This window comes from Eleginops maclovinus, chromosome 6, assembly GCF_036324505.1.
Source record: "Eleginops maclovinus isolate JMC-PN-2008 ecotype Puerto Natales chromosome 6, JC_Emac_rtc_rv5, whole genome shotgun sequence".
NCBI lineage: Eukaryota > Metazoa > Chordata > Actinopteri > Perciformes > Eleginopidae > Eleginops > Eleginops maclovinus.
Window position 1 is genome coordinate 617,183 of NC_086354.1, and position 144,179 is coordinate 761,361.

At 42.1% G+C, this 144,179-nt stretch overlaps 4 protein-coding genes across 5 annotated transcripts; 2 read left to right on the forward strand and 2 right to left on the reverse strand.

Moving 5' to 3' along the window:
- Nucleotides 1–1,649: 1,649 nt before the first annotated feature.
- Nucleotides 1,650–28,036, reverse strand: rab2a (RAB2A, member RAS oncogene family). The gene is made up of 8 exons (XM_063885885.1): nucleotides 27,799–28,036; nucleotides 18,935–19,006; nucleotides 17,650–17,717; nucleotides 15,090–15,172; nucleotides 13,476–13,568; nucleotides 12,210–12,321; nucleotides 8,286–8,354; nucleotides 1,650–4,289 (listed from the first exon to the last, which is right to left on the reverse strand). Exons 1-8 carry the CDS (start codon nucleotides 27,842–27,844, stop codon nucleotides 4,194–4,196), a joined length of 639 nt encoding a protein of 212 aa, XP_063741955.1. The 5' UTR covers nucleotides 27,845–28,036; the 3' UTR covers nucleotides 1,650–4,193.
- Nucleotides 28,037–36,374: 8,338 nt separating this feature from the next.
- On the forward strand, nucleotides 36,375–77,627 carry ca8 (carbonic anhydrase VIII). Of its 2 annotated transcripts, none has more exons than XM_063886675.1 (9): nucleotides 36,375–36,670; nucleotides 40,794–40,985; nucleotides 41,129–41,253; nucleotides 44,693–44,788; nucleotides 46,142–46,204; nucleotides 46,305–46,353; nucleotides 48,199–48,311; nucleotides 57,710–57,903; nucleotides 77,150–77,627. In XM_063886675.1, the coding sequence occupies exons 1-8, from the start codon at nucleotides 36,598–36,600 to the stop codon at nucleotides 57,842–57,844; spliced, it is 846 nt and encodes a 281-aa protein (XP_063742745.1). In that variant the 5' UTR covers nucleotides 36,375–36,597; the 3' UTR covers nucleotides 57,845–57,903; nucleotides 77,150–77,627. The 2 variants fall into 2 exon arrangements, with proteins under 2 accessions (XP_063742745.1, XP_063742746.1); XM_063886676.1 differs by having other exon boundaries at nucleotides 40,800–40,985.
- Nucleotides 77,628–82,492: 4,865 nt separating this feature from the next.
- On the reverse strand, nucleotides 82,493–85,615 carry LOC134865638 (zinc finger MYM-type protein 1-like). Its single transcript, XM_063885298.1, has 2 exons — nucleotides 84,958–85,615; nucleotides 82,493–84,838 (listed from the first exon to the last, which is right to left on the reverse strand). The coding sequence occupies exons 1-2, from the start codon at nucleotides 85,256–85,258 to the stop codon at nucleotides 82,647–82,649; spliced, it is 2,493 nt and encodes an 830-aa protein (XP_063741368.1). The 5' UTR covers nucleotides 85,259–85,615; the 3' UTR covers nucleotides 82,493–82,646.
- A 35,671-nt stretch (nucleotides 85,616–121,286) lies between these two features.
- Nucleotides 121,287–124,197, forward strand: LOC134866448 (zinc finger MYM-type protein 1-like). Its single transcript, XM_063886634.1, has 3 exons — nucleotides 121,287–121,370; nucleotides 121,571–121,651; nucleotides 121,828–124,197. Exon 3 carries the CDS (start codon nucleotides 121,884–121,886, stop codon nucleotides 124,158–124,160), a length of 2,277 nt encoding a protein of 758 aa, XP_063742704.1. The 5' UTR covers nucleotides 121,287–121,370; nucleotides 121,571–121,651; nucleotides 121,828–121,883; the 3' UTR covers nucleotides 124,161–124,197.
- The last annotated feature ends 19,982 nt before the right edge of the window (nucleotides 124,198–144,179 follow it).

Consider the following 144,179-nt stretch of genomic DNA (forward strand, 5'->3'; position numbering starts at 1 on the left):
AAGGGCTTACTTGTTCACTTATCTGTAACATCTTTAGTGTAAATTAAACCTGTGCTTCCCTGCTGTGTATAGTCAAAATGTCTGCTGTGAAAAAGATCATTGTAATATCCCAAACCTGAAACCATTCCATGGTGAGATGACCCTAGAGGAACGAGTGAAAATATATATATTTTTGTAATTTGGGTAAAATAACCATTTAAATCCAAACATAAAGATGGCTTTCAGGTGACAGAATTGTTCTAAAAAGGAATACTTCCCCCAAAAAGATCTAAAATATCAAACACTCCTATCAGCCTCAGCTGTTATTAGCTAATGTTAGCATTCTCAAAGGTTAATGCAAGTGTTAAAATGACCTGGTAAACATTAACATGTTAGAAGCATGACTGTGAGCATGTTAGCATGTACCGTGCTAAAATACTGCCTCACAAAGCTAATGTGGAATGTTTTATATTCTTGTTTTTTAAATGAAAGAGCTTAAAGTGTTCGCTGGAAGGGTTTTCCTTGTGAACTGAAGAACAATCGAAGCAGGAGGATGATAAACACCAGCCCATCAACCATTAATAAAGATAGTCCTTAGTTTGCATATAAAACCCTGGTCGAGTGTACCTGTATAGACAAGGGTTTTAAAACAATGCTGCAGTTCATGACATGTGAGCATGTTAGCATAGTTTAGGCTTCACATCCTAAAAGTGTGGCATATTCATTGAAACGTATTCAAGGTAGAATTGCTGAAAAGCAAAAGATAAACTGGCTGTCTGTTTTACACATGGAACATAAAATACTGCCGATTTTAAAAAAAAGGTTTATGTTATTTTTTTGTCTCCCATTTGTATTAAAAGTCAACCCCACCCTTTATCTCTAAACATATTTTCTAATGCCCCACCATCAGGCTTTTTCCCGGTAAATATTCGGACCTGAGGAACAGGAAACGGTCATTGCGAGCAGGATAGCATGTAGAGTATTTTCAGTCCTTAAAGATAGCCTGGAGGTGGAGTCTTTGTCTTTTTAGTACAGAGTGGTGTATATGTCCATTTGTAGTGGTTTTCCTTGTAAATTAAAGAACTTAAAATCAGGAGGATGGTAAACTCTAAGCCGTCAACCAGTCAGTAAGCCAGACATGAGTGTAGATGTATAAACCCCTTGTTAAGTTTGCCTAATTAGAAAAGTTAACACGAATGCCCTGGTTCACTGGCTCCAGCATGTTACTTATCACCCACAGCAGCCTCCCACACATTTAGATCTAGTGAAGTCCCCAAAACACGGCATAGTCCTTCAAATGTGTGCATTTCATGTTGGGTAGGGATAAGAAGCTCATGCACGTACACCAAGTATGAAACCTTCCATGACTACCTATTACTTAAAAAATGTTTCATTCATTACGTAGGCTCTCTGTGGCTGACCTTCATCAGGGAATACAATCTGCATGACTGCTGAAGGTCGAATGGCATGGATCCAGGAGCACACAAGTCCCTCCCTGCTCATTTTAATGGATAAATCAGAGTAAACCAGCGAGTGGTTTCATGATTGATTCATTCACACACTGAAAGCCAGCACGCGCAACTGGATGGCAAAAAAGAAGACAAAAAATTTGTTTTTTTTGTTTTCAAACACTGTATTTACCGTCCCCACATAACCATCAAAATGACATGTTGAGAGTTTAGAATGTTTTATTATAGTTTGTTGTGATAGCATTTTCATTTTTTCTTTTTTTTAAGTTTTATTTTTCCAAAGAACAAACACAGCAAATAACGTTGAGGGGGGAGGGGAGGGGGGGGAGAAAGGCAGGAAGAGCAAGGGGAGGAGGGCCACATAGATAAGATAGCTAGATCAATCCATAGATAGATTAGATAGAGATAGATGCATCAGGTTTGGCTTGATCCTCCCCCTGTAACCCCTCGGGGCGGACACACACACACACACACACACACACACACACACACACACACACACACACACACACACACACACACACACACACACACACACACACACACACACACACACACACACACACACACACACACACACACACACACACACACACACACACACACACACACACACACACACACACACACACACACACACACACACACACACACACACACACACACACACACACACACACACACACACACACACACTTTTGCTTTACAAAGAATCATCAGAATAAGATTAATAACCCTCTGAATATATCTAGGAATTAAAAAAAACAAAGGACACGCTGCTGAGGGAAACCATTTCACTCACACTGCTGTCACCCTACGGTTATAGATAGCAGAACAGCTAGGAGATGAACAGAAACATGTGTATGCAAGGTCTGCGTATGCACACATGCTGTATGCAGGCTGGGTGTCTGTGTGCTCATGGAGGGGACGGGAAGAAAATGTTAACACGTGGGTTTGGATAAATTTCAAATGCCAAAAGTCAAACTGTTGTTGCTATGAAGGAACATATCTCTAAGTGTGCATCTTCGCATGAGTAACGCATCGTCAACTAGCTAGTTAGTGGAAAAAAATGCAGAAAAAAGGTTTGATTCATTTCTAGCAGCTGTCCAAATCTCTCAAAGGGGTGGAGTTAAGGCAGGCAGCTGATTTAAGGACAGATTAGAGCGGCTTAGTCAATTCTTTCATATCTTTTTTACTGACTAACACAGGTAAACAATAATTTGGCATTTCAAATCGATACAGAGCTACCACACAGTCTGAGAACGAGAGAAGAAGGAAGAGGAGTGGGGATGGGAGGATGAACAATTAGTAACTCAAGAAGTCAAATATGATCATAACGGTTAAATGATGCCTATTACATCGAGGATCTCGAAGCAAAAAAAACAAACATTGCAGCAGTCATCGATCAAGCTCTAAACAGTATACATGAAATCTGTGCCTGCTGAAAGGGAGACGCATGACATTTCAGTTGGAGTTTGTTCTCCACCAGGGACTTTGAATGCCTCTACCAGCCCTGCTAACAGCCCTCACTTGTCTTTCAAAAGAAAGGGCAGCAGCAACCCTAATATTTCAGGGTGCTGCGGCACCTCCGGCTTTAAATGAGAGTTGTTAAAAATGTTAAGAACTGCTTCAAGGTCTTTTGTTTCCAGCCCTGGTAAAGAAATAACTAGACCACAACGACACGCCAAGCTTCACCTCGAACAGCCCAAAGAGCTACAGAAACCTAAAGAGCCATATATACACAATAATGTGCCCGATAAATATAGTTACCAAAAAAAGTCCAATCTACTTTCCTCTTTTTACTTCATAACTTCATTATAGCGTCCGCTGCTCTCAGGACCACTTAACGCTTCTTTAGCCGTTCCGTCGTTCCTAAAAGGATCCATGTTCACACTCAACAGTTTGGTCTTTTATTCTCTCTCCAGACACATTTAAACACTTTTTTTTAAGCCACAACCAGTTTGTAGTGTTCATTAAATACAAAGCAAGTCAACAAAACTGACACAGAGACAGAAGGTCAAAGGATACGACGGAGAACAGGGAAAGGAAACACACAATATCAGGATCATTTGCACTTTGTTTTTATGGACAGAAGATACAGGGGGACTCTTGAATGTCTCCTACACCTCACACACTGACATACTGGAATACCTATATCGCCCCTATACACACACCGCACAGCACACTGACTCAGCATGTAGAGACCTGTCCTGCTCTCAGCGTGCTGCGTCACCTTCCTGCAGCATGTACAGATGTGTGTGTAGACACAACATGGCCAACGTTTTATTCCATACCGTCAGATGTTTTATCTCTACAGCTTCCTCGTTTCTTGAGCCTTCTATCCTTCTGAGGTTCTCCAATATCCCAGCACCTTCCTCACTAATCAAGAGCAGTGTGCAAATGAAACCGCTGGAACACGAGTCTTCACATTCCAGCATGTTCTTTTTAAATAAAAAGATAAAAACCTGTTTAACTAACCCCCCCAAAAAACTGCAAACCTTTAGCATGTTTAGGCTAAACCTGCAGGGAGTCAGGCTGCACATGAGACCCTTAGGTATGGTTAAGAGACTAAGGGTGGGGGGGGGAGGGAGGGGGGGGTTGAGAGAGGGAGGGATGAAAGAGCAATAGAGAGAGAGGTTAACAAACTGTTTAGTGAGCCTGGACAGTTCTGTAGAAACGCAAAGGGAGAGTCGGAGAGGGCGAAGGGGGGGGGGGGGGGGGGGGAGGGGGAGGTGTGTTGAGGCTTCAGCAGCAGCCCCCCCCAGCCTGTTGGCCTCCCTGGTTACCGGGCAGTGTGGAGTTGGTGGTAGGATGCTGGGGTCCGATCTTAATACCGTTAGCCTGCGGAGACAGAGTACACACACCAGGTCATACACAGATCCCACCGGGGGGGGGACAAACACAGAGGACGGGAAGAAGAAGAGACTCCGTCCACAGTTTTATTAGAAAAGGTGTGTTAGTTTGAGGATACAGGTTGGTTAGTTTTTAAATTGAAAAACAGTCTTTGTCATCATGTCTATGGGAAATGGATTTTTTTCACTGTCATCATTATGCAATTCCTTCTAGGGAGAGAAACTCCCGCCTTTGCAGAACATTTACATGCACTAAAACCTACAGGACACACTACAGGAGCGGGGAAAGAATAGCACTCCTTTAACCAATACTCAAAACTCAGGAGTGCATTTATCGTGAAAATACTTTTATATTCTCGCTCCAACCGAAAAGGGGGATTGATACCACAGAATAAAGAAGTACGAGTGGTGAGATGAGCCCAGCCGGCAGCTCTTGCTGGATCACAGAGCAACAGGTGCCGCGCTGCACAGGAACACCAGCCGCACTCAAGGACAGAGGGAGGAAAAAAGAATCACTTATAGAGAAGAGAGAAGAGGGGAGAGAGGGAGGGACAGAGACTGCCCTCTTTCATCTCTCCCCCTTCAACCGGAGCTCCCTCCCTGTGTTTCATCTCTGTATATATTTATCTCCCTCCCTCTCACCGGCTCCCCCTCCTACACTCAGTAGCAGGAGTGCCTCTGGGAAACACTGTATGCCTTTAAATCACATTTATTGAGCTGAGGCCATGTGTGTGTGAGAGAGTAAGTGTGTGTGAGTGTTTTCTCATAGTGGCTGCCAACATTTCTGGTGGGGCTTCCCTCTCTCTCAGTCAGCTGATGTGGTTTGGCCTGACTGTTGCTAATAACACAAACGCTGGCTGGCCCTGCAGAGGACCACATGTGCTCACAGTGTTTATATGTGGCTCTGCATTCACACACGCTTGTTGGCACACACACTGTGTACAGGCTGCAGGAGGGCGCTGCGAGGCAAGCCCCTCTCCAAAAGAATAAATCTGTGATAATGCAATGTGTGTACACTGTGCTGAGATCGCAGGGATGCTTTTCCTTCAGTGATGTCATTTAATATATTGAAACTAAGTTACTGAAATAATTGTGACTCAAACAAATACCAACAAACATTAAGAGATACAATTAAAACAAAGTTTGGCTGCATAAATAATGCATTTATTACCCCATGCTCCTTTTAATGTTCTGTATCTTGGGCCAAAGTAACACAAAAAATGTAACTAAACTAAAAGTCATCGACACAAACTCTGTTATTAAATCAAAAAGCAATAATGGTATTTATATATATTTTTTGCACACGCTATGACTTTATACTGAACTGAACATGTTAAGATCTTGTCTTTGTCTCCTTATTCCCAAAAGAAATTTGACCCTTGTTGTTTGCGTCTCCTGACTGGACTCGAGTTCATCTACAGTAGAGCTCAGTGCAGAGTCCCCAACTCTGAATCCCAGCTCACAGTTCAGAGAGGTCAACAGGCGGGAGAAGCAGACCCCTCAGAAATGTGCCAATGGGATTGAGAGTCAGGACTTCATCTTTCTTCACCCATCAACACAGCCATTCATGTTGTTCTGACACCAACCAACCAAACTTTAAAACAGCTTTCTGTCTTTGAGAAAAGTGACAAATAGTAACTTCACTGCAGTATTCCTGCAGACAGATAGCTCCCTTTCTCCTGATCAATCAGAGGTGCAGGGATGACATGTTTTGGCAATCCTGGAAGATAGCACTACAACAGCTCCCTCACCAACGTGCAATGGGTTTACCGGTTGGATTTTTGGAATATTGCAGGAAAGATGATCCTTAGCAAAAAACGTAGGGAGTTAAGCTGTAATGGAACTACATCACTAGAGAAACAGAAGGAAAAAGAAACGGACTACCGTGAACTGAAAGTCAGGGGATGTGAACGAAGTGCAGGTAAAGCTGCCAACCCAGGCATCAGCATTTCATTCAACAATTTCCACAAAGCGGTTTCCCCATTATTATTGGTGAACGTGCACATCCCCACACTCAGTGTTTCTGAGTCTAGAGGAACTGGAGGGAGCTTGCATCAAAACAGGAAATGCATGCTCTAGTGGTATCTAGGCTCAGACTAAAATGATATTTACAGGATGCAAGCTGACTTGACAACGAGTCAGGGAGGGACAGGCGGACGGGAGATGGGAACACGCTTCATTATATATGGGGTGTCTGCGCATGGACGTGTTGCATGTGGACATGTTCACACTGACATGGGAACATGTTAAACGGATGTCACCCTGACATTCAAGGACACTCAAGTATAATTTTCCATTTTTTGACTAGCTTAGTTTAAAACACGTCTTTCCGGAGCTGATGCTTTTTCCACCTAAACACTCCTGAGTCAAGTTAACTGTATCTGGGATTTCATATCAGAACAGCTGATCCCACAGTAGAGGGATTGTGTTGTTCTTTTTGTCAACTTTGACATCAATCAGGAGATCCACAGAGTTTGCCTGATCATTGTTTCTGTATGAAGGAGATCATGTGCACAGATACAATCAGGTACAATGGAGACTTATATGCAATGAAAAAAGAACACGCCTTGTTTATTGTACATGGTGTTCTTTTCTGTTTATCTCCTGGAAAGCACAGGAACAATTATCTCATGAAGGGAAAACCTGTTTTTATAATGAAAACACCATGTGGATGCTTTAACGCTTAAACTCTTTTTGGAATTTGAATGGGTAACAAGTATGACTAACACTTGCTGACAAGAGCATACTTGCTGAGAGGCTTGGTATCTTCAATAACTGTTCCATTGAGAAGATAACCATCTGGGTGAATGGATACAAAGGGGAAGCTAGAAGCTAACTGGGTAAGTGGATAGGAAGCTAACTGACTGGATGGATGGAAAGCTAACTGACTATCTAGATAGAAAGTTAACTAGCTGGCTGGTAAGAAGCTAACTGGCTGGCTGGATAGAAAGTTAACTAGCTGGTTGGATAAGAAGCTAACTAGCTGGCTGGTAAGAAGCTAACTGGCTGGCTGGATAGAAAGTTAACTAGCTGGTTGGATAAGAAGCTAACTAGCTGGCTGGGTAAGAAGCTAACTAGCTGGGTGGGTAAGAAGCTAACTAGCTCGCTGGGTAAGAAGCTAACTAGCTCGCTGGGTAAGAAGCTAACTAGCTCGCTGGGTAAGAAGCTAACTGGCTGGCTGGATGGAAAGCTAACTGGCTGTCTGGATAATAAGCTAACTGGCTGTCTGGATAATAAGCTAACTGTCTGGCTAAATAGGATGCTACCTGAATTGCTGGTAAGGAAGCTAACTGGAGGGCTTGACAGGATGCTAATGGACTTGCTTGTAAGGAAGCCAATTGGCTGGATAGATAAGAAGCTACCAGACTGGCTGGCTAATTGGCTAGCTGGATAGGAAGCTTGCTGCTATGGAAGGTGACTGACTGAGTGGCTGGACAGGAAGTTTACTGACTGACTGGCTAGCTGGCTGGAGAGGAAGCTAACTGACTGGCTGGAGAGGAAGCTAACTGACTGACTGGAGAGGAAGCTTACTAACTGACTGACTGGAGAGGAAGCCAACTGACTGACTGGTTTGTTTTCCTGCCGAATGACTGAGACCTTGTGTGATGTGAGGAATTTATGAGCTGGCAACACGCCGAGAGAGAGAGAGAGAGAGAGAGAGAGACAGAGAGAGACAGAGACAGAGACAGAGACAGAGAGAGAGAGAGAGAGAGAGAGAGAGAGGAGAGAGAGAGAGAGAGAGCAGAAGAGTGAGTGGAAAATAAAGCAGGGAGGAGGAACGCAGGGGGTTTTGCTTGGCTGGAGTCAAAGGAAGCAGAGCAGAGGGTTTTTTCCCCTCTTTTTTAGCAGAGGGAGTGCAGGAAACCACATACACTGCTGGAAAACTATACTGAGGACAAAGAGAGGAAAGAATAAAACAAGGACTGGAAGAGAGGAAGAATGGAGAGGTTTGAGGAGGAAGGAAAAACAGTGAAGTGTGTCTCACCTCATTGTTGATATCAAACACTCCCTCCTGGATCTTCTCATAGATCTCCTTGGCTGTGTTGATGAAAGCCTGATACAGAGACAGGATGTGAGGAAGACAGAGAGAAGACATGATTGAGTGTGGACTTGAATCAACTGAGATCTAAAACAAATGTTTTTACTAGTATTAACACATCTAGGCTTGATTTGCTAAATACTCTCTTGAAAAAACACTTTTCTTTGCATTCTTTTTCATCTGATCAGATCATCCTCTTTTAGCTAGTAGCTTCAATTGATTTCTTAAATAATCTATAGTGAGTGCAATGAGAAAATGGTATGAATATTATGTCTAAGCCTCTAGTAAAGAGCTGTGGACTGACAGGATGGGTTACATCAGGTGCTAACAGTTAGACTAGCCCTGTCCTGTATGTCTTATTAATGTCAAATCTAGTGTAGTATATAACTATTCTGATGACTGGCTGGTGTATTGGTCTTACTCTAATAAGTGCATTTAATAACATGTAGAGCAATATGTATTAATGTTTTTTGACAAGCCTGAAACTGAAATAAATTATAGTCACTTCTTTGAAATCAAGATCAACAGGCTTCTGGAAAGAAAGCACTTTGACAATTGTCTGGACTTAAAGATATCAAGATGTAGATTATTTAGAGAAATAATAATCTACCCCCCAGCCTTTCAAAGTTTCACAGGACTTTTTAGAAGATGTAGAAACTGTTTAGAGCAGATTTAGTTCTTCTTGTCAGCAGCTGCTATTACTATTTCATGTGAGCAGATCTCTCACACACACACACACACACACACACACACACACACACACACACACACACACACACACACACACACACACACACACACACACACACACACGTAAAGTGGAATAAAGCCTAGCATATAACTTTGTCTTCCGGGACAGTCTCTTAGTGTTAGTGTCTCAAGAGTCCCCCCTGCAGAGGAGCTAGGATACACTGATAGAGGAACCATGAAGCACTACTTCAACTTTGTCAGACCAAGTGTGTTAAGCAGAGTCATTAAAGAACTGAAAATATATCTGAACTTCTATCTGACACCCAGTCTAGAAATAGACGAGGAGCCCAAGGGTGCTGTGGTGCACTCAGTCCTGCTCACTCCTGTCCTCCTTCCTTCAGCTCATCACTGTGTTCCTTCAGAGCAGAAATCACTTTAATAACTAAAACTAGGACTAAGCATGTAAATAAACAACATAAATGACTCAATGACTATATCAACATCTAATATTGATGATGAAAAAAAGGAAGGGACTAAAATAGAGTGTAAAATCACATGTCTAGTAAAGTCTCTTTTTCTTTTCAGTATCATGGATTTTTTTTGTTTCCGTGTCAAGTGTGCCTTATTAAAACTACAGCAGCATACAATGATCAGTCAGGACGACATGGAGTAACTGACTCACTACTGTTCAAGTTTGCAGAGACAACACCAGGGCTTTGAGGAAATAAATGAGACTAGATACAATATATTGTGATGACTAAAAGAGGATTTCATTGATTAAATACACAAACTGCTGCTTCTTGGTTTGAGATAAGGTGTATACCTAAATGGCCACACTTTAGGTGACAAAACATGGTTTAAGAACAACACTAAAAAAATGGAAAGGATAGCAAAAGCTCAAAAGATCAAGGATGATGAGCTAAAAACAGAAGAGAAAAATATATGAGGAATAACGAAATGGGGTTGAGGAAGAGTCTGAAGATGAAGGAAAGAAGAAAAGATGAGACGATACTAACAGGAATCTCTCTCTAAGGGCCATCCCATGTCCACCCACAGACCCTGACGACAAACCCTGCACACTGATTGGCTGCTGGGTGTCGCTGAGGAGGAGGCGGGGTAGAGGTCATGAATATGTATGAACTATAACTGGTTGATATACTGCTGGAGAGAGGAACGGGAGATGATGGAGATGAGGAGGGGGGAGGAGGGGAGGAAGACACGTTGGAGGAGGGGGGAAGAGAAGGACATGGATGGAGAAGGGGAGGGGGGAGGTGAAGGAGGATGGGAGGGAGGTAAAGAGCAAATGATGGACGTCGAGGGAAGAGGAGGGATGGAGCGAGGAGAGATGAAGGGATGGGAGGAGAGGAGCGGTATCAGGAGGATTCAGAGGACACTAATGAGACAAATTAATCATACCACACACACACCCCTCCCCCCTCATCTTAACCCCAGAGAGAGCTCTACTCAACAGTGTGTGTGTGTTTGCATGATATAGGCCAGGCAAGCGTGGGTAGAAAGAAAAATCAATACACACACACACACACACACACACACACACACACACACACACACACACACACACACACACACACACACACACACACACACACACACACACACACACACACACACACACACACACACACACACACACACACACACACACACACACACACACACACACACACACACACACACCCCTGGCTGGCATGCTGTGCGGTGTAGGATGGGATTATTTATGTGATTGGATAAGTGAGAAAGGGGTCCCCGAGGATAACGGCGTGCATCCATTACACACAACAACACCCGGGGTGTGGCTCTGCGAGGGGTGGAGCTAGCGAAGCACCATGACGCTAATAAGAAGCGCTCTCCAACGCGGTGAACAAGCCCCCAGGAATTGAACCGGCTATTGAAGCAGATCTTGGTGGTGGCTAAATGGTGGGACTACACTGCTGTGGCAGTCCGTGACGTCACTGGGCAGAAACACTTGTTCATGTCGACTTACATTGTGAAAGAGATGCCTTTCATTCACCAGATTTTTTTAACCAAATCAACTACCCAGTTTATCCTTATTTAACCCTTAAATTGGGTCTGTGTCCTGGAGAATACGGTCATTTAAGAGGCTGTGTAAAATAAGTGTAATAATAGGGTAAATACGGTGTTGTAATGTTAAATGTTGGTTCCCTTTTATCTTGTTTTAAATATTTGTCAACGGCTGTGAAGCACGAAAAATACATTATCCTATCGTTTCGTAATAACAGTGTAACATGGGTTTAATAACAATGTTATGAAATTATTTTTCCAAAATATTTATATGTGATTGCCCATTTAAAGGTTAAATCACTATGGCCTCAAAGCTTTCAAAAGGTGTACAAGTCTGAATCCAGAGTGATTTCCCCTCTCCATTTGACTGAGCAACTTTTGTACCAAAGTCAGAGCGCTTTTGGCTTTAAGTGCTACTGAGCAGGGCCCTGCCTCCAACTCTGTATCCACTACTCTTTATATTTCCATGACAGTGAAACATGATTGTACGAGTACCTCTCAAAGAGAAGTGTGGTCCATGAGTGTATTCCATGATCTCATTCATACTGTACAAAAGTAGGAGTGAAATCTAACAAATACGGTCATTCAAATCAGTTTGTTTTGTTTAGTAAACTATGCGACAAAAAGTATAATCATTCTGATACTACTCCTTTTCCTTTCACTACTCCTACTCACAACCAACAATGTACTCATTGACTAAACATCATTGATGCCTGACAAGAGCTTAGTGATGGTGTAGAGGTGTTGTGAACCTGATCACCAGTTTGGGTAGTGTGTGCTTGAATTGTGCTCCTAACAAACAGAGGACTAGCTTCAGCTGCTGATGTCCACAGGCAGCACTAATATCTGTGAAATAGTAGATAATGTGTGAAATTCTGCTTTGGCCCTTCTTCCCAGGAGTGATTTATGTGAGAGGAAAAAAGCTGTAAGCATGTGATGATCTGCGAAGAGGAGTACGTTTTCAGACAGGTGGAGCTTACAGGAGTTTGGAATTCAGGCAGGTTCAGGTAATCTTTAATTAGCCAGGTCATGCTGGTATTTCAATTTCCATTCAACGCCCAACAACCTGTGCATTTAAAAATATATCCTGAATAAAGGTATATCTGAATGTGTGTTTGGGTGTGTGTGAATCATTACCTCCTCTACATTAGAGGCAGTCTTGGCTGAAGTCTCCATGAATATGAGGCCATGTTCTCTTGCAAATGCTTCACCTTCCTCTTTCTTCACCTCTCTCCTCGACTCCAGGTCACTAAACACCACACACACACACACACACACACACACACACACACACACACACACACACACACACACACACACACACACACACACACACACACACACACACACACACACACACACACACACACACACACACACACACACACACACACACACACACACACACACACACACACACACACACACACACACACGGAGAAAGTAATGTAGTATATTAGTACATCTTATGAACAGTATGTATTTCCTTTACTGTACAGGAAGCTAGGATAACTTCCATGGTGTGATATCAATGACCACTTCTGTCTGAAAAAAAACTTCTGATCATGACGACTCATCACTGATAAGAGCAGGTAAAGATGAGTCAGGCTTAGTTGTTTTGATTGAAAAGAATAAACTCTCATTGAGTTATGCGCTGGGCTGCAGGGTAGCTGACAGCTCTGTGTACCATCATGCCTGAATTTTACAATTCTACTTCCTCTGTTGAACACTGATAAGAGTATGGCAGCTTGAATAGACAGTTGTCAAAAAGAGTTTCATGGTGTTTGTAATCCACAAAGGACCTTTGTAAACTCATTATTTTTACATAACGGTTATGTAACGTTGAGTACCTGAGCAACTAGCTCAGTCTTGTTGAGGAAGGGAACCTGCTCATATGAATGTGCCAGAATGAATTTATCCTATCAATTAGTTTCAAGGTGTTTGCAGTTCCATCAGCAGATGTTAGTTGTCTTCATTTTGGTTTGAAGTTTTAGAGGAAGCTGGATCAGATATAACAGCAAGGACACGGCCAGCTAAAGTGTAAACACACATTTGGATAATAATAATAATGATGATGATGATGATGATGATGATGATGATGATGATGATAATACATGGTATTTATTTTAGCGCTTTTTGAGTGCTCAAAGTACTTTACATTATATTATATTATATTACATATATTAGACATGTAATACATTCCATACACAATCCTCACAGGAGCAATTTGGGGTGAAGTGTCCAGGGACAGCGACATGCTGACTGTGCTGGGGGTAAAGGTGGGATTGAACCTGTGCTCCCCTGATCAGCACACTTACCCACTATGCCACCCCAAAAAGGAAAAACACAATAATCCTAAACCTGCGGTGTTGCAGTACAGTGTCATATCATTCCGGATCTTACCTCTTGTTACCAATGAGCATGATGACCATGTTGGAATTGGAATGTTGGCGAGCGTCCTCTAACCAGGTCGTCAAGTGGTTAAAGGTGTCCCTTCTGTTAAAACAGGAACACAATCTGGCTTTAATCTACTTTCACATTGATAACATAGAACACACCAGAGATAAAGCACCTGTGGAAGAGCTTTACGCTATCAGATTTCCTCGTATGATGGATAAAGTCCTTGTGCTTTACTCCTGCGCTTTTTCAACCATTCAAACTTACAGGAACACTTCATCCCAGCGGTTCCTCTGGTGTTTGTTCCTCTACACGTGGAGAAACACAATTATTTTATTAAGGATGCTCCTCATAGGAGTATCTGGTATTTGCTGTAGTTTACTGTCCTCGAGGTGAACCATAAAGTCCCTCTAGTGGCCCCTAGAGGGTGTAATGCCCAGTGTTACCAACTATATTCAAATTAACTCCATACCAGCAACTCAACTAACTAGGTCAGGGGTAGCAAACCCAGGGATTTCACATCTGGAGAGCACGAGGGCCAATTTCTTTTAGACTTTAACCCCCTTTTATACACATGTGCTGGCTCGGCTTGGCACTGTGCTTGAGCTCAGCACAGCAGGGATTCGCATCTCCATTCCAAAAGAGCTTAAAGTGTGTCTGCAGATCTCCATCCAACATCTCACTCTTCTACTCTTCAGTTTTAGTAGAGGTCTCAGTTAGGGCGCACTCAGTAAGACGTTACCGTAATGCCATTGGAGGCGAGTTGGATGCTATACTGTAAGTATATTGGTTGTAAGCAGCTGTAATTGACAGACCATCTCTTTTTGAGAAAGAGGCAGGTAAAACCAGACAGTCTTCTCCCAAAAATGCTTAAAGTGTACATGTTTTGATTTAAAATAATTGCCATGAGTGGAAGAAACCAATACAAAATGTAATACTAGATCAGGAAAAGGATATGCAGATCAAGGCAACATTGTTTGACTTGACCAAAAGTGGGAATGGAAAAACCCAGGGAGAGAAAGGAGCTGCTGACCTCATGGTAGAGCTGCACAAAAGGTCACAGGGTCATGACAAATCATTGGGAGCCCACCTCTGGGGATCATAAGATCAATAACAGATTTCATGTCAATCTTGCCATTAGTCAATATATTTGTTTTCTCTGGACCGTAGTGTGGAATTGATGGGAAGACTGACATGCTGCTCACGCTTGAGAAGTGAGGCAGCTAATACCCAATTTACTCTGCGTCACTTGTGTCTTAGATCTGAGAGCTTCAGATCTCAAAAGAGTGTAAATGTGTCTGAGAAGCAATCAAAAAGGATCAAAATAAGTTTGCTTGCGAGGGGGCATTTGCTCGTCCCATTGGCATGTCCAATTTTCACATATCTTGCAAAAAAATTGCACGTGTCCTTAATGGATTACACAAAGATGTTTCACACATTCATGGTTCCAAGAGGATGAACCCTTAGGACTGTGGTGACATTATATCCTTTCCTGTGTCCTCCTGAAAAGCAATATTTAACTCATGCTAATCTAAAGTCCTTTCACATCCCACTGCAAAGTGATTCTGACCACAGCTTTGCTACAGATTGTGTATGGGTCTGTGTGATTGGTTGTGTTACCTTGTGATGTCATAGACTAGCAGAGCTCCTGCTGCTCCTCTGTAGTAAGACCTGGTGATGGACCGGAACGACTCCTGACCAGCCTGCAGAAACACATACATATATTAATAAACAGAAATTGAAACGTGAATAATTGAAACGGCCACAGACAAGTGCTGATCCTTCAGTTTTCTAAGTGCCCTGATGCCGCTGGGGTCTGACTGACCTCCTCTTACAATCCTACAGGTCGTACTAAAACTCATCTAGGTCCACTAATGCTCTGCACCAGCCCAGATTATCTAGCAGGTTCGGGCTCCAGGTTTTCAGTCAGCTGGCAGAGACCCGGACAGAGGCGAGCCTGTAATTGGATACAATAACACTCTTTTTTCTGTCTCCATCCCTTTCTTTCTCCAGTGTGTATAACCTTCTATTTATGAACAACAATGTCGTATCATCAGTGTGTTTAGCCCACCTGGTTTGATACTCCCCCTTCCATTATTAACCCTCACTGTCTCTTCCTTGCATCACTCATCTTTTCATTCTTCCTCCATAAACCCCTGGGCCTCCACTATTTCCACCACTCCTTTCCCTGTGTATCACTCTTACCCCCCATCCCTGGCATGTCTATTCATCCTCTGTCCCCATCCCATGTACGCTAACAACGTTGTCTGTGTTTCGCCCGGGCCGGAGTAGAAAACAAAACAGCACTATCCTAGCAGCTGCGGGTCTGACCTCATCTAAAAAACTAGACAGCCAGCCAGTCAGAAACACACCCAGGCAGTGAATCACGGAGCAAGTCAGAGGAGCGTTTGTCACCCGGCAACCTCAGCTCCCACTGAAGAGTCAGAAAACTAGTGCTGCAGTCAGTGAGCAGGTTAGCTAGACGGTAGTTAGCTGGAGGAGCAGTCAGTGTAGCTAACAGCCATCAGTCAGTCAGGGAGCGGTCAGCCACTCAGTAATGCTATTAGTGAATAAATGATAAATAAGCGTGAAAAAGAGGGAACGCTGCGTCTGTCTGCCATCTGCTCATGTGTGCACACACACTAATTCATATGGCATGTGCAGCCTACACACTGGTTTCTCTAGACATTTGGTGGTGGTGGCAGTACTGCACCAGTCAGTACCAGTGAGGCCTTCTGGTTGGGTTTTGACCCTGTCATCGGGGACTATATGACACCTTTACAACCAGATGAGGCAAACAGCTCACTGATAGGATATAAAGTAGTGTTAGAAGCAGGGCTGACATCATGCCTGATGACTCTGAAGCCTGGGGAGTTGCCTGCATTTCCATGGAGCTCTAGCTCCCCCTGCTGGTCAAACGTTTAACTGCAGGGGCAGGAAGCCATAGTGGAAGTGACTCAATGTTGGAAGTATGGACAGTGATGGAAGAATTACTCAGCTCTTACAATTAAGTAAAAGCAGCAATACCACAGTGTTAAAATACTCAGTTACAAATATTGTAAGTGCATTCAAAATTGTACTTAAGTAAAAATACAAAAAGTAGGCCTCAAAGTATACTTTAAGTACAAAGTACTCATTATGCAGTATGTCCATTCTCAGAATTATATATATTACATTATTTTACAAGAATTATTGATGCATTAATGTCAATATTGCACTTGGTAAAGACTTTATTTAAATTGATATAATGTTTGGTAGCTTAACATATACTAAAACTAGTATGTCTGATTTATATTTTGTATTAACAATCTAAATCTGCAAAGTAACTAAAGTTGAAAATAAATGTAGTAAAAAGTAAAATAATTTCCTACACAATGTGGTGGAGCTAAAGAAGCTTAAAGTGAAAATGAAATAAAAAAGTTAAGTAAAAGTACCTCAAAATTGTGCTTAAGTACAGTACTTAAAGTACTTAAGTAAATGTACTTAGTTAAATTCCACCACTGTGTTTGGAACATCACATCCTTCATTTTCTGATACCAATCCAACACAAACACCTGCAGTATTGCGCAAAGGATTTAATTAAAATAGCTCTTGTATATCTTGAATTTGGCCTGAAGATTACTATTAATGTTCAAATACCTTAATGACACATTTTCCACAGGACATACAACTCCTCTCCTCAAACTGTAACCACCAGAGGCCATGCCCAATAACTTGGTGCACAGTAGACACATTTGTTTCTTAGAAAACGTTGTTTATTAAGTTTCTCTCTTCAACTGTGTCTCCTTTAGTTTTGGATGGGAAGAGTCTTTGATAAGTCAGGGAGACAACATGAAAAAGGGCTCTAAGTATATTGTTTTTTATATGTATATCTCTGTAATTCTTTTTCAGATACATTATTTATCAAACTATGGAATAATAAATGAATTATGTATAAGATACAGTATTTATATTGAGATGAACTCAAATCAAAATGTGCTTTCTGAAGACTTTTTTCAGATTCATATTTACAGCAAAATTCTATATTATGTAGGAATCATTACAGAATGACAGGTGAATTAAAGAGATATCCATATATCTATAGCCTTGCATTTAGGTCATTCTCCTAAGATGTGTTCAGGTGTATTTAGAGTCTTTAATATGCTGTCACAATCAATGAAGAAAAAGATAGATATATTACCGTATCCCAGATCTGCAGTTTGATCTGTTTGCCATCTATAGTGATCATCCTGGCTCCGAACTCCACACCTGGACACAAGAGTGTGGATAAGGTAGATTAGGTACTGACTCACTTATGTTACTTGTTGGCTGTGCGTTTATCAGTCTGGCGGTTTCTATAATGCCAGAGGTGGCTCTACAGCTCCTTCATTCACTGCACAGATCACAGAGACAAAGTGACCAACAGCATGTCCTAACAGATGCTCTTTCACTATCTGTAGCAATATCATAGAAATTGTAATGAAATCTCCCACAAGTGAATCATTTGGGCTATCAAGGCAACATTTACAACCACACTTCGCATTACTTATCGGTAAAGAAGTGACGCTTAGTACCGATTGGCAAAATAATCATTATTAATAATTGATTGACTAACTAAAATCATGTTAACATGAGAATTGTCTCTTTATGTTTAATACAATGCAGGGTTATTTCTATTTTCCAGTAGCAGTCATCCAATTTTATTTGTTTGTATATTTGAGTTTTATTTTGGTATACAAAGCAACATTATGTTTTTCTGAAATAAAGGCTCATGATAAGAGTACCTTGTGACTAAAAAATAACCACCACAGCTCTATCATTTTAATATGTTCCACATGTTTAACCCAGCCCAGAGAGCACCAGCTTTACTGAGCTGCACAACAGTGGACAATGCAGTTTCTTTCCTGCTATATATAGGTGTTGAACAGTGTAAAACACAGTCTACACACTGCAAGTAAATATTTACAAACACTGAATTACTCAATGAAAATGAAGATATGGGATTAGGAGTTTTAACACAGCATGTTTGGAAAAAAATAACTAATTAATTTTATTCTGACTAATATTGCAACTGCCAAATGATCCACCATATTAGAGGGAATGATTATTTTTGATTAAAGATTCTCATTAACATAGAAAAATATATTAAATATCAATGATGTGATTTTTTCATAGGATCTGTAGAGAACAAATATGTTCCGTTAAGACTCTAAAATACTATTTGTAGGACTGGAATTTCAAAAGCTCCACAACATTTCATTCTAAATGCTATTTTCACATATTAAGCGTGTAAGAAATATTGCACATCCTGTGATTTGAAGTCCATATTGCATTTTATAACATTTCAATCAATTGTGGAGTCCTAATGTTGATGCTGAAACTATATATCGTGCAGCCCTACTAGCAATGAACAGGATGAGTAATCGCTAAATAAAATGATGCATTTCATGAATGTATTTCTAGTGTTGAATGTGTAGAGGACTTACCGATAGTGAGGTCGTGAACCGGTTGAAACCTCTTGTCTGTGAACTGTAGTAATAGACATGACTTCCCCACACCTGCAAAACAAACACACAGCCCATTAGAGGGGCGACTGCAGCGCTGCTGGGACACTGATTATAGAGCCACACACATTAGCATGAACACCCTCCACATTCATTTCCAAAGGTGTCTCATGAGCCGAGAGCAAAATACCACACATCATTATAAAATCAATTAGTGAACTCCCACAGCGCAGAGGATCCGACTGTTTCTAGGTGACAACACTGCAGGAAGCTACAGATGTAAAGCGATAATTAACGTTTTAGACGTATAATTCACTCAAATTAAACATGTTGGAGCATCAGCGACTTCAAACCCCAGCAAGCTAACACAACGTTTCTCCACCTAGCTTCAGTGAGCTCAGTTAACCTGAGCCAACGCACCAGCTGGAAGGCTATGTGTGTGTAGCTACTGTGGGATCTGGTCATCATTAACAACTGCTCTACATATGATTGCAGACTGCCACACATCCACATAACATCACAGTGAGGCTGCATTTAATTTATTTACTGTTCAATGACTGGCTTTTTAAAATAATTAAGTCTAAAGCAAAACAAAACATCATGCATCATTTGTTAATGAAGTCAAATATCAATGCCTTTAGACCTACTTGTGAAAAACTGTCCAAACTGTTTAATTATTATTATAATAAGGTCTTTATACTTTAATAGTTCTTTTAAACTGCTGCTACTCATTCTTTAGCCAGGTTATGCACTTGCTTGTCTTGGTTTTATTACTAATGTCTGCCTTTTTTTACCTGCTAAGCCTCGTTTGCTGTAACACTGTACATTTCCCCACTGTGGGGTTAATAAATGAATTCAGATTCTGCTAATTTAACAAGTATAAGTATTTGTTTTGTAAGCGCTATATGTAAACAGATTGTCATAAGTCCTCACAAAAGGAAACATTGAACTGTTATTCTTTGACAAATGCTAAAAACAAATGTGTATTACATCAAAGACACACCAAACAGGGATGGTACAGCAGCTCCACCACAACCTGTTTATTTAGAGTTCCTCCTGAGGCGCTGTATGAACATCACAACGTGGTTAAATTCAGCTTTTACAGATTAATCTATCTTTAACTTTCTATCACTCAAATGCCCACATTGAGACTGACATTTGAATTCTGGTTGGTGTAATTATTTATCTTGTTTGTATAGGCTGTGGAAAAATCCCTTCTACATGTACTGTGAACGCAACTTAAGAGGTGGTTTGATCCAACAAATCTAACATAAGAGTGCTTGATCTGTACAAATATGTTTTCTAAAGCTCAGTCAAAGCCATCTGAGGCGATAAGAAATGTAAACTTTTAATAATGATTGATTTTTTCCATCTTAACCTCCAAACATCCCCTGGTGTTAGTTCCTCTAATGTGAGGCTGTTGTCTATCACTCTGTTGTGCATTTGATATTTGTTTATTTTAACTGACAAAACAAGAAGTGAAAACACGTGCTCTGGGGTGATGCTCAGAAAAATGTTACCCACATAACTGTCACTTGTTTCGGCAAAGTAGGATAGCTGTTATTAGTTTAGGCCGACTGTAAATGCCTTTTGCAAAGAATTGAGACCTTGAATTACGTTATCTTTTTCCTGCAGCGGCTATGATTATAGCAAGTAACAAGTATTACAAACATCTAACAAGACAAGCTTTAATAAATCAGTAGCCGTAGAAGTAAGCAATCAACAATTCACAGTCACCAAAAAGAGGAATTTAACTGGAAAGAAATTAACCCGTGAACCATGATTTGTCAGCCTAAATGTATCTATCACCCAGTGGTGCTGACTGCCCTGTATTGACCACTGAGGTTAATGCACCGTACTGAGATGCTTAAGATATCATGTTTAAAGTGAGACAAAACACGTTTTTTTGTTTGTATAGAGTGACTCATCCTCAACCTAATAACAGGGCTTGTTCTAAGAAAGAGGGTAAAATAAAGAAGATTGCAGTTTAGTGCTTGCTGCAGATGTGGGTTTCTGCTAGGATGAGCTTCAGAGGTTTGAGGTTAAGTTGCATCAACTAGCGCTGGTTAGGAGGAGGGGTGAGGGAGGAGAGGAGAAGGATGCTAATGAGAAGGCCAGGGAGAGAAGCTGACATTAAAGGAGGTGACACAGAGGGACGTGGTCTTCCTCCTTTCCTGGTTTCCAAGGGTTACCATTGCCAGGCAGCGGCGTTGCTAGGCGAGATCATTGAGTGATGATGAAGATAAAAGTTGGAGGGAAGGATGAGGATGGATGTTATATAGGAGGTCCTATTATTAAACGTGTGTATGGTTAACAAACACCTGCTCACAATACGCTCTTGTTCTACCAATGCACAATAACTATCACAGAAGACACACTAACACATTTAGCTTCCGTTTCAATCAACACATTGTTTTAGCACAAAAAGTGTCTTATTTCTGGCTATAGGGAATGTGTGTGTGACGTCAACAATGGAAACTCGTCCATCTTTGGAGGATACGACTGCAACCTGTTAACTTCACCTGTACAGCAAGAGGAGCCGCAACCGTTCCACTTTAAGCATTCTAAACATGATGCGTAGGCTCGGCTATGTCACTGACTGTAACAGCTACTCCCATGACCAATGGGCAAAACAGAAAAGGACCTTGAAATAAAAAAGAGAGACGAGGGAGACGTAACAAGACATCTGAATGTGTTGAGCTGCAGGAACACACACCACTACACTGGGAATAACATTTAAAACAGGAGATATTGCAGTGTACGTACATATACTGCAGGAATCATTATGCATGACATGTCGACATCTTGTTAGCAATCAGTTAGCATAGCATTAGCTGTCTTACCCCTGTCCGGATGATTCTGTAGTTGTCATTAAACCTGTAGATCTGAAGGATCTGTACCCCCTCATTATAAACTTGCCATAGGCCTTCAAATATTTAATTTTTGGTGTAGACACTTACTCCATCGGTCCGGTGGACAGATGTAAGGAATTAACTTATTATAACGATCCTCTGTTTCTGCCTAGAGCTTCACTTTGTAAGAGAGTTTATATTGTGCTCATACAGACGTAATACTGCTGAAAGTCTTACTGACGGGGTAACAGTCAATGGCAGAGCATTAGAAAACTCTTCTATCCACTGCTGGGCCTTCAAATGGTGAGATCAGTCCTGATTAGTGGAGAACTGGGCAGTATGTTACAGTGCAGGGATTGTTCATGCAGCTTCTGGTTGAGGCCATAACACCTCAGCATAGCAGAACCTGTAATCATGCAGGGGTCATTTCAAATTTGGGAAAAGCCGAGCAAAGAATTCACATTTGGTGACTAAGCATATCGCTGGAAAACAGGTTCAATGGATGATTGACAGCATGAATGAAAGGTGGACTCATTTTAAGGCCCTGGCTAAGGAAACATCAGTCAGATTCAATAGAAGAGGAGCCATAAATAAGAGGTCAACATTCTGCTTTCCGTCATACTCTATTGTATGTTAATAAAGCTAATCCTAAGTATGAGAAAGCTCTGACAAACTATTCATTATCAGCCATGACCTTTTAAAGGTTTGGTCTGATAATAACAACAACTTACAAAGATATTGCATACATAAAGAGGAGATGGAGAATCAGCAAACAAGCTGTGATCATCCTACGAGGAGACCCGGTAAATGTGATAGGGTGATAATATTCCTGGAGCTTGGATTTGTCAGGTGTGGAAAGATGGAATGTCCTTCAGTCCAACCGGGTAAAAAGCAGGCTAGTCCATCAGACAACCATTTATCATTGCTGTTGTAACTTCTGTTTGCAGAAAAGGTCACATAGACAGAGGGAATTACCATATGATATGTTTGAAGAGCTTCTCTTTGGGGTGTGTCTACTATTGCTTAAAACACAGTGGTGATATCCGTCGGAACACTTGTTGCCAGAAAAAGAAAATGAAGACTATTCCCTGCTCTGTACTATAAGGGTGAGGTTTTCTTGGCTACAAAGTCAATGATGACAATCTGGCCTCTTCTATTAATAGAATAGTGTTCGAGGTGATTTTATTCAGAGTGTCACGAGACTAATGAGATACTGCTCTGCTCACTCACAGAAGCAACCTGAAGCTTAGCAGGGTCAGCATATCACACTGCAATCCCTGCTGAGGAATCTACCAGGAAGTCTCCCATAGGAACTGCCCTCATACTACTTGCTGCCTCAGACAAGGCAATTGATCTCTAGTCAATAGACACTGCGGCCGACAGTTGGGACTGGAGACTTGAGGTACTCAAACTTCCAGTCTTACACTTAGTGCAGGGCTACCTGTTCTGAGTTGGCAACAATCTATGTTGCATTTCTTGCCCCCTCCAGATCTGAAACCACCTGCCAGGTTTAAATCCACAGTCACACACTCAACAATAAGTTATCAGAGAAGTCGGATTATAGTCTCGCATAGCCAGATCTATCACTATAGTACTGAAGGAAGGTATGGCTTAACCCATCATTATTCCTCATAAATCAATCAAAATGAAGAGGAATGAGTCCTACAACCTGGAAATGATTGCGCATTTTAACATTTCTGGTTCCCTCATCTGTAACAATTGACTGAATGACAACACTAAACGCCATTACCCCACATATTAGCTGTTTTTAGCTTGGTGGTGATGATGCGCAGCAGTACGACTGAGAGCTAGTCTCCTTATAGATTTGTCCTTTGGATTTTGAAGCGTTAATTGGTGACTGCATTAACGCTTCAAAGATCAGAAAGTGGTGTTATATGCGGTGACTTTCATGCTGAACAAAACATTTAAATACAAATGTGGTTGCCACAGATCTTATTTTATGCAATATTCCAAAATCCAAAGGACAAATCCCTCTAAATTTCTAGGTCAGTCTACTAAAATACGTCAATACTGCGCCACATTTTTGTAAAGTGTGTATAAGATAACACACATTCTACATCCTGTGGGTGTGATTAGTCAGAATAGCATTTTGTCTAAGAAGCAGCCAGCATGGTTGATCTGATTAAGGCACGTCATATGACAGCTACTGAGCCACAGATTAGATTCCTGTTGATTATTACAAGTGAAGCACACTCAGCTCAACACACATACTGCAAGAGAACTGATTAGAACACACAGCTAGACCTGTAATGCTATAAGGATTGAACAACACTTGCAGATGCCTTTCAATACACAATCATGTCGTACGTTTTGACTATTTGAGCATGTATAGACAGACAATATAGTCAAACTAAAGTTTCTAAGATGACAGACATTGATGTTAACCCTAACAGAGGTTCTAAATAGTGAGTGTTCAGTGTAACACTATGTAGCAGCCAGGGATCTGGGTGTTCTTTACTATACTAGTACTGTCTGTAGGGGGTGAGGGACTGAATGGAGCATTTGCTCAAGGTTTCACCATTTTTTAATTAGAATATTTAATTTAAAGAAGTTGCATCAACCTTTACTTGTTTACTAAAAAGTCCCTAATTAACTGATTTCCCATAAAGTAATGTTTATGCTTTTCTTTGTCACAATGACCCACAATGCACCTCAAAATAAGGAAAATATTGCCATCCCTCTTTAAAAGTATCTGGAAATGTGCAGATTAATGGGCAGTTTTCCATAGAACAGTCTATTTCTGGAGGTTTAAACTTCAACAGAAGGACTTTAATTTGCCTTCAGAGTCGGTCTGTGTTTCTGCCAAGTTCCAACCAGATCTGTGGACAGGTCTGGCTGGAGGCCGCTGGCTAAAAGAAAGGAAAAATAATAAACCTGCAATAATATTTCACGTTGATAGTCCTACCAATAATGACTTACTTATAACTCCAGGCTACCGCTAATTATATCATCAGGCACAAAAGCTTTGCATAAGTCTACATTTTTAGAAGTATTATTGGGTGCATTTAACATTTTTTATTTATTTCAAATCAGACAGCAAACAACAGAAAGTGATGTAACAAAGTTCAAAAGCCAAACACAATATTGTGTTGCGACGGTCTTAAAGCATTAGACTTCCACAATGAAAACTTGAAAACTTGTGTCTCCATTAACAATCCTAGCTGCTCTATTGACTGATGTCCTTTGAAAAGGAAAGGCTGGTCTACCTTATTCTCTGGTGAGGGATAATGCTTACCACGTCTAACACAACTGGATTCAAATGATGAATTTTCTGACTATTAAAAAATGCAGACAGTAGGATGTGACCTGGGGGGCGATTGAGGTAGGACCAAGGTCTTTAGATGCAGAAATCTGTGAACAATGAATGTGTGTGATAAAGCATCTGTTGCCATACAGCAGGAACAGCAGGGGGGCCAGAAGCTTTAATGGAAGCAGCAGCTGGTCTGGTAAATTTGGGAAATGCTGTTATTTGTTTTGGTGTCTCAGGACTCAACATGGCAGTTACTAGGGTTAAAACAGACACACCTAACTGAAATATGTCAAACTACTGCAGTCAAGGACTAGCTGCTGATAATGAAGGACAGATAACACAACAGCTACATCTCTATTAATCTGCAGGGCGAGATAAAGACCTGACAGATAATATTATAAAAGTACAGGTACAAAATTAGAGCAAAAATAAATAGTATACAAATAGACAAAATACAGGTCAAGTCATAAAAAACACTTTCAATAGCCTTCTTATCTATCCTATGTAAGGGTGTTTTTGGAATAACCAACTGACTTTACCCTCAACAAATTAAATAATTAGTTTAACAGAACCTGACCCAACTGCTTTCGCAAGCTTAGATTACCCTGAGTAAACAATTAGACATGTGTCTATCTCTCAACACAATCATCATCAAAATGAGCTCATTTTTAATAACTAAGCTTTAATTATATGTCAGTGAGTGTACTGTATATCGACGTGTCTCCTGGTCCAATGTGGGTGATGATATGGCAAATGTTTATCTGAGAGATATAGTTTCAGGCAATCATTTGATATGATGAATCTCATCTTTCAAAAGAATCCTATCTCATACAATTATATATTGAAATAACATGAAACACATTAAGCACGTAAATCAACAAACTCAGTCAAATCAATTTGTGTGAATGCATGTAGTCAGTGTATAGCTTGAAAATGTATGTGTTTCCTATATACCTTTAATTGAAATTAGTTAATTTTGCCCAAAAAACCTTCATCAAATGAGAAAATACACTTTTGTCAGCTTATATCGCTGATATTATCATCCGCAATCTTTACAACAACTAACCTTATGAATCAGATTGACATTGGAACCAATGGGTGAGCTATTGGTTTTGGGAAAGAAAACAACTATTTTTTGAAGCATTGCAAGGTTACTGCAAATTGCCATAATACTCCTAACACAAATGATGATATCACACAGAAGACAACAGGTGTTAAATCAAAGCTGAACATGATGTTGCCAGCTGCTTTTTGGAGAAGAGGGTATTTATGACAAGAGAAAAGTTAGGATGAAATGATATTTGGGAGCAGTTGTAATTCTACAGGCCACAAATTGACCACAAAACATTCTACAGATTGTAAGAGGTGCACAAAATAACATGCACACACCTGTACAATCAAATGCAATGTAACACATCTGCAATAAAAACTCAATACGTATACATGCACATCAAATACTGTACATAACGTTACTCTGAATTACAAAAAAAATAAAACAAAGGTGTTCATATCAAACTTTGTTCAAGATTAACCTGTGAAACTGAAAATATGCCATTACTATGATCATATGTACCCTCTAATTTTGTTGAGGATTCCTTAAAATCCTTGAAAGGCCTGGATCAAATTAGAAAAAACAAACCCTGCTTCAGAGAGACTGTGCAGGGTATTTCTGATGAAGACACACATGTAATCTAGCTGGGAGCTTGGCAGCATCTCTTCACTTCTAGAGATAAACTACAGCAGCAGGCAGGAGATGTTTCGGAATAACACTGTATTAAACTTGCAACCTAAAAAGTGATCACCTAAAATGAATTAACGCATGCACACGTTAACGAATCTCTCTTAAATACGTTCCATTAGACTTAACATTCTTGGTTTGGACTTCTATATAGTGTTTGCAAGAAGAAGAAAAAACGAATATTCCGTAACAGCCGTTTGTTTACTTGAACCAAGTCTTTGGTTTGGCCATTAATTTCTCTACAGAATAATCCGAATACCTTTCCCAGCCAAACTGAGATGACTGCTGTGAAACATGTCTGTTTTAACACTGATACTGCATCTTTATAATAAGATGTTAATACATATGGACCTGCTGCCATACTGCACGCTAACTCAGCATAGCGCTAATTTGTCAGCCAGCTAACGTTTACATTTAGTCAGAAATAACAAGTGATCTACGCCATTTTAGGCAATATTAGAGGCTTTAGCTTGACGTGTTGGCCTTCTATGACAAGAGGCTAAGCTAATGTAAATTGTGTAATTTGATAATGCAATCATAATAGAAATAAAAGGTTATTATAAGTATATATTCCACATAACAAGCCTCAAATGAGCATTTAATATAGTGTTCTGACGGCTGTTTGCTAAATATTTAGTGAAAAAAGCTCATGTTAGCTGGGCAGTTAGCTGTGCCAGCAATCTGTGGCTAACACCCCCACCCTCGACGCAAACGGACAATAGGCCTAACTGTGTCAACACCTGCTACACCAAAGTAGTATGGCAAATGTTGTGTTATGTTATGTGTGTATAATTGTATGATAGTGTCAAGGATTAAAATATGTTGTCCAAATAAGTTAACGTTGTAGAATCGGAGCTGTCATCCCACCCCTTGCGTCTCTGCTTTTACCACGTCATTGGACTATCCAACACTGCGGAAATACACCGCTAGCTAAGAGCTAGTTGAATGCTAACTGACTGTCTAGCTGGCACTTGGAGCACCTTACCCGTGTCTCCGATGATGATGTATTTGAAGAGGTACGCGTAAGCCATGGCCCCTGGTTTCTGCAGTCAGCTGTCTCGACCGTTACACCTTCGTTAAACCCACAGTGAGCCGTATGAAAAGCTAGCTGACAGCTTGTTAGCCTGTTTTTCTCTGTCGGTGTTGGGGAAGGAACAATAAACAGCCAGAGCCTCCGCTCTACGTCACAAGGTCCGCCCTCGCCACGCTACAGTATGATGTCTTCAGGGACTCCTCGGAGAATGTATGATGCATTTGATATTACTCCACTCTATTAAAACAAATCAATAGAAGTCTTTTGGTGTGGCGCTTTTTTTATGCGTAAATATAACATATTGCTACAATCCGACAATTACGTGTGTAAGAGACAATACACAACAAAAATAAATTGTTATTAAATTAATATGAAACTTACAAGACAAGTGACAAAATAACTTTGGTGGCGCCTTGTGGCTATTATGATCCTCATCGCAGCCCACAAGTCAAATTTGATGGTCTAAAGTGAACTGTTCGCTTGACTGTAGGTATTTACAACACAAGGCAAGCCTACATGTATATGAACAGACAAGGTATTTAATGCATCTAACTGTCAGAGAATGTGTATTGCAACATGCATTAGTTAATAGATGCTTTGCGACAGTTGGGGTCGTACAGGAGGGGGGGGCGTTTTACGTGAGTCTATGTTATGAACGGGGACATGTGTTAAGAGAGCACCGTATTAATGAAAGTAACAACAAAAACGAACTCTCATTATTTAAGAATAAACTAATACGTTTATTAGGCTACATGGTGTCAGAAGTGGTGGAGAACGGCAAAGTTTCAACCACCGGAGAGTTTTTGTTTTGAGAAGCCGGCGGAATGGCCTGACTGGAAAAAACGATTTTCCCGCTACAGGACGGCTACTCAACTGGACAAGGAGGACGGTCCGGTTCAAGTGAGCACGCTGGTGTATGCACTCGGCAAGATAGCGGAGAACATATTGAGCTCTTTCACCTTTGAAGAGGGGGAAAGCGAAGACCAGTTTGATGTAGTTATGACGAAGTTTGATGCCTATTTTATCCCGAGAGGTAACGTTATCCGCGAACATGCATGTTTCAACCAGAGAGTGCAGCATGTGGGCGAGCGCGCAGAGACAGTTATCGCACTCTGTACGAACTGTCTGAACACTGTGACTTCGGTGCAAAACGAGAGGGACACATCAGAGACAGGATCGTGGTAGGCATTTCGGACAAAGAAATGTCACAGAAGCTACAGCTCATCCCGAAACACACTCTGGAGATGACGGTACAAGAGGTGCGGCAGTCCGAGGAGGTAAACGCACAGGTTTACCAGCAGGGGGAGCAAGCTTGTGCCGTTCAGGAAGTTGCGCAGAAACACGGCGGCGCGCAGACTAAAGAGTGGAGGTCGCGCCAGGACAAATATAAACACAAAGACAGTGACCGCAGAAAATGCGGATGGTGCGGCAAAACACCACACACTCAGCATGGTAAGTGCCCAGCAAGACAGTCTGCAACAAATGTGGAAAAAAGGGTCACTGGGAAAGAGCATGCAAAACTTAGCTGGTGAGTGAAGTGACTGAGGATGATGATCATAATAACAATTACTACCTTGGCTCAGTTAACAGCACACCTGATGATGATGATGATGATGATGGGTGGACAGTCACACTGGAAACCTGTAAAGTTTAAAATTGACTCTGGAGCTGACTGCAGTGTTATGAGTGAGACTGTATGAAACACCACAGCACGCCGAGTTCCCATACCCCTGTTAAATGCGGTGAAGAGGGAGCTGGACCGAATGGAGGCCAACGACATCATTGAGTCTGTGACAGAAGCAACTGAATGGTGTGCACCGATGGTGCTGGTCCCGAAAAAGAATGGAAAGGCACACAGCTGTGTCGACTTAAAGAGACTAAATAAAGCTGTCAAAAGAGAGAGGTTCATTCTGCCTACATCTGAAGAGATGATAGCCCAGTTGAGTGGGTCCACAGTTTTCTCATCTCTAGACGCAGCTTCAGGATTCTGGCAAATCCCTCTGGACAAGGATAGCCAGAGGCTAACTACCTTCATAACACCTTATGGAAGGTACTGCTTCAAACGTCTCCCATTCGGGATCACCAGCGCCCCAGACATTTTTCAAAGGAAAATGGTAGAGGGCTGTAGGGAGCTGCAGTCTATATGGATGACATTATTGTCTTTGGAAGGGACATGATTGAACACAATGAGCGCCTGCAGAAAGTACTGGAGCGTCTAGAGTCAGCAGGCCTGAAGTTGAACACAGAGAAATGCATGATGAGAAAGACTGAGTTACATTTCTTGGGCCAAGTGATCGACAAAGATGGGGTACGACCGGATCCGGAGAAAGTGTCAGCGATCAATAAACTCTCACCACCTGGGAATATCCAAGAGCTAAGGAGAGCCCTTGGCATGATTAACTACTTGGGGAAATATATTCCTGACCTCGCCACAGTGGGTCAACCACTGTATGAACTGCTAAGATCCACATCTGTCTGGATTTGGGGTCTGATGCAGCAGGCGGCCTTCGACAAAATCAAAGAGCATCTCACAACGTCACCTGCCTTGATGTATTATGATGCTAATAGGAGCACAGTAGTCTCAGCTGATACTAGCAGCTATGGAGTTGGTGGGGTCCTGTTACAGCTCCATGGTGAAGACTGGAGACCTGTGGCATTCTGTTCAAGGCGACTCAGTGATGCTGAAAAAAGGTACGCTCAAATAGAAAAAGAGTGCCTTGCATCTGTGTGGGCATGTGATAGATTTGAGAAATACCTCTATGGACTTCCTGCATTTAAACTGATTACAGACCACAAACACCTGGACAACACACCTGTACGCTGCCAAAGACTCCTCATGCGGCTGATGAGGTTCAACTTTGAGGCTGAATACGCACCGGGAAAAACTGGTTGTGGCTGACATGCTGTCCAGGAGCCCACAACAGGGAACGGCGCACAGCAATGACAGCCACACAGCTGTTGAGTGTTACGTTGCTGCTGTGATGAGCAGCATCCCAGCGTCACAGACGAAGATGGATGACATCCGAGCAGAGACACCTACTGATGAGCAACTCCAAATGATAATCAGGTACATTAAGAATGGGTGGCCTGAACACATAACACACACACAGAGCTGTACAACAGAGTATTTTCCTGTGAGAAATGAACTGTCTGTGCATGATGGGTTGGTACTTAGAGGGAGCAGGATAGTTATACCAGGGTCAATGAGATCAGAAATGTTAGAGCGAATACATGATGGTCATCAAGGACTTAACAAATGCAGAATGAGAGCCAACACTTCAGTGTGGTGGCCTGGCATAGCATCACAAATCACACACAAAGTGGAGAACTGCATGTACTGTCGGGAGCATAGGAGAGCACAGAACAGAGAAACTCTCCTGTCAACACCCCTCCCAGACAGGCCATGGAGAAAAATAGCATAGATCTCTGTGAACATGAAAAGCAGAACTTTCTTGTCATAGCAGACTACTATTCCAGATACCTGGAGATACTCCACATGCCAACCACTACAAGTGCTCAGTTGACCTTAAAGCTGAAAGCTACTTTTGCCCGGTACGGAATACCGGAAGAGATTGTCAGTGACAACGGGCCACAGTTCAGCAGTGATGCTTTCAAATGCTTTGCCCGTGAGGTGGACTTTAAGCATGTGACCTCTAGCCCCCACAACCCACACGGCAATGGACATGCTGAACGTGCAGTGCAAACAGCCAAAAGAATGCTGAGACAAAAAGATCCACTACTGGCTCTTATGGTCTACAGATCCTCACCGCACAGCAGCACTGGTGTCAGTCCGGCTGAACTATTAATGGGCAGGAAAATCCAAACAACTTTACCTACTCTGACTAAAGTCCTGCAACCAAAATGGCCTAACCGACAGCACGTCAGAGCTAAGGATGCTGTTGAGAAGAGTAAGCAAGCTTTCCACTACAACAAGCGACATGGTGTGAAACCGCTCTCACCGCTGCAGCCAGGAGGCCCTGTTCTCACTAGGCTAGACAATCAGAAGACTTGGTCCACACCTGCGGAAGTGGCTGGGGAGAGTACAACTGAGAGATCATATGTCATCGTTACAGAGCAAGGAGCCCTGTACAGGCGAAACCGTCGCCATCTCCAAGCACTGCCTGATATGAGGTCCCCAGTCGAACACTCTACAGAACCAAATGCATCAGATACTCAGGTGAGCTCTGGATGTAGTTCTCCGGGTCCGAGGGTGACCCCTAGTGGACTGTCTCAAACCAGGTCTGGTAGAGTTGTTAAACCTGTTCAGAGACTGGATCTGTAAAGGACATTATGTTTACGTTGTTCATGAGGAAGTCTTATGTTGTGTTGAAATGTTTTATGTTAATAAGGCTAAATGGCTGGTCACTGATGTTTCTGGGACTATAACGGGAAGTTACCGTTACTTGCATTGCAGAATGTATGTTGTATGCATTAATAATGATGCGGTTCAAACGTAATTAAAAGGGGGGAGTTGTCAGAGAATGTGTATTGCGACATGCATTAGTTAATAGATGCTTTGCGACAGTTGGGGTCGTACAGGAGGCGGGGGCGTTTTACGTGAGTCTATGTTATGACCGGAGACATGTGTAAAGAGAGCACCATGTTACTAAAAGCAACAACAAAAACAAACTCATTATTTAAGAATAAACTAATACGTTTATTTCACTAACCAAACGCTTTAAAGACATATTTACATGTTTTGCTTATGGCTTCTTTCATTTCTGTTTATCTATAAATGCTGTGTTTTTGTCAATGTCTCAGCAATCTTCTTTTTTTGGGACGGATATGAAATATCAAGTACACCAAAAGACACATTTTAAATGATTTATAAACACCCTAAATCTATAGTATCTGTTTTAAAGAGCGGCAACGTGATAATGATTTATATCTGAATATTGCATATCTTTTACCCTCTCTTCCAGTTGCATATATTATCTACATTTACTCATTCACTACACATTAACAATGCTTTTCCATATGAAGATTCCTAGATTGAATACACACTCTCATCTATAGAAGAGACTCCAACAGTGCTTAGAATCCCAGTTAACATGAATCATAAAGCAAGCAGGGCTTTGAAGTATATACCTGTGGAGATCCGACACACATTTATCCTGTATATCACCTCCTTTAACAATGAAGACAACAACTTCTTTAATGCCATACGACTAGAAATAATGTTCCTAAACTAGCACATGTGCTGTTTACATTTGACATTAGGAAATGGTTCCACAGTAAATATTCATTGCAAAGTAGGGCGGCTGTGGCTCAGTAGGATAGTGCGTTGATCTTCAGATCAGGGGGTACTGGTTTCATCCCCAGTGCAATCAGCATGTCGTGTCCTATGGCAAGACACTTCACCCCAAGTCGCTCCTGTGGGGATTGTCCAATGTCAGTTGCTTTGGATAATGAAATGACATATGATGACAATATCTGCTCATTATTTATATACCATATCAGTCCAGAAACCCCCAAATCCACCACACAGAAAAAAAACCTAAAGGTTGACAAATTACACATAATTGTGTCAGGTGAAAAGAGAGGAATAATATTAAGTTGGACCTGATATTTTTTATCTAAACGTAATATAATTGCTTTTTTCAGTCCATTAGGCCTAAAATGATTCACAATTATAAGTAAATATCATTATATCCATCATTAAAATAGTATCTGTTGTATTTAAAATAAAAGCATGTGAGCAATATAAGTACATTTGGAATTAAAGTAATAAGAGTAATGCAAAAAAAATCAGGTGAATGGTATATATCAAGGGTCAAGGTTCACTCAGGGTTGCACAGCCAAATGTGACTCATAGTGTCTTTATGCTAAACAAGGAGTGTGTTGCTATGACAGCAGTATCTGTCTCATACAAGGCAACAGCAAAGATATAATGACTACATAAATAAATCAAATGTATGTTACTACTACTGCTAAAAGAGAGGATTGAAACAGTTTGGCAGTAAACAAACCTGCTCCTGTAATGTTCACGTTCCAAACAGCATTTGCAAGGGACTGTTGGCTAACATGGAGTCAAATGTTGATCCCCTGTAACCTGAGACGACCAGCTTCTTGGCTGCAAGTAGCGTTAGGTTATTACAACACAGGCTCACAGTAAGTCAACAACATCAATAATATTTGAACATATCAAAAGGAGTCATTGAAAGCATTTATAGCAACAGTAAAACATTAAAAATGATAGTTAAAGCACCCTTACAGCTGAGCTGTAGTGCCTCATCACGGCCTGCAGAGAGAAGCAAAGTGTTGTATTACAGGTGAATGTTAGCTCTGTGTGTGTGTGTGTGTGTGTGTGTGTGTGTGTGTGTGTGTGTGTGTGCGTGCGTGCGTGCGTGCGTGCGTGCGTGCGTGCGTGCGTGCGTGCGTGTGTAAGGTGAGGTATGCTCAACAACAAAAACAATCCTCTCATCTGATCCTACTGAATAGATTTTTAATATGCCTAATATCGATCCCTATAATACAAACATTGTTAGCATTGGGCCCAATATTACCCTAAGCTGAATTTAAACATACATTTTGACAGTGGTCATTTAGTTTTTTTTGAGCCAGAAGGGACCATATTTGGAAGACAGTGTGGAGCTGGAGTCTGTGTGAAAGGCGATCTCTACGTTAACTTGGTTAGTAATTAGGATTCTATCAGAGCAGAGCACAATCAAACCACACTGTAGCAACATCATGGTAGAAACTTGTCATCACAAGCATCCTTATTACTATTTCACTCTGAATGGAACCAGAAATGATTTCATAAACATCATTCTGTATTGAAGAATACTTGAGGACAGAATAATCCGAATACCTTTCCCACCCAAACTGAGATGACTGCTGTTAAACATGTCTGTTTTTCACACTGGCGCTAATTTGTCAGCCAACATTTACATTTAGCAAGAAATAACAAGTGCTCTACGCCATTTTAGGCAATATTAGAGGCTAAGCTAATGTAAATTGTGTAATTTGATAATGCAATCATAATAGAAATAAAAGGTTATTATAAGTATATATTCCACATAACAAGCCTCAAATGAGCATTTAATATAGTGTTCTGACGGCTGTTTGCTAAATATTTAGTGAAAAAAGCTCATGTTAGCTGGGCAGTTAGCTGGGCCAACAATCTGTGGCTAATACCCCCACCCTCGACGCAAACGGACAATAGGCCTAACTGTGTCAACACCTGCTACACCAAAGTAGTATGGCCAATGTTGTGTTATGTTATGTGTGTATAATTGTATGATAGTGTCAAGGATTAAAATATGTTGTCCAAATAAGTTAACGTTGTAGAATCGGAGCTGTCATCCCATCCCTTGCGTCTCTGCTTTTACCACGTCATTGGACTATCGGGTCATTCTTATAGAGACTTCATTCCGTCAAGACTTCTTTTTGAAACCTCTTCTGGCTTTTAGACCAAATTCAGATTAATGTTAGGGGCACTTCTCTGTCCAGGAGTATACCCTTTGGATGAGACATGTAATTGGTTGCTGACGCCTTCGGAGCTATCATTCATACATTTCATAACTCATTCAGCTTCCAAATAATTTGAACTTAATCAAATTGGGTGATACGGGCCCAGCAGTCCCTGGACGCATGAACTCATTTAGATGCTGCGAGGACAGCTTCCTGATAAGGAATGTAGGGCAATTATCATCAGCAGCCTGGAGGATATGGATTAAGGAAGAAAGAAAGGAAGCACAGGAAGAACTAAAGGAACATGAACTATTTTCCCTCTTGACTTTGTTCATGGTCAAATAACCCAAATAGCCATGTTTTTAATTGAACCTAGTGCACATTTAAAAACCCTGAAGTGTAACAGTCCCATTTGAAAAGCATTCCACTGAGCTTTGAGAGAACTAGAGCCAGAAGTGGAGTGTGAATAAGGGTGTGTTTTATAGTTTCAGTGTTTGTGTCAGAGTGTCTCTGTCCATCTTGAAGTCATCAAGATTGTAGAACAGTTTGGCCTTTCACTGTGTCCGCCCTGCTCTGCCCGCTCTAAACCACTGCTGTGTCGTTCACCCAAGGGTGGGTCTGTGGCCTCCAACAGAAACTCCAGCATGACTTTCCTGCCAGCATTCCAACACACACACACACACACACACACACATACACACACACACACACACACACACACACACACACACACACACACACACACACACACACACACACACACACACACACACACACACACACACACACACACAAATAAAGTACCCAAAACAGCACAAAGGTTAACAGAAACAATGAAAAGCGTATAGTATGATAGAAAGAACAGAAAGATAAAGCTTCTACAGGAAGAAGTGATCTGTTATTGTTTGGAAGAAAACTGAACAACTCACATGTAGTCTGCAGAGAGAGAGAGAGAGAGAGAGAGAGAGAGAGAGAGAGAGAGAGAGAGAGAGAGAGAAAGGAAGTAAGATGAGAGGAAGACAGAGAGAGGGGGAGAGATAACAGCAGACCAAAGGAGAGAGAGAGAGAGAGAGAGAGAGAGGGAGGAGCAACAGAAGAAAGATAAATACACACAGCTACACACACATCAGTGGGTGAGAGTAGATGAGGGATACAGGACATACAAAGAGTTAAAAGACTGAAGAAAGAGAAAAGACAAAACTAGGGAAAGAAAACATAAAGCAGAGTGAGGCAGAGGGAGGGGTTGCTGCTGAGAATCCATCCAGCACACTGCAGAGAGAAACCAGTGAGACTGGGAGAGGACTGGTTTTACCCACAGTGATCCGACTGCAAAGCACCATGGCCGACAACACAAACGAGGAATCGGATTATACCCCAGGAAAAGATGAGCTGGACTGGGGCTACGAGGAAGGTATGGTGGGATTCATCTATAGGAGGGATGCTGGGAAAATCCAACGTTAACTGGTATAAAAATGTGATGAGGGTCCAGATTTTAAAGGGGCGGGACCCTCAACTTCACTCCATGGAGTCACAGATACACAACACACACTGAAAAAGCTGAACCCTTGACTTTAACTAAATGTATTATTTCAACAGATTTCACATAATTATTAGGTTAGTTGAAAGCAATAATATTAAGTTGAACCTAATATTTGTTATTTAAATCTAATATTATTGCTTTCAACTTACCTAACACAGTTATGTGAAATCTGTTGAAATAATACATTTAATTAAAGTCAACTTTTCCGTTCTTTCAGTGTTTTTACATATTTGCCAGGATTTATCAAAACGTTTTGCACATGTAGTCTCTGCCCAGATGTTACTGAAATTACTCAGTTTTGATCAAACAGCATACCATTATACAGCACAAACTAATTTAAAGTGGTCCAAGCCTCAAACTTGATGCACTTGATGTATTCTTTACATACTTTGCCGGCCACCATATCCACAAATATTGAGACAATTATATCTTTTGCCTTTTACTTGTTCACTATTTGGACATACTAACATGTTGTTAAAATGTTATTGATTTACAAAATATACCGAAAGAAACAGACCTGTACCCTCACGTTTTTTCCTGCTGGAGCCAGATGTTTTAAACAGCTGTCCATCTGTTCTGATGATTATTAAACCAGTTTGTGTTTGCCCATTGAAGCGGGGAAAATATCCCACTGTCAGGCACGTTACGTTTTCCATTGACACTTTAACCCCTGGTCTGAAATAACTCCTCTCACTTAGTAACTATTTTTCTTTTTATTGCTGCTTATCATCGGGGATGCACCGGACATTAAACTGTGACATTCTCCCTGTGAGTACTCTGAGCTTTGTATGCATGAATTACACACTAAAGTAAGGCCTGCAAATACCATCAGTGTCCTGTGGAAAAATGTTTGTCCGAAAGGTACAATGTTTTATTATAAATACAGGAAAAGTATTCCAATTTTTGAATTGGTTTTAATTGACACTTTTTAATGCTACCATGCAGAGAAGATGCATGGGAGAACAGAGAGTTTCTGCAGGACACAAAATGATGGTTACCATAACGCACTTCCTATCCAATGTTTGTGTCCCACTTTCCTCTTTTTTATGTCAACTGAATAGAAAAAGCTGTGCAAGCCTATGCTGCAAATCAAAGCTGCTCCCTGCTGCTCTCAGTTTATAGTTTTAGTTCTGTAAACCAACCAACAAAGCTGAAACACAGGTAAAAAATAAATTAAAAAAGTAATTAACATATTGTTCATATTGTAGGTATAACATAAAAGTCACATTTCTTCAAAGTTATTATCAATGACGGTGGCTGGATGGTTTGACTTGCGCGATTTAGGGGGAGGGGAGATTCATGTTTTGTCCTAAGCAAACATATTTCAAACAGAGATTCACTAATGTGCCTATAATGTTATTGTGATAAAATAAGAAAGAAACCAAAAGGTAGTGGATCAGGAACTGACCTAGAAATGAGTTGGAGCTGTGTGCACCAAGCTCAGATGTTATCAGGGCATTAGATCGCTGCGTAGAGTTACTACCAGTCTAATGCTTCCTGCAGGCAGAAGGGTGCATATCCAGTGTTACAAAAATGTTACAGTTTCATTCAGTTTCACTCTCAGTACAGTACGGTCTGAGCTCCAAAACCATGTGGTCAGGTTTGGGAAACACATTGTAGTTTGTGTTGAAATAAGTATGCTTTGTAACATGATTTAACCCATGGTAAATTAAATATGTTAAATCTCTTTGCATTTAAAAATGAGTTCATATTGACTTTAGTTTCACACGGGACACAAACTCCGGACTCCTTGGCGAATGTTTGTTTGACTCATCCCTCCATCCTCGGTTATACAAACAAATACACTTTAGCTAAACTAGTGATTTTTTGATCAAGATGTAGGTTACATGAGTGATTTTATTATACCTGTCATAAAGAGGCAAAGCTTCAAGACTTAAAGGTAAAGCGTTTTTAAAACAGGGTGAGTACCTTAATATGTCATTTGTATTAATTTAAAGTTATTTTTCTATCTCAGCAGATCTTTGCTCCATTCATATTGAACCTGCCTTTTTGTGTTCATATTGATGTTCAAACAAGTGAATATATGAGCAATTTGAACACTTGTAGGCATAGCAGGCCCCTTCTGACCCATATCTAGGACGCTTAACACCACTGATACTGTCCATTTGACGAGCTGATTTCTTGTGTAGCTGTCGCTACACATCCAAAACTTGAAATATCTAAATTGTTTCTGTGGGGGTGCAGTCGTCTTTCAATCGCAAAGGTTGTGGTTCACCCCAGCCCCCGCAGCCAACATGTCGATGAATCCTTGGACAAGAGTTGCTCCAAATGAAATGACCAATGCGGAGTGTGTGAATGTTAGCTTACTTCAGCAAGTGGCAGAATGCTCTGAATGAATGCGCTGAAAAAACTGAACCGTTGACTTTATTTAAATGTTTTATTTCAACAGATTTCACATTACTGTATTAGGTTAGTTGAAAGCAATAATATTAAACATAATATTATTGCTCCTAAAGAGTGAATACAGCTCTACATAAATACAGTCCATTTACCATTTACAATGTGTTGGCAAGCACACTAAAAAACTAAAATCATTCTTGTAACAGATGATTAATTAATGTGATCTAGAGCCAGACTGAACTCTTTTCTACAGCCACAAAGTCTTGCATGGTGTAGCTGCAGTGAAACCCTCCCCACTTCAGCAAATTGTTGTCAGGGCTTCAGTTGCTGAGGACAGAGGGAATGTGATGTCCCCCCCTCCTCTCAGAGAACAGCCTTGGTGTCTGCAGCTGCAGGAGAGAGTCATACAGTGACTGTGAGGGGTTCATTTTGATTTTCCTGGAGGGACATGTTCCTGGCCTTCTTGAACATGATACTCAAATACACTTTGGGCTCCACACACTGTTTTCATTGTGCTGTGGGGGACTGTGGTCAGCAGAAAGCTGAACTGAATCTAGACCAGTGTGTTTCTTTAGTATCACTTAGTATCACGTTCTCTGGTCTGAGTTTCTCTATAGTGCAAGAAAACTGTACTCAGCATTCACAGCATTCACAAGCGTTGTCAAAAAAGAATAACCTCGAGGTCCACGCCTTCCAGAGCTTTCCATGGTATCTCCTGATCTTCGTTGTGTCAAAATACTTTGTCAAACGTTAGGAATCAACCGTTTACTTCTCAGGAAATGCAACACAGAGCCTCTCTGATGCATTTCACACAGAGATTGAATTGTGGTCATAATGATGCTTTTTCTGTGCATTGCATTTCCTGAGAAGTAAACATAATGAATAATGAAGTAAACATTATAGATGAGCCACTAATGTGGCTCATCTATAATGAAAAAATACAGAACATATGACGCGGGTACTTGTTATTGTTTGCCACATATTTTTTTATTTCTGGAGCCAAACAGTAAATGGATCAAACAGGACAATAACCAGCAGATGAATCCACAATGAGATTAAGCATACATTACAGCATGATGAAAATATTTTTGCAAACTTGATTTAAAATGCATGAGCAATTTGACCTGATGATGTATAAAATATTATTCAATATATATAGGCCTACATATACAGTATAAATGATATACAGTGGTGGAAAATGTACCACACTATAAAACTACTCAATTCCAAGTAATAGTACTGCATCAAAAATGGTACTTAGCTAAAAGTTAATGGTTGATGGTTTAATTTATACCAAATAATTATATTTTAGTATTTCAGTTTTGTCTGTCAAAAGGTCAAAACCCTAATTCCTTAAGTTACTCGTAAATGAATCTGTAAAATAAATGTAGTGGAGTAATGGAGTAAAAAATCCAACATTTGCATCCCAAAAGTAGAAGAGTAGAATGTATAAAGTAGTTTAAAATGAAAACAATCGGGTAAAGTACAAGGACCTCAAATGTACTTAGTTACTATCCACCACTGATGATATATCACACATATCTGACTTTAAGGATATTTGTCTACTGTTCACTAACGGTAAGACCTAAACACGGATGCTACATGTAATGTGTGCTGCTGTTTTCACCCATAGGTGTAGAATGGGGACTCCATTTCCCAGCAGCCAACGGCGAGTACCAGTCCCCCATCAACCTGAACTCCAGGGAGGCTCAGTACGACCCCTCCCTGCTGGATGTCGGCTTATCACCAAACTACGTGGTGTGTCGAGACTGTGAGGTCATCAACGATGGACACTCAGTCCGCATCATTCTCAAGTCCAAGTCAGGTGAGTCACATGACCCCAGATCTGCACTCGGCATGGTGCATGTTTGAGCTCTCAGTCATCGTGAGCGTCTTCTCTCTTTCATTTTGACTCTGACCTGTTTTCTACTTCCTGTTTGTGCTTGTCCACGATGCCCTGAGTTTCAGTGGTTACCGGCGGTCCGTTGCCTAGTGATCATGAGTACGAGCTTCACGAGGTTCGATTCCACTGGGGCAAAGAGAACCAGAGAGGATCAGAACACACTGTCAACTTCAAGGCTTTCCCTATGGAGGTACACACACACACACACACACACACACACACACACACACACACACACACACACACACACACACACACACACACACACACACACACACACACACACACACACACACAAACACACACACACACACACACACACACTGAGACTTCTGGCATTGACATTCATCCTTCAAATAACACGATGTTATCACTGAAGTGTCCGTGAACAGAACACGTGTTTAATGTTCTCTAACCAGTAACTCTTCTAACATCTGTGTTCTGTGAGTGTGTGTGTGTGTGTGTGTGTGTGTGTGTGTGTGTGTGTGTGTGTGTGTGTGTGTGTGTGTGTGTGTGTGTGTGTGAGAGAGTGTGTGGGAACCTTGAGATTTGGTTGTGCCAATCCATTTGTCTGTAAAGAATAAAGAGGAAATGATATGCCATGCACTGGGTCCAGAAACTCCTGCTGATGAAGTGCTCTTTAATGGTGGCAGAACAGCGAGCGTCCAGCTTTTAGCAGGTATAAATTGGCAGTCTAAGAATAATCTGAAGCGCTCCTTGAGTGATACATGGATAATCAAGGTCTTCAGACTCAGAGCTAAGTCTTTAATAAACCTACATCAGATTATAGTCCAGTACACCTCATATTGCCCCAATACTGGATATTGGTTCATTTGCAATGTAAATAATATCCAATAAACTTCATTATTTCCTCTATTTTCCTAAATGTTTGCTAAAAACTACATTGACCAATTGTTTTCAATAATGATTCAATATGTTCTTAAATATATGAATATATATATTTGTCTTTCATTTTAAAGCATTATATCCTCTTTCGGCGTTGTGGAGTGATTTGGAGCTGCGTGCCACAGACAGGCAGGAGCAGATAGGAATGAAGTGTCAGACTTAGTCAATATAATGTTTAGTCTTTTATTGGACATTCATTACAATACTGCCTACATACTTAAAATGCTATTATGTTACTTTTCAGGTCCATATATGTATTTTGTTGCTCCACTATGACATGTTTTCATGCTTCAATGTTGAAAAAGCGCTTTATTTTCCTCACGCTGCCTGTGCATAAATGAGCAGTCTTCACTCCGTCTGAAAACACTCTGAAGAGCTCATGCCCCCACCATTGCATAAGCGCACTCTTCTCTGATTGGTTAGCTGGCGACTCTGCTGTGATTGGTCAACCGCTTAGCGATTTGCCAAATGTCCCGCCCCTGAAAAAACCCGGGAAAATGGCATCGCTTGTTGTGCCGTACCTGTTTATTACACATAAATAATGATGGATTATCAGTAATCATTTCAAAGTGACACAGAGACATTGGATTAACCTTCAGCAGCGTTTGTATGACCTTCAGCAGCGTTTGTATGACCTTGAACACAACTTTTGATCACAAACAGCAAAGACTGTTTATAGCTATGGCTCTGTAAAGTGAAGCGGTTTTCTTGCTCTTTCTTGGCTGCTAGTTCAGTGAGTTTTGTTCATACAGTGGTGAGACTTATACCAATGGAATCTGTGGAATCTCAGATTTTTTATGGTATGTGGATTGTGCAGATAGCATGAAGTAAAGAAATCGCCGTTGCTCACTCGGTGCTATGTAGCGTTAGCTCGTTTTCTTTCAGTGCTGCAGCTTCTTCCCCTTAAACTGGTATAGTGGGTATAAATTATTGTTACAAGCAGCAGGTTTGATATTCGCCGGATATTCTTTTTCGATTGACACCGCATTCAATCTCTTCAATACAATTCCACTACATTACGAGTGTAGTATGTTGGGGACAGTTTGAGGACAGTTTAGGAAACTGCCTCAAAAAATTTCACAATGGTATTTGTTGTCGCTACCGATTTACGTCCGAAAATAGCACTTCAATCTACGGTCCGGCTATTGGCTGTGTTAGGGACCGTCTACAAATTGCATTGCTCTGGCTGGTGACAGAACTACTGGGATTTTTTCAGGAAATAAATCACCATAAATCAATGAAAAGACCTTTTCTCATTCTGATCACTGTAGTAGTTGCCAATGGTATGCTGCTACTTACTACAGGTACATGTTTGCTGATAGCTTGCTTTATAGTAAAACAGTATGCAATTAAAAGTTTAAATATTCACCAACAATTAATAAAAATAAATGTTCTCCTTCTGATTGCTGTAGTAGTTGCCAGTGGTAAACTGCTACTTACTACAGGGTGCATTTTTGCTGATATCTTGCATTATAGTAAAACAGTATTGTTATGATCCTTTGATCATGTGGTTATGTTTATTCTGCTGTGCTGTTGTAATGAGTTAAAATACTGTTGTTCCTCCCTGCCTGAGGGGGGTGCTGTTGCTATTTGTCTTGGTGGTGAGTTTCAGGTGTGGCAGCTGATTGAAGGAGAGATGATTGCGGCCCCTTTTTAAAAGGACACTTGACCAGGCCGAATATTTTAAACATTTAATTGCATACTGTTTTACTATAATGCAACATCTCAGCACACATGTACCTGTATTAAGTAGCAGCATACCATTGGCAACTACTACAGTGATCAGAATGAGAAATAGTGTTGATAGCGTTAGCTTGCAACTTTGCCGAGGCAAGCAGTGTGCCTCGCGGGATTAGTTTATTAGTAAATAAATGCAAGCCGCTTGTTTTTCACATCTTCTTCCTTAGGTATGGCAAACAAAGAGAGTTTTGGTTCGCAGTGAAAGTGGCAGCTTCTCCTCGCCATGGCTCCTCTGCTCGGGTCGGCTTTACGGAGCTGCTCGCACTGCTATTGGTTTATTCAGTTCCGTATCACGGTGAGGTCAGTGTGATACCGAACTGAACCAGGAAGTAAAGAAAGGAATCCAATCGAGGCGGTTCAGGCAGGGGGGAGGGATATGGGAGAGAATCTCCCTCTGGCCTGAACTTAGGGATTTTAGCTTTTGCAGACCTATTACATGCACACAAACATAAATAACACACTGCAGGAAAGGGAAAACCCCAAAAAGCATAATATGGCCCCTATGTTGTTATTAAAGTATTTCAATTACTATATTCAGACATCAAGATAGCTTTTGAACTATTTTGCAAACCACACATTTATTGCTCAATAGGTAACCTGATCAAAAACAACATATATAATGACGCTGACAGCTAAGATGCTCCTGTGCTTTTCTAAATGAATCTCTCACTGCTTATATGTTGAAGTAAGATTATATGGCAGCTTTTGGTCAAAGGACAGATCTATAGACTGGGACATTCACGTGTTTCAGGCCAGAAGTTTTGCCCTACTTTCTCCATGTCCACATGAGGATGACATGAGAGCCCTCAGTCAGCCCCAGCTGATGCTGCCTCACTGCCTGACAATGGTCTCTCAAACCCAGGTTGTTTGTGTGTGTGTGTGTGTGTGTGTGTGTGTGTGTGTGTGTGTGTGTGTGTGTGTGTGTGTGTGTGTGTGTGTGTGTGTGTGTGTGTGTGTGTGTGTGTGTGTGTGTGTGTGTGCAGCTCCATCTGATTCACTGGAACAGCACTCTGTTCAACACTCTGGAGGACGCTCTTGGGAAGAAGAATGGAGTCCTCATCATAGCTCTGTTTGTGCAGGTAAACTTACAAATCAGGAATCAGAGATGAGGGGCCAACAGGGAGCAAACACATTACAACGGCCCAAAACACATGTCGAGAAACACGGCTGCACTTTCAGAAACCATGAAGTGCTGCACTCAGGTTTTCTTCTTTGCATTACCTTGAAACCTGAATTAGCACAAATAGGGTGCAATATATTTATTTTCTTCCAATTTATATTCAGTCTTCAGGTAACAGTTTCCAATACACAGTACATGTATGTAATTATGCATAACTGTGTTACCAAAGACAATGTCAAGTGTTTTATATTAATATGTAAGAGTGCAGCTGAGTTTCTAGTGATCAGGTGCACGCCCCTCTTACAACCAGCCTCCTCTATACTTTGCTATACCCACTTACAGTATGTCTATGTCATTATCACAGCTCTGGCATGAAGAAGATCCTACAGATTGAACGTTTAAATGCCATAAAGAGATACGGATTTATTTATTTGGACAGTGCGCACTCCCATGGCGACATCCAGCCAACAGTTTTACTTTCCTTCTGATATTTTATTGATGAGGGTAGAAATATCTGACAGTATTAATTAACAGCCTTCTAAAAAGCAGTTAATCAAGTGCTTCAACAAAAACTGAACACTATTACTTCAGCTTCAGCTAAGTAATAGACCTCAGCTCAGTGTTAACTTTAGGAGCAGATCTATGTGTGCTTTTTGGGATTTTGAAACATTTGAAAGTATTGGCACTGCATTGGCATTTGACCTTGCATGGCCCTCAGTTACACAAATATTGACGCCTTTGGCACGTCAGTGCCCTTAAAGTGTTTTTCCTTCCTGGGATTGTGAGTGTTGTTTTTCTAAATGAGTTAACAGGTTAATTCCAGAATTGTTGGAAAACACCATCTGTTGAAAGTCTTTTGAAACTCTGGAACTGCTTCCCTATTAAAACCCCCTGCTGAAAAAACTGCTGGAAATATTTCCCCCAGTAATGAAACCAGTCAAACTGAAACTTTACTTTAATTAACTGTATTTTGTCACCAAATTACACATACGTTAGTTGAAAGCAATAACATTAAGTTGAACCTAATATTTTGTATTTAAACTTAGTATTATTGCTTTCAACTAACCTTATGTGTGTTTTGTTGACAAAATACATTTTATTAAAGTCAGCGTTTCATGCGTGTGACTGAGTCTCTCCCGCCCAGTTAGTAGACACCACCTCCTCCCCCCCTCCACTTTCTGTTTACTTCCTGTATGGGCACAGCAGAAATAAACTTAGATTTTCCTTAAACTTTGAAGTGTTTACCTCTGTTATTGTGATACATACCTTGATAAGTCACAGGCCTCTGAGAGCTGACATGTTGTTTCATCAGATTGGGAAGGAGCATCTGGGTCTGAAGGCCATCACTGAGGTGCTGCAGGACCTGCAGTACAAGGTGAGGAAGAGTCACAGCAGATGCTTGTCAGATGTGAGATCAATAATCCTTCATAAACTACATGATGCGTTAATAAAATCATTTCTGTTGTTACCATCAGGGGAAGAGCAAGATCATCCCCTGCTTTAACCCGAACACTCTGCTGCCCGGTGAGCAGAAACACACCTGATTTCAAATTATAATCAGTATTCTGAAAAACATATTTGAATATTGCTATAGTCGTAGCCTGCTGGATCCCCATCATTAATCATTCTGTCGACTCTCTCATTCTTTATTCCAGCCTGCACTTTATTACTAGTGGTATCAATTGATGTTAGAGAAACAGGTCTGACACTTTCTATGACACATTATAAACACCTTATGATGAGCTTTGTGTCTGTGAAACTTTGCTTATAGCTTATGTAAATATTCATAAATGTAAAAAAAACCAACAAGGCCACTGGAGTCACTTATAACCACATTATAATGTGTTAAACTGTTGGACTTATGACAGACTATGATCGTTGCAAAAAAATGCCCAGCAATAAAGAAATATTACAATATCATTTTTCATTATAAAATACTGAGCAATTATTTGTTTATTGCTGGTATGAGCAGATTATACTGTATAATAAGTAGGTTTATAATGAGTCATAGAGAGTATTGGTGTTTTCTGACTTTTATAGTATTTGGTTGAATTTGAACCCAGATATGAATCTGTTCATCCATCAATACTCTTTATTTATTTATTTTTTTAATAGATTGTTTTAATCAAATTCATAAACTTTCAACATAATGAAGATGAAGATAAAAACACTACTAATAGAAATAAGGAATAAGGAAGCAAGGAGCTATTTGTGATCATACACAGTCAAATTACCAAGTTATCTCTAAACATATTTACTGTTCCTTGTTTTGCATTTTAAGAAATTATTCACAAAGCATACATAGCAAAATAAAGATCACATCTAGGTACATAAATGAACTACATAACAGTTGACAAATCCGAAATGAAATAATAATAATAGTAGTAATAATGATATACAAATAAAATAACTCTTCAGCACTCTTTTCAATCCCGTTCTGAATCTTTGGTGAAAACATGATGCTGTATTAATCAGCAGCATCAGGTGAATATCCTGTCTCATCTCAGTCTAAAGTCATCAGACTCAAACAAAAGTAGATCAATATTGGAGCAGGGACTTGTGGTTCCTCCCTGTGTGTGAGATCCTCCCTGCAAATATTGCATTTGGCTCTTGTTTGGTTGACCTTGGTGAAGGTTATCCATAGCATTTGAGTTCAGTCGGTCAGTATTGACAGATGGTTGCTAAGTTACACCTCTGTTATACGTCTCCAGTTTGTTTCACTTTTAACAGAGAGCTCACACATGATTTAATAATGTGGCCTAATTTCATAAAATACACCATCAGAATCCCCTAGGATGATGTAATACAAAAAGTGTGCGTCTCTTTACCTTTGAGCATTGCTGTACAATGAAGCACCTTTTTCTGAACCATTTGGTCAGTGTGGAGATGTAGGATTAGGCGATTATTTAATACAATGAGAGTTAATGCTGCTTTGGTAAATATACATAAATATATATTTGAAATGTACTGTTATTCAAGAATAACATGTTTTCTTTACAAGGAAACAATATACTGAACATGAACTAGAACATTTATTTAAACACAGAAAAATAGAAGAAGTTAAGATGAAGTATTGATTATTGCGCAGGATAATTTTGATCAGAAATTCACATAAAACATGAATAAGATATGAATAATACAAATTAAAAGAGGTGATATCTCAGTCGTAGGGACAAACTATCCTGTCTTACATTTTCCCTAGTAACATTTGTAGTTTTTCATTTTTTTTCCAAATAATTGTGGATACCTATTACAGAATTTCTGGAAGAATTATTTCCAGACAGGTTTGCATTTCGGGAAGTTGTATAAGGAAGTGCTGCTCTGTTTCTGTGTCCAGCTTTCACTGACATGCTTTGAATCTGCCCTCAGACCCTTTACTGAGAGACTACTGGGTGTATGAAGGATCTCTGACCACCCCACCCTGTAGTGAGAATGTGACCTGGATCCTCTACCGCTACCCACTCACCATCTCACAGCTGCAGGTAAAGCCTTGTGTGTGAGGTCTTGTCAGTCTGTGGACTACGGTCTGAAACGTGACGAAATATGTGTGGAGTCAGAATGTTTCCCAGACTGCTGTAGCCCGCTGCTTCTCTCAGCTGGAGGCTAAATAAACATCTATTAGCTGCTAGCAGCATGACACCCACACCTCCAACAGAACTGTTGCAACGGGGTAATGTGGGTGCCATGTTTTTACAAGATAAGTGTCTCTACTTTAAAGAGTCCTCTCCTTCTGATGTTCAGGTGTATATCAGTATGTAGAGTCTCTACTTTAAAGAGTCCTCTCCTGCTGATGTTCAGGTGTATATCAGTATGTAGCGTCTCTTCTTTAAAGAGTCCTCTCCTGCTGATGTTCAGGTGTATATCAGTATGTAGCGTCTCTACTTTAAAGAGTCCTCTCCTGCTGATGTTCAGGTGTATATCAGTATGTAGCGTCTCTTCTTTAAAGAGTCCTCTCCTGCTGATGTTCAGGTGTATATCAGTATGTAGCGTCTCTTCTTTAAAGAGTCCTCTCCTGCTGATGTTCAGGTGTATATCAGTATGTAGCGTCTCTACTTTAAAGAGTCCTCTCCTTCTGATGTTCAGGTGTATATCAGTATGTAGAGTCTCTACTTTAAAGAGTCCTCTCCTGCTGATGTTCAGGTGTATATCAGTATGTAGCGTCTCTACTTTAAAGAGTCCTCTCCTTCTGATGTTCAGGTGTATATCAGTATGTAGCGTCTCTACTTTAAAGAGTCCTCTCCTGCTGATGTTCAGATGTATATCAGTATGTAGCGTCTCTTCTTTAAAGAGTCGTCTCCTGCTGATGTTCAGGTGTATATCAGTATGTAGTGACTCTACTTTAAAGAGTCCTCTCCTGCTGATGTTCAGGTGTATATCAGTATGTAGCGTCTCTACTTTAAAGAGTCCTCTCCTGCTGATGTTCAGGTGTATATCAGTATGTAGCGTCTCTACTTTAAAGAGTCCTCTCCTGCTGATGTTCAGGTGTATATCAGTATGTAGTGTCTCTACTTTAAGGACACTCACTCTGCAATGGTGTATATGGGGCCTTGTTAAAGTTTATGACGTTACTTATGCTATCTAGTGTCTCTAAGAGCTCACAAAGAAATTTCCGATTATAAGCATTACTATTATTACTGTGTGATGGGTAATGACCAGCAGGAAGAGACAGGACTGTACAAAATATCATATTTTGTGTCCTCAAATTGCCAGAAATATCTATCCTGAGACAATACCCATTTAGATTTAGACCCAGGTAGCACCTGCATGAGTATTTGAAAGAGTAGTTAAGTGATTCGACCAATTATCATGAAGGCTATTTGAATCAAAGCAACAGTGAGATCCGCCATCAAATGACTATTTCATATCGCACACAGTCATTCTGAAGAAACTCAGCACCTGTGGTACACTGAATCATTGACATTTCACAAACCTGTCTTAGCTTAGTTGAAAGCAATAATATTAGGTTGAACCTATTTAAACGTAATATTATTGCTTTTAACTAACGTAATAAGTGTACGCTCTCTACATCACATCCCAGTTATAGATCAAATCAAAACCTTTTCCAGGTTTTCATACCACACAGATCCAATGAACTTGTGGATCTGTGGCATTCAGTCGAGTACAGGAAACCTTTCCACCCCCTGCCCGTCAGTGAGCTGTGGCCCCTGGCTGTGGACCTGGCTGTGGCCCTTGGCTGTAACTCAGCCCCTGCCTGACTCGGGGCTCTCTCCAGCATGTTCTTCTAAAGGCTGATGATGATGTTAATCTTCTGACATTTATTTCATTCGTTCAGCCTCCCTGCCCTCTGGCATGCTGACCCTTTGAAATGCTAACCCCCCGCCTCAGGCTATGGCCATATTAATGTGGATACCTTCAGAACCTTCACTTTTGTACAGGGACAGTGTCAATGTTCATGTGCTGTCCAAGAGGCTCATGGTGGACTGTTGTCTGCTGGAGGGCTTTCCAAACATTACAAAAGTGGCTTCTTGCCCTCTAAATCTGGACCAATATTTTAGCAGTTACGCTCCACGCTGAAATGTGTATGAGGAGTTTAATTGAACTGCGACTTTCCTTTCTTTTTGCTGGATAATCATTTAGATAGAATCATTGTTTGATTCCATCCACATTAGGCCAAACCAACAGAACCAAAAGAAGCACACATGAGATCATTAGTATTTTCTTCCCCATAAATAAACTCTGTATGGAAGCCCAAAGGAGACACAAAATACAATATCAACTTGTAAATTAAAATGTAATTCCACAATGACATTATAATTAGTCATGTGTGTGAAATTTGATTACATTTGCCAATATACATTATGTACTGTATATGTTATGTGAATAAAGATGTAATTTAAAATGCAATATTCCACGCTGAAAAGTAGACAATATTCAAATGTTGAATCAAATTTGAAACTGTAAATCAACATTCTTTTAACTAATTGACTTTCTTTTTTATGCCAATATTAGTTAAGCAAAAAAAGATTCAAATATAATTTTCGAACAATAATAAAATGAAAACAGCATTTGATTTTTCATTATCAAGATGTTATTTGCATCATAGTAGACAATATACAAATATAAAATCAGATTTGAAAACTGAAATGCAATACAAAAAATTGACTCAAAGCGGTAGTGCTGCACGTGTGTGTCCGTATCATGTTATCGCCATGGTAACTCTGGTGAATACCAACAACAGCAGAAGAGCTTCCAAACAGCAGGTCCTGTTTACATACACTAAACCCCTCCAACATCCGCCTGTTATTGGCCGCTTACAGAGTGTGTGTGCACAGTATGTGTGTGCCTGCAGGTGTTTAAGTGTTACTATAACTGAAATCAGCAGGAACGATAGCTGAGAGTACACAAAAACTGAGTTTACACATGTCAGCTGTCTTCTGGTAATCATATATTATTGCAACATCATTACAACGTCCTCAGGCTTCCCATTGTTCCGCAGCCAGGTAACTGAGAGCTTTATCAGCTGAGCGTCTCACAATCCGACTGTTAGTAGAGCAAATATTTGAAGACGTACTCCAATGATCTCTTGTATCTACACTGTAAAAAATATCTACTTGGTTCTACTTAAAACCATAAGTTAAGCAGCTGCCTCAAAATTCCAAGTAAAAACAAAATGGATTAATGAATTGTTTTAACTCATTATTTTGAGTCTAGTTAAGCGTTGAATTGCCTTCTGTGAGTCAACATGATTGTACAGTTATTGTTGTTTCAACTTTGCTATGCAAATTCAAAATAGTGTGTAAGTGAACTCATTTATGTGCATTCTGTTCACTTATCCCCATTAGTGGCTTCAACTTTGTAATTTTATTTAAAGAAAGTGTTTAATTCATCAATATGCATTCCATACTCTTATCCTCAGTGGGTTCAACCTTGTAATTTCAATTTAATAATGTCTTTGAATTAGCTTATCAAGTTAAGATTATCCAAAGGATTGTCCTGTCACACTTAACAATTAGCAATAAAAACACTAATTTGAGTACAGAAAACATTTTTTATTAAAACCAATGTTAAGCCAATAAAAGCTACACAAACATTTATGAACAGGACAGCAGTAGTTTCCCACTCCGGGTGTTTGCCTGCATGAACATACACACTCCAGCATTGGAGCAATCAAACCTCAAACTTGTATCAATACTTTTGTAGATAAACACTGTACTACACTATTCATATTCACCCAATAGAAAATGCATTCCTGTTAAAGCAAAACATTGAAATATTGAACAGGTTTTTAATGTAAACATTTAAAAAACCTATTAACAGTAATGTCACACAATTCCAGCAGACTTATACTTTGAAATGTATTATTTGTCTCTATCAAAATTCTAGTTCAACAAAGGCCTTTGTTCATTCTACTCATTTGGATGCAAATCAAAAGCTGTGCTGAACCTGATTCAGCCCAAAAACAAACAAACAAACAAACAAACTCAAACTTCAGACTTCAGCTGGTGGTTTTCAAATACCTGAAACTTGATTACATAAAGTGTACTTTGACACCCACCCCATTATTTGAACAATATTCAGTCCAACAAAAGTAAATCAAGTCCAACACATATCAGGGCTTTTCCTCTCCTGTGTGCTTAAGTGCTTTTGCCTTCAACTTTGGTATGCATGTCAACAGAAACAAATGAAATATGCATTCCAACCCCATTCGCGGGTGGGGCATGGTTTACAGATTATACCTCAGGAGCTCGTTTCGGACGCCGTGGACTCTGGCAGAGAGGGTGTGAGCGTATGTGGGCTGTTATGCATGACAAAAAAAGAGCTTACGTCACACATCCTGATGATTTCTGATGACTCTTTGGATAGGTAATGTGGCAGACCCAGCAGAGCAGCAGTCCTTCTTCTTTCATTTGTGTCCTACAAGACAAAATTAAGCAGTGATGAGATTTCATTGCAAACGTAACACCTGGTGCCCAATTTTACAATTCTTAGCTCGTCCACTTCCCCGACTTGGTCGCAGCTTTGTACATTTCTAGCAGTCCTGGTACCAGGTCATCAGTCAAGGAACGAATCGAGAAGGTCTGTGCTTACAATTCTTTTGAACTCTGCACGAACCTGAGGAGACAAACAAAAAGACAAAAAGGTTAAGCGCTTAGAGAACAGATATACAAAGCATAGCGTCACCATCTAGTAAGCTAAGGTTGTCTGTTGTCAAAGGCTTTCGTCCACTCAGTTAAACTAGACACAATCCTCTCACTTATCCGTATGCACAGTCACGACACCGTTCAGACTAAGACAACATTTCTGAACGGACTACAGTACAGTATCCGACATGCTCTCAGTGCAAAAATGTAATCCAGCTCTAGTACTTCCTGGAGAGAAGCTCACACATTGATTTGCGGTCAAACATAATGGGATTAAGTGATTAATCTCAGGCTGAGTATTGTCTATTGTGATACCTGTCTCTCACAGAACATGGCCGGCCATCTGCTCATGACATCCCTGATGAGAGGTTGATCCCCTACGATCTCCTTTCTCCACTTGGAGAACGTGGCAGACATCAGCTCCTCTATCTGCTGGTGATCCAGGTCTTTTTTCAGCATTTCCACCTGGATTGGATTGCACAAGCACAAAGGACACATACTAACACAAAATAGTAGGCTTCACAGACACAAAAGCAAAGTGTAGGTAGTCAGCATAATATAGGCAGGTATGTATGCAGTAATATTAGACAGGTATGATGTGTATGTGTGTGTATGATGTACCTCAATCATCCTCCGCTTTTCTTCCATGTCTTCAGCACTCAGTCCTTCAGGGGGATCTGGACAGTAGTGGACCTCGCCCTTCTTTGACTTCTTCACACGTGGTCCCTTGGCATCTTCTCCTTTTCTTTTGTTGACTCTCACCTCTGGGCATCCAGCTGCACTTAACTTCTGCAGCTAGTTTCCGAGCTTAAACTTCAAGCTGTGGAACCAGTCGTACCAACCCTTTTCAGACCCTGTCTCTTTGAGACTGGGATGCTTCTCCACGAGCGCTTTGGCAACATTCTCGTAGTGATGCCTCTCAGGATAAGGACTAATCTTTGACATGCTGTCTGCAAGTGTGTCCAGGATATCAGTTTTCATACCTTTAGGAATCACCATCACAGATCCATCTTTTGCATATCTTCCATTTGCTTCTTGCAGCGTGAGTTCAACATCATGTGAAAACTCTGGAATCGGGAAGGGCTCAGGCCTTTGCTGGGCGTCAGATTCCCCACTACTGAGAGATGTAAGAGTGGCTGTATCCAATGTGGAATCCGAGAGAGCAGCATCAGCTGTGAACAACACTTTCAATGTTGCTCGCTCCCCAGGAAGGTCTCGGATGTCGGTCAGGTTGGTCAGCTGATCCTTGAACACAGGGTCTTCAAATTGTAAAATAAATCCACCTCTCAGGCCAAGGTTTGCACGCAACACCTGGCACAGTTCCTCAACACTCGGCGGGGTGTTTTCGATGGAAAAGCACCTGATATCCATTTCAGAGAGGACAACTCGCAACAGCATTGTGGATCACTTCGACCTGAAATTGGAGAAGAAAAAAGTTTAATCCATTGTATACATTCAAAACAAATGGTTACTAGATTTTGAAAACACGGCAAGAAGGTTAATTCTAAAGAATCAGTGTGGCGAGTGTAAACGAACATCTGGATTACTCCTGGAAAGATTTGGTAAACACTGCAAGAGGGTTAATTATTTTGGATCAGGCTGTTAAATGTTATATTGCAGGACACCCAACACCTGGGTTGCTCCTAGAGAGATTTGGAAAACATTGCAAGAGGCTTAATTCTTCTAGATCAGGGTAACAAGTGTTGTCTTGTGACACCAACATCTTGGTTACTCCTGAAAAGATCACAGCGACGACTTGTCTCAGGACACAATTTATGATACTGAAAAGTATACAAGTTATACACCACACCACCCCAAAAATACTTACAGCAGCTGTAATTCAGCAAGAATGTTCTGGGAGTGGCTAACAGGCGCCCCTGGACGAAGTATGACACAAGTGGCATGTAGTCATTGAGACTCTCTGGTTTCACCAAGAGACACTCAGCAGGACTTTTCTTCACGAGATGGTAACTCCTCAAATGCTCCACATAGTAAGTCGTAAAAGGTTCAACGAAGAAGCAAACATGACCAGCCAGCACAATGCATATTTCCAAAATCCTTCCAAAGTCCGGTAGTCCACTTGTACTTCCAACAGAGTATCATTCCCTTTGAATACTGCGTTACATTTAAGAAGACATTAGGGGTCAGTCCAACCGTGTCAACATCACTGAATCGATTCAAGATTGCTAGTCTAACACCACCATCTAAGACTTCCAGTTATACATCAGTCACTTTTGCTGTCTCAATCTCAGGCTTGAAAATGCTGGGCATTTCAAGATTATATGCCAGCATAAATTGGTGTCTTGAGGCCAGTGTAAGCAGAGTGCTTTTAAAGTTATTGGCATCATGCACTACCTTCTTAAAGAAAGAATGTTTTTCCTCAAACCTGATTGTCCAACACTCTATTAAGGGTCCAAACCTTTGAATTAGGCACGGATAATGCTCAATAAAGTGATGTTTGGGGCGCAATTTGTAAACCGGGAAAACTGTCAGTAGTAACTGTCTATGATCAGATATTTTGGACTGCAAATAACAAAGTGAGTCTAAAGTGTAAGATGGAGTCGCCAAGAGCTGAACCAAGTCTTTCAGTTCAAGGACTATTTCCCATGTTTGATCCCCTTCCCGAACACGGTGGCCGATGTTGAGGGGAAGGAAACACACAAGACTCCAATTTTCGTGGCCGTTACCACCTACAGTTCCAGTCTTTTGAAAAGCTGAAGGAATTTTCTGAGGACAGTTTGTCTTAACAGAGAATTTAAAAGGGAAGCTCTGTATTTCCCTATTAAGCTCTTCGAATGTGAAATATTCCTTTGAAATCAAATCTGCAAGGCACAGACTTAGTTCTACAGGTACAATCCCTTCCAGCACATCATGTAAAAAATCAGGTGGAAAGCCTGTGCATGTGTGAAAACCTGTCAGGCCGTTGAGAGGGCAGTCTCATTTCACAGCATCAACAGACGCAAGGTCACTCTGCTTCAACACATTTACAGCTTCATCATATGACTCTGGTGACCTTAAAGCAAAGTTCCCAGTTCTAACATCACACGTCTGTATGTCTCGACGGCTAGCTAGACAAAACCTACACAACTTTTCAACATTGAAAGACTCTTGGAATCCACCTAAGGAATGTGCAGCTAAGTTGTCAGCAGCAACGAACAAGATGGTGCCTTTAACATTACACCCTAGTTTCTCTACAAACACACCAACTGTTTCCAGACATTTAATATCTTCGATCAGTGGCTTCAAAACACTATCATAACCATAAATCCTTATATGCTCAACCTTGCACAGTAAAGCAAGGTAGATTGATGACAATGCTGACTTGTATCTAGAGGGTAAATGGCCAATAACCCAATACACACCACAGACTTTATGGTTTTGTTTTTTTTGTGCCCAAAGGATTGCAGATTTCAAAGTCGTAAATATACAAAATAATAGCTACACTTAGTCTTGACTTGAGAGAATTCCATTGGATTTATAGAAGTCACCATCCAAAAAAGACTTGTAGTGGCCAGACTGTTGGACAGGTTTGTTTTTCCCTAATGCTTGCAGTACCTCTTCTCTTTTAAGAAGATCTGAAAGTAGCTTTAGAATAGGGATATAGATAACAGTATGAGACTTTTCTCGTCTGTTCAAAAGATACTCGACAGGTTCAATAAACTTTGAAATGCTTCAGTCAACGATGTCAAACATTCCTCAGATGTGTAATTATACTTCTTCAAAACACTCTCGACTCCCTAGTTATTTGTCCAGCACATTCTCCAATATCAAAGAAATCATCCACAAATTCTTGAATCACAGACTTTGACACATGAAGGACGGCTTGCAGTCGAAGGAAAAGGGATGCAATTTGGCGCTCAACTGACTTCTGTGTAGGCTGAGAGTCTGGTTCAGTCACTGAAACATCTGGTGACTCTAAATCAAAGTTATCCTGTTCATCATTGACTCTCTGTACAAATGAAATATGGTACGAAAGTCTGGTAGGACCAGGCTAGAGTTGTACCCCACTCAATTTAAAATGTCAAGTTCATTCAAGCACCTGGAATTTCTGATTCATTGAAGTAACTTATGAACTTAAATTGGAAGATCGAAAACTCATACTATTGAATTGAAATTTCATAAAACATTATTTTATGTTAGAGTTGATGAAATAAATAAGTTGTCATAACTTATTGATCAGATATTTTTTTACAGTGTATGGAGAGCCAAAGGGCAAAAAAGCTGAGCCTAGGAAACCATATCTGCGTAGAGACCAGAACGTTTTTTAAGCGCTGTATACGTTTAAAACACTTTATATGGAAGCAATGAGTGACATATTTTTTTTGTCTAAATCTGATCTATACTTGTATATTATTTGTCCATCACAGTAATTTGCTAGCACACAATGTAAGTAACCTCACCTGGAAGGAAACACTTACTCTTTAGTATATTTTTTAAACCATCTAAGGGTACACTTCTTTTTACAAACATAAGCTTGTTTTCCAGCTGTTTTAACATATGTTTTACCTTTTCTATAAACACAGGAGAGAATCACATACATCAGACTTAGAAAAAAGGTTTATCTGATTCTGTTTTTCCTTACTTGCCTCTCAGGGCTTCCGTACTTCATGTATGGGATGTTTGAGGTTTTGGGGAATCCGTTTGTCAAATAAACTCAGATTGAAAATATTGCTCATCAGCACATCAGTCCAGTGATATCAGTCATGTCCTTTGAGCATATTGATCTGAGCTATAGTGTGCAGCTGTGACAACATTTTGAAATCTCCCCTCCTCTGCAGATTGAGGAGTTTCGGAGGCTGCGATCCCATTTTAAAGGGGCGGAGATACAAGAAGGGAATGATGGGATGTTAGGGGACAACTTCCGGCCCACGCAGCCGCTCAGTGACCGGACGGTTCGCGCTGCCTTCCAGTGACCCACACCTTCATCCCCATCTCAGAAACACTCGGGGACTGACAGAGACCAGAACAGAAGGTGAGCTCTGTAGCACGTTAGCCCGAGCTATAGCCCACTCTCAACTCTTGTCCTGGGTGTGAGGACAATAGTTGGATTGAAGGGGGACAGTGTTTATCCACCATGCAGTAAAGCATTGAACCCCTTAAATATGTGACCCACAGTGGTGGAAGAAGCTTTCAGATGCTTTACACGATCATCGACCCGACGCAGTCCCCGACTGTTGTTGTTGTTGTTGTGATGTCATGATGCAGCACCAGTAATGTAGCTGTCAAAACACAAATGTCTAGGGCAGCGGTTCCCAAACATTTTTTGCGGCGAACCCCCTTCTACGTCCCAACCGCCGCAAAAAAAAACCCAAAACGCAACAAAGCTTTGTTTTATCGCCATGTAAATAACTTTGTCATGAGACGTTCCACTTGACAGTTTCCCTGATTTCAGCCAGTGATTCATATTTGAAAGAATGAATGAAACAAGTTGGCGCGCAAATATCCTAGCCTACAGTGAAACAGCGGCTGTCTTCTTCTACGTTTCTATCAAAAACTAATAAATTACAGTTTTTTAATTTAAAATAAAAGGGATTACAAAGGAAATGTTTATTGTTCCTGTTTTTTGTTGTAGTCTATGGACAAATCCCACTTATTCCCACAATATTTTTACACCAGACCACCATTACATGTTTCATCTCGCGCACCCCCTGGTGGCAGCTCGTGCACCCCCAGGGGTGTGCGCACCACACTTTGGGAATCCCTGGTCTAGGGATAGCCTACGTTATCTAAGGCTGCATTTACACTGCAAGTCTTGATGCCCAGATCGGATTTGTTGCCTAAATCTGTTTTTTTTTTTTTACTGTGTGGTTACACATACTTTAATAATGTGACTCATATCTGATGCACGCGATTACACTTGCCTATCATCTGAAACATTGCGCATGCCTACTTGTAGTGTTTACTAAACTTTATTGTTGCACCAAGCTCTACTGCTGAGCCAAAATGGAGGACCTTGACATAGGTGTGATGCTAGTGTTGCGGTACATGAGAGGTTCGCCAAACATTGCCAGGATATTTCGGCAGAGAAGGAGGAAAAGGGCCTTTATTGCATCCTGTGCATACGCTGCAATTATTTCATCCTCAACTATTCAGAGGAGTGTCTTGGTGCGACACAGATCTCAGGACTGGTGGGAGAGTGTTGTGGCGGGCTTTGATGAAGAGCAGTGGGTCAGCAATTTTAGAATGAGCCAGCAAACTTTCGATATGCTGTGCGAGAGTTTATCCCCATTCTTTTCCTACAAAGATACCACATTTCGACGGGCCATTTCACTGCAAATGCGCGTCGGTGTCATTCTATGGAGGCTCGCAACAGGTGCGGGCTATCGCACATTGGCTCACCTATTTGGCATTAGCAACGCATCGGTGTGCCTGATCGTAAACAACTTTTGCCAAGTCGTGTGAGACGAGCTGTGGGATCGATACATACACCTTCCACGAGCTGATGAGCTACAGACTGTCCTCCGAGATTTCAAAACCCTCTGGGGGTTGCCTCAGTGTGCTGGGGCCATTGACGGTAGCCACATTCCTATCATCGCTCCATCTGAACATCACACCGATTACTTCAATCATAAGGGATGGCGCTCTATGCTCTTGCAAGGTGTTGTTGACCACAGATTTTGGTAAGGACGAATATGATGCATTTAAAGTAACCTAATTACACACCATGTTGAGCCTTCTGACATCACCTGATGATCTCAGCATGTCGTATAGGCTATCCCGGTATGACTTTGCTTGGTTATTTGTGTGAATTGATGTTATCTGTACTTTAGGAGGCTCAAAAATATACCTTTTCCTCTCAATAGTTTAACAAACATTAATGTCAGATGGCCTGGAAGTGTTCACGATGCCACAGTTCTCAGGAACTCTGACATACAGAGAGAGTGTTGTATGAGCATTATTACCGGACATTTTGACTGGCAGGTTTTGAATTTACCGTTTTTTAATTACATTTTACCAGCTAAAAACCAGTAATTACCGGCTAATGGAAACCCTATATATATATATACTCAAGTAAAGTTAAAGTAAAAGTACAGTACTTGAGTAAATGTACTTAGTTACCTTCCACCTCTGGCAACCTAAATATGTATACATGGATCTTAAAAAGCAGTGGTCATTATTTTCTTCAGAAATCACATGACACATCCTGAGGACATAGAGAAAATGTAGCATTAATGCTCTTTTTTAGTTGGTACATTAAGTATATCTTGCTGATACTCTTACTGAGTAACATTTTGAATGCAGGACTTTTACTGTAACAGAGTTTTCCTACATTTGGGTACTTGAAATACAAGATCTTATAAGTACTTCTTCCACATCGTATAGACCTGACACAAACTGCAGGTGATGAGTAAAATAAGGTGAGGATGAACTTATCACCAAACTCTCCTCTGTACTCTCAGCACGTTTCCTCACAGGGGACAGGCTTTTATTGGAAGCTGTCCCTCAGGTATGTGAGACTGCAGTGGGTCAAGCCCTGGAAGAACTGACCCAGTTCAGTGACAAATCAGGGACAAGCCTATAAACAGTGTGTAGTGTATGGAAGGATCTAGATTCTGCTCAGCAGCACTGCAGCGGAACGTGTAGAGCCCAGAGGAGAGGAGGAGAGAACGACACACAAGACTTTTTTAGTTTCTTATGTTTTTGAAGTTTTTAGGAAGTAGAGATGTACTAATACTGTGAAACTGTGATTAAGTTCACTGAAAAAAACCGAAACTTTGATTTTAATTAAATGTATTAGGTCAACAGATTTCACATATCTGTATTAGGTTAGTTAAAAGCAATAATATTAAGTTTAAATAACAAATATTAGCTTTGACTTAAGATCATTGCTTTCAACTAGCCTAATACAGCTATGTGAAGTCTCTTGACATAATACATTTAATCAAAGTCAATGTTTCAGTTTGATAGATGTTTGTATGACAATGACAACTTTAAAATTTGAAATAGAAGTTCTGTAATGTTCTATAAAGTGAGGTCCAGTGAGTGGCTTGACTCTTGACTTGAGTAAAGATGTTAAGTCAGTACTTCAATCTTCCATCCATCCATCTTCTCCCGCTTTTCCGTCAGGCTCGCGGAGGTAACAGCTCCAGCAGAGAGCCCCAAACTTCTCTTTCCCTGGCCACATCAACCAGCTCTGACTGGGGGATTCCAAGACGCTCCCAGGCCAGTGAAGAGATATAATCCCTCCACCTGGTCTTAAGTCTACCCAGGTCTCTTCCCAGCTGGACGTGCCTGGAACACCTCCCTAGGGAGGGCGGTTTCCTGCTGAGAACCATGGCCTCAGATTTGGAGGTGCTGATCTTCATCCCAGCCGCTTCACACGCGGCCGTGAACCGATCCAGTGAGTGCTGAAGGTCACAGACCGATGAAGCCATTAGGACCACATCATCTGCAAAAAGCAGTGGTGCAATCCTTAGCCCACCAAACTGCAGAGCCCCTTCCCTGCGACTACGCCTCGAAATCCTGTCCATGAATATCACAAACAGGATTGGTGACAAAGCGCAGCCCTGGCGGAGGCCAACCCTCACCAGAAATCGGTCCAACGTGCTACCGAGGACCCGGACACAGCTCTCGCTTTGGGAGTACAGAGATTGGATGGCCCAGAGTAGAGACCCCCTCACCCCATACTCCCGCAGCACCTCCCACAGTATCTCCCTGGGAACCCGGTCATACGCTTTCTCCAAATCCACAAAGCACATGTAGACTAGATGAGCGTACTCCCAGGCCCCCTCCAGGATCCTTGCGAGAGTAAAAAGCTGGTCCGTTGTTCCACGACCAGGACGAAATCCACATTGTTCCTCCTCAATCTGAGGTTCGACAATCGGCAGGACCCTCCTTTTCAGCACCTTAGAGTAAACTTTCTCGGGGAGGCTGAGTAATGTGATGCCTCTGTAATTGGCACACACCCTCTGATCCCCCTTTTTAAAAAGGGGGACCACCACCCCGGTCTGCCACTCCTTCGGTACTGTTTCCGACTTCCACGCAATGTTGATGAGACGTGTCAACCATGACAGTCCCTCAACACCCAGAGCCTTCAGCATTTCTGGGCGGATCTCATCCACCCCTGGGGCTTTGCCACTGTGGAGCTGTTTAACTACCTCAGTGACTTCCCCCCATGAGATTGGACTTGAACCCCCTTCATACTCCAGCTCCGCCTCTAACATAGAGGGCAGAGTTGTCGTGTTCAGGAGTTCCTCAAAGTGTTCCTTCCACCGCCCTAACACCCTATCAGTTGAGGTCAACAGCGTCCCATCCTTACTGTACACAGCTTGTATGGTTCCCTGCTTCCCCCTCCTGAGGTGTCGGACGGTTTTCCAGAACAACTTTGGTGCCAACCGAAAGTCCTTCTCCATGGCTTCTCCGAACTTCTCCTACACCCAATGCTTTGCCTCGGCCACGGCTGCTGCCCTTCGGGCCTGTCGATATCTTGCAATTACGTCAGGAGTACCTAGGGACAACATATCCCGAAAGGCCTCCTTCTTCAGTCGGACGGTTCGAGGGTTACCGCCCCTTGAGGCACCTAAGACCTTGAGACCACAGCTCCCCGCCGCAACTTCCGCAATGGATGCTTTGAACACCGCCCACTCAGGTTCAATGTCCCCAGCCTCCACAGGGATGCCTGAAAAGCTCCGCCGGAGGTGTGAGTTGAAGGCCTCCTGGACTTGGGACTCCTCCAGACGTTCCCAGTTCACCCGCACTACACGTTTGGGCTTACCAGGTCTGTCCAGAGGCTTCCCCTGCCACTCGACCCAACTCACCACCAGATGGTGATCAGTTGACAACTCCGCCCCTCTCTTCACCCGAGTGTCCAAAACATGCGGCCTCAGGTCCGATGATACGATAACAAAATCGATCATGGACCTTCTGCCTAGGGTGCTCTGGTACCACGTACACTTATGAGCATCCTTATGTTCGAACATGGTGTTTGTTATGGCCAATCCATGACTAGCAAAGAAGTCCAGTAACAAACCACCACTCCGGTTCAGATCGGGGGGGCTGTTTCTCCCAATCGCCCCTCCAAGTGTCTCCATCATTGCCAACGTGTGCGTTGAAGTCTCCCAGCAAGACTAACGAGTCCCCTTTGGGAGCCCCATACAGGACTCTTTTAAGGGTCTCCAAGAAGGCTGAATACTCTGAACTGCTGTTTGGTGCATAAGCACACACAACAGTCAGAGTTTTCCCCCCCATAACCCGCAGGCATAGGGAGGCGACCCTCTCGTCCACTGGGGTAAACTCCAACAAAGCAGCACCCAACCGGGGGCTTGTGAGTATCCCCACACCCTCTCGGCGCCTCACACCTTGGGCAACTCCGGAGAAGAATAGAGTCCAACCCCTATCAAGAAGTAAGGTTCCAGAGCCGACGCTGTGCGTAGAGGTGAGCCCCACCAGATCCAACTGGTAACGCTCCGGCACGAGCTCCGGCTCCTTCCCCCCCAGAGAGGTGATGTCCCCAAAGCCAGCTTCCGCCGTTCGGGTCTTGCTCGTCGAGACCCTCTGCTTTCACTGCCACCCTTCTGGCAGTGCACCCGACCTCATCGCTGTTTCCCGTAGGTGGAGGGCCTGCGGGACGGGGAAGCGGAGGTGTTGCCCACGTTGCTTTTTCGGGCTGTGCCCGGCCGGGCTCCGTGGCAAGCCCAGCCACCAGCCAATTGTGTTTTTCATGAGGTCTTTTGAACCAATCTTAGTCTGGCCCCTTACCTGAGACCGATTTGCCATGGGAGACCCTACCAGGAACACAAGGTTCCAGACAACACAGCCCCCAGGTTCCTCGGGGCACACAAACCTCTCCACCACGATAAGGTGCTGGTTCTCGGAAAGGCTTCAATCTTTAACTGAGTGTTTTTAAACATGACTATCTGTGATGGTGTTGTAGTCAAGTCACCATTTCTCGAGTCCGAGTCACTCTCGAGTCCCCACTTTTCGAGTCCAAGTCCGAGTCCGAGTCCGAGTCACCTAGGAAGAGTATGAGTCAAGTCCGAGTCATAGTCATCATTACCTGTGCTCGAGTCCAAGTCACCCAAGTCTGAGTGTGGATATATTTGTTTAAATCTAGCTGTTGGTTTGGTTTTTATCAATCAATATTTGTTATGGTCTACATTGCTTTTATACTCTTATTTTTTGCATTGCTTTTATTCTGTCTATACAACTGCTACATGCCCTTTGGTGCAATTGTTGTATAAAAGGTGATATACAAATATAAGGCTTATAATATAATTATAATAATTATTACGGTTGGGTCGAGAGTTCCAAGACTGCCTTCAAAGACCTGCTTCATGAATAGAAATGCTCTACAACAAACACTGTCAGCATTTCAGGTTTACTTGCATATAAGAGAAGAGAGAGAAATGGGAGAGACAAAGTAGTTAGAAAGAGAAGTGTCCAGTTTAGTTTTGTGAATTACAGTGTCTGTTCATTGTTAACTGTGGAGAACCAGCAACAAGGGATGTTTCCAACGGCACCTGAACGTCCCGTTCATCTTTTCTTGATAAATAATAGTCTGGACAGCTGGTATCCGGCTGGCAACGAACCATGTCAGACCTTGCCGTAAGCCAAGATACCGATAGTAAAGAATGTAACTGAACTTTAGGTCATGAAATGTCCTCCATCGTCCTTTCACAGAAGAGCATTTTGCCTGCTCTTTCTGTCAAAGCACAATGTGGGGGGCGCGCGGTACGGGAACTCGCCTTGCAGCTTTACAAGCCTAGGGCTGAGTACATCCAGACTTGAGACAAAACTTTTTCGAGTCCGAGTCCAAGTACGGTTGTCAATGTGCGAGCCCGAGTACGAGTCTGAGTCCTCGTATGCGAGAATTCAGGTGTCAGAGTTTGATTCCGAGTCCATCAGTGCACGAGACCTAGTCGAGTCACGAGTCCTGAAAATTGGCACTTGAGTCCGACTTGAGTCCGAGTCCAGGACTTGAGTTCTCCATCTCTGCTGTGATGAGCAAAGGCTTCCTCTGTTAAGGGTTAGTGTACTGAGCCAGTTTTAGAAGAGACCAGCGACTCTGAGGGCTGTAGATGTTTGTAAAAGATGTTCTCTTTGTCACTGTTTCACTGTTACATCTCTGTGGTTTATTACCCATCACAGTATGATTTAATTTGATGAAATGCATGACAGTTACATAGAAAGATGAGCAGCAGGGCCAACTGTCACAACCTCTGCTTAATGCATTTCTTCTTCACCAAAACCAAAATGTTGCCAAACAGACACACTTGTGTTTTATACAGCTTCTCCCATATTCGATTTGAAACCTTTATTTTATACTCGTAAGGCATTGAGGTTTCACTCATTTTCAATGACGAGGAGTTTACATCAAGGGTCATGCACACAACAACAGCAATGACAGATAAGACATGAGGAGAAAAAATAAATAAATAAAAACAGTTGCAATTTGAAGAGCAGAGATTAAACACCAAATGTTTAAAAACAGTAGCAGATGGGAGTACCTCTAACCTTAGAGTTTGTTGCAGAGCATTCCATGTGCTAGGGGGATCAAAGAAAAAGGCAGTTTTTCCAAGATCCGAATGTGGGCAAGGAACCCTAAGAGTGAGCCAATTGTTGGATCTGGTTTGATAGGAAACAAGATTCCAATGTAATAGGGAGGAGATATACGGAGGAAGTTTACCACTAATGGCTTTAAAAACAAACAAGTACCAGTGGTAACTGTGCCTCAAAGAAAGAGAGGACCAGCCAACCTTACTATAGAGAACGCAGTTTTGTGTATCATAACTATCACCGGTGACAAATCTAAGGGCAGAATGATAAACAGAGTCTAATTGTTTCAGTGTAGATGTAGCTGCATGTCTATAGATTACATCACCATAGTCAAATACTGATACAAATACTGCCTCTACAACTCTCTTCCTATTAAGCAAAGGAATGCTATACCGGTTTCTGTATAGAGAGCCCACCTTCTGTCGGAACTTGGAGGCGAGGCAGTTAATATGAGTCTTAAATGAGAGCTTCTCATCAAGCCACAGCCCGAGATATTTATAATCAGTAAGTCTGTCTATAGGAGAAGCATCACAATTTAAAATATGAAGTTTTGTAAAATCAATATTTCTAGCTCTTCAAAATAACATGAATTTAGTTTTTCACGTGTTAAGGACTAGTCTAAGGTCAGAAAGATTGTCCTGTATTAAGTTAAAGGAAAGCTGCAAGTTGTCATTAGCAGCCTGTGGGGTATCTGCTGTAGAGAATAGTATCATCTGCATACAGATGGTGAGGCAGCCAGTTAAAGAGGAGACTAGCTCATTAATATATATGCTAAAAAGTACAGGACCCAATACAAAGCTTTGGGGGACACCTTTGATTATGGACAACAATTCCGAATTGCCAAGTGGGGATTTCACGCATTGAAACCACGCAAAAGCCTTCCTTACAGCTGAAGTGCATTTATTTCTGAGTTGTCTAAAGAACAGCCAGTGATGGGGGTCACCAATGTGTCTGGCACAGGACCAAGCACTATTCCCTTTATTGAAAAGGGTAGATAGCTCATGAGTAACCCATGGCACTACCCTATCTTTAATCCTGGTCCTTTTATATGGGCGTGCTTGCCTACAAAGTAATTAAAGGCAGTTGCAAAGGAGTCCGAGGAACCTCAACGTCATCTCACTGGCCCATATACAGTGGGGCAAAAAAGTATTTAGTTAGCCACCAATTGTGCAAGTTCTCCCATTTAAAAAGATGAGAGAGGCCTGTAATTTTTTATCATAGGTACACTTCAACTATGAGAGACAGAATGAGAAAAAAAAATCCAGGAAATCACATTGTAGGACTTTTAATGAATTAATTGGTAAATTCCTCGGTAAAATAAGTATTTGGTCACCTACAAACAAGCAAGATTTCTGGCTCTCACAGACCTGTAACTTCTTCTTTAAGAGGCTCCTCTGTCCTCCACTCGTTACCTGTATTAATGGCACCTTTTTGAACTCGTTATCAGTATAAAAGACACCTGTCCACAACCTCAAACAGTCATACTCCAAACTCCACTATGGCCAAGACCAAAGAGCTGGTGTGAAGAAATCAACTGTGGGAGCAATTATTGGAAAATGGAAGACATACAAGACCACTGCTAATCTCCCTCGATCTGGGGCTCCACGCAAGATCTCACCCCGTGGGGTCAAAATGATCACAAGAACGGTGAGCAAGAATCCCAGAACCACACGGGGGGACCTAGTGAATGACCTGCAGAGAGCTGGGACCAAAGTAACAGAGGCTACCGTCAGTAACACACTACGCCGCCAGGGACTTAAATCCTGCAGTTCCAGACGTGTCCCCCTGCTTAAGCCAGTACATGTCCAGGCCCGTCTGAAGTTTGCTAGAGGGCATTTGGATGATCCAGAAGAGGATTGGGAGAATGTCATATGGTCAGATGAAACCAAAATAGAACTTTTTGGTAAAAACTCAACTCTTGGTGTTTGGAGGAGAAAGAATGCAGAGTTGCATCCAAAGAACACCATACCTACTGTGAAGCATGGGGGTGGAAACATCATGCTTTGGGGCTGTTTTTCTGCAAAGGGACCAGGACGACTGAACCGTGTAAAGGAAAGAATGAATGGGGCCATGTATCGTGAGATTTTGAGTGAAAACCTCCTTCCATCAGCAAGGGCACTGAAGATGAAGCGTGGCTGGGTCTTTCAGCATGACAATGATCCCAAACACACCGCCAGGGCAACGAAGGAGTGGCTTCGTAAGAAGCATTTCAAGGTCCTGGAGTGGCCTAGCCAGTCTCCAGATCTCAACCCCATAGAAAATCTTTGGAGGGAGTTGAAAGTCTGTGTTGCCCAGCGACAGCCCCAAAACATCACTGCTTTAGAGGAGATCTGCATGGAGGAATGGGCCAAAATACCAGCAGCAGTGTGTGAAAACCTTGTGAAGACTTACAGAAAACGTTTGACCTCTGTCATTGCCAACAAAGGGTATATAACAAAGTATTATTTCCACAATAATTTGAAAATAAATTCATTAAAAATCAGACAATGTGATTTCCTGGATTTTCTTTTCTCATTCTGTCTCTCATAGTTGAGGTATACCTATGATAAAAATGACAGGCCTCTCTCATCTTTTTAAATGGGAGAACTTGCACAATTGGTGGCTGACTAAATACTTTTTTGCCCCACTGTAACTCCAATCCCAATCTTTTAAATCCCCCAGAAACCGCTCTGCATCAAACTTTCTAAGGTTCCTCTTGGAGGCCACCTGAGACGCGGCCTTTTTTACCAGCACATCGCTTACCCAGGCAATGGGCCAGGCAGTGATCGCTGACTCCTAGCTCAAAGACACCGCTAGTAGAATATTTGCCAGCCTTGTTGGTGAGAATTAGATCTAAGAGTTGTAGATTTGGAGTAATCTTTAGGGTTTGGTCTAATTGGCTCTGTAATCAGTTGTGATAAATTTAGACTGCGCATGAGATTTTTAAACTGCACAGAAGCATCACTCCACGCCAATTCAGATTTAGGTCACCTAATATAAGTAATTCTTCCGCAGAACATTTAGAGAGCATATTCACTAGGGACTCAGTAGCATGTGATTCAGCTGAGGGAGGACGGTAAGACTCCGAGCACAGTCAGTGGGTCCGGACCACGATTGACCTTAAGAGCTAGAAATTCGAAGCAATTAGGAAGAGAAACAGCATTTAAAATTGACACTGAGAGACAAGATTTGACATATATTTCAATTCCACCTTCCTAACCGATCTATTCTAAAAAAATATAATTAAGGTGAGCCACATCTGAGTTATCTATATTCTTCCCAAGCCAGGTTTCACCCAACACAAGTATATCAGAGGTAGTCTGTTCAACTAGAATAGTTAGATAGTCAAAGTTCTTAAGTAAGCTTCTAATGTTCAGATGGATTATACCAAGATCATCGCGCTTTTTAAAACTCAATGGAATAAGGAGAGAGATAGAGGTATCAGATGCACTAGGCCAATTAGTGGGAGTTGGTTGAAGACATTGTAATTAAGTTAGAAGAAATGCTACCACAAAGTTTATTAACAAAAGACAATCCTAGCCCAGAGGGAGTTTGTACGTGGGAGTGGAACCATTATCACAGGAACTGTGATCAGGGGAACATCAAAGTTCGAGAGACCGATCCATATGGCATTGTGATATGTTCTTATCGCTTAAGGTTGTTTTTTCCCCAGTGGACATAAGAGGGTGTGTCACTTCACTTCGCTATCTGAGGCTCAAAATGCTCGCAGTTAGAAGAACCCAACCAGATTCTCTAAGTGTTGTTCCCAAATAATGTTTAATTCTATATAGTACACACTAAGAAGTATATCATCAAATGTTCCCCACATAGTCATTGATATTATCTTGCAGAGGAACAAGCCTTTGGGGATTCCATATGTGTGCTTGTGTGTATGTTCTGCTCCCTTTTCATACTAATGGAAGCATCAAACTTTGATGCTCATGTATGATTATGCTGAAGAACCACTTGTTGGTGCAATAGCACACAGTCACTTGGAACATTGACGAAGGAATTGAATCCGTGACAATCGAAGCAGCATGATGATGTCATAGGAATTGTATTCTAGTACTTTGAAAACTATGCAAATGCCTACCAGCACCATCAGTCAGGTTGAAGGTCAGACACAAAACTAGCATAAAAGAAGAGCAAGGGCAGAGGTGGAAGAAGTACTCAGATGTTGTACTTGAGTAAATTGTACTTGAGTAAAAGTAGAAGTACTCAGATCTTGTACTTGAGTAAAAGTACCAGTACTCAGATCTTGTGCTTGAGTAAAAGTAGAAGTACTCAGATCTTGTACTTGAGTAAAGTAGAAGTACCAGAGTGTAGGAATACTCTGTCACAGTAAAAGTCCTGCATTCTAAATGTTCCTCCAGTGAAAGTAGAAAGTACTCTCATCTAAATGTACTTAAAGTAGCGACAGTAAAAGTAGTCATTGTTTGATTGGTCCATTTCAGAATAATATCTCTGATATGTTTTATAATGATTGATCATTAAAGTGTTCTCAGAGCTGGTAAAGGTGCAGCTAGTTTGAATGGCTTTGTATACTGCAGGGTAGCTGCTGGATTTACTGCAGGTGAACTAAAGTCTGATTTAAGGGCTGATTATATTTACCATCATTAATCCAGATCTGTAACTAAAGGGATTAAATACATGTAGGGGAGTAAAAGTACACTATTTACCTCTGAATTGTAGTGGAGTAGTAGTTCAAAGTAGAACACAAATTGAATACTAAAGTAAAGTACCTTCAAATTGTACAAAGTACAGTTCTTGAGTAAATGTACTTGGTTACTTTACACCTGAGAAAGAGTGGTATGTAATGTGCATATTTTCCTCTTTCCTGTTGTTTCACACTGCCTCAAATAACATTTATAAACCGACCTGTTGCCTGCATAGATCAGCTGCAGTCCAGCAGACCCTCAGCAGCTTAAAGAGCACATGTTGTGGAAATACAGAACCTGCAGCCTTTGTTGTCCCTGCTCAGACACAGCTAGGCTGGGAGCTACAGTGGGGCAAAAAAGTAGTTAGTCAGCCACCAATTGTGGCAAGTTCTCCCATTTAAAAAGATGAGAGAGCCTGTAATTTTTATCATAGGTATACCTCAACTATGAGAGACAGAATGAGAAAAAGAAATCCAGGAAATCACATTGTAGGATTTTTAAAGAATTTATTTTCAAATGATTGTGGAAAATAAGTATTTGGTCAATAACAAAAGTTCATCTCAATCCTTTGTTATATACCCTTTGTTGGCAATGACAGAGGTCAAACGTTTTCTGTAAGTCTTCACAAGGTTTTCACACACTGTTGCTGGTATTTTGGCCCATTCCTCCATGCAGATCTCCTCTAAAGCAGTGATGTTTTGGGGCTGTCGCTGGGCAACACGGACTTTCAACTCCCTCCAAAGATTTTCTATGGGGTTGAGATCTGGAGACTGGCTAGGCCACTCCAGGACCTTGAAATGCTTCTTACGAAGCCACTCCTTCGTTGCCCTGGCGGTGTGTTTGGGATCATTGTCATGCTGAAAGACCCAGCCACGCTTCATCTTCAGTGCCCTTGCTGATGGAAGGAGGTTTTCACTCAAAATCTCACGATACATGGCCCCATTCATTCTTTCCTTTACACGGATCAGTCGTCCTGGTCCCTTTGCAGAAAAGCAGCCCCAAAGCATGATGTTTCCACCCCCATGCTTCACAGTAGGTATGGTGTTCTTTGGATGCAACTCTGCATTCTTTCTCCTCCAAACACCAAGAGTTGAGTTTTTACCAAAAGGTTCTATTTTGGTTTCATCTGACCATATGACATTCTCCCAATCCTCTTCTGGATCATCCAAATGCCCTCTAGTAAACTTCAGACGGGCCTGGACATGTACTGGCTTAAGCAGGGGGACACGTCTGGAACTGCAGGATTTAAGTCCCTGGCGGCGTAGTGTGTTACTGATGGTAGCCTCTGTTACTTTGGTCCCAGCTCTCTGCAGGTCATTCACTAGGTCCCCCCGTGTGGTTCTGGGATTTTTGCTCACCGTTCTTGTGATCATTTTGACCCCACGGGGTGAGATCTTGCGTGGAGCCCCAGATGGAGGGAGATTAGCAGTGGTCTTGTATGTCTTCCATTTTCCAATAATTGCTCCCACAGTTGATTTCTTCACACCAAGCTGCTTACCTATTGCAGATTCAGTTTTCCCAGCCTGGTGCAGGTCTACAATGTTGTCTCTGGTCTCCTTTGACAGCTCTTTGGTCTTGGCCATAGTGGAGTTTGGAGTATGACTGTTTGAGGTTGTGGACAGGTGTCTTTTATACTGATAACGAGTTCAAAAAGGTGCCATTAATACAGGTAACGAGTGGAGGACAGAGGAGCCTCTTAAAGAAGAAGTTACAGGTCTGTGGGAGCCAGAAATCTTGCTTGTTTGTAGGTGACCAAATACTTATTTTACCGAGGAATTTACCAATTAATTCTTTAAAAATCCTACAATGTGATTTCCTGGATTTATTTTTCTCATTCTGTCTCTCATAGTTGAGGTATACCTATGATAAAAATTACAGGCCTCTCTCATCTTTTTAAATGGGAGAACTTGCACAATTGGTGGCTGACTAAATACTTTTCTGCCCCACTGTAACTAATGTAGATGCTAAGCAGGTATAATGTTTAATATGTTCACCATCTTTGTGAAGTGCGATAGCATGCTACATGCTCGTTTGCTTCTATACTCTTAAACATTTACTCATTTTGAGCAGATTGGATGATAAACCAAAGTTTTGGACAAATTCAAATATTGACCTGATGATGGAGCTAAATAAAAAGCATATTTTACTTCATCCTTGAGGGGAAATTAATGTCTACAGTAAATGTAATGGTATTTTGTGGTTGTTTGCTTGTTGATGGGATATTACGGTGGCCGAAAGCTACAGAAACCATACGCTGCAAATACAAAACCTTTCAAGAAGCTCCAAACACAACGGAGACCAGGGGACACTAAAAAGTGATGCAAACAGCTGGGACAGGAGTGTATTGTTTAAAAGGATCCCCATTAGCTGTAACCAAAGTTAGACAAGCTAGTCTTCCTGGGGTCCAAACACAAAACATAACAATACACAAGATACAAATCGTAATTCACTTAACAATGATAATGTAAAAGCAGTAAATCATGATAAACAACATCAGAAATTATTCAGAAATTATTACATTCATGGGTATTACATTAATTATTGCATTCATACAGTATGTACAGTGGGGCAAAAAAGTATTTAGTCAGCCACCAATTGTGCAAGTTCTCCCATTTAAAAAGATGAGAGGCCTGTAATTTTCATCACAGGTATACCTCAACTATGAGAGACAGAATGAGAAAAAAAAATCCAGAAATCACATTGTAGGATTTTTAATGAATTCATTGGTAAATTCCTCGGTAAAATAAGTATTTGGTCACCTACAAACAAGCAAGATTTCTGGCTCTCACAGACCTGTAACTTCTTCTTTAAGAGGCTCCTCTGTCCTCCACTCGTTACCTGTATTAATGGCACCTTTTTGAACTCGTTATCAGTATAAAAGACACCTGTCCACAACCTCAAACAGTCATACTCCAAACTCCACTATGGCCAAGACCAAAGAGCTGTCAAAGGAGACCAGAGACAAAATTGTAGACCTGCACCAGGCTGGGAAAACTGAATCTGCAATAGGTAAGCAGCTTGGTGTGAAGAAATCAACTGTGGGAGCAATATTAGAAAATGGAAGACATACAAGACCACTGCTAATCTCCCTCGATCTGGGGCTCCACGCAAGATCTCACCCCGTGGGGTCAAAATGATCACAAGAACGGTGAGCAAAAATGCCAGAACCACACGGGGGGACCTAGTGAATGACCTGCAGAGAGCTGGGACCAAAGTAACAGAGGCTACCATCAGTAACACACTACGCCGCCAGGGACTTAAATCCTGCAGTTCCAGACATGTCCCCCTGCTTAAGCCAGTACATGTCCAGGCCCGTCTGAAGTTTGCTAGAGGGCATTTGGATGATCCAGAAGAGGATCTGGAGAATGTCATATGGTCAGATGAAACCAAAATAGAACTTTTTGGTAAAAACTCAAGTCGTCGTGTTTGGAGGAGAAAGAATGCAGAGTTGCATCCAAAGAACACCATACCTACTGTGAAGCATGGGGGTGGAAACATCATGCTTTGGGGCTGTTTCTCTGCAAAGGGACCAGGACGACTGATCCGTGTAAAGGAAAGAATGAATGGGGCCATGTATCGTGAGATTTTGAGTGAAAACCTCCTTCCATCAGCAAGGGCACTGAAGATGAAGCGTGGCTGGGTCTTTCAGCATGACAATGATCCCAAACACACTGCCAGGGCAACGAAGGAGTGGCTTCGTAAGAAGCATTTCAAGGTCCTGGAGTGGCCTAGCCAGTCTCCAGATCTCAACCCCATAGAAAATCTTTGGAGGGAGTTGAAAGTCCGTGTTGCCCAGCGACAGCCCCAAAACATCACTGCTTTAGAGGAGATCTGCATGGAGGAATGGGCCAAAATACCAGCAACAGTGTGTGGAAACCTTGTGAAGACTTACAGAAAACGTTTGACCTCTGTCATTGCCAACAAAGGGTATATAATAAAGTATTGAGATGAACTTTTGTTATTGACCAAATACTTATTTTCCACAATCATTTGAAAATTAATTCTTTAAAAATCCTACAATGTGATTTCCTGGATTTTTTTTCTCATTCTGTCTCTCATAGTTGAGGTATACCTATGATAAAAATTACAGGCCTCTCTCATCTTTTTAAATGGGAGAACTTGCACAATTGGTGGCTGACTAAATACTTTTTTGCCCCACTGTATGTCCATTCCCTACTCACAAATTTAAATAGTGCATTCTCAGATGGTACTTGAAAGATACTTTGCTTTTCAATTTATGTATATTCAGTGGGCAATTATTCCAATGATTGATGGCACGATAAATACCTGTTCTCTTTAACGCATTTAATTTTGAAATTGGTAACATCATCTGGCCATCATTAGCTGACCTAGTAAAATGAGAATGAACCTGACTACATCTGACAATTTGGTTATACATGTATAAGAAAACCAGTTGAGAAGAAAAGACAGTGTTCTCTACCGTTAACCATGAGTTGACGGTGCATACTGATAGTATTTGTTCTTATGGGACAATGTAATACGAACCTGGCAGCTCGGTTCTGGGCAGTTTGTAATTTCTTTAGTTGACCTTGAGATGCAGAGGACTATACTGATGCACAATAATCCAGGTGACCTAAAATAAAAAATGTAGCCACCTTTCCCACGATGTGTGTAGGGACATAAGAAAGACATTTCCTCACCATGGAGATACTGCAACCCATCTTTTTCACTATGGTATCAATGTGCAGCTGACTATCAATTATTGTGCCCAGTAATTTTACTTTATCTACCTGTTCTATAGGTTCCCCACAGAGGTTCAGACTCATCTTTGGTGTAGATGACAGTTTATGACTCGATCCCAAGATAATTGATTTGGTTTTCGAGATGTTCAGTACCAACTTATTTCATTTTATCCAATCAAAAACCTTATTTAACTCAGCTGATTAAACATTGTCCAGTTTGTGGTGGAAACTTCTGAAGCAATGGAGACGAAACTCAGAGAGACGCTGGAGAGCAGGAACTTGATGGCAAAAACACTGTTGGATTTATTTGGAGTTGCGGCCGGAGAATTGACAAGACATTTGCGGTAGACACAAGTTGCTACAGCGGTTGCTAAACCAATTCTGAATGTCTCAGGGATAGGAAGACGTTTTAACTAGTTCCAAATGGGTAATCAACATTCTCAGAGCAGCAGACTAAACAAGCTCAGACAATACGTCTAACTTAAACTGTCATCTAGGTCAAGGTGTTTACTGGAGCATAGTGGGCCAGATAAACTGGAGCTAGCTGTCCCTAAACAATAAAACCAATCTTAGGTCAGCATGAGCTTGTACCCACTGTGGGACCAAGGCTGCGGAAGCCCAGGCTGCCCCTCCTTAAAGAAGATAACAGCACCCGCAAGGCCGAAAAATTATGCCAGAGGAGGACAGAGAGGAAGGACACAACTGGCTAACTTGAAACAAGCAGTACACAAGCAGCTGTGAGGAGACCCATGGTCACGCCTTTGAAGAGGTCACAGGCCTGAGCGAAAGGTTACAAGCTTACACAAAATGTTCCCTAGCGCAGTTCACTAAGTTATTGCAGCATAACACAATGTGGAATCATCAGCATACATTTGTACAGTTGCTTTACACAAAACTGATGGTAAATCATTTGCGAAGATGGCGTATAAGAGTGGTCCCAGGCAGCTCCCTTGTGGGACCCCGCAGTCCAAGACCTTAGATTGAGACCAGCTGTCAGTGTAATAAACCTGTTGTGTTCTACTTGTGAGACAACTCTTCATAAATAGGATGGCGGTTGGACTAAATCCATAGCATTCTAATTTACCGATGAGCAGATCATGATTTGATTTTGGAGTGTTCGGTGGCGTTCAGGATCATAAAGCTGGACAACTGTCTCTGTTGGCAGAGAGTCTGTCTCATAACGGGAAGTGTTTGTCAGGATATCTTCAATGACTCGGTTAGCTACGTTAGCTAGCTAGCTTACAGCAGATCTGCAGTAACATCTGAAGGAATCATGTGATCACATTGTTAAAATAAGACCAGAAAACATTTGAGGTTAGCTTCCAACAGACAGTTGTCACCAAACACTCCGGTCCCAGCTGTGTGCATCACTTTGTAGTGTCCCCTGGTCTCCGTTGTGTTTGATCTTCTTTCCTCGTTTTGTATTTGCAGCGAATCATTAATGCAGCTTTTAGAAAACGCTGCTCATGTTTCTTCAAGTTGGTAAAGATGTTTCTTAATTTGCATATTTTTACATTTACCTTGTTTTTGAAATTGCTGTGCGTTTGTCCTAATGTAAGTGTTTTGGGCCGCTGCAGTGTGTCTGCATGGGTCGGTCCCCGTAGTATAATTCCCCAGAAACACCTCATGGCATTACAGGAAATGTCAAGTGAACTGATAATTCTGTAGGTTACATCCTCTGTCTGTGTACATTTCAAATTCAACTGTTGAAGTGTTATTTTAATTTCATTTCATTTTATTTGAAACATTTTTGTCCGATGGACAAGAGACACCGTAGCATAAAGCCGCGCTGCTGGTCGTGGCGATGAAGTGTTTTTCACAAAGCGGACATCGCCTCAGACACTCAGCCCACTTCCTCATGTGGAGATGATAATTCAGATCTTTGAAGAGGATTTGATTCTACTCAGATGTCTTTCCCACTTATCTTCCCACTACAATAGACAACACTACTGAAACTATAAAAATAGCTGAAACTACAGTGGATGTAGCTATTCTAATGGTTGTTTAATCCATGTACCTTATGTGCTTAAATGATTAAAGTCATTTAAATAATGATTTCCCTGTATAATGTTTAAGATGTTTTAGCAGCCAGTTATAACATGCACCACCTGGCCAAGTAAGAAAACATTTTTAATCCCAGCCTTTTTTAGGGCCACCCATCCATCCAGTCCTTTTATTCTGAGGACACACGTTATGATATGAGGCACTGCAAAATGGAAATGTGATCAACCTGTACAGAGGAGCTCAACATGATTCTCTTCAACAGCTGTTTCTCTCAATAATATCATGAAACAGGAAGCAGTTACAGATCCCGTTTATTCTGGACAAATCTGGCTTAACTTTTCTCTTTCTGGATCTGATGCATTTTTCTGTCTCATTACAGGAGAGAAGGGTGACAAGGTGAGGAGAGAGGAACAGAAACACTGGGAGAGAGACAGACGATCAGAGTCATACTGAAGGAGGACTAAGACACTGCTGACTCACATCTTCACTGAGTGCTTGTGTGTGTGGGTGTTTCCTTTTCTGCAGAACTATTGTCTGTATGTGCGTGTAACATCCTCCATGTGGTTGTGTGTGTACTGTTTCAATATTACTGTACGTGTGTGTGTCCTGATTACAAGATAGGAGACTTCACAACCAGCCCTGCTGTCCCTGCAGTCAAAACAAAGGAGGCATGAACACACACACACAGATTTACATACTCACACACGTCTGTACTGTGCTGCGTACATCGTGTGTTAAATTTTACAAATTGTATTTCTAACATGCTAATATTTTGTTATGAATCAATTGAATCTAAAACAAATTCAGTCAGCATGAAGGGAAATATGTTTATGATCAAATAAACTCAACCAAACTTTTGGATGAATCTGAGCATTAACTGAATTACTGTAATGTGGGGGCACTTGACCAGTAAAGCTCATTTAACACTGTAATACATCCAGCATTTTTACACTTTATGAGCTCTTTGCCAAGTCATTCCTCCAATGGAGCCTAATTAGCTGTTATATGCTATAAATCAAATCAAACTTTATTTGTATAGCCCAATGTCACAAAACACGTTTGTCTCGCAGGTCTGGCCTGACTGCTACCGAACTCTGCGTTGTGTTTGAATGGTAGAAGGAGACGTGGACAACTGCTCACTTTGCCAGCCAGGGGAGTTTATTCTCTGTGTGAAACATCAAATATCAGTACAGCAAGCAACTTCACAAGCCAGGCTGATCTCATGCACATCTCTCCTCTGGGAGCGCAACGCCTGACTGACTATCATTACAATTCTGTTTCTAAAACAACATAAAATACCACATAAAAATAAAATACAAATGAAATCATCTTAAAATGTCAATACAATTGTCACAATCGGTTGAATAACCAAAACTAAATATATCTCTGATAGTTACAAATAAAACATTATTTTTAGAATGTATCCACTCACAGCTGCAATATTTTGTATTTTATTAATTATATTAAATATAGATGAACAGGAACATACATTAGCATTCATGCTGTATAACCCCCCAAAAAACCCCAAAATCATCCATACACAAATGTACATAAACAAACATAATGGAGTAGCTCACATACCTGTGTGAAATATCCAATATCAGTACAGCAAGCAACTTCACAAGCCAGGTTGATCTCATGCACATCTTTAAAGGGGAAAAGCAGACAACCGCAGACTGCATGAGAAACCTTACCATGCTCTTAGCCTAGCTTGAGAATGGTAGTCTAGCCTGTTGCACAAAAGTGCTGTACTCGATAAATAATTACATACACACTCTAATATATGACATGAAAGTAAAGGACATAATTTGTGAACTGTTACAACAAAAACACTGCGACTCTGTCTAGCATTTCATCCCATTTTAACAAATTATTGACAAGGCACTCGTATAACCAGTGGCGGCTGGTGAACATTTTTTTGGGGGGGGCGCAGTTGGGCGGCACGGTTTAAATAGCACTTTTTTAGAGGTTTAGCTTAAGACAGTTGGTTAGGTGGCTGCGGCCACATTCGTGCTTCTTACATTTTTGTGTGAAGTGCTTTAGATCCTTCATCCCGGTTGTAGTCCAAAGTGTTTCAGTCCCAGGACTTTGAAATAACAGACAAGGGAAACAAAAAAAGGCATTGCTCACTGTACAACCAGCTAACCAATTCCGCTTAGCATACAAGTTTGAGGAGAAAGTCCGAGTGTAGGTTCTCCCGCGATCAGTGGTCGTCTGTTGAATGTTTAGATCCGGACGCTCGGGTCCCAAGTCTTTCAATTTCTTCTTTTCGACATCTGATAGTCGATGAAACGGTGTTTTAAGTAGAGCTTGCACGGAGTTCTCAGCCATCGATGTCGCCATATTCACTCAATCTAAGTTTCAGCTAGCTACGGTGCTGCTCTTTACGCTTGTGGTTAGGGAATGATAACGATGCTGATTCGCCGAAATAGTCCAATCGCGTATCTAAGAATGTCACATTGAACTAAGAAACAATGCCATTGGCTGTGGGCGCAAAGATTAGCGCCCACAGATCTAAGTTTCATCCCCCAATGAAAAGCTATCCTTGCTAAAATGACTGAGAAAAGTATAAGCTCTCCTATAGACTCCCATGTTATCGGCGCCCACGGACGGTAGCCGACCTGCCTATTCTCAGAAAAGGCGAATGGCAATATATTATGTCCGGACACATTTTAGCGGTTCTTGACAGTGGTCTCCCATACACATTTAACCCATAAACACGGTACATTTCTTATTTCAATTATGTTGTATATATAACGTTTTTTAACTCAAAAAGTCAGGGTGGGCGGCGCCCAAGCGCCCACTATTGACGCACCGCCACTGCGTATAACCTTACCTCTCCTCTGGGAGCGCAACGCTGACTGAGAGGAATGGCGCAAACTCACTAGGAAGTGAGGTCTCGTAATTTCAAAATAAAAGCTCCTCCAACAGAAATTAATACAAAAACAGGTGAAGTCAACAAAACATGAACCTCAATATATACAGTCTATGACATGAACAGAAAAGAATTATTGGTGAAATATATATCTGATACATTAGTACACCAGTTACATCTCAGTGGGCTTTAAAGATAAAAAAAACCCAACAACATTGTAAATGATGGAGTTACAGCAAAATGAGGAGACAAGATAGATGAAAGTAACACCTACGTCACTTCCTAGCAAAATTACGGCCCCGCCCACTTTCGCTGTCATTTCAAGGCGACAAATACAGATCCTGAAGTTTTTGGCAATATCATTAAAATAAATCAAGATAGCAGCGCCATTTTTAATCCACAAGAAGCCCAATTTTGATGGTCAGACAGGCCCCGCCCACTTTCCGGTGAAAATACTGCATTAGTGCTGTTAGAAATAATCAATATATAGAGCTCCTGCGGTCACGTGACTTTTGGTTGGGAGCCACCATTTTGGCAGTCAACATGACCACCGGTGCCAGTGTTTTCTTACCGAGCGAGTATACTTCTCATTTTAATTCAAGTGAAATTCGGCTTTATAGTACAAAATTAGAGAGATTAAATATAAGCGACCCATATAATTCACCCGGTGTGCTTTTCAAGAGCATAACCTCCTGCTCTGAAGACGATGTACCCGACTTGCGCTACGCAGACATCCACAGCTATCTTGTAAGCTTTCCATCAGTGTACTCAGGAGACTCCCTCAGAGCGTACAAAAGCTTGGAGGCTTACAAATGGTGTCAGTCCGGCTTCGTAAACAACATTCAACTGTGGAGTCTTACATCCAAAAACTTCGGCATCATCACTGCAAGGGTAAGTATTAAATTATTCCAGTTTGATAGGCAGTGTCACGTTAGCATTGTTTGTTTATTAGCTTGGCTAGCTACGGAAGTGTCATCCGGGGACAGGGACATCACAGTGTCCGTTAGCTATAATAACTGGGTGCTACTTCTTAAATTAAACTAATTAAATTTAATTAAACTGACCAGAAACTTTTTGTAGCATTGTACTGTATTCCTTCACCCACCTGATATGAAGTGATCACTGCATAAGCGAAAGCCAACGGCCGGGGGGTCCCATCTTTCAGTCTTTTTCTGAAGGCTCCTGGCTCTTTTAATCGCTCCAATCCACTTCTCCCTCCTCTCCGCGTCTTTAGGAATGCGATAATACGATACACCTTTCTTTTTCCCACGCCTATTTGTGCAACCTGGTGCACAGCAGTTATCCACCATCCTTGACAGTCTGCCAGTGCCTGTCAATTTACTGCCGCGATGACTGCCAAAATGGCTGCCCCTGTCGTATCTCGTCACGTGACCAGCATATATGACATCATCTGCAGGAGCTCTATAGAAACGGAACATTAAAAGATAATTCACTGTTTCTGGACGGATCATATTTGTCCAATTCCGGTAGTATTACTGGATGTTGTTTTTAGCCTCAGATAGCACATAGCTAATATTGTATTGTATATATGAGTAGAGGGAAAAGGACGTGTGGAGTTACATACTAAACACACCGCCTCTACCTCTCACTCATTGATGCTGCAATGATACAGTTGCGTGTTTAATAACTGATAAACCTCAGAAGGATTGCGTAACAGAATATCGTAGGTGAGAGCTTCAGGACATCACTAATAAGATGGCGACGGTGACGTCATAAGAGGACCCGCCCCCGACGACGTCAGCCTATAGAAGAATCCGGAGAAACCCATGTGACAAGCGGCCAACAGGACCCAGTTCCGGTTTCTGTACTTCCTGTCCAGAAAAAATGAGAGTAAAAGAAAGGATGTAATTCAGAAATCTTAGTTTCAGTGTCAGCCTGCTGCCTGCCATTGTCCATCGGTAGACCCACCGGACATAATTTATTGATTTAAACCTATTGATTTAAATTAAACTAAATCAACGCAGATCATCGTTTTCCATAGATTTTTGTTTTAATAGTTTGCCTGTCTGACCATCATAATGGAGCTTATTAACTGAATTTTCAGATGCGATTGCCGAAAAACTTCAGAATCTGTATCGACCGCCATTCAAATGAAAGCAAATGTTTTCCCCAAAAAGTTGGCGGGGCAGTTATTCCGCCCGGAATGTGTGTTACTCTCATCTATAGGCAATGAAGGTTGTATAGAAACTTCTCAAGGAAATTAAGTCCAGATGACTAGCCTGTTTTATTATTCCCCAAAGCTGGTGTCAGGATTTATTTCAGACTGATGTTTTGAGACGATAAAGCTTCCACACAGTTTTCACTGTCAGTTTGGATGTTCAGCTCCACTCTGGAGGGGCTAAAGAGAGCAACACTTGAATCTGTCTAGTCAATGGATGCCTTGCAGCTAACATCAGAACCACATTTAATTGCTTTGTCCTCCGGCTTTTCTGGTTCCTGGTACAAACCTACTCTTAGACTTGAACACGACTTCCATGTGTTGTTCAGCAGCAGCAAGGGCGAAACCATGTAGGTGATATTGGGGGGGTCCAAATGAGCATTGGGAAAAGCCTTCCTGCGGGGGGTCTGTGGGTCCTCCCCCAGAAGATTTTTGATTTCTTAGATGCCATTTCCTGCATTATAGTGCATTTTAGGGTGACCTGTAAGACAAATCCTAACCCCATGAAATAGGTATAGAACAGTAGATTTCAGCCCTTGGTCCAAATGTGAGCCCTTCCCAAAATATTTAAAGTGAATTTTGTACAATTTTCATATAGGTCTATTGATAAAGATGTGCTTGTATAGAACATAGTTTTAAGAAATGCAGTATAATGACCAATTAACAAGTTACAATTCAAAGCTTGTTTTTTATTGTAGGCTGTCAAGTAGCAAAACACAAATACAAAATGTGCAATTGTTAACTTATTGGCTTCTTAAACAAAGATAAGTGATATTCTGATAATTAGGTCAAAAAGAGCATAGAAATATATCTAAATAAGACTTAAATAAATGCCCCAAAAGTACGGAGGCGTTCCCCATTCATTTCCACAAATCTTTGACAGATCTGTCTCCTGTCCAATGCATCCAATTTGTCTTGATGGACATGGCAAACGGCAAGATTGTTTAGCCGGGTTTGCGTCATTGATGTTCTCAGCCATGTCTTCAGGCGTCTAAGGGCACTAAAACTTCGCTCAGCCTCTGCTGAGGAGGCAGGAACAACCATGACAAGTCGCAAGAGGGCCTCCACTACCTCTGAGAGACTTGTACTGGGGTAGTTGGCCTTGAACATTTTCAACTGTATGTCCAAAGACATGGCATCCAACTCTGGGTATTCATTGATGAGTGTATCCATCTTCCCAGTTATGACAATGTTTTCTAACTTCTGTAGCCTCTGAAGCCCCTCTTGGCTAAAACGCTCTGAGCACTGTGTAACGACAGTGTCTAAAGTGCCAAAGTACTGCACTCTGTAGTAGTCTTGAGCCATATTTGCACCATGTATGTGGAGTTGTTGGAGGAGCATGGGACATAAGATTTTCATTGCCAACATATACGCTGTATCTGCTGTGCATATGACAAATAAAACCTTGAAACCTTGAAACCTATGATGCTGATGCTGCATGGCTGGACCAGTGAAGCGTTTTGGGGGCATTCTCACGTGAGGCATTTTGATGGGCTGCAGGCTTACAGATGTTACAACCTGAGATGCTCTCATGTACAGCTGGCCAAAATGCCCTTCTGATCTTTTCTCCTGGATCCCTCTCTTCACATGCTCCACGGTAGCCAGCATCCCTGATGTCGTCTGTCTTCTCTGCTGCAGAGAAATGTTCAGCTCCTCCAACATCGACATCACATCTTCTGCAAGAAGAAGGCCAAGAAGTGTATTGCCCCTCAAAAACTTCTCATGAAGGCCACTTGCTTTTGCAGCCACATCCATCATGGAAGACTGAGCCATTTCCTCTGTTGCAGCAAGCACGGAGTGGTACTGATTGAGAACAGAGCGAATGGCTGGCGTTCGCACCGTCCACCTGGTGGGGCAAAGAGGCTTCAGCGATGTGTAAGGAGCTGTATGATCCGACTTCGCTATAGTTGCAAAGATGGCCCTGAACTTCATAGACTGGTGGAACAACACGCCCAATTCATGCACCAAATGAATAGCATCTCTTATGATAGTGGAGGATGCACAGGCAGCTTGGGTAATAACATTGATACAATGTGGCCCACAGTGAACATAAACAGCCAGAGGTTGCTCCTTCTTCAGATGTGCTTGCACACCCTGCATTCGTCCCGACATATTGGCCGCCCCATCGTATGCTTGACCTCGTAGCTGGGAAAGAGGTAGATTCAGGCGAAGCAGGACATCTTTGGCTGCACTTGCGATGTTCTCTCCAGTAGTGGATGTAACCTGGTAGAGACCGATAAATTCCTCTCTGGGTTGCAAGTTTTTGTCAATGAAGCGCAGACAGAACGACTCTTGCTCGACTCCAGCTGCATCCTGTGTCCCATCAATGATGAGAGAGTACTGGATTAGGGGCAATGACAGGATCTCCTTAACGATGTCATATACTATTTTGTTGCCGATTATTTTTATGATTTCATTTAGAATTTTTGGGCTGGTGAAGTTATTGCCTCTCTGGAGCCAGCTGTTGAATTCGGCGTCATCCTCTGCTTTATAAATCATCAGTTGGTGCAAGTTTCCCTCTTTGCTGTCATGCCCCCTGAAAGCATTGCCTTGCCTTGCCAGATACATAATCCCACCCACAATCTTCAAGAGGCTGTTCCTAGCCTCATGCTGCTGTTTCTGTAATTGCGTTGAGAGTTGTGTAGTGATTGGCTGTTTGCTGTGCAGATAAGTGGTCATCGCTGCTGCATGACAGTCGCTGTTTTCATGCTGATGGAACTTCTCAAGTGCTTTTTTCCAGTTACTGAAACCTGTTGTTATGAATGCCCCATCAGCCTTACTGGCTAAAGACGATTTCTGAATTGCAAAATATTTGGCACAATAAAAACACAACACCCCCTTCAATGCCTTGCTGTAATGAAGCCACGTGTGCTTCCTAAACCAGCTGTCCTGAAATTTTAGTGTCTTTTTGGTCAAGGACTGAGTTTGAATAAAACAAGAGTTGGGCTGATGTGGGCAGCTACCAAGCTCCTCTGCATGCTGATCACTTCTCTCCCTGCCTGGGTCTGTCTCTCCTGAAAAATATATAATATGAAATGTTGACTTATACTGCTAAACTAAGCTTATTGGGTGCTTACCCTTAGTATTTATTTATGTGTTCTACAAAATTGTTGTTCTTATTCCAATATCTTACGTGTATCTTCTGAGCAGGTGCCTGTCTGTCCTCTCCCTGCAGGTGCCTGTGAATTTCCAGCCTCTGTCTCTGCTTGTCTTCCTCCACCTCCTCCTCTATCTCCAACTGTGGGTTCTCCTCCACTACCACCTCCATCCTCTCCCTCAGCCTCTGCTCCTCTATCTCTTCCTGCCTCTTTTCCTCTACCTCCTCTGTCCTCGCCTCCATCTCCTCCAGCCTCTCTGCTGTCTGTCAGCTTACAAAAATATGTTGATGCATGGCATACGAACAGATTAGGGATAGTATGACTGTAGAATTGCATGGTAAGTTAAGTTGTAGCAAAAAGGGCTTGCCAAAAAGGACAAAATTATTACATCGACATAATTTATTCAACACAAAAACATGGTTGCACAATATCACATGCTCTTCCAGGATCTGACGATACACCACACAATTCCCAATTTGTGTTTTAAGCAGTAGCCTACTGTCTCTTCCACAGAAATACATGTAAATAAGTTGTTGTTATTTGTAGTACTACTACTACTAGTAGTAGTAGTAGTAGTAGCAGTAGTAGTATTTTAATTCATTATCTGTTTTGTTTGGTCCTCAAAATTCACTGAATTTAAACTTATGAATAAAGAAATATACTTATTCTTAGTCTTCTTCTTCTTCTTCTTCTTCTTCTTCTTCTTCTTCTTCTTCTTCTTCTTCTTCTTCTTCTTCTTCTTCTTCTTCTTCTTATTATTATTATTATTATTATTATTATTAGTAGTAGTAGTAATAGTAGTAGTAGTAGTAGTAGCAGCAGCAGTAGCAGTAGTATTTAATTAATATCCTAGTAGTTGTACGGGTAGTAGAAAGAGGTCTCTGTAAAACTCCATACAAGTTTGAGGAGAGTATTTATTAAAGTGTGCAACACATTGCTATTGCGATATCTTAAGTATTGAGCATTATGGTACTGACTTATAAGTTAATGGTGCAGTACTTAGTTATGTTGTTTGTCCACTAGAGGGCGCTCTGAGACCTGCATAGTGGGCATGTCGAGGTTAAGCTACAATTGAGGTAGACCCAGCTAGGTAGCAGGAGATCGGGAACTGTTCCAGTCGGTGTTGTAATGTAAAGTGTGTGCTGATAATTCTGACAAGTAAATAAGTTATCAAACGGATACTTATGGAGTGAAGATGTTTTATTGGATGAAGATGCAACAGCTATATTTCTAATTTGCATTTAGTTTGGTGGTGTAGATGTATCAAATCAAATCAAATCAATCACTAACGTCCTGGGCTACTTGATGTTTTCGGGTTGCTATCGTGTTGTGGATTACTAGCTAGCTGTATTAATGTGAACCATGGCAAGATCCTGGAAGGTAGGCTAATCAACCAGTGTTTTCTTATAAGTTCTCTGCAACTGTGCAGTAGCCTAGCTCTAACGATGCGCCCTGCCACATTGCTAAAACCTGTCTAGTGCCTAAAGAGCAGAATAAGCCTTAATGCTTTTATGAAGGGTTTCCATTCATTCATCCATTTTGCTTAGTTTTTAAAGAGGGACCCTGCACTTACATTCCTGACTGTAAAGAATGAACGAATGTCTCGTTTCTTGGGAGGGGGGCCGTCATCCATTATGTCACCGAAGTCTAGCTCTCCGAAGCTAAGAATCCGCGACCGCAACTTGACATTCTGGGCTAAGCCAAGTTCACAACGGGGGAAGGGGGTAGCAATGTTTTTTTTTTCCTTGATTGTTTGGTTGATTCGTTCTCTTGTGTTTCCCTCATTGAAAGTAAATCTGGAACAGCAAGGGACTGATCTAGGAAAAAAGGAGGACTTTTATGTCACATACTAGACAAAATATTGGAGGGGACAGATTGGTACTTTCCCAACATTGGGGGGGACGTGTCCCCCTCAATGTCTATGGTGGTTACGCCCCTGAGCAGCAGGAGACAATCTTCATACTCACTGTGACTCTCTCGCTTGCTAGCTTTACACAAACTACCACGCCATGAGTCTGAGAGTTTGCCGCTTGTATTTTGTTGAAAATACAAAGTACAAACACAAAAATCCTTAACTCTTCAGCCCAGGGGGGATTCAACTTCAGTCCAGTAAGCCTCCGGGATGTGAAACTGCTACAATGAAAACTTTAACATTGACTTTAATGAAATGTTTTATTTAAACAGATTTCACATAACTGTATAAGGTTGGTTGAAAGCAATAATGTTAAGTTTAAATAAAAAATATGTATTATTTTATTAATATTATTGACAGACAGAAAAGTGTGTGACTGAGGCTCTGCATATTCCACACGTCTGTGTGTTCCCCTCAAACTCTGTTAATTATTTTTGGTTAACTTGTGTTGAATAAAAACTCTTGAAATTATCCTTTACAAAGATATCCAAATGGTTGCTATGCTAAATATTTAATCTGGTTATTACTTGAATAACTACTTTAAGTCATTCTTTGTATGTTAATGTTGTGAAATTATTTAGTATTTGATGCTCTGGCAACATTGTTTCTTTTAACTTTCATGCCAATAAGACCCCTTTGAATTGAATTGAGTATAACGATATAGCATATACTATAACATTTTCATAATAACAAATAATATTAATAAAAATAATAATAATCATAAAACTTTATTTATTTAGCACTTTTCATAGAGCAGATGCAGCTGAAAGTGCTTTACATTAGCACATATCCCAAACTCAAACCCATTCAACTAAAATTCAACGAGTTCCAGTTAGAGAACATTTCCTCAAGAACATCAAAATGTCTAACTGGCGTTATGAATGAGTGTGATATACATTAGCTGAGACCAAGTAGCTGTATCAACGTCTGCATGTAATCAACAACTGACTGTGTCATCAAACAAACAAAGTACAACTCAAAAACAACCACATTTATTGTGACTTGAACTATACAGATATACAGTATAATACTGTAGATATTTTTAATGTTCAGCTCGGGCTGCATTTAAAATTAAATAGAAAAAATAAATAAAACAGCTTTTGAAAATGTGTGCATCTTAAAAGAGCTTAATTTTAGAAAGATTAAATAAAGTGCAGCAGCAGCAGCTTGAGTTTCCCTTTCTCTTTGTTAACGTTTCACATCTTAACAGTTTCAGCCAATTATAGAACATATCCGTCCGCTTTACCGCACCGTTGTGACGAAAAGAGAGCTGAGCCAGAAGGCAAAGCTCTCTGTCTACCGGGCCATCTTCGTTCCTACCCTCACCTATGGTCATGAAGGATGGGTCATGACCGAAAGAACGAGATCGCGGATACAAGCGGCCAACATGGGATTTCTCCGCAGGGTGGCTGGCATCTCCCTTAGGGATAAGGTGAGAAGTTCAGTCATCCGGGAGGGACTCGGAGTAGAACCGCTGCTCCTTCGTGTTGAAAGGAGCCAGTGAAGGTGGTTCGGGCACCTAGTGAGGATGCCACCTGGGCGCCTCCCTAGGGAGGTGTTCCAGGCACGTCCAGCTGGGAAAAGACCAAGGGGTAGACCTAGGACCAGGTGGAGGGATTATATCTCTTCGCTGGCCTCGGAGCGTCTAAGAATCCCCCAGTCAGAGCTGGCTGATGTGGCCAGGGAAAGAGAAGTTTGGGGCTCTCTGCTGGAGCTGTTACCTCCGCGACCCTGACGGATAAGCGGGAGAAGATGGATGGATGGATGGATCAGTCCGAACACATCATAACAATTGATCAGTTTTAAGGTTTGTCTTTCTGTCCCTCTTATATTCCACTCCCTCACTGTCTGTCTTTAGTTCAGTGAGAGGACTGAGCTCTAGCCTGTCCGGCCAGGATTTTAAATCGGGGCTGAAATGGTGTCAGGGCCATTCTCATATACATGTGAAGGTGCTCATTGGTGTTCCACTCACCCCCTTCTCGCTCTGTCTCCCACTAACCCGTCTCTCCCCTCACTCTTCTCCCCGCCTTCTCTCTCTGTCTTTCTCTAACTCGTCTCTCCCCTCACTCTTCTCTCTGCCTTCTCTGTCTCCCGCTACGTCGTCTCTCCCCTGACTCTTCTCTCCGCCATCTCCTGCTAACTCGTCTCTTCACTCACTCTTCTCTCTCTGTCTGTCTCCCACTAACTCGTCTCTCCCCTCACTCTTTTCTCTCTGTCTCCCGCTAACTCGTCTCTCCCCTCACTCTTCTCTCTCTCTCTGTCTTCCGCTTACTCGTCTCTTCACTCGCTCTTCTCTCCGTCTTCTCTCTGTCTCCTGCTAACTCCTCTCTCCCCGCACTCTTCTCTCCACCTTCTCTCTCTCTCCCGTTAGCTTGTCTGTTCTTCTTGTGTTTATCTCCCTGTATCGCTCACTCGTCTCTTTCGCCCCCTGTTGGCGCTGGTTAAAATGGAATTGCCCCGTCAAAATGAAAATCCCTTATTAATGTATCGATTATAGGTCCGGGTCCGTAGAGGTCGGCGTCAGGTTCCGGACCCGGGCCGCAGTCCGACTGTTGGTGAACTATGAACTAGTGTTTCAGCAGGTTAAAGCACAAGGAGGTAAAATGTATGATAATAAAACAAATAAAAAGCTCATTTAAAAATCTCATTTAAAAAGTTGTGATGATGAGCTGCCGTTTAAAAATATGAGGGGCCCCTAGGGACATTATTCAGAAATACCGTTCACATACACATGTGAAACACTCTCACACACACAACTGAAAGCCCCTAGGGACATTATTCAGAAATACCGTTCACATACACATGTGAAACACTCTCACACACACATGAAACACTCTCACACATATTAAACGCTCTCACACAAACATATGAAACGCTCACACACACCTAAAATGCACTCACACACACATGTGAAACGCTCTCACACATTCATGTGAAACGCTCTCACACACACATATGAAATGTTGAGTTCAGTAGGGAATTAGGAGTACTACAGTTAAAAAGGAAGGCCTTCCTGTCACATGAAGGAAGCAGGAAGACTTCACACTAGGAAAAGCATGATATGCTAAATTTCAAGGAAGTCAACTTCAACCACAATGAATGTTCATCTGATCCTCATTATTTTTCAAGTCCAAACTTTCTTTTTTGCAGTGAGAGGTAACAAAGAGGATGTTTTAACTTTTTTCAGTAGTGCTTTGCAATGCATTGAGTCACTGCAAAGTGAAGAATCCAACAATTTGGGTCAGGAGAGGCTTTTTTGAGTGTTCGATGACCACACACGAACTCTATCTGCATTTCTTGCTGTGTTGAGGTATGTTCATGATAATAGGGATGTCAGTGACCTCCTAGGATCATTGTATAGATGCTTTCGCAACTTGCTGTATGAACATGAGGCCAGACGGAGATCCACTGATGTGACAAACAATCTAATATATGTGCACATTTTAAGTACATACTTTCTTTAATGTAGTGTATATCTCCCAACAGGCATTTTGACGGCAACCACAAGCTGGTTAGGTGGCGGATGGTCTTTCATGGCTGTGTCGATGGCTTTAGCCGGACAATTATATACTTACGGTGCTTATCTAACAACAGAGCTTCAAGTGTCTTGTCATTATTTATAGAAGCAGTAGAAAACTTTGGTTTGCCTTTAAGGGTCAGATGTGATCACGGTATGGAAAATATACATGTTGCCTGTTCTGCCCTCCTTAAGCATTTGGTAGCTTGCGTATTATATGTGGGGAAATACTGCCACCTAGCGGACAATACTATTTACAAAGTCGCGCAGGTTTAGTTTCTTTTTCATTGTCGAGTTGACTTGAGTTAGGAGAACATACGGATACAGTTTCTGCCGGATTCCTCTTCAAAGACTTACCTTTAACGCGCGAGCTTTGGACATTATTAGTCTGTAAGTGCCTATTCTTTGTTACCACATTCAATGCCATGTAGATAATTAAGAGTTTATGTTGAATTTATGTCTCTACATCTCTAGGATAATTTGTCACTTAGCCATGCTAGCTCTCGTGGTATCATGCTACCTGCTATGTACTGTGATATTATCTTCGTGAGATTTATGTATCCCTTTGTTTCTGTTTGTTTCAGTTTTACAAAAAAGAATATCCATGTCCTTTATAAATACTTGCGTGGTGAACAAAGTAAACGGAAGAAAACCAACGCTTCTTGCCTCGCTTGAGTTCATCAACTATATTTATTAGACGACAAATTGTTAGCTAGCTGTCTAGTTCTGCAAGCTAGAGAACGCAGCACGAGGACAGCATATTGCCCGGTTTATGTTGGAAAGAAGGGGGTTGAACAGTCGTAGCGTTATTACAGGTGATTCAGTACACAACCAAAGGATTGAGAGACTATGGGCAGAACTCAATAGAGTTGTATCAAGACACTTTGCAAATATTTTTAACTTTATGGAGGAACAGGGTAGGCTATACTGGATTCATTGAATGAACTTCATCTTTTTAGTCTTTTTCAAAGACATACTGCGAGACAAGCAGAGACTGAGACTTTAAAGATTGAAAACTTTATTGCAACAGCAATATTGTATTCTGAGAAAAATGTGCAGTCAGAAATGCAACTAACAGACCTCTTTATAGAACACATGGAAAAAGTTAACTAACAAATGTCATCAAAATATGTATCTATGCATTTATTTCTCTATTGTTCTCATTTAGTTTTTTCCTGTATGTATTTACTTTGGTTATGAGTTGGTCATTTTTTTGCTGTTTTATTTATATGCCAACTTTCTGGTGTGGGTTTCTTTTTACAGCAGGCAAATCATCCATCCATCCATCCATCTTCTCCCGCTTTTCCGTCAGGGTCGCGGAGGTAACAGCTCCAGCAGAGAGCCCCAAACTTTCCCTTCCCTGGCCACATCAACCAGCTCTGACTGGGGGATTCCAAGGCGCTCCCAGGCCAGTGAAGAGATATAATCCCTCCACCTGGTCCTAGGTCTACCCCTCGGTCTCTTCCCAGCTGAACGTGCCTGGAACACCTCCCTAGGGAGGCGCCCAGGTGGCATCCTCACTAGGTGCCCGAACCACCTCAACTGGCTCCTTTCAACGCGAAGGAGCAGCGGTTCTACTCCGAGTCCCTCCCGGATGACTGAACTTCTCACCTTATCCCTAAGGGAGATGCCAGCCACCCTGCGGAGAAATCCCATTTCGGCCGCTTGTATCCGCGATCTCGTTCTTTCGGTCATGACCCATCCTTCATGACCATAGGTGAGGGTAGGAACGAAGATGGCCCGGTAGACAGAGAGTTTTGCCTTCTGGCTCAGCTCTCTTTTCGTCACAACGGTGCGGCAAAGCGACTGCAGTACCGCTCCCGCTGCTCCGATTCTCCGGCCCATCTCACGCTCCATTGTTCCCTCACTCGAGAACAAGACCCCGAGATACTTGAACTCCTTCACTTGGGGTAAGGCTTCATTCCCTACCTGGAGTGGACAATCCATCGGTTTCCTGCTGAGAACCATGGCCTCAGATTTGGAGGTGCTGATCCTCATCCCAGCCGCTTCACACTCGGCCGCGAACCGATCCAGTGAGTGCTGAAGGTCACAGACCGATGAAGCCATTAGGACCACATCATCTGCAAAAAGCAGTGGTGCAATCCTTAGCCCACCGAACTGCAAACCCCCTCCCCCACGACTACGCCTCGAAATCCTGTCCATGAATATCACAAACAGGATTGGTGACAAAGCGCAGCCCTGGTGGAGGCCAACCCTCACCGGAAAACGGTCCGACGTGCTGCCGAGGACCCGGACACAGCTCTCGCTTTGGGAGTACAGAGATTGGAGGGCCCTGAGCAAAGACCCCCTCACCCCATACTCCCGCAGCACCTCCCACAGTATCTCCCTGGGAACCCGGTCATACGCCTTCTCCAAATCCACAAAGCACATGTAGACCGGATGAGCGTACTCCCAGGCCCCCTCCAGGATCCTTGCGAGAGTGAAAAGCTGGTCCGTCGTTCCACGACCAGGACGAAAACCGCATTGTTCCTCTTCAATCTGAGGTTCGACAATCGGCCGGACCCTCCTTTCCAGCACCTTAGAGTAAACTTTCCCGGGGAGGCTGAGTAATGTGATGCCTCTGTAATTGGCACACACCCTCTGATCCTAAAAAGAGGAACCACCACCCCGGTCTGCGACTCCTTCGGTACTGTTTCCGACTTCCACGCAATGTTGACGAGACGTGTCAACCATGACAGTCCCTCAACACCCAGAGCCTTCAGCATTTCTGGGCGGATCTCATCCACCCCCGGGGCTTTGCCACTGTGGAGCTGTTTAACTACCTCAGTGACTTCCCCCCGTGAGATTGGAATTGATCCCCCTTCATACTCCAGCTCTGCCTCTAACATAGAGTGCGGAGTTGTCGGATTCAGGAGTTCCTCAAAGTGTTCCTTCCACCGCCCTAACACACTATCAGTTGAGGTCAACAACGCCCCATCCTTACTGTACACAGCTTGGATGGTACCCTGCTTCCCCCTCCTGAGGTGCCGGACGGTTTTCCAGAAAGAACTTCTCCCACACCCGCTGCTTTGCGTCGGCCACGGCTGAGGCTGCTGCCCTTCGGGCCTGTCGATACCTTGCAACTGCGTCAGGAGTACCCAGGGATAACATATCCCGGAAGGCCTCCTTCTTCAGTCGGACGGCTTCCCTAACCACCGGTGTCCACCACGAGGTTCGAGGGTTACCGCCCCTTGAGGCACCTAAGACCTTGAGACCACAGCTCCCCGCCGCAGCTTCGGCAATAGAAGCTTTGAACACCGCCCACTCTGGTTCAATGTCCCCAGCCTCCACAGGGATGCCTGAAAAGCTCCGCCGGAGGTGTGAGTTGAAGGCTTCCTGGACATGGGACTCCTCCAGAACGTTCCCAGTTCACCCGCACTACACGTTTGGGCTTACCAGGTCTGTCCAGAGGCTTCCCCCGCCACTCGACCCAACTCACCACCAGATGGTGATCAGTTGACAACTCCGCCCCTCTCTTCACCCGAGTGTCCAAAACATGCGGCCTCAGATCCGATGATACGATAACAAAATCGATCATGGACCTTCTGCCTAGGGTGCTCTGGTACCACGTACACTTATGAGCATCCTTATGTTCGAACATGGTGTTTGTTATGGCCAATCCATGACTAGCACAGAAGTCCAGTAACAAACCACCACTCCGGTTCAGATCAGGGGGGCCGTTCCTCCCAATCACGCCCCTCCAAGTGTCTCCATCATTGCCCACGTGTGCGTTGAAGTCTCCCAGCAAGACTAAGGAGTCCCCTTCAGGAGCCCCATACAGGACTTCTTTCAGGGTCTCCAAGAAGGCCGAATACTCTGAACTGCTGTTTGGTGCATAAGCACACACCACAGTCAGAGTTTTCCCCCCCATGACCCGCAGGCGTAGGGAGGCGACCCTCTCGTCCACTGGGGTAAACTCCAACAAAGCGGCACTCAACCGGGGGCTTGTGAGTATCCCCACACCCGCTCGGCGCCTCACACCTTGGGCAACTCCGGAGAAGAATAGAGTCCAACCCTTATGCAGAAGTAAGGTTCCAGAGCCGACGCTGTGCGTAGAGGTGAGCCCCACCAGATCCAACTGGTAACGCTCCACCTCCCGCACAAGCTCCGGCTCCTTCCCTCCCAGAGAGGTGACATTCCACGTCCCCAAAGCCAACTTCTGTCGCCTGAGTCTGGTCCGTCGAGACCCTCTGCTTTCACTGCCACCCTTCTGGCAGCGCACCCGACCCCATCGTTGTTTCCCGTAGGTGGTGGGCCCAAGGGACGGAGAAGCGGAGGTGTTGCCCACGTTGCTTTTTCGGGCTGTGCCCGGCCGGGCTCTGTGGCAAGCCCGGCCACCAGACGCTCGCTGACGAGTCCTCCTTCTGGGCCTGGCTCCAGAAGGGGACCCCGGGCTTCCTCCGGGCCGGGTATCCTCGCTTCCAATGATGTTCATTCATGAAGTCTTTTTGAACCAATCTTAGTCTGGCCCCTTACCTGAGACCAATTTGCCATGGGAGACCCTACCAGGAACACAAGGTTCCAGACAACACAGCCCCCAGGTTCATCGGGGCACACAAACCTCTCCACCACGATAAGGTGCTGGTTCTCGGAAAGGAGCAGGCAAATCAGTTAAATTATATTTAATATTACTTTCATATTCACCCACTTACCATTAATCCGACAATTGTCCACTTCTCTGTGTACTCCATTGTGTACTTCAACGTGTGTAATCACGATTAATGTTTTCTCTGCTTTTAAAAAACAAAATTCTAATTAACTTCGAATAATAGTTAATTTTTCTTTCTTAATTATTTATCTACTTATTTCCTCCCTCTCTCTATCTATTATTTCTACGATACTTTCTTAAACAAAGGGACAATGTCGGAGAAGGGGAAGGAAGGTATCCCCAAGCCCTACACAGTAAAGGGGGGAAAAAGTAAATTAAAGAAACACTCAGAATAGTAAACATGCTAAGAATACATTAATACATTGGACAATACCAAACTACTTTTATTAATGGTAACATTTCTCTTCTTTCCTCTCTTTTACCCTTGCCCTTTTTTCTTTTTTATATTTATCCATCAATCTTTTTTGTTTCAATTTCTTAATCTCCTTTTTCCCCTTCATACCACTACTCCAATTGCACCACAAACACACCTACAGTTTCCCCAAACACCCCAAATCAAAATCCCCAACCTCTGATTAATACTTCTCTGCTGTTGCTGTTATCTGTCATGTCCTCTAATGTACTAAGTTCTGTTTTATGTCTTGTCCTGCCTCACCTGTTATGTCTCTTTGCACTGAAAAAACTATTTTCTATTCTAATCTAAAATACTATAGACTACAGAGCAAGTGAGACAGCAGGGGAAAAAAGTTTGGACACCCCTGGTGTAGAGGCATAGTCGTCCTCTCCCTTGTGAATGAACTCCACAGAAGGTGTTGGGGAAAAGCCGATGGGTGGCACCACAGATGCTCCTGTTGCGAAGGCCAATATTTTTTGTATTTTGGATGGCCCTTCTTCTTCTATACAAAAAAACTGAAAAACAATTGAAGTGGTAGTTGGTCTAATTAACACGTTTATTGAACATCTCTTGAGTTATTATCATTAGCTGATCATGGCTTTCTTGCAGGAAAAACTATTTTTAAAGTAAAAATATACATAGATCAATCAATTATCAATTACCTTCTGCACCCTGGAGATAGTCTCTCCAGAACATTACAACCATCTCTTCTGCAGTTCTCTTGTTGCTCCCTTCTGGAGAGAGTCGAATGCTGAAGAGATTGTCCATCTGGTCAGCAGTGAGAAGACTTGCCTCATAGCAAAACAGGGGCTTAAAGCTGTCAGGATGTCTCCTGATTTTTTCAAGAACCCCAAGAGTCTTCAGACCTTCACAGAATCTGTACAAAGTACATGGAAACATTTCACTAATTTTGCACAATTTAAATAGGGTTCCTAATTCACTTATGAATTGTCAATTTGTGACTTACTTGTATATACAACTAATACTTTTTAGTTTTAGTGAAGTTAATCCTACAACATGTTGGTCAATAATTCAAATTCTGATTCCTATTCTGATTAACCTGACAAAATAACCAACACTGAATACCTTTGAAATGGACCTTGGACCCTGTGGACAACCTGAAACATCACTATGTCCTGTACCAGCAGCTCCCTGTCCCTGATTGACTGCACAGGCCTTAGACATCCTGCATTAGCCAGGTACTCAAGTAGAGGTGCCTTTGACTCCTCAAGCTCCTCCACCGTGGTACTTTCAGATACCTAGCATCACAAGGAGCAGCAGGTTGGCTTGTTATGGGGGCTACTTGTTATGCTTATAACTTATTAGTTAAAAACCCAGACACTAGAGGACTGCATAATTACATGATACCAAAAGGTCCCTTCACAGTTGATTGAGGTTCAGGGTTTTTTTCCCACAAAGCTACAATGTGACAGAAAACATAGAAATTATAATTGGCTTGTCTGTTGGATTGTGGTGGAATTCAAACTACAACACATGGAAAGTGGGCATTCAGCAAAGGACTCTCAAAATGTAAAACAGCAAGAGAACATTGTAATATTACCTAATTCTAATGGAATATAACATGTAAACTAACTACCAACTGACCTTTTTGACTTTCTCAAGGAGTTCTGGGTCAGCTATGTCTTCTACAGCTGGATTTGCTGAACCTTCAACAAGAAGCGAAAACACTGTTGGTGACAGGAAGTTTGGTGGTGGACCACCATGCACCAAACTCACTGCAATGGCTCTGCCAGCGTTGTAGTACCGGTCCTCTCTTAGAGCTGCAAAACAATCACATAAAAGGAAATGTAATATTGAAAAATGAGTAAAGACTCTTTGCTACATAAAATCATGGATTTGATGTGTTATTAAATACATTGTAGATCAGTTTTCATGTAAAAATCACCATACACTAAAATAGCTCCCATTATTAATAAAAAAAACAACAAGACATTACCAGTACTGCCAAGAGCGAAGTTCTTGCTGTTTTCTTTTCCCTCAAACATGGCGGATCTGGCAATGGTCTCCATCAGCAGCCTCAAGAATTCCCTCCTTGGCCCTCCTAAATCAATCCCTTCCTCATTTCTCCCCATGTCATCCGAGAACTTTACAGAAATCATCAAGTTGGGGTCATAGGATACTCTTTGGAAACCCCGCATGGCTCCTTCCCAGACAGCAGAGCGATTTATTTTGAACCTGCACTGTCGTTTTGTAATAATTTAGCTTGAGAGTTCCAGCAGTATCTCCTGACTCGGGACCTTTTCTGCACTATAAAGACAAAAATATCAAAAACACAGTAAAGTTACACATTTTAGAATAACCCTTTTTTCGTCATTGCAAGCATCCAAATAATCCTCAATGTGTACGTCACAATAATTTAAAGGTCAATTATCAGATGACATCCTTATTAGTTATCCTGATCTCTCACGCTCGCAGTCTGTGTGGGCTACTCACATTGGACACTCCATACTGGCAATAATGGCCTTGTTTAATTCCTCGTCATCTGAGGAGTCGTCAGGAAGAGTGCTAAATATGATGAGTAGTCATCATGGCCGCTAGTCCCATGGTTGCCATCACTCCTTGGAAGGCAGCCTCCATCTTGACTGCTTGTGCCAGGGCCGCCATCCACTCCTTCCACTACTAATCTACTCCTTCTAACAGCAGTGGTAGCTGGGTGGTTGGTGGCGTCATCATTATAATCATCATCGTCAATACCGGTGCCAGGATTGCCTTCACCATCAATATTGCCAGTACAGGGCATTATTTTCTCATTGCTCTTGAGGCTGCCCTGGTGGTGACACAGCTGCTCATGCCTGCAGGGATTTGCAGGATTTCACAACAATCCTCCTCACTGTCCTTAGCAGTTGATCTGTCAGTGGTAGAATGTTCACCTTCCTCCTCTGAGTCAGTCTTTGAAAGAGAAAGAAAGAAAACCAGAAATGATATATCCAAAGCAAAAAAGTAAGACTTTGAAATTAAATAACCTTAAGTAGAAAACAAGTTATTACATAACCGATTAAAATAGGGAGCCTTTGTTCACACTCTTCTCAATTTAAATTGCTCTATTTGAATTTAATATAAACTTTAAATTGCTATCAGCAGGTAACAGTAAACATTTTATTTCCAAAAGGTAATTATACTTAATTTAATTAAGTGGTAAAACAAACAAAAAGCAAACTTACTAAAAGGGTCCTTGATGGTCTTACATACAGGGCTTTGGTTTTAAAAACCTTGTGGATTAGCATCCCATTCAGCTCCTGACCCTCCTGGATCTTAGGGGACACCAACTTATTGCCACAAGACATTACAAGCTGGAGGCTACAAAGAAGATGTAGGATATTACAAACAAGAATTACTTTACGGCTAAGGGCTTAACAATATGATGTAACAGTATGCTTGTGTTAGTGTGTGTCTGTCTGTCAGGTTCTTGCTCCTGCAAGGTGTGTGACTGAATCCTGGACATTTTGAGCCAAATTCAACTTGCATGTGTTTTTATAGATAATGATTGCAATTTGAAACTACGTTTTAAAAGTGCTCTTTAGATAAAGATTATTGTATTATTAACAACGCAAGAAGGAAAAAAAAAGGGTTTACCTGACGTCCTCGGGAATATGTTCACCAAAGCCTTGTCTGATACGATCAATAACAGTCCGGTGGTCCCAGGCCTTCTGGAATTCAAAGGCACTGAGGATATGTTGTAAATAACCCCATGAAGGTATAATTCATTTTTAGTTTAATTTGTACTTATTTGCATAATTGTGAACACGGAATTAGTTTAAGAATTTTATACAGGCCTTATGCCATTCATTTTCCTATAGACTTTTATTTGAAAGGTAAAATGTTAATCATACGTCACTTTGTTAGCGTGTAACTTTTTAGTACAGTGTATGATCTGGTCACGAACGGATGTACGTGTGTAAAATAGAAGGATTTTATAGTTTTAATGGACCCGTATGAGGCCAAACAGTTCTTACGGTGGTGATAGTTTGAAAGTATAAGGAATGTAGTATTGAACAAGAGAAAATAAAACAGTAAATTTGAACCAGCAGTAAAGACTCAAACCAGTTATATACGGGGATCCGTTACAGTAAGAACTTATCCTCCACGGAAAAAGTAAGAACTTATCCTCCACGGAAAAAGTAAGAACTTTATCCTCCCCTGCAAAAGCTTCACCTCTTCAGTAAACCTGCTGCATCGACGACTTCTACGGACGGAAAGGAACACTTTTATGGATGAAAGGGATACGTGCAGCGGTGAATTGAAGACGGTTTGGCGGTAAAGGCAGCAAGAAGACGAACAAAGGATAACAAAAATGGAGGGAAACGATGCTACTCTGCACGGCAAGGATAAAGAGGAGCAGATTGATATCCTTCAAAAGGTAATTCAGGAATACAAGGAAATCATAGAAAGGGAAGCAGAACAAGGTGCTGTTAGTAACGAACTAAAAGATTCATTGCAAATCAAGCAGAAAATTCTCGACGAACTGTTAAGCAATGAAGATGTTGATACAGATTTAGCCAGACGTTCTGATAGAGCGCGAGTTCCCACTGAAAAGATGCTAGCATACCGTGAAGATGAACAGTGCAAACGAGCAAAGAAACTTGTTAGCTTGTATGAACAGTGGAAAGCCCAAGCTCGTCAAACACGCAATGAACTCAAATCTGAGCTAGCTGAAAAATGCCTAACATCCCTTATAGACAACTTGGAAATAAGGAAAATGGATATCATGAATGTGTATGAAGAATTGAGAAAGCACGGCACGCCCGATACTGAGCTAAGGTGTAAAGTTGATGCTTGTGCAGCGGTGACGATTGACATTGTCAAAATCTTGAACGAAAGACTGACTGAAGTAAATGGAGAATATGATGCAGAATATGAAGGGCAGCGTTTGCATGAGCTGCTTAAGCATGACTATGCGCGGTCCATTTATGGCTCCACTGCTTCAATACTGACTGGCAGTCATCGTTCCACGCACTCAAGTGTTGCAGCCAAGCGAGCAGAAGCAGCGGCGGAGTTAGCTGCTAAGGAGGCTGAATATAAGGTGCTAATGGAAGAAAAGAAACAGAAGGAAAAAATTCGTGTTTTAGAAGAAGAACACAGAAGGGAATTAGAAAAGCACAAGGCCGAATTAGAACAATTACGAGCTGAAAAAGACTTGAAAGCTGCCCACGCCAGACTTGAAGCATACAACAGAGAAGTGAAAGAGGAGTCTGATGCCCAGTCTTTTCAGTCATGTCATGATCCTATGCCACACAACTCTATTCCCCCAGCCATAACGCACCCTTACACGGCTGTCACTCCATCTCCTGCCATCGATGTATCCTGCCTAGCCCAAGCCGTTCAGGACAGCATTGCTATTAACAGACTTCCAATGCCAGAGCCCACAGTGTTTAATGGCAATCCAATTGACTTTGTTGAGTGGAAGGCTTCATTCACATCACTTATAGATAGAAAGAACATCCCCACTACCGATAAGCTGCACTACCTCAAGAGATATGTAGGTGGCTCAGCTCACAAATGCATAAAAGGGACTTTCTATCGTAGCGACAGTGAAGCTTACAGTGATGCATGGAACAAGCTCAATCAGAGGTACGGCCAGCCGTTTATCATTCAAAAGGCCTTTAGGGAAAAGTTATCCAACTGGTCAAAAATACAGTCTAAAGATGCTGAAGGACTGAGAGATTTCTCAGATTTCTTAAATGCTTGTCTGCAGGCCATGCCCCATGTAAAAGGCTTAAACATCTTAAACGACTGTGAGGAAAATCAGAAGTTGATGCGGAAACTGCCAGAGTGGATAGCCTCACGATGGAACCGGCAAGTGACAGCACGTCTCACGGAGGGAAAGGATTTCCCTAGCTTCAAGGACTTTGCCAAGTTCATGTCAGTGGAGGCCGAAACTGCCTGCAATCCAGTCACCTCTTTCCTCGCTCTCCATCCAGCAGAATCCTGTCAAGACAAGTGGAGCACAAGGGAAGGCAAAAGAAACAAAGCCAGTGCCTTCAACACACATACAGTGGTGGAAAATAATAAGCATACATCAACAAACGAAAAGGTCAAGCCCCCCTGCATGCTATGTCAGAATGTCAGTCACGAGCTTTGCAAATGTCCAGACTTCATGAAAAGAAAACTGGAATATAGAAGAGCGTACATCAAAGACAACAGACTGTGTTATGGATGTCTAAAACCTGGTCACAGCGCAAAGGAGTGCAGGCACCGCCACACATGTGACTCATGCAAAAGACGACATCCCACATGTCTTCATGATGACAACTACGGAAAAGGTCAAGACAAAGATTCAGCACAACGCAGTACAACGAACCCAACACCTGCTCTGTCCCTCAACGTCACCAGCCAAGGTCAGTCAGAAAACACCTCCATGATAGTGCCGGTGTGGGTGTCTAACGAAAAGAATCCATCCAGAGAAAAACTTGTGTACGCCTTGCTGGATACACAAAGTGACACAACATTCATCGAGCAAGATGTGTGTACAGAGCTGCAGCTGACTACTTGCCCAGTTAAACTGAAACTCACTACCATGATGGGTGAAAATATGGTCTTTAAAAGTGAACGCACATCTGGTCTGCGAGTGAGAGGATTCAATTCCACTGTGCACATCAAACTGCCTCCCGCATACACCAAAGACTGCATACCTGTGAACAAACAACACATACCAACACACGAAACGGCAAAAAGATGGCTACATCTCACGGCAATAGCAGACCAAATACCGCCCCTCCTTAGTTGCGAGGTGGGGCTACTGATAGGCTACAATTGTCCAAGGAGTCTTGTACCGAGACGGGTCATAACAGGAAAGGATGATGAACCCTTCGCCATTCTTACCGACTTAGGGTGGAGTATTGTTGGCTTTTCTGCACCTCACTCTGATTCGCACATGTCAAACAGTCACTGTCACCGAGTAACTGTGAAGGAGCTGCCTGCAGTGACTCCAATGGATGCAATCAGAATTCTGGAGACTGATTTCAGAGACATTCAAAGTGATGACAAAACAGTCTCGCAAGAGGATTTGATGTTTCTTGACAAATTAAAGGAAAACATAAAGACAAACGAACATGGACATTATGAAATGCCCCTCCCCTTCAGAGAGAGACCGTGCTTACCTGATAACAAGCAGCTTGCTGCCGTGAGGCTCAGTCACCTGAAAGGGAAGTTCATTGCAAATGAAAGTTACAAGAACGACTACATTAACTACATGAAAGACATCATTGAAAGGGGTGACGCAGAAGAGGTAAGCGCAGAAGGCACGTCTGGAGAAAAATGGTACATACCTCACCATGGTGTTTATCACCCCAAAAAGCCTGAAAAGCTGAGAGTAGTTTACGACTGCTCGGCAAAGTACAAGGGAAGTAGCCTCAATGAACACCTTCTCCCAGGCCCAGACATGATTAACAGTCTCACAGGTGTTCTCATTCGTTTCCGCCAGCATCACATTGCTATGATGTGTGACATTGAAAAGATGTTCCACCAGTTCCATGTCTCAGAGAAGGACCGTGACTACCTACGCTTCTTATGGTGGAAGAACGGCGATGTAAGCACACCTCCCGAAGAATTCAGGATGAAGGTCCATCTGTTTGGAGCCGTGTCTTCACCAGGATGTGCGAATTATGGACTAAAGCAGCTCGCCAAAGAACACAGTCACACACACCCATTAGGATCACAGTTCATTGCCAGAGACTTTTATGTTGACGATGGCATCACTAGTGTTGAGTCTGTTGAAAGGGCCATTCAGATAGCAAAGGAGGCACGTGAGCTGTGTGCAAAGAGAGGCTTACGCCTTCACAAATTCGTGTCCAATAGCTGTGCTGTTCTCCAGAGCATCCCCTCAACAGAGCACGCTATAGACATTAAAGCAAAGGATCTCAGATTCAATGACGCAGCCTTAGAGAGAGCATTAGGAATATACTGGAGCATCGAGAGTGACTGTTTCACCTTCAAAGTCGCACCAAAGAACCAGCCCGCAACACGGCGCGGCATCCTGTCATCTGTTGCCTCCATATATGACCCGCTAGGCTTCGTAGCTCCGTACCTTCTTAACGGAAAGAAAATTCTCCAGGACATGTGCCATCAAGGAACAGGATGGGATGACCTAATTCCAGAGCAGTTGAAGCCACGGTGGGAGAAATGGCAAGATGACCTTGTTAAGATGGAAAAGATACGCGTAGCTCGCTGCTACCAGCCAGCTGGCTTTGGAAAAGTGATCAAAACAGAGCTACATCACTTCTCAGATGCAAGCACCACAGGCTACGGCCAATGCACATACCTAAGACTGAAGAACGAAAGAGAAGACATTCACTGTGTTCTTCTCATGGGAAAGGCACGCGTCTCGCCACAGAAGGTCACAACTATACCCAGGTTAGAGCTTACCGCAGCAGTTGTCTCAGTCACAGTGAGCAATATGCTCAAAGAAGAATTAGGCTACTGTAATGTAGAAGAGTTCTTTTGGACGGATTCAAAAGTTGTCTTAGGCTACATAAATAATGATGCTCGCCGCTTTCACACCTTTGTAGCAAATAGAGTGCAGAAAATTCGTCATGCCTCAGACCCCAAGCAATGGTTCTATGTACCAACTGACGAAAACCCAGCAGACTATGCATCTCGAGGGAAAACAGTAGATGAGCTACTTTCTTCTGATTGGTTCACTGGCCCTAGCTTTCTGTGGAAAAGGGAGATCGAAATGCCAACAGAGGTGCCTTCAGAGCTGCCTGTCGGTGACCCAGAGGTTAGAAAGGCTCAGACATTTCAGACAAAGACCTCAGAACAAGTTGACCTTGTAGACAGACTGAATAAGTTCTCATGCTGGTCTCGGGCAGTCAAAGCAGTGGCGCGGCTCATACGGCGTGCAAGAAAGGTAAAATCATGTGACCTCTCATCAGTTAGTGAAAGACAGAGTGCAGAGCAGCTCATCATCAAAGACATGCAAAGTCAAACATACGGAGAAGAGATAAAGCTACTAAGCAAAGGACATCAGCTACCAAAACAAAACAAGCTGTATCACCTCGATGTTTTCCTAGATGCAGAGGGTGTGCTCAAGGTGGGAGGTAGGCTCAGCCGCTCATCTTTCCCTAACACATTCAAGCACCCAACAGCCATTCCTCAGGGACATCACGTGACGAGTCTGATCATCGCCCACCATCATGAAAGAGTGAAGTCATTCAAGGCAAAGATGGACTTGTGAGACGGGCCAAAATCTTGTTTGGAGAGAAGGAGCTGAACCACAAAGGAGAGCGCACCATCAGGACCTCTTTGGAGCGCCCTGTCCAGAAATTAGTTCTATTGCTAGAAGCTGTTTAGGCACTATGCAGTTATGAAATGCAATATAGTTTTCTGTGTGGTGTAGCCATATATATTTGAAGGGTTATCCCTATAAGTTGAAATTGTGTGTTTTAAATGTTTCCATTTTGGAAAAACACTAGAATTTGGTGGGAGTGTAAATAACCCCATGAAGGTATAATTCATTTTTAGTTTAATTTGTACTTATTTGCATAATTGTGAACACGGAATTAGTTTAAGAATTTTATACAGGCCTTATGCCATTCATTTTCCTATAGACTTTTATTTTGAAAGGTAAAATGTTAATCATACGTCACTTTGTTAGCGTGTAACTTTTTAGTACAGTGTATGATCTGGTCACGAACGGATGTACGTGTGTAAAATAGAAGGATTTTATAGTTTTAATGGACCCGTATGAGGCCAAACAGTTCTTACGGTGGTGATAGTTTGAAAGTATAAGGAATGTAGTATTGAACAAGAGAAAATAAAACAGTAAATTTGAACCAGCAGTAAAGACTCAAACCAGTTATATACGGGGATCCGTTACATATGTCCATGTTTGTGTAACCGTACTTTTTGGACGTTGTTTGCACACTACATTCAATGATGGATTGGGGAGTAGTATCACGTCCTTATTGAAATGGCCATGCTGCTTTGACCCTAGCTCTGAAATAAGACTGATTATGCATTATAAGTCTACTATTCGACTACATGAAGGCAGACAGTTAAGTCATACTGCTATAATAAAACAATAATGAGAAAACAGTAGGTCAGGGTACTAAAGTATAATCAGTTTCCCCGTTTTAAACCAAAAATTAAGTGCATCTGAGTCACCAGCACAGGTCTCCCACTGTGAAGGTTATAACCATTTTAATGTTATTATTATTATTGTTATTAATAATAATGATAAAACCAACAATGCTCTTCATTTGGGAAGGAAATAACAGTTTCCACATTATTAATTAATGCCACTGAACTAAAATAATATAACTTTATTTAGCACACTAGCTAGCTAACTTCCGCTGACTCTGGAGCTAATAGCCTGGTTCTCCTGGCAGTAAAGTTATCTCACATATCATTTGTATTAACTTCAGTCAAGTTTTGTCTCCAATACGCAAGCAAAAGTTGAAAAATTAAAATGACATCAAACCAAAACACTCAAAATGTTGTGTTTTTTTCGTTTTTGAAGTGAAAACGGATTATAAAGACTCTATAATATAATGTAACGGACTATTGAATAATTACATTGGATGACAGTCTGTTAACAGTGGAAACGGTGTTCATGCTATATATAAAGATAATTTCAAACTCCGGATATTTATAATTACCTTGTTTTCCTCGTGCCAGATGTCTATGTGCCAAAGCAATGTTGTGCTTGATAACGTGGTGCACAATCTCTCCGAAGAGGAGCTGTAGCTGGCCGCTGCTGCCCGCTGCGGGATGGGAAGAGTGATGCTAGCTGCACCATTGTGGTTGCACTTGACAGCGTTCTAATGGTCTCCGCTGAGGCTAATATATATTGTTGAGCAACGCCGCTGCCTCAGTTAGGCTACGTGCGGGCTGTTGAGAAGACATCGGTGTAGCTAACCTACAAAGAATAGTATTTCGCCTGTATTTTGCAATGCGCTGTTTGTTCTCAACCGTTTCCTGTTTAATTGGAACGCCTTCCGTTTCAACTGAAATTCCTCTCACACAACATACTGAAATTAATATATACATTTAAAAAATATATTTTCACGGGTGTGTGAGAGTGCTTCACGTGTGTATGAGAGTGTTTCACGTGTGTATGTGAACGGTATTTCTGAATAATGTCCCTAGGGGCCCCTCATACCCTCATATAAAAATGTCCTCTCGTCGGCCTCTGATGTTTCCTGGTGTTCCACAGTTTAGGAGTGTAGTGGATAAAAGCCGCCTTACCCATCTCATTTTGGGGCACTTTAGGGATATTTAAAAATCATATACTGTAAATGCACAATGTTAATAGAATACTGTTGTAGAAATACATTATTCTTATACATGAATATAAATATATGATGAAATGTACAGCCAAATAGTGTGAAATATGTTAAACTCATATAAGTAATAAAAGTGTGTGTTGTGTAATGTGCCTTTTGTTGGATATTCGCCCCCTGCTGTTAGAGAGAGCGTTTACAGCCAGCATGCTGCAGGGGCTCTGTGACTCACCCCTGAGGAGGAGAGGAGATTTTACAGCCTGGCATTGTAATGTAGGACTGTGTATATGTGGGGGGTGGGGGCTGGTGGAAGGGGGAGACTCACCATCCCTCATTCCTTTTATACCCTCCTCCATTGTTTTTTGGGTTTATTCCTTTCCCTATGAAGGTGAAAATGTATCTTAAAAAAGCACATCTTTACACAGCTAAAATATCCACAAATGAGACTTTGGGAAAGTGAGCTCTGCATATCGATAATAATCATTCTAATAAATCTCCAGGAAGGGTGAGCAATAACCCTGATGATGTCACAGTGACACAGCTTGGGCGCAAAGCCAATAGAAGTGTATGTTATGAACAAGAGAGAGGCATGGAATGCAGAATCAGAAATCCTTTAACAGTCCCACAGCGGGGACATTCAAAATGGGCACTGTTGAAGGCAAGGGTGTGCAAAAGACACAGTCATAGTGCATTATGGGAAGTGTAGATTACAGGTATTTTGTGTTGTAATATAATGAATGGCACATTATATTCACCCCCCTCTCAGGACCTCCTCCTGTCTGTGGCTTGTCTCTCCTGTTGTAGACAGACAGTTCCCGTGGTGACCAGCAGGGAGCTCTGTAGTGACGCGCATCCCGCTCCCAGCCTGCAGGGGAGGGGAAAGTGAGAATGGTCCTTCAGTAAAAGTATTTTAGTACGAACAGGAAAATGTTCTTAAAGTATTAGTAGTAAAAGTCTTTATTTCAGAAGAACTAAGTTCAATATTTTAAAGCAAAATCAGCAAATCTACATTTGAGGAGCTGGAACAGTGAAATATTTCTGAAAACATTTCCTGTTAACACATGGTTTTACTGACTTGGTTGTTTGATGGTTTAATCTATACCAAATAATCATATTTCTAAAGTTTTAGTATTTTAGTAAGTTTTGTGTGTCAAAATATGAATTAATAAAGTAGCTATTAAATAGATCTGTAAAATAAAGTAAAAATGTACAATATCACACTAAAAGTATACATTCCCCTTCTCACTATGAAAGATGGGTTTGTTCATTAACACATTTTTCTGCCAAAATTAAAATGTGTCTGATAATTGAAAGTGAAATTACACTTTGCATGGCTGACTTAATTCAATTTAAGCAGTTGATGCATATGGGCCTGAATCTCCTTTTTTTTAGGTTTGCCTGACGCTTGAATGGAACTGGATTAATTGAATGTCACTGCTGCATGTATGACTCACACAGCTACAGACTCAGGAGATACGTCTAGGTTCATCCCAATGAATTACTTTTAGTTATTGTTATCACATTGCCATTTGCTTCTAAAATATATCAATTACACCGTCTTCAGTGAATAAGGCTGCCAGTTCTTGTGGACCACATTGCACACAAAACAGATTTCAAATATGGGTATTAGGTTAGTTGAAACCAATTTTATTAAGTTGAATCTAATAGTTAGAAATCTATTGACATAATACATTTAATTAAAGTCAAAGTTTTAGTTTGTCAGTGAGCTACAGCTCATACAGAACTTGTGGTTGGTATACCAGTTTGCATCAATAATACCCAAACTACAACCACATCTGTATATCAGTATCCTTTGAGTCATAGTATTAAAAGAATGCATGTGACGTGTTTGAAACAATAACTGAAGTTCAGGAGTTGTTTCTGGAGGACTTCATCACATCTGAACAAACTTCATTGTGTACAATATAAACCTGGCATGTAATATATGACAACAATTCCATATTATAAAAGTTAACCCCATCATCTGATCTATACTACACATGTACAAATAATCAGAATATACTGTACACACTAACACACTCCAGGCTTGATGCAAAATGGGTCACGAGCAAACTGCAATGCCTCAATTGGAATGCTGAAGCCTTGGAATCTGTCAGTAAAGTTTTCAGTCAATTTTGTCATGAAGTCTCTCATGACTGTTTGCCCTGGGTGATGTGGTCATAAATGCACGGAGTTGTGGGAAATGCAGCAGTTTTGTTGCCATTAGGTCTGTTTTGAAGATCGTTAGCTTTGTCTTGAAGGCACAAAGTCTTTCAACCAAATCAGCGATAGACTTTTCGCGGCCCTGCAGTTCGCAATTCAAAGTGTTCAAGTGTCCAAAAATGTCACACAGAAAGTAAACATCTGCCATAAACTGTTCACCCAACATGCGAGGTTGAAGCTTGTTTGTGTTTAAACGTGCCAAGGAAAGACACAATCTCTTGGCCGAGTTCACAGAAACGGTCCAGGACCTTTCCTTTGCTGAGCCATCGGACATCGTTGTGGACGAGTAAGTCCGTGTGTTCACTAAACGTGTCAGCAAGCAGCTGGCGGAACAGACAGTGTTGTAGGCTGGAGGTTGAGCGAATGAAATTCACAATTTTCATGACAGTGTCCATGGCAGAGTTGTGGACTCGAGTCAGACTCGAGTCATGAATGTGATGACTTGAGACTTGACTTGGACTTTAACATCAGTGACTTGCATTTGGACTTGGACTTGCCCCTTTTGACTCGAAAAGACTTGCTACTTTCCCCAAACCTAATGATTAAAAAGTATGTTGACATGGACTGCGCTATCTCTCTTTGCATCTGTGTGCATAACGTGTGTGGCACGATAACCAATCAAATTAGATCCACGTTGTTTTGATCTGACAGCATCCAACCAATTAAAGTACTGGACAACCAATGAGGCGGAACAAACTATAAGGCGCCAAGTAGGCAACAATGATACCACGGGTAGTTTCGTTTGGATTTAAAAACTTTGAGATGGTCAAAAAAAAAAAAAACTGCAGTCTGTAAAACATGCGGGACGAAGATAACAGACGGAGACGCGACAACTTCGTTCGACATTTGAAGTTGCAAAAAGAACGGTAAGTTTTGAATGAAAGCCAGCACTAGCTGATTGGCTAATTGCTAGCTAGCTACATATCAATATCAATCAAGACTGTAAACGTCACCTTGGCTTATGAACACGCTAAACGGTATCTCCTGTGGGTTCATTAATGGATAAGTTCACTATTTTGCACTTTGAGCCCCCTTTCTGGGTCGTCTTGGATGAAATAGAAATGTTGACGATTGGTCCAGTCTCCAGCTTTTGGCTAATTTGGAATCACCCCCTGCTTCAGAATGGTTGGCTACAGGCATTGTCAGGGTTTGGGGAAATAGGGCCCAAGTGCAGCAAAAAGGGAGGCAGGTATGGCTACAAACAAAAGGCGAGCTTTATTCCAAAGATGTTTTACAAAAATACAAAGTTAGGAAAAATCCAGGACATGAAAAACACTTGACTTGAACACATGAAGACGATAGGTAAAGTCCAGGGCATGAAAAACACTTGACTTGAACACATGAAGACGATAACAAACTGACAGAGAACACAAGGGAAAGCAGGACTAAATACAGAGACACTAATCACAACACAAGCCACAGCTGGGGAGGGGAGGCAGAAACATGAGGGCAACAGGTGACAACAATCAGGGGCGGGGCAGACGCTGACCATGGCGGGAAAACACACAAAGACAGAAAGTAACAGGGCCTGCAATGAGAAACAAGGTAAATACAAAATAAAACAGGAAATGGAAAACGAGACACAACATGAAACACAGGGGCTTGACTAGACATGACATGACGTGAATACATGAACACCTCACTTGGTATGACATAAATAGTTGATTAAACATGAAATGACAGACATAATAAATAAACATAACAGATTTGACGAGACATAACAGGCATTCATAACATTGTCCTTAAAACAACCCTAAACATTTGTTTTCAAAGATGAGCAACTCACCGAGTGGTAAGTGGTGTTCGTAGTTGTTTAAAAAACATATATCGGCGAAATATTTGGTTTCCATCCGTGTTATTTGCTATTGTGGAACTAGCTATGTTTTCAGATACCTCACTGAGTAGGCTATTAACTTCCGCTTGATATTTGGAATACAAAATGGCAAATTAAACACGACAGAAACTGTATTTCGCTAAGACACTGGTTTTGGAGCATCACCACTAACCAGTGACCACTCGGTGAGTTGCACATCTTTGAAAAGGAACATTTAAGGTTGATTTAGGGACAGCTTTATGAATGCCCGCACATGAAGCATGGGGGACCAATCGTTAAAATGTCGGCGTCAAACACACCATTTCATCCTAGACAAACCAGAAATGGGGCTCAAAGTGCAAAATAGTGAACTTATCCATACTCGTATTGTAAAAGGATAGTTTAGGATTTTTTGAAGCGAGATTGTATGTACTTAGCAGCTAGTCAGTGGATCATACACAGTAGACTGCTGCCAGCAGCAAAACTAAAGCAAGCCTAATCAAATCAAGGTCAGTTTAATGTACTTTATGTTATAAATATGTCTACCATTTGAGGTTGCTGCCAGACGATTTTTTCCGATAGGAAAACTAAGTATATGTCACTCTCTCCAGCACACCAGATTCCATTGACAAAAATGGCTATTTTACTTTGCAGCACAAAGGAGTTGCTAGTCCTCTGCTGCCTCGTTGAGGTCGTTTATGTAATTTAAGTAAATCACAACAAAGCTGAACTATCAACGAAGACATAAAATAGCACAATTAAACTTAATCATTGAGCCAGCAGTAGACCAGCAATTTCTGTGTGATGCAGGTAAAACTGCGGTTTTTGCCAATGGAATCAGGTGTGCTGGAGAGAGTGAATTAACAAGCATACTTCAGTTTCCTGTCAGAAAGGGCTGCTTGATGGCAAGGTAAAGCAGGAAAGATATAACTTAATATAGTAAGTGTACACTGAAAATGTATTTTATCAATGTAATGTTAAAACAAACACAATCTTACGGTATACAATACAATTCATAATAATACAAAAATAGATATTAACACAATGTTAGCATTGATATATGAGGAGATAGTTTCAAATGCAATTCATGTGTGGCTATAAGGGACTTTCTGACATCTGTTTTAGATGCTTACCTGTTACAGACTTTAAGAATACCAGATGAGTAGAAGCTCCATAGATGAACCACAACAGCCTTCAATCTCACAATTCTTGGACAGTCGTGTAGCGCATTACAGCATGAGTCATCCACAGCAGAAGGCTATCACCAACGCAATACTGTCCGACTTGATTATTGATTGCAACCTTCCCCTGTCTATTGTGGAACACAAGAGTTTTCGGCACTTTCTGACAGTAATTGACAGTAAGTACAGCCCAGTGTGTCGCAGAATGTTGACATCAAAACAGAGAGCCTCGCTGGGGAGAGACGTTCAAGATTAAAAACTCAATTGAGCAACACTGAGCATGTTTCAGTCACTGTGGACATTTGGTCTGACCGAAAGATGAGGGGATTCCTTGGTGTCACTGTCCACTGGATAGAGAAAGAGACAGCTAAAGAGAGGATACAGCTAAATACAAATCTCTTGGCCTGCAATCGCTTCAAAGGCTCACACACAGCTGAACGAATCTGTGACCAATTTGAGTCAATATGCGATGAATACAACATCAAAGATAAATTGGACTACATTATTAGTGACAATGCTGCTAACATGCGAAAGGCATTCACTGTGTGCTTCCCCAGTGAACAAGAGGATGATGACGGAGATCATCTTGATGACCCTGATTTGATAGTGAATTTGGGGAACAGAAAGGCATCCCTGCTGCAGTCAACACAAGATGGAACTCAACACTGAGGCAAGTAAAGGCAGTTCTCCATTGTGATCATATAAAGCTCTGTGCCATTCTAGAAAACGCTGGGCATAAGGAGTTGTCATTCACACCACGAGAGTGGAATCTGTTGAAGGAGTTGGTGGACATCTTGAAGCCGTTTGGAGAAGCAACTGATTTGACACGGGGAGAGAAGGTCGTCACAATCAGTGCAGTTGTTCCATCCATCTTGTCCCTCAATCATCACCTTGAGAAGCTGAAGCCTCAAGTTTGTTTCCTGAACAGCCTGGTCGGAAGTCTCCAGGCATCCCTAAACAAAAGATTTCTTGGGGTCTTCATTAACGTGAAAATGGCCGGGACTCAAGATGGGATCACTGCCCCCTTTTCAGACCCAGTCTACCTCAAAGCAGCCGTCTTGGATCCAGCCTTTTCTCTGCTGTGGGTGGAGCACCATGTACTGGTCAATCGTGACATCAAGGCACAACAAGTTAAAGGTAAATATTATTGACTTCAATGCAACTTTTTTTCTCGTAGTCTGATCTTATTGACAGCATCAATAATTGCATTTTTCAGTCTAACACTGTATCACCAACACCAATGGTAATAAGGGCTCTTTTGGTTCTGCTGTTAAATGTTTTTCCAGAATTGATCCTGCAAGATGCTGCAGAGACTGAGCAACCTGTGCCTCTGGTTGATGAAGAAGAGCAAGAGGACCTTGGACAAGGAGGAGGGCTGTTTGCTGCATACCATAAGAGGCAGAAGAAGGATGTTGGGACCACTCCAGCACTACAGCTAAGTCACTACCTAGACACGCCCTTTTGTTCTGGGCACTGAACATGAAGTCTCTTCCTTCACTCTTCCGAGTGGCCACCAGTCTTACATCATACTTCACATATAGTCCCCTTCCACACACACACACACACACACACACACACACACACACACACACACACACACACACACACACACACACACACACACACACACACACACACACACACACACACACACACACACACACACACACACACACACACACACACACACACACACACACACACACACACACACACACACACACACACACACACACACACACACACACACACACACACACACACACACACACACACACACACACACACACACACACACACACACACACACACACACACACACACACACACACACACACACACACACACACACACACACACACACACACACACACACACAGTTTTGGGACTGAGGATATGTTGTATAAAGTGGTACCATGTTTGAAAAGGTTAAGGTTACACTTAGGTTTTGAAATGAGTTAAAAAGACTGAAAATGTTTTTTATAAAGTGGTAACACATTTGGAAAAGTTACATTCAACTGTTTTTGTGATCCTCCAAATACCTGTTTGAGGGTGAAGACATGTTTTTTAGTTCAAGGCTAGATTTAAGTTTTAAGGTGAAGAGTGTTTGGCAAAAATGAGGATCTTTTGAGACAGTTATAGTGCAATAAGCAATGGAAATACAATGTCAGCACTTTCTGTGGAAATTACATTTGCCTTTGTTTATTTCAAATGTGTTTGAACAATGTTCTTGGTTTGATAAATATATACAGATCTTAAAAGCATACATGATTTGTGTAAATATTATTTCTCCGTTGTTAACAGGACTTGAAACTAAAACGGTAAGACTTGGGACTTGTCTTGAGATTTGTCGGTTTTGACTTGGGACTTGACTTGGGACTTGAAAGCAAAGATTTGAGACTAACTTGTGACTTGCAAAACAATTACTTGGTCCCACATCTGGTCCATGGTGTTTTTCAAATCACCACTGAGCTTTGCACACAACACAGATTGATGAATAATACAGTGTAAATACTGCATGTGTGGGGCTATGGCAGATAGACGCGCCACCAGCCCCTGCACTCTGCCGGTCATAGCTAGAGCACCATCAGTGACCAACAGGCACACTTTTTAAATCCAGTTGACGTTCGTTAAAAAACGAGACTATCGTTTGAAAAATAACCTCACCTGTAGTGTGTCCCTCCAAAGGAATAAGCCCCAGAAGTTCTTCCCTAAAGCGATCTCCATCAAAAAACCTCACATAGATGCATAGCTGGGCCATGTCAGTACAGTCAGTTGATTCGTCCACAGCGGTTGATATAAACTCCGCTTTTCGAAGGTTTTCCAAAAGCTTCCCTGACACATCCTTTGCAAGTAGTTCCACTCTGCGAAGTGTTGTTGTGTCTGAGAGAGGTACGTTTTTAATGGCTGAAGTGACGCTGTCTTTTACTTTTTGGTCAATAACCACTTCATCAATGACAGCAAGCATGCACTCTTTAACGGTCTCCGCGTCGGTAAAGGGCCTCTTCTGTCTGGCTTGTGTCCAGGCTACTCGCAGGGATGCTATCGTAGCTCTGTCTTGTTCCGTGCAAAAGTGACTAAAAGCCACTTGACTCCGTTCAAACGATGCTAGCAGTCCCTATACTTTCCTTCTCCGTTCCTCTGAGCCCGCGGGAAAACTGGCAGAAAACGAGCCTTGATTTGAGTTATAGTGTCGCTTTACGTTGTATTCTTTCATCACAGATATACATTCGTTGCACAATAAACACACCGGTTTATTACTTGTTGCGGCTGGCAAAGTAATAAATATTTGTCAGTTCATTCATTCTGGAATTGGTGATTCTCCGAATCAACTTTACGTTTCTTTGGCTTGGAGAGAGACATCTTGAAACTGTTGTTAGTTCAAGTACTGTCTCTGTGGCCCAGGGACGCTGGAAGTAGGGGTGCTGAGGGTGCTGCAGCACCCCCTGATGAAGGACTATTGCAACACTGACATAATAAATTAATATTTTTTATTTTCAACTTTTTACTTTTCAATATAAAAACATTAATTATCTACTTTTACATAATCGTGATATTTTTGTTTCCTGTGTCATTAAAAAAAAATGTTATGTTCACAAATATGGCTTGTGAGGTGGTTAGCTTTAGGCACCAACAACCAGTCCCGAAGGATCAGTGGCGGTATCGTGGTAGCTACAGGAACTGTGTACTATGAGTCAGAAAATAATTTCCGATTTTTTCAAAGATAGAAATGGCCATAAAGCCAAACAACAAAAGTCATCCTGCAACCATGAGGAAAGTGTCCAGGAGAGCCCGTTGTCTTATCACTCTAGCACTGGCTGCAGCCCTGGGGAAGATGAACAACAGCTAATGCTGACTGTAGCCAGCAATAGTGCAGATAATGCTTATGTTACCACCTCCCCTGACTCTGAGGATGCTTTAGGAACAAGTGGGTATGTACCTGACGCATATTGTTTGGGTGAGGAGCCTTTTCAGCCAACAAACTTTACATTCCCAGCCAGACGCTTTGGCAATGAAAAATTCTCTCGGCCGTTTAAGTCCGGGTGGTTTACACGGTGGTCATGGCTCCACTACGATACAGAAAAGGACACAGCTCTGTGCTTCCTATGCTGCTCTGCCGTCAAGAAGCACCTTGTCAATTTAGACAGAATGAGTGTTGGGAGTTTTGTCAGAGGAGGATTTTGCAATTGGCGAAAGACAAGTGAGAAATTTAGCGAACATGAGAAATCACACTTTCATCTCGAAGCCGTACACAAACAAGCAGCATTAAAGAGAACACCAATCAGTGCAATGCTTTCACATGCTATCGCTAAAGACCAGATGACAGCGCAGACCGTTTTGGAGCTGGCCTTCAGATCTCTGAGGTTCCTAGCATGCAAGGGGCTACCTATGAGAGGATGGAACCATCGTAGTGGTGTGTTTTGGCACCTGATGCTTGAGAGAACGTATTCCCAACCTGCTGCACGCGAGTGGCTACTCAGATGGGACAACTGGATGGGAGACAACATCCAAAACGAAATTCTGGAACGATTAGCTCATGCTGTTCAGCACAAGATGGTAGCAGACCTACAGCTCCCCATACTATGGCTTGATTGCAGACGGAACAACAGATACAGTGGTATGCAAAAGTTTGGGCACCCCTTAGGAAAACCACTGCATCAGTTTGTCACTTGCTGAGCTTTTGAAGCAGCAACTTCATTTTAACATATGTTATACCTTATGGTAACAGAAACATCTCAGTAGTGAAATAACTTTTATTGGTCAAACAGAAACATGTTTATGTGCATTCAAACAAAAATAGGCATGTGCATAAATTTGGGCACCCCTAAGAAATAATTCCATTAATATTTAGTATTGCCTCCTTTTGCTGCAATAACGGCCTGTAGACGCCTCCTGTAGCCACAGACAAGTCCCTTAAGCCTGGCAGGTGGTATTTTGGCCCATTCTTCCACACAAAACGTCTCCAGTTCAGTCAGGTTTCTTGGCCTCCGTGCATGGACAGCCTTCTTCAAATAAATCCATACATTTTCAATGATGTTAAGGTCTGGGGACTGGGATGGCCATTCCAGAACATTGTACCTGTGCTTCTGCATGAATTCCTTGGTGGATTTTGATCGGTGCTTAGGATCATTGTCCTGCTGAAAAATCCAACCCCGGCGTAGCTTCAACTTTGTGACTGACTCTAGAACATTCTTGTCAAGAATCTCCTGGTACTGTAAGGAATTCATGTGGCCCTCAACTTTAACAAGTTTTCCAGTACCTGTGCTAGCCACACAGCCCCATAACATGATAGATCCTCCACCAAATTTTACAGTGGGCAACAAGTTCTTTTCATTGAATGCAGTGTGTTTTTTTCGCCATGCATACCTGTTCATGTTATGACCAAATAACTCAATCTTGGTCTCATCTGACCACAGTATTTTGTTCCAAAATGCTTCTGGCTTGTCCAGATGTGCTTTTGCATACCTCATGCGACTCTTCTTGTGATTAACACTCAGGAAAGGCTTTTTGCACATCACCCTTCCAATGAGCTCTTCCTGGTGCAAAGTACGCTGGATTGTGGAACGGTGAACAACTACACCATCAGCAGCCAGATGTTGTTGTAGTTCTCTGGAGGTGGTCTGTGGCTTCTCTGTGACCATTTTCACCATCCTTCGCCTGTGCCTTTCCCCTATTTTTGTCGGCCTACCACATCTTTCCTTCACACGGACTGTTCCTGTGGCCTTCCATTTCACAACTACGTTTCTGACTGTGGAGACAGACAGTTTAAACCTGTCAGATAATTTTTTGTACCCTTCTCCTAATTTATAATGTTGGATTATCTTAGCTTTCAGGTCAGTGGAGAGTTGTTTTGAGGTCCCCATCTTGCCACTCCCTAAGAAAGAACCTAGGCCAGGCACAGCCAGCTATTACCTATGTTAAATAGCCTTTTTCATGATTGGTTCCACCTGTCTTTGTAATTGAAGGTCTAATGAGCTAATCAAAGCAATTTTGTGCAGCAACCTGTCAGCTATAAATCCGTACAGGTGTTGAAATGAATGCTATTTATAAGGGTGCCCAAACTTTTGCACATCCCATTTTTTGCATTTTATTTTATTATAATAAAACTATGTAATGCTACCCTAAGAATTTTGGTCTGGAAAACACTAAAACGTCTACATCTTTGTAGGAAAACAAATGTTGTTGCTGTGATCTTCTATTATAAAGGAAAAGCAAATTGTCATGAAATCTCAGAGGGGTGCCCAAACTTTTGCATACCACTGTGTAACATCACGTGAACAATTTTCGTGTCATTTGTTCTACAAAGACCAACATTTCGCCCAGAAGTGCCAGTTTTTGGGATTCTACAACGCATCTGACACTACTTCGGAAACTCTATTCCTGTGCATAAAAGATGTGTTTTTGCGTTTAAACATACCTCTGGAGAAGTTGCAGGGATACTGTTTTGATGGGGCCAACAACTTGTCTGGGCAATTTTCCGGGGTCCAGGCGAGACTCGGAGGGGTATGTCCAGGATCCTTGTTCATACACTGTTGCAATCACTCCCTTGACCTGGTGCTGCAAGAGGTCGTGCGAGAGGTGCCGCTCATGGCTGACACACTCCAGTTTGTACAAAGCATATCTACTGTCATCAGAGAATCCACCAAGCGGAAGACCATTTTTGAGTCTTTTTTCGGCGATGAAGTGAGCTGCAACCTTCTTGGGTTGTGTCCAACAAGATGGTGTGTCAGAGCCAATGCCATATCCAGGGTTATACGTTCTTTTAGCGCAGTTCTCCAGACACTCCAAACGCTCCATCAAGACGGCAGCATTCGTGGTGAAACGAGGTCAAAGATCACTGGGCTTCTGAAACAAGCGCAAAAAGGCAAAACAAGCCTTCTTTGCTCCGAGTCATTCTTTACTCCGTGCGAAGCTGTGGCCAAAGTGCTTCAAGCTGAGTACTCAACCGTCGCTGGAGTGCTAGAATGTATACGGACCCTGAGAGAGCGCGTACAGGCCTTACGCACCGATAATGCTGTGGAGGAAATGCTGAGAAAAACCAGCGCATCAACAGCTGTACACAACCTCAGGATGCCTGATACCAACAGCCGGGTTACCAAGACACCGTCCAGATTTCGCAGCACAACAGAGGCTGAGGATATTGTTCCAGCAAAAGGAGTGGCGTCTTGGAGAAGAGATTTTTTCGAAGCGCTTGACCTCGTGAACTGTGAACTAGAACGCCGGTTTGATCAGAGTGGCATGGCAACCGCAGCACTTAGGGAGGCCACATTGCTTGCTGCCACAAAAGGCTCAGTAGGCACAGAGGCAGACCTTTGCTCTCTCAAGTTGCCAGAAAATATAGATGTGCCTGGTCTCCATATGCAACTACGGATGCTGGGGGGGCTAATGCAACAGGAGAACTTTTCAAGTCTTAACGACCTTGCGATGTACATGTCTAACCTACATGTCCAAACAAGAACACTTTTTAAAGATGTGGAAGCTCTCCTCCATCTCTGTCTTTCTCTGCCCGTTTCTGTGGCTTCATCAGAGAGGTCGTTCTCGGCACTCCGCCGCCTAAAGACTTCGCTTCGTAACACAATCAGTCAGTGTCCGAACTACGGGGGGACTCGGGGGATCCGAGACCCCCTGAAACTGACACGAGACCCCCCGAAAACATGATTTGGGAAATGTTGGGGGGTCTCTAAAATAGTGTTTTCGAGATCCGCGCTCTGAGTCAAGCGCAAGAGCAAGCGCACCCAGGCCCGTCGCGTTCAGGTAGGCATGGTAGGCAATTGCCTAGGGCCCCCGAGTAGGAGGAGGCCCCCCAAAGACGACAGGTTAAGATTTTTTTTTTTTTTTTTTTTTTTTTTTTTTCAAAATTCAAAGAAAAGTCTGATACAAATGCAACATGAATCAAACAACATGCATACCAATAAGACAGGTCATGTATTCAACAGCAATGACGATTTTAAATAGCTTCATAATAATAAGCAGTCATCTGTATATGAAGGGCTCTGCTGCGACTGCGAGGGCAGCAACAGCGCCTCCCTAGAGCATGCGATGTCCGAAAAGCGCAACGACACATTGTAGTCGAAATACCCCAGCTCGAGGGGGCCCCCCTTTCCCATGCATTAGCGCGACAGCGTCAAGTGCAAGTGAAAAGTGAAAAATTAAAATGAAGCGAAATTATCTCTCCGGCAATCAAAAAAAGAAGAAGAAAAGGGAAAAGGAGCAGAAAAGAAAACAAGACACCGGTAAGTAGAATATACACAATCAACATGAAAATTGTGCCAGGCAGGGTATACCATATTTTGCTAGAGTAGCGAGGTTGTAACGACGACTAGCTAGGAACCAGTGGTTTGGCATGCTAGCATGCTAACCAAACTTAAACTGCTACCTTTGACTTCACTATAAGTTCATAACGTTATCAGCTGGCCAAATTGATCAACGATTAATTCCTCTTAATATCCTAAATAAACTTCACATATGTTTTCAGTCGTTAGAGCCTTGAGACAACCAGTGAAATAGTTATTCCTGTAGTAGCTAGCTATTTAATAGGAGATTAACATGGGAGTTTACAATAATTTTGCTAGAATACCATTGGGTTGATTTACTTACTTTATTTACATTTTAACGGTTAACATCCCGGCGCAGATCAGCCACATGAAGAAAACAGCCACTTTAGTGTCAATTAATCCTTTTCTAAACCTATTCTGCCGTTTGTTGTTGTTGGTCTCCATGATAGCTGTAAATACCACTGGACCACCGTTAAAAACTGTACCGATAGCTTTGAGCTTTTTCTATGGGACACAGACAGTACACAGACACACACAGACACACCACGGGTGCGGGGATGGCGCTGTTGCCACTCACAGAATTGATTTCAGGAAAACAGCTCGTCTTAGTGACTGTATTTCTGTTTTCAAACCAGTGAAAACGGGATTATTGTAAGATTTTATTATTATTATTTTTTTTACTTTTTTTTGGTGAAGCAGTGCTTCACCTGTAGTCGTATAGAAACCGCCACTAAACCGCCTAGTAGGAACTGTGTGTAATGCTTTTAATATCTATTTCACCACAATTATCAGACTGTAAAATGATAGGATTTCAAAAGCATTTGAAAAATAACCAAGCTAATCATACAGTACTTATTCTTTCTCCAAGGGGCATTGCTGAAATTTCTTCATCCCGCTCTACCAAGTGTTGTCTCTGGTGCTACTGAAGGTAACGTTCTTTTCTACCTATTATTAGTGCCTTCTATCAACACACTTGATGTTATCAAAATGACTTTACATTTTTCTAATTCAAGTCATAGTTGTGTGTATTCATTCCACTTGCCCACAGAGTCTTCTGGACATTTCAAATATGTGGGACATTCACTAATGTTAATGAATAACTGAGTTGTTGAGATCAATGCATGCAAAATGTGCAATATAAATAAAAAGAATATTATTTATGTATTTATTTATTTTTGCACCAGGGCCATCAACATCGTCTTCGTCACATGTTTATGAGGAGGAGCAAGTGGAAGACAACATTGCGGCGTCCACACCACTTCCCAGCAGTGGTTCAACAGAAGGTGCATTAAGCCGCACAATTTCAACTTATCACCTATCATAGTGACCCAAAGTTATAGCAGCATGTGCTGTGAAAGTGTATTAAAATGACCATTTGCTATAAAGCGTTACACAAGTAGATCACCATACCTTAAGCATTTAGTTGTCGTACTTCACACATGAAACTGTGCCATGAATTAATTTGTAATTACATATTTTTCAGCAGTGCCATCAACTCCATCACGACTTGAGGAGGAGCAAGTGGAAGCATCCACACCACTTCCCAGCAGTGGTTCAACAGAAGGTGCATTAAGCCGCACAATTTCAACTTATCACCTAACACCCATGTGCTATGAAAGTGTATTAAAATGACCCTTTCTTTTTAAAGCATTATACAAGTAGATCACCATTCCCTAGTTGCTGTACTTACCACATGGCAATTGTGCTATAAATTAATTTGCAACTATATGTTTTCAACAGTGCCATCAACTCCATCTCCACTTCATGAGGAGGACAAAGAGGAAGATGACATTGACATGGCAGAGACCACCCCACCATCCAGAACTGGGGTACCTGTAGGTATTGCAAGCACCACATTAAGTGATGACCCAGGATGTTGGCCCAGTGTCCTAACAAGCAGTATGCGCTGTGAAATAGTCAAAAAAGGACCTGTGCAAATCATGGACATTGAATTCCCGCAAAACTTAGACAATCCTCCTCGAAGATTCACCAAGGACAGTTACAAAAGAACCATGAAAAATGGTGAGAATATACATCGATCGTGGCTGGTGTATTCCATCCACACAGATGGAGTGTTCTGTTTCCCTTGTACTGTTTTCGGGAAGCGTGAGCGTGACAATGCCTTAACGACCTGTGGCTACGGTGGATGGAAGAACCTTTCCTATCGCCTAAAAAAACACGAGTGCACAAAGGTGCACTGTGACAATGTGAAAAAGTGGCACGACCTTCAGAGGAGACTGCAAACCAGTACACTGATTGATCAAAGACAGATGGAGTTGATGCAACTTGAAGTTGAACACTGGAAAGGCGTGATTCGGAGAGTGATTGCCATAGTTTCCCATCTGGCAGAACGCAACCAGGCTTTGAGAGGAACTACCAGTACCGTGTATGATCGCCACAATGGGAATTTTCTGGCTCAAGTGGAACTCCTAGCACAGTTTGATCCGGTAATGAATGAACACATCAGACGAATACAATGCAAAGAGACAAAGGTGCATTACCTGAGTGGAGTCATTCAGAACGAAATCATTCAGCTGGTCGGAGACAAAATCCTACAGGAGATTGCAAGAAGAGTGCACAAAGCAAAATACTTCTCCGTGATCATGGATTGCACTCCTGACATCAGCCACAAGGAACAACTTTCTGTTGTTCTCAGGATTGTCAACTGTGAAACACCTGTTTCTATTGCTGAGCATTTTTGGGGATTTGTACATGTTGAAGACACAACTGGTAAAGGGCTCAGTGAAATCCTGCTTGACCAGTTGGAGAAGCACAACCTCAGCATTTCAGATTGCCGTGGGCAGTCATACGACAATGGCAGCAATATGATGGGCCACAAACAGGGTGTGCAGGCAAGAATTTTAGAGCTGAACAACAAGGCGCTATGCATCCCATGCAGCAGTCACACACTAAATCTGGTTGTGTCAGATGCTGCCAAGTCTTCAGTGTTGTCCATGTCTTTTTTTGGTATGCTGCAACGACTGTACAACCTTTTCAGTTCCTCTGTGCACCGCTGGGCAATTTTGAAGCAGCATGTGAAGCAGCTCACCCTTAAGCCACTTTCAGGGACGAGATGGGAGGCCCGAATTGACAGTGTGAAGGTAGTGCGGTACCATCTACCTGAAATACTAGACGGACTGTCAGCACTGGAGACATATGCTACAGAGAAGGGGGACTCAGAGACCATGTCCTCAGCAAAAAGCTTACATGGTGAGCTTAAAACATGGTCCTTTCTTCTGTGCACAATAACCTGGTACAACGTTTTGTATCAGGTTAACCATATGAGCAAGCTCCTCCAGAGCCCGGATGTTTCAATGCAAACACTGAAAAAAGAAACCGAGGGAGTGACAGAGTACCTAGAAGATTTCAGGGAAAATGGACTCGCATCAAGCCAAACGGATGCAATGGAGATTGCAGAAGATCTGGAAATTGAGAGGAAATTGCCTGAGAAAAGGCAACGTAAAAAGAAAAGGCAGTTCCTTTACGAGAGTACAGATGAAACCCAATCGACCCCAGAAGAGGCCTTCAGAAGGGACTTCTTCCTGCCTTTGGTTGACACTGCCATCACCAGCCTAAAAGACAGATTTTCCAGACTGGAGGGGGTGTATGCCCTGTACGACTTCCTGTTCAGCATTGATATCATGAGGGCCACAATCAAGACTGGGAAATTGCATGAGAGATGCAGGAAAGTGGAACAAACCCTCCATGATATTGATGCAGACGACTTGGCATTGGAGATCAACTCTGCTGTCCACACCTTTCCAGATGAAGTATCCAGGTGCCCATTTAAAATGCTGGACTACATATACAGTGAGAAGCTGTTGGACCTGTACAGCAATTTAAGCATTGCACTGCGCCTACTTCTGACCCTTCCTGTCTCGGTTGCCTCCGGAGAGAGGAGCTTTTCATCTCTGAAGCGCATAAAGAATTACATGAGGTCAACTATGAGCCAAGAGAGGCTCTCTGGACTGGCACTCATGTCAATTGAGAGTGACGTCCGCAGGTCTTTGGACTTGGAGGGGATTGTGTCTGCATTTGCTGAGGCCAAGGGCCGCAAGCAGCAGTTTCAGTAGGAAATAAAAAAAAAAATAAAGGCTACTTTTCAGTGTATGTTTGACCTCTTTTGTGATTAAAACGCACAGAATTGCGGAAATTTTTTTTTTAAAGGCCCCCAACAACTTCTTTGCCTAGGGCCCCCAAAATCCTAGAAACGGGCCTGAGCGCACCCCCCGAGAGAAAAATGGGACCCCCCGAAAATCTCGGCATAGTTCGAACACTGCAATCAGTCAGAGGAGACTAACGCACCTGGCCCTGCTGCACATGCACCAGGATATCCTGGACACGCTAGACATCCATGCCCTCATGACGGAATTCATCAGCACCACCCCAGAGCGCAAGACAACCTTTGGAGTTCTACCATCAGGTAGGCAATGCTTTTTATTAAGTTTCCTTAGGCCAGGTTTGGTCTTGGTTACAATTTGCTTAGCTGGTAATGTGGTTGTGCTGCTCGATTCGTTGTGTTTTTAGTTTCCCGTCTCATTTGTTATCAGGCTATTTTAAGAAATGTAGTTGGCGTGTCTTGTTTTACTTTGTAGTTCTGTGAATGAGCGCAAGAGGAGGATGGCTGTTCATGCTGCAGTTGCTGTTGTGTGTGTGTGAATGAGTGAGAAAGAGACGAGTATATATCGCGTATAACGACAGACCTGGATTTGCCTGTTGGTAAAACAGTAATCAGTTAAGTCGCTTGTACTGTTCTTAAAGCTAACAGCCAGCTAAACTCATCTCTTCAACAAATCCCCCAAGGAAGAGGCAGGTCTTGTAGTTAGCGAGGTTTATTGAAAAGAAGGTAAAACTGAAATAAATACAAATACAGCAGGTAAGTGTAAATAATATCTAAACATCAGGTAAGTACCAAATAATAAGGTAAGTATTACAAATATCTATACAGATAGATAGCACAAATAAGTAACTGAATGCTATACTTAGCTTAGCTTCCATGCTAATAAGGTCAATGGTAAATCCCACACAGGAATTGCTAACATTAGCTGAGTCACACATCATTTCCAGTCCAATAGCTGCATTACTGTGTCCACATGAATTCACTTCGCCTAAACTATGAACTTACTCATTAACTCCTTCTTTCTACAGGTTAATCAACACAAATGTACTTACTGGCAATGCCACACCAAAATGGAACGGTAATGTTCAGAGGAGCTGAGCTGACATGTGCCCTTCTCGTTGAACAACTGAAAAATGACTATTCCGAGAACAGGAAGTGACATCATACCCCAATCTGAGAAATTACTGTGTCAAAATAAAAGTCACTATCAAAAATATATTCCCCGTGACATCACATCGCTCAATAAATGCACTTATTAGGAATAAAGTCTGTGTGTGTCTCAGTAAATGTATACAGTAGGCTATACTACACGCTGGCCATCTGATGTACACAAAACTATTGTAATGTTATGATGACACGACGTGTCGTGAAAAGATAGAGCTAATTTAAGTAGCCTATTGTAAGTTGTAGCATAATATTGAATCTAGCTCATTTTTTGCTCCATTGCGCTGCGTTTGGTGTGACGTCATCGTCACCGGGTGACGTCACTCAGCACCCCCAACTCTGAATGACTTCTAGCGTCACTGCTGTGGCCCGCGAACCTTCCAGACGCATTTGATGAGGCCCGTTATTTTGCATGCTGCGCTCTGAGCCGCAGGCAAAACAAGCTGAGTTTTGCCTGCGGCTCAGAGCGCAGCAGGCAAAACAACGGGCCTCATTCAAATGAATGGAGAAACCTGCGTTTTTGCCGCATCGCCGGATTTAGTGTGATTCAGACATTAGTTGTATTTATGCTATTACACATATGCCATTTCGATTTGCAGGCAACTTCTTGTGGGCCAGAAAAAAGTTCAGACGTGCCGGATTTGGCCCGCGGGCCGCTAGTTGAATAGGCCTGGTCTACTTCTTATCCAAGTCTAGGCTACGGAGCATTTCCTGTGTGCGTCACATGACACGCATTGATCTGTTGCGCTGCTCCAGCAGCCTGCTATCAAATGAGCTAACTCGGAAAGGATCCAGAAACTTTACTTTTTTTGTTGAACCATTTATTGAAAATAAAGTCGACCATGGCCAGGTAAATAAGATTAGGCTGTTCCTTTAGCCACCAGAAATGTTCCCAAGAGTCCTCACTACCATCTCTGACAGAGTGACGGCCGTGCGATTCCCTGTACAGAAACCCTGAATACACCAGGTCAGGTTCTTTGTTTCAGCGGTGGTCGGACAATCGCCCATTTCCATATGAACTGATGCCTCAACAGATGGATGACGGATTCGAGCTAGGCCAAGGGTGGAGTTGAGTTGTTATGGGATAGAGACTAAACAATATAATTTGATTTTTTTTTTTATTATGAAAAAATTATATTTCTAATAATTTGTGGTTGTGTGTGTGTGTGTGTGTGTGTGTGTGTGTGTGTGTGTGTGTGTGTGTGTGTGTGTGTGTGTGTGTGTGTGTGTGTGTGTGTGTGTGTGTGTTTGGCACTCACACATCATGGTTTAAATTCTCCTGCTGTTTGTTAAATGTTGACCATCTGTCTGACCCTCTTGCACTACTGACCTACTGTGTGTGTGTGTGTGTGTGTGTGTGTGTGTGTGTGTGTGTGTGTGTGTGTGTGTCTGTCTCTCTCTGCGTGTACGTGCGTGCGTGCGTGTGTCCAATGCACCCTTGGCCTAGATCACATTAGCACAGACATCATTAACTCCTGAATGACCACAGCACATGGTGAAGGATGAGAAAGAGGAGGAGGAGTGTGTGAGAGAGAATAAAGGGAGGGTAAGAAGCAGAGAAATATGTGGAGGAGGGGAGAAAATTAAGATATGGATACACCCTGCAATGATGAGTTAGCATTAATCTGTGAGTTTTCTATGAATTTGTTGTTAAATCCGTTCGGCTTCATGATGGATTTTATAAGGCTCGATGATTTAAAAATGTGCAACTTAAAAGGCTTTATCTGGTTTGACTGTAACAGATAACAGACACTTCCAAAAGCAGCTAGATAACTGTCACTGTCTTTACTGGCCCCTGGGAGTCAACTCATTTAGCCACAATCCTAAATGACAAATACATCTGTACATTAAATGTTATAGAATGGGACAACCTGGAAATTACATGAGGGGTCAGGTGGCTTTGTATCGGCAATCCAGCTGCAGACCAACGGTTTTATAATGTGAAGAATCCCTTGAAGGGCCTTCAACCTGCATTCTGTCACAGGGCCACCAGGGAGCAACTACTCTGGTTGCAGAAAGAAGTCCCTTGTATAAAAGTCTATGAGAAAATCACCTTACTACTGATTTGATTCATTACATTACTAAACATTTTTCCAGTTTTTTTAGAGTGTTCTTTTACTGCCAAAAGCTGCCTGCTGCAGCAGAGGAGCAGAGAACCAGACACAGCTGCACCTGATAATGCTCCTACAGCCGTGAGGCTCTCACATGGGAGCTAAGTGTCATTAAAATCATTGTACTTAATATTGTAATCGATTACAGCCATTCATTCTACTCTCACCTCTGCTAATGAAAGATCATCATTCACTCTGCACCAGAGCTTCTGTCGGGTCACATGGCCACAGGTCAATTTAGGCTTCTGAACCAATGACCCACAATGTCGCCTGTCTGGTAGGTACATTCCCCACGCCTCATGCTGGAATGTGTATTTTTCAATTTGTTCCTCTTTACCTGACACAGGCTGAGTCAGAGGAGCTGCGCAGAGGAGCTCACGGGTGTCCTCACAGACATCTTTAACACCTCCCTGAGCCAGGCTGTTGTTCCCACGTGCTTCAAGGAAACCACCATCATTCCTGTGCCAAAGAAGTCATCTCCAGCTTGCTTCAACGACTACCGCCCCGTCACACTGACCACGACCATCATGAAGTGCTTCGAAAAACTGGTCATGAAGCAGATCAAATCCACTCTTCCTCCCTCCCTGGACCCGTTTCAGTTTGCCTACCGAGCTAAACGGTCCACAGAGGATGCAATCACCTCCGCTATACACCCAGCCCTCACACACCTGGACACTAAGAACTCCTACGTCAGAACACTATTCATAGACTTTAGCTCAGCATTCAACGCCATCATCCCCCAGCAGCTTGTGTGTAAACTTACAGACCTGGGCCTTAGCCCCTCTCTCTGCAACTGGTTGCTGGACTTCCTCACAGAGAGACCACAAGCTGTCTGGGTCAACAACAACACATCGAACACACTAATACTGAGCACAGGGGCCCCCCAAGGCTGTGTACTCAGCCCCCTTCTCTTCACCCTGCTGACCCATGACTGCAAACCCAACTACAGCTTCAACCACATCGTGAAGTTCGCTGACGACACTACCACTACTAACTACAGGAAGGAAGTGAACCAGCTGGCCCGTTGCTGCCAAAATAACAATCTCCTCCTCAATGTGGGGAAAACAAAGGAGATTGTTGTTGACTTCAGGAGAACCCACTCCCAACCCCCCCTCCCTCTGACCATCAATGGTGCTGCTGTGGAGCAGTTGAGCAGCACCAAATTCCTGGGTGTGACCATCACAGATGACCTCACCTGGAACAACAACACCACTGCACTGGCAAAGAAGGCCCAGCAACGCCTCTACTTCATCAGGAAGCTCAAGCGAGCAGGAGCCCCCCCCCCCCCCTCATGCTCTCATTCTACCGAGGCGCCACTGAGAGCATCCTCAGCAGCTGTATCACGCTGTGGTTTGGAATCTGCACCGCCTCCAACCGCAAGAGCCTGCAGCGCATCGTGAACTCTGCCCAGAGGATCATCGGGGTCTCACTCCCTACACTACAGAACATCTACAACACCCGACTCACTCGCAAAGCACTCGGCATTGCGGGGGACCCCACCCACCCCTCCAGCAGCCTCTTCAGCCTCCTGCCTTCAGGGAGAAGGTTCCGAAGCCTCCGCTCGAGCTCCACCAGGCTGAGGAACAGCTTCTTCCACCAGGCGGTCAGGATGCTGAACTCTCTCCCTCCCTCCTTCTCTCCTCTCACTCTCTCCCTCCATCTCTCGCTCTCTCTCTATCCTCTGTCCCTCCCTCAATCCTCTGTCTCTCTCTCCTACCTCTCTCCCTCCCTCTCTCCTCTCACTCTCTCCCTCCCTCCCTATCTCGCTCTCTCTCTATCCTCCGTCCCTCCCTCAATCCTCTCGCTCTCCGTTTCTCCATCCCTCCCTCTCTCTCCCCCTCTCTCATCTCCCTTTACCCCCGCTCCCATCTCTCCCCTGACCTCTCCGCCCTCCGTCCCACCCACCTTTCCCCACAGCCTCAATGGAAATGTACCAGGACATTAATCCCCCTCCCTCACACACCCGTCCCTCATCCAGCACCAGTCACTTTCTATTCTCCGCTGCTACTGAAAATGTACTTTGCACAAAGTATTTTTTTGCACTAAAGATCTACTTGCACTACCGTCAAACTGTGTTGATTGTGTCTAATATATGTATATATTACTTAGTTTTTTTTGTATACCCCTTTTTACTCCCCCTTTTTTTTCTAGGCTCTTATCTTTTTATGTTATATGTTCATGTTTGCACTGTGGGACTGCAAGAAATGGTATTTCAATTTTCTGTATGTATAACACATGTGGAAACTTTGACAATAAAGTGGACTTTGACTTTGAATCCCTAAAGCCTCCCAGTCTGTGTGTGAGAGGGTGGGCACACCCTGCTCCGTTAATGGATCCTTTGTTAGTACTTATCTAGCTTTATGTTTTATAGGTATATATTCATATAGTTATATACAGTATGTATATATTTAGATATCGGTATACATTTATGTATATAGGTATATATGTATCTTATACATGTATAATCCATAGATTTTCTATTCGATTCAAGTCAGGTGATTGGCTGGGCCATTCAGCTTTATTTTCTTTCTCTGAAACAAATTGAGAGTTTTCTTAGCTGTGTGTTTGGGGTTATTGTCTTGCTGAAATGTCCACCCTTGTTTCATCTTCATCATCCTGGTAGATTTTTGTCAAGAATGTCTCTGTACATTTTTCCATTCATCCTTCCTTCAAGTATAAGAAGTTTGCCAGTGCCGTATGCTGAAAAACAGCCCCACACCCTGATGTTCCCTCCTCCAAACTTCACTGTTGGTTTGGTGTTTCTTGGGTGATGTGCAGTGCCATTTGACCTTCAAACATGGTGTGTATTATGGTATCCAAAGAGTTCGATTTTGGACTCATCTGTCCAGACTATATTCTCCCAGTATTTCACAGGCTTGTCTAAATGTTGTGCAGCAAGCTTTAAACAAGCGTTTTCTGTCGCTGCCCCCTCCCTCTGGAACTCACTCCCCAAAAACATCCGTGACTGCCCCGACCTCACCCTGTTTAAATCCCAGATCAAAACTCACCTTTTCAAAACTGCTTTTAAACTGTAAACGAATATTGTGTTTTAAAAGTGTGTTGTTTTAATTATGTTTTTATGAATTTTATCTCTGTAAAGTGTCTTTGAGTTTTTACAAAAGCGCTGTGTAAATAAAATGTATTATTATTATTAACATGCTTTTCTTCAGCAATGGAGTCTTGCGTGGTGAGCGTGCGTACAGGCCGTGGTGGTTGAGTGCATTACTTATAGTTTTCTTTGAAACAATTGTACCTGCTAATTCCAGGTCTTTCTGAAGGTCTCCACAGTAGGTCCTTGGCTCTTGGACAACTCTTCTGATAATTGTTTTCAATCCTCTGTCAGAAATCTTGCGAGGAGCACCTGGTCGTGGCTGGTTTATGGTGAAATGATGTTCTTTTCACTTCCTGATTAAGGCCCCAATAGTGCTGGAACATTCAGGAGTTTAAAAATCCTTCTGTAATGCCATCAGTATGTTTTGCAACAATAAGGTTGTGAAGGTCTTGAGAGAGCTCTTTGCTTTTACCCATCATGATATCTTTCTTGTGTAATGAGAGACCTTTTTATATATATATATATATATATATATATATATATATACAGTATCTCACAAAAGTGAGTACACCCCTCACACTCACACAGCCCCCAACCATGACACTCCCACCATCATGCTTGACTGTAGGCAAGACACACTTGTCTTTGTACTCCTTACCTGGTTGCTGTCACACACGCTCGACACCATCTGAACCAAATAAGTTTATCTTGGTCTCATCAGACCACAGGACATGGTTCCAGTAATCCATGATCTTGGTCTGCTTGTATTCAGCAAACTGTTTGCAGGCTTTCTTGTACATCTTCTTTAGAAGAGGCTTCTTTCTTGGACGACAGCAATGCAGAACAAATTTGCTACAGTGTGCGGCGTATGGTCTGAGCACTGACAGACTGACCCCCCACCCCTTTAACCTCTGCAGCAATGCTGGCAGCAGTCATACATCTATTTTCAAGAGACAACCTCTGGATATGACGCTGAGCACGTGCACTCAACTTCTTTGGTGGACCATGGCGAGGCCTGTTCTGAGTGGAACCTGTCCTGTTAAACTGCTGTATGGTCTTGGCCACCGTGATGCAGCTCAGTTTCAGGGTGTTGTCAATCTTCTTATAAACTTCCAGTGACCAGTATGAGAGAGTGTGAGAGCGATAACACCACATTTAACACACCTGCTCCCCATTCATACCTGAGACCTTGTAACACATCAGGGAAAATGGCTAATTGGGCACCATATCGCCATTTTCACTTACGGGTGTACTCACTTTTGCTGCCAGCGGTTTGGACATTAATGGCTGTGTGTTGAGTTATTTTGAGGGCACAGCAAACTTACACTGTTACAAAGGCTGTACACTGACTACTTTACATTGTATCAGAGTGTCATATCTTCAGTGTTGTCCCATGAAAAGATATAATAAACACATTTACAAAAATGTGAGGGGTGTACTCACTTTTGTGAGATACTGTATGTATATATCTTTATTTATATAGGTGCTGGCTCAGAAATAACGGTAAATACTATTTTGGAGTATGTGACGTTCTGAGTCCAATGAGTTTGTTCAGATGACTGCAGTATGGATGGATATGATCATTAGTTGTCATGACAATATTTGAATGTGTCTTCATTACGTCAATTCCAAAGTCTCAGTACGAATATTCAAAGTTTGATTTCATCTAACTCAGATGTGTTGAGTTGGACCTGGTGCAAAGGTTATCACTGTTTTCATAAAGCACTGAAGCATGCTGGGTAAATTCAGAAACTCTATTTTCAGTGGGAAGAATCTTAGAGTATCTAACACATATAAAATCTAAATTCTGCCATAGTATGTCTAGCAAAAAGAGAATGAATCTGTGTGTGTGTGTGTGTGTGTGTGTGTGTGTGTGTGTGTGTGTGTGTGTGTGTGTGTGTGTGTGTGTGTGTGTGTGTGTGTCCCTCCATTCCTGGGGTGCAGTGGAGCATCCTGGGAGCTGATAGGAGCTGAAGTGTAATTGTGTCAGAGCACAGAGCCAGAAAAGCCGGAGAGACAGACGGATAGATAGAGACAGGAAGAGAGCGAGAGTTCCCCATCATCCTGAACTGCACTAAATGTCATCCACCAGACATTTACATTTTCTAATTCAGCGCTGTACACACAGAACGTTTCTGTATGACTCACCAGCTCCCACCTGCTTTACATGTTTCATCATGATGCTGCACCTGGTGCTGCATACACTCATAACATGCTCTCATTACCACTCATACATGTGTCTGATTAAAGGAGTAATCAAATAAAAGGTGCTAGTGTTATTCTGAAATAGACACTGTGTGATTCTTGCTTCACACCCACATAAATTCACACATGAAAGCAGCCCACCACAAGCAAGCATCATCTGTTAGCCACCAGCAGCTACAGGAAGTCTGAGAGTAAATAAGTTGATCATGGGCCTCTCAGCAGGGGTAAAAAGGACGGGGCAAGCCCTGATGTTTACCTCAGCCCAATCGGCAACTTACTTAAAAAAGTCAAGCCAATGCGAAAAATACTCAATATCTACATCTACAGTAGCCTCTATTTATTTATAAATATATTTCACGAGCAGGGACCACACCACAATGATGGGATGTTTGTGGTTTTATTGAAATAAGTAAAAATAAATTATATAGACAAGATAAATATGAATGTGGACAGGCAGATGATGGGGGGGATGTAGGGATAAGGGAAGGGGGGATGAAGGGATGTAGGGATGTAGGGATGCTGTTTTCCAAGCATAGCTCTGTCTCGCTCATTGCAGTGTGCCGAGAAAAATTATGTATCATGTAAGTGCAGCTTTATAGCCAGCACTACAGGGGTTGCAAATACACTGCCCGGCCAAAAACCGGTCACAAGCCTGTGGGGGCAGTGCTATGATCTGGGGTTGCTGCAGTTGTTCTGGTCTAGGTTCAGCAACGTTATGTGCTCAAAGAATGAGGTCAGCTGACTACCTGAATATACTGAATGACCAGGTTATTCCATCAATGGATTTTTTCTTTTCTGATGGAACGGGCATGTTCCAAGATGACAATGCCAGGATCCATCGGGCTCAAATTGTGGTTCAGGGAGCATGAGACATCCTTTTCACACATGGATTCAACAGACACTGGAATGGTTGCCATACATGTAGAGATAACGTTTTAAGAAACATTTGGAGTGATCTTTTCCGGGGCTGTATACTATACTTCAAATGAATGTTGATGTAAGAGATGAACAGCAGCTATCTTCACATCATTGATTCATATTTTCATAAATCCAAACGAGACCTCTGCTCGACGAGCGCAGCTTTTCTAACTGCATGCGCATGTCCTGATTTTTAATAACACACACAAACACACATGCTTGCTAATAGGGTCATTACATAATCCCATCAGCCCGCATCGATCACCCATGTCTGCCAAAATTTGAAATCCTTGATGGAGAGAGGGAGGGGGGAGAGGGTCAGAGATAAAAACACTCACATTTTACCCTTTATTTCTTTCAGTGATACTAAATACAAATATAGCCTTACTATTTATTTTAACACAAGACACGAAGAGAGAAATTGATAAAGAAATACACAGAATGCACTGATGTCGTTTGTTTTTTAATCTTAGCAGCAGATTTGAAACATCTGTAATTATGTCACCTAAAATTGTCTTTCATGGTGACTATCATAACAAAAATGATTTTATTATTAGTGTATTATAGAAGACAACAGAATAATGTGACTTTAGAAAAGAAGGAACCAAGATATTTAGGATCAGAAATTATTTTATTGATATGAAAATCTGCCTTTCATGAAGCATATTCAGGCAGCAGCCTACACACCAACACTGAAACACCGGAGCACATACTACAGTTTAAAGAAGAGAAATCAAATCTGAGCTGACGGAAAATGCTCCGTTTTAGTTTAACACACACAGTTAAGCTCACACACTATTTTATGAACATAAAGTATAGGTTCACCTGCTGAATGAATGTAATATGTTACTCCCAAAATCTGATGGTCTGTTATACCCTGTGTCCAATCAGAGACACAGAAGATGAGCAGAGTGGAGCTTTTCCTGGAGCACATGTAGACATGACGGTTGTGTGACTGCTCTGTCATGATGACATGTCAGCGTGACATGGCGGCCTCAGTGGCAGAGAGGATGAAGCTGCTCCATCATGGCTTTGTGCTCTACACTGACTGTTCTCTGCCTGTATTTCAATAATTCAGACCTCAGCAGTTAACTTCATCATTACAGTGTCATCATAACTGATAAAATTGATAACTAAATCTACTTAACTATTATCCACGTTTCGCAAAAAAATGAATCTCCCTACAATCTCACAGACCTCACCTTCAGTCTCCTGGAGTTTTTGGATCCCCTCCCTGGATATCACTGCTACTGATTTTCACATACTGTATCAAACATGAACACAGTCTCCGTGAGGTCACTGTATGTCTCTGCAGAGCCGTTGTGAGTGTGGATGTATAGAGAGAACAGGACACAGCGTTAGAGGCAGGGCCCCGTTCATTCCTTTGTTTAATGTTGCTCAGTGGCGCATGAAGCCAAAACGGACTGACTGTAGGTACAGGAATACCTGGATCATTCAGATCATTACTTTTAGGACCTCATGATTTAAACATTGAGCATTAAAGGGATTTTACTTGGAAATGTATTAGGATAAAAATGAAGAAATTACGATGATTGTTTTCTAATGTCAGTCAATATATTTTTGGGCCCAATGACCTCACAGACCATCACGGAAAGAATAGGACCGCCGTTGACCGCTGCGAACATTTGCTTCAACGGCCGCCACCTTGGGGCTTGATCTGAGATCAGTGAAACTACTGGAGAGGAAAATAAACTGTATTTGGCTTTTAGCGTATTTTATAACTTTAAGGACCTTATAACTTATAAAGGTCCCCTATTATGCAAAATGCACTTTTTGCTGTCTTGTATACATAAATATGTGTCCCAGATGTGAAAGGAGACTCACAAAGTGTAAGAAAATACAACCCTCTCTCTTTTCCTCCTTACCCACATCTCTAAAAACGGGGGTAACAAACGAGCTGATCCAGATTTGCTTTCCTTATGACGTAATAACCGAAATGTGGGCTGGCTTTACATTGAACTCATGGCAACGTCCCGCCCACGTGACACGTCCCAACCTATTGTCCCCAATATACAGTCGAGAGCTGAATCCCCTCTGTTTTGGAAGTAATATGGTCTGTGTTTACATTTGCAACATCGCTAACACTCAGAGCTAACCCTGTACTGGAGACTATGTGTAATATCAAAGGTCCTCTCCTTGTGATAAACTGAGAGAGAGAAACGTTTGAGCTCCATACTGTTTCAGAGATAATGCTGGATGTAGTTTGGAACATAATATGGCGTTTAATCACGGCAGCGTTTAGCTGAGTTTCTCCCGGTAGAAAACTCTCTTCAGAGGAGAGATCATGACGCTCCAAAGGGGCGGGGCCAGCAGCAGCTCCAAAGGGGCGTGGCCAGCAGCAGCTCTAAAGGGGCGTGGCCAGCAGCAGCTCCAAAGGGGCGTGGCCAGCAGCAGCTAGTTCATTTAAAGCTACAGTCACAGAATCAGCACTTCAGGAACAGGGCTGAGATAGAGGGGGCTGAGACATGCTACAATGGGGGATCTGTTTGGTATTTTGAGCAAAACACTTCACAGACATGTTGTGTATAGATATGGCACTATAATATATTGTTCAAATGTAGCATAATAGGAGACCTTTCAATAAGGACTATAAAAGTTTCGTATGGGGTATTGATTTAGCTAAAAACAAACGACCCAATGATCCACAGACAAGTATTCCAAGCAGTTTTTGGTACTTCATAGGTTTCAGTTCTCAGCCTGAGTGTGACACCACTAACACAGAGCTTTTATTTCTGTACCCAAAGGACTCCCCTGATTGGACCACAGGCTCCATCATGATCGTGTCCCCATATTGAGTGATACAATACAATTGTTGATCTGACTTTGAATAATCTAAAATGACCAATTGCACTCAAAGTAAGTTTATTTATAATTATAATATAATTCCTGGGACAAAAAACCGAACAGTAGTCACAATATCAGCTTCACTTCCGAAGGTAAAATGCTGGAACAAGTTATTTTACCCTGATTCACGATGTAAATATCCAGATCCAACTTTTGCTTGAAGGTCCATGTTGAAAGTCTCGGCTTCAGCAGCTATATTTTTTGTGCAGACTTATGAGTAGAGCAGAAGTTCATGCTTTCACCACGCAGTGATAGAGAGCTTTAGCAGGTACGGTAACCTCACAGTGCAGCTAAAATCAAAGATTGATCGCCTGGTACAGACTGCTATGAAAATGACGGGGGGTTAAAAAAGCATCCATTTATGAGCAGTCAATCAGCAAAAAGACACAAAAGATTACATCTGATCCCCCCTCACCATCCAAACATATGTTACCTTCTAGTAGGGGATTCAGGGATCCTCACAGTAGGCTTAACTGGTACAAACACTCATTCCTGCCGATGTCCAATCAGTTTCTCACAATCAAATGCAATGTATAGTTTAAATCAGGGATGTCCAAACTTTTTTCACCGACGGCCACATACAGAAAAATATACAAATGGCTGGGCCCCTCAATAGAGGTGACATATAATGCCTCATAAGTTAAGTTATAAGTTAGCAAAATCAATCAAATGTAGGAAAATGCTTTAAGAAAAAAAACAGCCTACATCCAAGCTCTCCGGAGGGTTTCATTTATTTCAGATTGATTATAATAAGGGGAAATATGAAGGGTCTATTTCCAGCTTGTTATGCAAATAAGTTATTGTTCTTTTTTATCACCTCAGATTTGTTAGAAAATTATTTCAACTTGAATTGACTGAATGCATTTGAAAAGTGGGCTTATTAACACATGAACACTATATAATATATGTTTACATATATATTTAAGAAGTATAATATAAGACAAGCACAAGTTTCAGTTGCATTTGGTCCCTGGGCCGTAGTTTGGACACCCCTGGTTTAAATGTTGTCCATGCAGTCTGGAAGGAACACTTTGAAGAGGTCCTAAACAGACTCCCCCCAGACAACCCCCTAGTCATCGATGTACTGAAAGGAGACATCAACGCCACCACTGATATCCTCCATGGGCTACTAAATGACATCTAGGAAAAAGAGGAGATTCCCAATGATTGGAAAGAGGGGTTAATTGTCACTGGAGAGGCATCATGCTCCTCTCAGTCCCCAGCAAAATCCTCTGCCGAATTATCCTAGACAGAATGCAAGAACCACTAGACAAGATTTTCAGGAGAGAACAAGCAGGTTTCCAGAAAAACCACTCCTGTACAGATCACATTGCATCACTCAGGATAATTGTCAAAAGAGGACAGAGGCTGCATATCTTCAACACTTTGCCACGAGTCTCTGAACTTCTCGGGGTTCAAGCAGCAGACCAGAGAAAGTTACCTTCTGTTGCTTTGGCCTGTGCGCACTTGTGTGTTTTTCTTTTCTTTTATCTGAGCCTGCAGCTCTGCATTGCAAGCAAGCAGCTCTCAATCGCGAAACTGTGTCTGCAGCCCTTTTAACCAATACTGAAACAGGCTTACTGAGTTACTATTCTACTGAACAATTATTCCTCTGGTGTCGGAATGTCTCCCGATGTGTGTGTGTGTTTGTGAATTCTTAAAAACAAAACACCACATCATTTCGGGTTAAAATGTGTTGTAACTGCGTTACTGAGAATTGCAACGGGTATTACTGTATATTACACACATTTCAGAAGTAATGCGTTATATTACTGCGTTACAGCAAAAAGTAATACATTACTGTAACTCCGTTACTTTTGTAACGCGTTACACCCAACACTGGTCATCACTATTCATAAACTTTGTCGACTTCAAAAAGGCTTTCGACAGTCTAGACAGAAACATTCTGTAGAAGCTGCTCTTACATTATGGAATACCCATAAAACTGGTCAACATCTTCAAATGCATGTATGATGGACTCACAGGTCAAGTCATCTCAAATGGTAAGCTCTCGGATACCCTCCTTATAAAAACAGGAGTACGCCAAGGCTGCCTACTGTCACTGGAGCAACTGGAAGATCTCGATTTTGCTGATGACCTGACTCTGATTTCAGGAACAAAACACACATTCAACGCAAGACCACCAGATTGCACAAACACAGTCAACAGATAGGCCTCAGGATAAACGTTGAGAAGACCAAGGTCATGAGCAGTGGCGGTGCGTCAATAGTGGGCGCTTGGGCGCCGCCCACCCTGACTTTTTGAGTTAAAAAAAGTTATATATACAACATAATTGAAATAAGAAATGTACCGTGTTTATGGGTTAAATGTGTATGGGAGACCACTGTCAAGAACCGCTAAAATGTGTCCGGACATAATATATTGCCATTCGCCTTTTCTGAGAATAGGCAGGTCGGCTACCGTCCGTGGGCGCCGATAACATGGGAGTCTATAGGAGAGCTTATACTTTTCTCAGTCATTTTAACAAGGATAGCTTTTCATTGGGGGATGAAACTTAGATCTGCCAATGGCATTGTTTCTTAGTTCAATGTGACATTCTTAGATACGCGATTGGACTATTTCGGCGAATCAGCATCGTTATCATTCCCTAACCACAAGCGTAAAGAGCAGCACCGTAGCTAGCTGAAACTTAGATTGAGTGAATATGGCGACATCGATGGCTGAGAACTCCGTGCAAGCTCTACTTAAAACACCGTTTCATCGACTATCAGATGTCGAAAAGAAGAAATTGAAAGACTTGGGACCCGAGCGTCCGGATTTAAACATTCAACAGACGACCACTGATCGCGGGAGAACCTACACTCGGACTTTCTCCTCAAACTTGTATGCTAAGCGGAATTGGTTAGCTGGTTGTACAGTGAGCAATGCCTTTTTTTGTTTCCCTTGTCTGTTATTTCAAAGTCCTGGGACTGAAACACTTTGGACTACAACCGGGATGAAGGATCTAAAGCACTTCACACAAAAATGTAAGAAGCACGAATGTGGCCGCAGCCACCTAACCAACTGTCTTAAGCTAAACCTCTAAAAAAGTGCTATTTAAACCGTGCCGCCCAACTGCGCCCCCCCCAAAAAAATGTTCACCAGCCGCCACTGGTCATGAGGCTCAACACCAAAACCCACCTACCTATCACAATCGAGGAGCAACCTCTGGAAGATGTGGTCGAGTTTGTATACTTGGGAAGCAACATCAGCACAGATGGAGGAGCTGATAAAAATGTCGGGCTGCGCATCAGCAAAGCAAGACATGCCTTTAGAACACTCCGACCTGTATGGCTCTCTCCCCAGTTCTCCAGAAACACCAAAATCAGAATCTTCAATACAAACGTAAAATCTGTCCTTCTCTATGGCTGTGAATCCTGGAAAACCACCAAATCAGTCATTGATAAACTACAAGTGTTTATTAAAAACTGTCTCAGATACATACTGAGGATCTGGTGGCAAAACAAGATGTCAAATGTAGACCTGTGGAGACACATGAACCAGGAGCAAATCCACATCGAAATCAAATCCAGAAAGTGGGGATGGATCGGTCATATACTTAGGAAGGATCCGAGGAATATAGCAAGACAAGCTCTGGACTATAATCCCCAAGGCAAGAGGAAACCAGGGAGACCTAAATCCAACTGGAGGCGGTCCACGCTTGATGAACTGATCAAGACGAGGACATCCTGGCAAGAAGCAAAGACCATCGCATCACCATTCTTATAGTGTACCATGTAGTATTCATGCTTTTTTATCTTTTGAGGAGATCCCAAAACAAATTTCCTTACAAGGAAAATTAAGTGTAGCATATCACATTTAGTGATAGGTGCACATTTCCCGCAGTCCTTCAGTCTTTTCGCCATCTGTCACCAGCAATAACACTGCAGGATTTACTTGAGGGAACCTCACTGCTGTTAGTCCCACACAACACCTGGCAGACTCCTCTCTGATGGTGCGATATAGGTAATATATATTGTATATTATATATAATGTAGTGGCCAGTGGAGGCCTGCAGTTATTTTTCTGTTAATGGGGGGGGGGGGGATCACATGGTGAAATGAGACTGCAGCATATGGCACTTTAACTTAGTTTCCTATAGTATGTTTTCATTTGGCCATGCGCTTTATGTTCTTCTCTCTGTTTCTTTATGTCTATGGTGGCATTTAAGTGCATTTGAATTGATTCGAGAGAGAAAAAGAAAAAAGAGGGAGGGAGGGAGGGGAGAGGAGGGTGAGGGGGGATGGGAGAGTGTTGCCATGACAACTGCCATAATAATCATCCTAATGATTGATGTGCTGCACTCCATTTCTCCCGTTTGGACTCTCACTGTTTTCTCTTTTCCCCTTCAGGCTGTCTGTCTGTCTGTCTGTCTGTCCATCACACACACACACACACACACACACACACACACACACACACACACACACACACACACACACACACACACACACACACACACACACACACACACACACACACACACACTCCTATGTTCATTAACCTCTTAGCAACAAAGATTGTAATATTTAATTACAGATTTCTTCAAAGAGACAGCGTAAAGTGTACAGAGATAAATAAGTGGAAATGTAGAATTAGTGTAACGAGAAGAGAAGAGAAGGAAAGACAAAAGAAAAGAAAGGGTAAATGAAAGGAAAAAAGGTTGAAGAAGAGGAGAGGAGATAATAAAATACACAATAAAATGAAGAACATGTTATAAAACACAAAAAAGATGAAAATAAAAATAAATGAAGAAATAAAACAGAGAAAATGAGAGGTTAAAAATGAAGGGGAAAGAGGAGAGGAGATAGGAAAGGAGAAGAGAAAATGAGAGAAAGTAATCGAAGAAGAGAAGAGAAGACTATTTAATATGAAGGGATGTGGCCTGTTCAGGAGCCTGAATCAATCTCTCTGTGTCATTGCATTAGACCATTCAGGCGTGTGTGTCTGTGTGTGTGTGTGTGTGTGTGTGTGTGTGTGTGTGTGTGTGTGTGTGTGTGTGTGTGTGTGTGTGTGTGTGTGTGTGTGTGTGTGTGTGTGTGTGTGTGTGTGTGCGCGCAATGTCATAATAGATAGCCATGAAATATACTACCGTAAAAATTGCTCTATAAATGTTCACATGGATTACTCTGCTGGCCAGATGGGTCAGTAACTTTAGCCTTGTGATTTTTGGACAAACTGGAATAAACAACTGTGTGTGTGTGTGTGTGTGTTTGTGTGTGTGTGTGTGTGTGTGTGCGTGCGTGCGTGTGTGTGAGTGAGAGAGTGTGCGTGTGCGTGTGTGTGTGTGTATACCTGCTCTGTTTCTCTCACTTACTGGAGCAGGTTGTACATTTTATCAGCACTGACATTGTTCTAAAAGCTTGGACTGGATAATATCCGACACATGGCAGTGATGGCATCGTTTTCATCATAACAGGGCTAATCCATTTCATTCATTTGCAATTTTAATGGGACACTTTTTAAAATTCTGTATCTCTTTTAATATTATTAAGAAAGTTCAAATGAGTGTATCAAAGAATATTCAAATATTTAATTTTTCAGGCCAATAGGAGAGCTAATGTAATAATTATTTTCTTCCTCTTTTAAAACATCAGCCTACTATTCTCATATTATTGTTCATTAAATTAAATTAAATTCCTCCACCGCAAGGTTCTACGTTTTTATTTTCTTCAAATCTTTCAAAGTCTATAATATCTCTTCTATTCTTTACAAAAGCGGGTCCCGTAGAAATAAATAGTTGCTGGACTAGAATTTGTTTGCTAGTAAGAATTACATTTTCTTTATGGAAGAAATAAGCTAACATCAGGTGAAATTCACCTATTTGCTTTCTATAGGTTAGAGGAGAACATTGAATCCACTTTGTATCTGGGGCCAGCAATGAATTAGCTTTGCTTAGCATAACAACTGGAGACTGAGGGAAAGAGCTAGCCCGGTTCTGTCCAAAGTTAGACATGCTAGGTACAGTTGTTACTGTGAATCAGGAAACCAGCAAAAACGCACCATGGTAACTGTAAGAAATTTTCTTTTATTTGAAGCCCAGGAGTCGATGTAAAAGAAAACGAAGTGAAGCTCCTCTTATAAGTTTTAAAAGGAGTATTTAATAAAAGGATGCAGCAGTAGGTTTTACAAAAGTTTCACAGCTGTGGCTCAATAGCCCGGTACACGCGTCCACAGGCCGCTGACTGAGTGGAGCTCATCAGTAGTTACTGTCTGGCGATCCGGAACAAAAGAGAGCTCGATTTCAATACAAACATGTTTTATAGAACCATCCCTTTCCGGCCATAAAATAAACAACTTCAAAATAAGACGAGCTCCGGTCTCGTGCTCTCATTGGTTGGTAGCGGGGGCTGGATCCTGTTGGCCGCTTGTCACATGGGGTTCTCCGGATTCTTCTATTGGCTGACGTCGTCGGGGGCGGGTCCACCCATGAAGTCACCGTCGCCTTCTTGTTAGCAGACTCTTGAAGCTCTCACCTACAATATTCTATTATGCAATCCTTCTGAGGTTTATCAGTTATTAAACAGGCAATAGTATCATTGCAGCATCAATGAGTGAGAGGTAGAGGCGGTGTGTTTAGTATGTAATGTAAGAAATGTTCATTTATTCGAAGCCCAGGAGTCGGTTTAAAAGAAAGAACGCAAACCTCCTGTTAAGTTTTACTTTGTGATGCGCCCTTACTCCATGTATTATGGTACGTAATATGTGACGTCACCACACGGCGCACGTAAGTTCTGTCTGTTCAATCACCTGTGATGATCCGTGTGTGAGACACGAGGGATGTATTTGAAACTAGTGTTGATATTCCTAAAATAAATATGCCTGGATGAAGGCTAAAGAGAGAGGGAATGACTCTTTGCTTAATCTCCACTAACGTGAGTGAAGGAAGACTGCGCCTCCATGCTCAACAGGTTATGGGCCCAGGGAAAGTTGGATATAAGATAGGTTTTTCAGAAGAAGTTTAACGTGAAGTATTACACGGAACTTCTACAAACTATATGGACCAACATGGAGTTAAGTGAAGAAGTGTCGGAAGAAGTTTAACGCGACGTATAACAATGACAATGTAAAGATGAAAGGCATCATGGTAGATGCAGGAGCAACATCCCACATTGTGAACGATATCCAAAAGTTTGACAGTTTTGATGACTCATTCCAGTCTGAGACCCATTCAGTGGAGTTGGCTGATGGGACCAAATGCAACGGAATAGCACAACAGAGAGGAACAGCAATTGTATATCTACTAGACGACACCGGAAGGCAGCACAGAGCACAGCTACGGGATACACTGTACATACCTTCATACCCACATGACATCTTTTCAGTGGCAAGAGCAACAAACGGAGGAGCGAGGATCACTTTCGAGAAAGGAGACAGTCGCATGATTACCAAGGACGGTAGCAGGTTTGACATCCACGAGAATGGAAATCTGTATTACTTGCCAACTGTTATGGAAAATATTGACAAATGTAAAGGGTGTCATGACATGCAAACTTGGCATGAAATTTTGGGACATTGCAATTATGAAGATGTACAAAAGTCACAAGGTGTGGTGAAAGGCATGGAAATAAGGGGAAGTACAGTTAAACCTACTCAGTTATGTGAAGTGTGTACAAAAGGAAAATTCACACAGACAAGAAATAGGGAACCAGATAGA

Bases quoted from the DNA above. Each gene is read 5' to 3' on its own strand.
- rab2a (XM_063885885.1), bottom strand. From the start codon at position 27,844: ATGGCTTACGCGTACCTCTTCAAATACATCATCATCGGAGACACGG. The intron at 12,322-13,475 runs GTAAGATCCGGA...TGTGGTGTTTAG, and splicing joins ATGCTCATTGGTAACAAGAG to TGACCTGGAGTCGAGGAGAG. The intron at 4,290-8,285 runs GTGAGACACACT...CTGTCTCCGCAG, and splicing joins TGTTTGATATCAACAATGAG to GCTAACGGTATTAAGATCGG.
- ca8 (XM_063886675.1), top strand. From the start codon at position 36,598: ATGGCCGACAACACAAACGAGGAATCGGATTATACCCCAGGAAAAGAT. The intron at 40,986-41,128 runs GTGAGTCACATG...CCTGAGTTTCAG, and splicing joins CATTCTCAAGTCCAAGTCAG to TGGTTACCGGCGGTCCGTTG. The intron at 48,312-57,709 runs GTAAAGCCTTGT...CCTCCTCTGCAG, and splicing joins TCACCATCTCACAGCTGCAG to ATTGAGGAGTTTCGGAGGCT.
- LOC134865638 (XM_063885298.1), bottom strand. From the start codon at position 85,258: ATGCAATTCTACAGTCATACTATCCCTAATCTGTTCGTATGCCATGCA. The intron at 84,839-84,957 runs GTAAGATATTGG...TATATTTTTCAG, and splicing joins CACCTGCTCAGAAGATACAC to GAGAGACAGACCCAGGCAGG.
- LOC134866448 (XM_063886634.1), top strand. From the start codon at position 121,884: ATGGCAGAGACCACCCCACCATCCAGAACTGGGGTACCTGTAGGTATT.